Source organism: Vulpes lagopus, chromosome 11, assembly GCF_018345385.1.
Source record: "Vulpes lagopus strain Blue_001 chromosome 11, ASM1834538v1, whole genome shotgun sequence".
In the NCBI taxonomy this organism is placed as follows: domain Eukaryota; kingdom Metazoa; phylum Chordata; class Mammalia; order Carnivora; family Canidae; genus Vulpes; species Vulpes lagopus.
Window position 1 is genome coordinate 53,054,148 of NC_054834.1, and position 144,179 is coordinate 53,198,326.

Consider the following 144,179-nt stretch of genomic DNA (forward strand, 5'->3'; position numbering starts at 1 on the left):
ACACAATAAAAACTAGTTGCTAAAACTGTATTAATACCAGCAATTGTAACAGTGTTTATTCACTTAAAGCCAAATTGGGCCATCTATCAGAATTCACTGAGGAACTTAGAAAGTTCAGATTCACTTCCAGAAGTTTTGATTCAGTAAGTCTGAATTAAGCCCCCTAAATTTACTATTTCCCAAATTCAAGATTTGAGTAGACACTGAGGTCATCTCGACTGCATCTAGCATTTGGTAGCCTCTTGTTTGAATACCCACTCAGACGGGCTCAGTCGGTAAAGTGTCTGACACTTGATTTTGACTCAAGTCATGATCTCAGGGTCATGGGATTCAAACCCTGTGCTGGGCTTCATGTTGAGTGTGGAGCCTGCTTACAATTCTCTCTTCTCTTCCCTCTGCTCCACCCCCACTGCTCATGCTCTATAAATAAATAAATACTAAATAAATAAATAAATAAATTATATATATATATATATATATATATATATATATATATATATATATATAACAACCCAGATGGAGCTGTGCATCTGCGATAATAATGGCATGCACTTATGGGCAACATTTAGCAATTATTTTCCCTTTCATAATCACCCGTGAAGTAAGTTAATATCATCCCCATTTTACAGATAAGAAAATTAGAATCTTACTTGCTTATTTTTATAGCTTATCAACTTTATATGTATATGTATCATTATATATATTGCACATATAATGTATATGCATTATATATGTGTGTGTGTGTATATATATATATATATACAATCTCTATATCTAGTATTTTTAAAGATATATATAACATTTTAATAGATCTAAAAGAAGAAGTGGGCACACTTAGGAACTTTTTCTCTTTTCAATTCTCCTTTTCATGGACACAAATATTGAAAATTTAAGAGAGCTAATCTTGTGTTTACTGTTCACCAAGAATCCTATGTCAGTGTGAATTTCTTTCTAATATTCACGCTGAACATGAGGAAGTAAGGATGAAAGTGAGCATTGAGTGTGAGGTGGTGATATGGAGGGAAACTTGGATTAGGAAACTCCTGGAGTTTTGTTTTTGTTTTTTGTTTTTGTTTTTTTTTTTAATTGGCTGTGCCACAGCAAGTCTTAGTGTATTCATACCATTTCTATTTTAAAGAGAAATTCAGATTCCAAAGAGGCATTTCGAAGACACAGAATGAGTTAGACTTTTCGGACTAATTTGAAACTGGATGGGTTAAGAAGAGCAACATTTTGTGAAGATTTCAGGACCAAAGAATGTATGCCCCAACTGGAAAACATATTTTAAAAGACTATCATATATTTAAAAGTATATATTCATAATGACTCTATCATCATGAGCCCACAACTGAAAACTATAGTTATTCTAAATGGAGCATCATAAATCACTGTGGTCTTTCATATGAAGCCCACTCAAGACTAACCACAGCCCTTACCAAGATGCCATCGACAAGGTGGTGGACCAGGACAGCTGGTGGTACAACTCAGTCCAAAGCTGGGGCTTAAGAACCAAAAGCTCCAATTGTCCCAGGGAAAGAAAACATGGAATGTCCCCATTGAAGAAAAACATTAGACACACACACACAATTGGATGTTCCAGCTCAAAAAGACAGAGAGACACAAAATGTATCCTTCCTCTACTTTTAGTTCTGCTTAGGGCCTTTAACAGATGGGGTAATGCCGGCCCACATTGGTGAGAATGGAGCTTCTTTACTGATTTAAATGCTAGTCTCTTCTAAAAGTGCCCTCACTGACACTCCCAGAAATAAAGTTTACCAGCTATCTGGGCTTCCCTTAACCAAGTCAAGTTGACACATAAAATTAACTATTATGAAGACAAAATCCTCCAAGTTGAGTTGGCTTTTTGCCAACTCATCCATAAATACTTTTGACCTACCTCCTAGTTCCACTAGCCCCACTTCCTATCCCACCTAATCCCATGTTCTAATGTGCACTTATGTGTGTGAATTTGGCCTTAACTGGAAACATCCTGGATCTGGATCTCTCTGAAATCTAGTTCTTGTGTTACTACCCTTAAGAAATCTAGACTCTACATAACTCTATCACCAAGAAAACTTTTGGGGCTTGTTGCTTCTGTCCCAAGGTTTTATTGATCTTTCTAGTCAGTGGAGATAACTCTTTGAACCCCATCTTCGCCCATCTTCTTTCCCGACCTTATCATTATCAAATTAGCACCATCTTTTTCCTCCTCTTTTTCCCTTCTTTATTAATATAAAAAGAGTTGAATGCAAAATCTAGGTGAATCTGACCAAAGACAAGTTCAAATCCAGTTTTACATTCTAGATGAATCCTTTCTGTATGCCTGGAATGCAGGTATTTGATTGAAGGTCACTTTTAAACCTCTTATGTACAGCTAAAGCCATGAAAGGTTTCACTATTACTGTAGGTATTAAGATACAAAGAAAATCCAGAGTTTTATGAATTTCCTGGGTCATTTAACTTTGTCCCTTGCTTAACAATGAATTTAGCTAGCATATTAACTTGTATTAAATTACAAAGCTACTGGTTCTACCTTTATCTTTCTTCTGAAAATTAGATACTGTAACCTAGCCAACCCTAAGTTGACTCTTCCTTCATTGCAACAGGTTTACTGACACTGCGTGGACCCACAGGTGAAATTAAATGAAAAGTAAAGAGGAGATAAAATTGTTGTGTTTTCTTCTTACCAGCTGTGTGTTGGATAAGTCTCTCAGTTGCATCATCTCTACAATGAATATATTGAAAATTTTTAATATCTTACTGATCTGAAAGCAAGATTCTGAGGGTAAAGATAAAAATCCGTAAGTTTCATTAGGAAAACTGATACTCGTGACAATACTGTGCAAAGATATACATGAGTAATGAACAAAACATTTTATCTCTAGAAATGCATTTTTAAAGTATCTTTCTCTCTACAATAAGGGATACATCATTAAAACTGAGATACAGGAAATACAACTAAAATAACAACAATAAAGAGGGGCTGGATGATACTGCAAGTGCATCTACATAATTAGGAATTTTACTCTTACAGTCATCCTTAGAATTCATGATTGGCCCTGTAATTGATGCCAGCTGCACTGTCTTCACAGACCATACCCTCCACTGCATTTTAAGAAATCCTACTTGTATCTGGATTGAGACATATTTGGGATAATATGAGCCAATCACCTTGGCCATTTTTAATTAACGTTGAATGGACATGAGATATAAACTGAATCAGATTCCCTTCCTATTACAAAGAGATTATTTACTCTCTGGGTGACTGAATAATATTAAACTGAAAGCTCACTGGGAATGTGCTTCTCACATAGAGACAAAAATGCAGTGAGGAACAGTCTCTAGATCAGGAGAGAAGAAAGGAACAAACATGCATCAACAGAAAAAGCAGAGATTGAAAAAAGATACCCTTGAAAATATCTATACTATTATTTCTAGTAAATTTCAGAGACCCAGCTATATGCTTCGTGTAGATTGTCAGGAGCCCCCGTCCCTCCCTCATGAATGTTAAAGTACAGAAAATAAAAGATTATGTAAAATTATGAAAGTTTTCAAATTTATCCCTTTTTAATATCCTCATTGAGATAATTCCTTTCCTTTTTTTTTTCCCTCTTTTTCTTCACTTTTTAAAGTTGATTCCAAGCTTCCCCCCTAAGTTCCCTGGCTTTTTACTATTGATTCTGAGTGATGAGTAGATAGACCTGAAGCATTAGGAAGAAAAGAGCTTTACTTTACATTGGAAGGGAGCATTAAAAATAGGCAAGACTATAGAATTTTGAAAAGGGGAGGGGGGGTGCCTGGTTGGCTCAATAGTTGAGCATCAGCCTCTGGCTCAGGTCATGATCTCAGGGTCCTAGGATGGAGTCCTCCATCGGGCTCCCCACAGGGAACCTGCTTCTCCCTCTGCCTGTGTCTCTGCCTCTGTCTCTGTGTCTCTCATGGATAAATAAATAAAATCTTTAAAAAAAAGAAAAGAAAAGAAGAAAGAAAAGAAAAGAAAAGAAAAGAAAAGAAAAAAGAAAAGAAGAAAAGAAAAGAAAAAAGAAGAAAAGAAAGAAAGAAAAGAAAAGAAAAGAAAAGAAAAGAAAAGAAAAGAAAAGAAAAGAAAAGAAAAAAGAAAAGGAGAGGAAGGGAAAAATGGGGATGATCTACTTGGGGGGGCGCTTGGGGCACTTTGGATTGGGGGTGGACTCAGTGGGAGTTGAAAAGACAGGAGGCTTGTCTCAGTACATGAGGGCTGTTGGGAATTAGAGAAGTGGAGAATTTTATGAAATACTGTGAATTACAAATCCATCTCTTTGAATTTGTTTGAGACTTCAGTAAAGATTTTAGTTAATTTTCTTTTATTAATAATTAAATTTGATTAACAGATCATATTTCTTTGAATGTGCCTGGATGGGCCTATATGATATTCTATATCTTATTCAGTTAATACTTATTTTAAAAAATTTTGTTTTGTTTTGGAATGAATTCAAGTCCTGTTTTATTAATTTTGACCAGAAGAACCCTAATTAATACAGGGTCTAAAATTCCTCAGTTTTATATGTGGCTGGAAAAACAGTACATTCTGCAGATGAAAGATATAAAGAATATTATATATACTTATTGACAATATATTATCATGGTAATGGTCAAAAAAGGGTAGAGATATTTCCAGGCTCCTCATCTTACAGAATAAAGCTGGATAAGACTATGGAAAGTGTTTAGCTGAATCCCAGAGAGCTAAAGACATTTACTCCCAAAATTATTTCACAGATGAGATTAGAAACCAAGCAGATTGGTACCCAATCTTGATCTTTTTCCAATCTTCCATACTGTATCATCTTTCCCCTGCCTGAAAAGTTAAATTTGTGATTATTTTGGATATGTGCTAAAGCCATTTATTTGGGAATATTGGAGAGGTAAACTTAATCTGTTGAGAAATATGCCAGATACTTGGGAAGAAATGTATTCAAACCATTACAGGCTAGAGAAATTTTCACTTGGTACCTGGATGCAGGATGTGACATTGTTTTCAGAAAAGATCACTAACAAGGGTTGCTTTATGCTTTTCAAGAGCCACAGGCTGCTACAGATTAGCATCTGTTGATTGGAGTTCTAAAATTTTCCAAGAAAAACTGGATATTCTCCAAAACATAGACACTAAACTTTTCTACACAACTGGCTAACTACGTTCCCAGTAATTATGCTACAAGATAAGAGCTTGAAGGTGAATGATAGACTTCCTCTTCAGAAGAACAGCAATTATTTTTTTTTCACAGCAATTATTTTTTTTATTGTTGGATCCTAAACAATAACCTCCTCTAAACCTAAATGAGTGAGGTATAAAGAGTCTCATGTCTTTGGCTACTATTCTAGATTTTTCAACAATCCCAATTACAAATATTGGCTCAGCAGGCTCCTTCTGGAATTTTGGGCTTGGCAATCACGATCAAGGCACCCATGACCCATTCAATCCCAAAATAAATCCCTGACTGTGAAGGATAGTATAAGTAAATGTCAGTTTTACAAATGTTGTCTTCTTTTTCTCCTTTCTCCCCAAACTCGAGAGAATTCTCCCTCAAAGATCCTCTCTGGAAATGTTGGGTATAAAAAGCATAGGCCTTTTCTCACTTTAGAAAAGTTTATAATGAATACAAAATGTGAGTTTTGAATTCTGCTTAGATTTATTACCCTTGGCAACCATTATAAAAGTACTCAGCTCCTAAACAAATTATATGTAGTTACAATATTGGCTGAGTCAAATATCCTTGTGTGACAAATATGGAATCTCTGGTAAATACATTAAGCATGATGACTCAGTCTTAAACTGAAATATTTAGCATCTGTGCATAAAAATACTACAGTGCATCCTGGGTGGGCTGTAAGGGAAGCTTCTTCAAGACTAAGTGATCTAGGTGGGGAGTGTCAACCCACATCAAGATTTAAATACGCTACTCGAGAATATAATCTGGTGTTTATGAACAGGGAAGAAATCCGTATGGAACCGGATTGATCTCTGAAGGCTTCGTGGAGGTGGTCAGCTAGATTGGTCTATGACAAGCTCCACAATTGTGAGGGCTTTTGCAGGATGACTGGCTTCATCAGATACCCTCCAAGGCATTTCTCCAGAGCAGCACAGAAACTTTGGGATTTTCCTGCCTTAGTTTAATCAAGGTATGAGTAGATTATATCCTCTTAGTTTACACTCTTCTCTTTTTTTCTTTTTTATAATATGAGTAAAGAGTTGGCAGGCATAAAATGTAGGGAGACACTTACAATGCTGTTTTTAATCTTTCTCTTTCAATATGCTTATAAATAGCATGGTAAACTGTGAACCTCTTTCCTTGAGAAATGCTGATACCCTAAGGGCTTAGTCAGTTTCAAGGCTTTTGCAGAAAGCTGCATTGCTTGGGTTTCTTTGAAATGAATACAGTTATTAAAATAGCAATGATTGTAGCTACTTGGTGGATTGGCACTAAAAATTGGTGCAGCCTGTGAGCTTCTTTTTCTAAAATTCACATGCACATAAATGTGTCGTGTAAAGATGTCTGTCAATAGCGTGTGGTTAAAGCTGTTGAAAACTGACCAGTTTCTCTCTCCTTAGGTAGCTTTACCTTGGTTTGATGTTGTTCTAAAAATTCCCTTTAATTAAAAAAAAATACCATAACGATGACCAGCTTTTGTAGTGATGTTTATAAAAGTAATGGAAGTCTGTAAGTGTGCTATTCCTTCTGAAATTTGAGAAGAAAAGACAATTCTTACAATAACATGGTACTTGGCGATGATTCCAATACTGTGTCTCTCCTGGGGAGGATTCTTGAAGTCTCCTGAGTTCAGGAGACCATCTTACACTTGCTATCTTACAGTGGATGTGGTATTGCTCCCATAGAAAGCCAAGGAATGGCATCTTAAAAACAGCCTTATTATTTTCAACACTTCCTACACACCAGGACAAAAATGCCATTGGGATAGGGTTCCAAACACCATTCTCATCCCTCTCCTTTTTGTCTGTAGCTACAAGTGGGAGAGTGTGGGCAGGAGGCATGTGAATGTGTTCACATACAGCTCATTGAGTGCCTAAGCAATTCTGAAGCCCCCATAGAAGTATCTTCATATTTAGGAGTTTACACATCCTCAGCTAACCGCCTCTACGATCCTTTTGCTCTTTTTTTCTACCTCTGGCTATATCTCCATCTGCTCTCTAGCTCTAGCTTATTTTTTTATTGTTGTTCTCACTTTCCTCTGTGTCTCAGTCTCTATTTTCCCTTCTAGTCAATGTTTCTGCCTATGAGTTCCCAAATGTGTGGGGTTTTTTTTCCTCCTTAAACTTTTACTAAGCTGTTGGTTATGTGCCATGAGTACTTATTTTTTTTGTAATAAAGCATTAGTATTCTACTTAAGAAGAATTCAGAGTATGCTTTCTTCCCAAAGGTTTTTCTCAGTATCAGCAATAGTCTTAAGCTGTCATCATATTCCTTGACGACCGAGGTTTTCTTTTTTCTTATCAAGATAGTAATTTTATTCAAATTTTATGGCACACTTATTATTTGTCATAACTCATATATGATAATGCAAGGACTCTCTTTCTTTCAGATATATGCTAAGTTTCTAATTTATTGGGGTATACCCAGTGCACACTCATTAATACCTCCACCATGTCAAAAGTGGTCATTTAATTTTGTGAAATGCGAAAATAAATTAAGAGATATAGACTCTAAATCTAGAAGAGTTTATCTTTATGTGACATGTGCTAACTATCCACTGTATCTGTCCATATATTAGACTATAATAATGTTCCTCTTTCAGTGGCATTATACTTTCAAAACAAAAGTTCTATTTTTTTTTTACTTGCCTCTTCAAGACTTTACCTAGACCAGGGCTTCTCAAACTTTGATTAGTATACAAATCACCTGGAGATTTTGTTAAACCACATCTGCCTGGTTCCAGCCCTTATGTGTTCCGATTTTATGTGTCTCTGTAGGACTCATGGAGTTACATTTAAAACAAATCCCAGTAATGCCAATGCTGTTGGTCTGAAGGCCACACTCTGAGCAGAACTGACATAGATCATTAAATAGCATGCATAACTATTTTGTTTTTTTTAGCTAAGGACTAGCTTTATGTGCCAGGTATGGCGCTATGTATGTCAGTAGTGAATAAAACAACTGCAGTGTCTGATCTTAAAAAATCCCAGGGAAGCAGCACATAAACATTGTTGAGGGAGGAATGTGGTGATGATCCTGATATATAATGAATGAAATATGACATCAGAATGTTCTGGGCTATTAGCAGAGTTAAAAATTATTTACAATTATTTAGTGTTAGAGTGTTGAGAATTTGACTGTACACTTATCTTAATGGTGAGTTTTATACTTTTATGTTCCCATGTTAGTAGCTAATGTCTTTAATTTTAATTTGAAGAACACTCTTTAGCTTTTGTTGTAAGGCAGGTCTTGTGATAAACTTCCTATGCTTATGCTTATCTGGGAAAGTCTTTTTCTCTTCATTCTTTAAGGACAGCTTTGCCAGGTAGAGTTTTCCTTTTTCTTTCTTTCAACACATTGGATATATTATCCTACTCTCTCCAAGCCTGCAAAATTTCTACTAAGAAATCCAGTGGTAGCCTTATTGAGATTCCCCGGTGTGTGATAAGTACCGTTAAAGAAGTTTTCATTTTATCACAAATGTAAAAGGATTAAATTTGCCAATCAAAAGACATAGAATGGCTAAATGGATGAAAAAACAAGATCCAACAATATTCTATCTAGAAAAGATTCATTATAGCTTTAAGGACACAGATAGGCGGGAAGTCAATGAGTGGAAAAAAATATTCCATGAAGATAGAAACTAAGAGGGAACAGGGATGGCCACACTTATATCAGACAAAATAGATTTTAAATAAAAACTGTCATAAAGAGACAAAGACATCATATAATGAAAAATAAAGCATCATGAAAAGTATACAAGGGCTGTTCTTCCTCCACTTCCTCCCACAGCCCCTGATGTGGGGTCAGTGGACCAGACAGGCAGGGTGTTTTAGCAGACAGGCGCTCCCTGCACCCAGGCCAGGCCATGCTGTAGACCTGGTACATGGACAAATCCATGTATGACCTCAGGCAGTCCCATCACACCAAGCCAGCCGCCAGGTCAGCCTGGAGCAGATGCACCAGCTGGGGCTTCTTTCTAGAAGTTGGTTGCTGACAAACATGAGAATGATCCAGAATTAGAAAAATCTGGAGAGCAGCTACTCCTAGATGGACATAATAGCCATATAAAAAGATAAACAACTAAATCACAAAGGAAAGATTAAGATGTTCTGGATAAGGAGATTTCTACATCTTGGGTGGCAGTGGCTACTTTGATGGGAGAGATAAAAAGGACAAGTGGATTCACATTTCCATGTTAAAAGGAGACATGATAACTCTTCCTGCAGAAATTTATCACCGCTTCATGCTGGAGGAAAAGAATTATGTGAAGTCCATTGGCTGTTTGCAGGAGAACCATTGTGGACAGTGTACAACCGGACAGCTGACCATTTCGAGGCTGGGGAGGGTGACCAATGTGGAAGTTTTGGCATAGAAAGTACAGTGGCACTCCCAGTGCCTACCTCACCATTCATTCACCCCTGTGAATGTCCTGAACATGATCACAGCAGAGAACCCATCCGTTCTCCTTGCTTTTATATTGTAGACTTGGGACTAGGTGAGTTTCCTTTGCAAGATTTGTTCAGAGTATGTTTTGATGAAAGGAGCTTTATTATAAAAGTGATTTTTATATAGAAGCAACTGTGGGAATGATGTGGACCAATCATATTCATTTTACCCAATTCGAGATCAGCAGTCAGCAGCCTTGTGTTGGCACATGTATTGGATTTTAACCAGAATAAGAATCCTCTCTCCAAATGTAAGTGCTGAGCTGCTCCATTCAGACGTGGTTCTTTGACTGTAAGCAGATGTCAGTTGATGTCTGCCTGCCTTGTGAAAAGATATCATAGTAGATGACAGGACTGGGCAGAGAGAAAATACTTTTCTCCCAAAACTGTGTGGAGAGTGCTATTGGAAGTGAGTTCTCATATTAGTGGGATGATACTCAGAGTTACCTATATCACTTTCTTGTTCAAAATAAAGTAGTTGCCCTAATTTTATATAAAAAGTATATAACAACCTCAAAAATATACACAACATCAGGATACTTAAATACACAAAGTAAATATTTACAGAGCAGAAGAGAGAAGTAGATAGCTATACAACAATAGTACAGACTTTAATACCTCACTTTCAACAATTGATAGATATTCCAGACAGAAATTCAGTAAGAAAACTGAACTTCAATAAAACCATAAACCTAACAGACCTTACGGATGTAAACAGAATATCCCATCCTGCAGCAGCAAAGCATATATTACATGCAAGCACATGTGGAACATTTTCTAGCATAGATCATATGTTGGGCCACAAAAAAGTCTTAACAAATTGGGGTTGAAATCATATCAAGTATTCCTTCTCCTCACAATTGTGTGAAACTAGAAATCCGTAATAGGAAGAAAATCAGAAAATTCACAAACATGTGGAAATATTAAACAGCATGAATGTGAACACCCAAAAGGTTGAAGAATAAATCAAAAGAGAAATAGAAAACTCAAGAAAAATAATAATGGGGAAATACAACATATCAAAACTTTCAGGATACAGAAAAAGCAACTCTACTAGTGATAAATGCCCAAGTTAAGAAAAAAAAATCTCAAATAACCTAATTTTATACCCCAAGGAACTAGAAAAAGAAGAAACTGAGCCCCCCAATTGGCAAAAGGAAGACAATAATAAAGTTTAGAGTAGAAATCAATAAAATGGAGATGAAGAAAACAAATAGAATCGAAAAAACTTAGTTGATTAAAAAAAATTAACAAGCCTTTAGCTATACTAAGAAAAAAAAAGATTCAATAAAAATATAAATGAAAGAAGAGACATTATAATTTTACTCAATGGTGAATAGCTGAAGGCTTTTCCTTTAAGATCAGGAACAAGATAAGGATGTCCACTCTCCCCATTTCTACTCATTATGCCACTGGAAATCCTAGTCAATTAGGTAAGGAGAAAGAAATAGAAGGCATCTGAGTCAGAAAGGAAGCAGTAAAGTTGTTTGTCTACAGATGACATGATTTTATATAGAAAACCTTATAGACTCCACCAAAAACAAAACAAAACAACAAAAACCTGTTAGAAATAATAAACCAATTCAGTGAAGTAGTAGGATACAAAACCAACATACAAAAATTAGTTGCATTTCTATACAGTAATAATGAACTATCCAAAGGTGAAACTAACAGAACAATCCCATTAATACTAACATGAAAAAGAATGAAATACATAGAATTAAATTTAAGCAAGTAGGTGAAAGATTGTACACTGAAAACTGGAAAATGATTATGAAAGATTGAAGAAGACACAAATGAATGGAAAGATATTCTATGTTCATGGATCAGAATAATTAATATTGTTAAAATGTCCACAATACCCAAAGTGAAGTACAGAGTCAATGTGATCCCTATCAAAATGCCAGTGGCATTTTTTCATGGAAATAGGAAAAAATCATAAGATTCATGTGGAACCCCAAAAGATCCAGAATAGTCAAAGCAATCTTGAACAGAAGAGCGAAGCTGATGCCATCCCACTGCCTGATTTTAAGATACTGCGAAGTTACAGTGCGTTCCTAGCATGAATGCAGACATACAGACCAATGGAACTATCAGCCCAGAAGTAAGACCATGCAAATATTTATCTGATCTTTGACATAATATATGTATAAAATACATAAATATTTAGATGCAGAGAATAGAATGGTGGTCACCAGGGGCTGGAGTGAAGGGGATACAGGGAGGTGTTGTTCAAAGGGTTCACAGTTTCAGATGTTCATGATAAATAAGAGGAATAATATACAGCACAGGAACGACAGTTAATACTGTATTGTATATTTCAAATTCTCTAAAAAGTAAAAAAAGTGTTCTCACCACAAAAGAAAGGTAAATATGTCAGGAGATCAGGAGATGGGTAGTATTAGCTTGATTGCGGTGATCATTTCACAAGTACGTGTATATCCAAACATGTTGAATATCTTAAATATACGTAACCTCTATTTGTCAGTCATACCTCAGTAAAGCAGGGGGAAATACAAAAGCTGTGACACTAGCCCTTTCCTGACAATTTTGAGTAGAGTAGTGGGTCTTCCATGACTACCACTGAATCATAATAAGGGAATAAGGCTTTAGAGCTGCCAAATGCTGAATAAGGTGTATAATATTTTAATGAATGAGCAGTTATTTTAAGACCATAAATGTTTGATCACTATAGTATGCCGGTGATGATTCATATCAGCTCTTTTGTCCAACCTTGGGGTGATATTTACTTAAATAACACAACTCTTGGAGGTTTATAGGAATATATTCATTGCTGTTTCTAGGTAAATTAACAGAACCTAAGAAAGTTTAAGTGAATGCCCCAAGGTCACAAAGGTAATAATTGAGAGATTTTTAAAACTAGAAATCCTAACTCCCCAATCAACCATTTGCCACTTCATAGAATGTCATGCGGGTAAAGTCAACCTCATACTCTGCACCTCTATAAAGTGACATTTAGGATACACTCAACAACTGAATAGGTTATTTTTATTGCTGTTTTAATGCTTAGTCAACAAGATGAAATTACAATGACTCCTGTCTAATCCGAGTGTGTTGTATTTATTATTTTATGTATGCTTCTGTTAAGCATATACAAAAAAGCTGGATTTGCTTTCAGTTAATTCGTATAAACTGGGTTAATCTTTTTGAGCAGGGATTATGTGGCTCTTGTATGACATGCAATAGAAGACAATTAATTATGAAGCATAATGGCATTATGTCATTCATGTTTTTCCTTTATTTTTCCCTTATCTTTCCCATCTCTGTCCAAATTTCTCCCCTTCCTCATTTTTACTGTTCTCTTGGGTGTTAAAGGGATGTGGTCGTGTATTATGATATGTATTTTTCTGTTGTTTGATGCTGAAATTAATGTGTTTTGATATTGAATTCCCAATGAGGCATTTTACAGATCACCCTATTACTTTTTATTCTCTTCATGAGAATTAAGTGAAAGGACTAGCCTCGTCCACATTATTAACTACTGGGAGGAATCACTGACAGCTTCTTATAGTAGAAAAACCAACTTCTTAAGAGTTAGAGTATGGCTTGTCTCAGGACATATGTGATCTGCCCTGCCTGTGTCTTACAACCTAGTAATGTGACCCTGGCACTATCTATATATCCCTCACCCTGAAGGGATTGTGATTGGTTTGGCCAGGATTCTTCAGCTTAGGTAGTGACCCCTTTATAGCTCGATTCTTGAGTAGCTCAGGTAATGGCCCCTTTCATAGGTCCAGAGCCTACTATCAAAACTTAGTGTCCCAGTGACCTTGAGTTTGGGACATGTTATTGATAGAGCTTTGATTTGCTTCAAATGACCACTTCTCTTCACATGACTCTGGATATATATACCCTGACTTTAGTCTCAGGGAGGGAAATCTTCATTTATTTAAAATAATGATGGTGTTCCTAATTCTCTTGGCATCGATGGTTCAGGGGGTAGGTGTATGTAACTCAGCTCTGTCCAGTGGAGATGGGGAAAGACTGCTGAGGAATTCTGGAGAAGTTGTGGATCTGGATTTGAAGTCTGTATCTGTCACAGCCAGGTAACCAGCATGAAGGCCAAGCTGACACTGAGGAAAATAGAGATATTTTTTAAAAGACAGCCTTTGGTAGCATCACTGATATATTCAACCAGCGGAAAAACATATGCAACTAATGCTCTTCCTATTATGTGATATAATGTATTTCTGTGTTGTTGAGACCAAGCAGATTCTGGTTTTGCTATTGCACACTGCTGAACGCAGCTCACTCACCTAATGCATGCTAGAAATCTGACAATACTAGGCTATGCCACAGTAAGAAATAAGCCCCAATATGTCAATCACTGCATACAATAAAGCTCATTTCTTGATTTGACTCATCACATGTGGACCAGAGAGCTTTTCTCTACCTTGTTGTTATGTCACCTGGGACACACGACCTTCAAGGTTGCTTTGTAAGAGGACGAGTGAGTTGGAGGTTCAGTAGGATGCTTTTAAGGACTAAGCCTGAAGGAGGCTTGCTTTGCTTCCACTGACATTCCACTGGACAGAATTCAATACAACTACAGAGGAGGCTGGATGATTTGGTGCTTGGAGTTCCCACAAAGAGGATTGATATAGTGACGTACAGTATTGTGCCTACCATGGGAAATAGATTGTTAAATGGCTCAAAGTATATCAGAACATGAAACAACGTTTTAAGGTTTTCCAGAGAAAACCAGTAAGGGCTGTGTGTGAGTGTGTGTGGGTGTGTGTGTAAAAGTCTATATTTATCTACCTATGTATGTATGTATCTACCTATGTATCTATCTATCATCTATCAATCTATCCATCATCTACCTATATATCTATTGATCTATCTACCTACCTACATACCTATCATGTATCTAGAGAGATCTAGAGAAAGAGAGAGCCAGGGAGAAACAGAGAAGATGAAAGAGAGAGGTTGAGAAAGATTTAAGGAACTGGCTCCTGATATTGTGGAGGCTGGCAAGTCTGAACTCTGGAGGCCCAGGAAAGAGCCAATGTTGCAGACCGAGTCTGAGGATAGTCTGGATGCAAAATTGCCCCTCTCCTCCTTGAGGGACCTCAGTCTTTATCTCTTAAGGCTTTCAACTGATTAGATGGGTTCCAATCACGTTATGGAGGGTAATCTGATTTACTCAGTTTACTTATTTAGATGCTAACCTCATCACAAAATACCTTCACAATGTCCCCTGGTGTTTGACATCTGGTATAAAATGATGTTTGACTAAACATTTGGGTACCATGGCCTATATAGCCAAGTTAATACATAAAATTTACCAGTGATAACGCTTAAAATTAGCTATGCACACCTAGAAACCACAGATTCACTTATTTTTATGAATCTACCACTATCATTTCCAGTGATAACTATCTGACTCTGCTTGTGAAATAGTGATGTAATGTGTCCTGATACCCTCCAAAACTGGTGTTACTGATCCAACTATTCAGTTTCACAGGATTGGAAACCTAATGGCTAGATTCTTCAACACTAATCTCTGTTGTAGAAATAGTTATTTTAAATTAGGGTTTCTTTTTTTAAGATTTATTTATTTGAGAGAGAGAGAATGAGGGAGGGGCAAAGGGAGGGGAGAAGGAGAATCTTAAGCAGACTCCCTGCTGCTTACAGAGCCCATGTGGGGCTTGGTCACACAACCCTGGGATCATGACTTGAGCTCAAATCAAGAGCTGGAGGCTTAACACACTGAGTCACCCAGGAGCCCCTAAATTAGGGGGTTTTGATGATCAGTCTGGTGCAGACATGGAATAACAACACAAAGAGAGAAATAAAAGTGAGATAGATGATACCTTCAGGTCCTAGGAGAGGGCAGCACAGTGTACTCCTCAGAGGGACATGCGGAGGGAGCTTCAAGGGAGCAGGCTTATCCAAGCTGGTGTAGGGGAAAGAGAGAGACAGAGCCTGTGGGCAAGTGCCTTCCCTGGGAGTCAGAATGAAGAACTTAAGCAGAAGGCATGAAGGGATTTTCCTGGTGCATTTAAATGTCACTAGATCACAGTTAGAGGAGGGCAGGAAGAGGGACTTGTGGCAAGAACCAGCCTTACCACACTGCTGCACCTGATAACCCAGGCAGGGTGCTCACAGCCTTCTTGTGGAAATCAAGGCTTCAGGAAAACATGACAGTTAAAAAATCCACAATACATAATCATATATTAAAACTCACCAGAGAAAGCTTTATAACTCAATACCGCTGTTGGGACTTTAAGAATTATCAAAGCAGAAACAAGCCATCAAACATTTATTTGACTAGTCCACTTATTCAATGTGAAACAGGGACACCTTTTTTTGTATATAAGACTAGCTCAGCTCTGTGATTGGTTGACTATGAACCAGGCGGAGGAGTTAGATAATCTTAAAAAGTTATAGTTGGTAAATCACCCTGATTCAAACATCTGGAGCTTCTTATATGTGGTGTTATAGCATCCCTTGCCCCTGGCACCACTGTCAGACCTAATTCATCATTACTTCCTCTTTTCCATGATTTCCAGTGATCAAATGCCAGTAGCTTTTCTTGGATCCTATCCTTATGTCAACTTTCCTAATTTCAAAACATTTTCACAGCACAATATGGTTTCCAAGTTTGTGCCCTTAAATTCTTTTCCTTGTGTGGGTATCATAGAAATATGCATATGCTGAAATTTTATGTAAAGGCAGCACATGATTAGGGAGAAATTACTGTACTTATTTATAGGAAAAATTCAAAATAGATCATTTGAATATATAAAAAATTTTTTAAAATTTGCACACTTATTACACATAAGTCTTTTTCTATGCATAGGTTTGGGGGTTTTGCTTAATTATACTCAAAAAATGACATATCTGCTATGTATTCTTAATAGTAAGTCATAAGAAAGCCCATATTTTATAATTTTTTTATATAAAAATTGAATGCTTAAGAAAAAAGAAAAGAAACAAATTGAGAGTTTTGGAGATATGGTCAAACGAGATTGAGTTTATCATTAAATATACTCTAATAATATAACAGGGAAGTCTTATATGTTTCCTGTATTATTGTATGATATTCCATAATATTCCATATTTAATTGCCTGGGAATGTTAGTCTTTACTTTCCCCCCCCTGTTTTCTATGTTACTCTATAAACTTTACAGCTATTTTTAAAACTGTATGATATTCTAGAGTGGATGTGATCAATTAGATTAATCAGTTTTATGTTATTGATCACTTGATCTTTGTCTTTTATTAAATAACAAACAATTGTGAGATGACATTTTCATATAAAATATTTTGTGTTTTTATATCATTTCTTTGATTATATTCACAGAAAATATATCAATTGATAAATGATTACAATCAAAAAAATTTAAACCTATTTTGGTTTAATTAGTCTCATGTAATCATTTTTTTTTAAATTTTCTTTCACCAGAAATAAATGTCAGTGTGGGTGGTAGAAAAATGTCCCAGTTATCCACAATCCCCTTGCAAGGTGACCCTGAAGCTCCTCCCATTAAGAAGTAGGTAGGCCCTACTTTCCCATTCACTGAAAGAGTTTATCATGTGACTTGCTAAGGCCAATAAAATGTAGAAAAAATGATGTATTTGTTCTGAAATTAGATTTCACGCAGCCCTGCTTGCCTCTGTCCTCCCTTAAAATCCTGTCGCCACCACAATAATAAGCTTGAGCTTGCCTGATGGTCAGTGAGAGGCCAGGTAGACTCAGTTTACCCCTGAGTTCATTGAAGACCAGCCTAGAGCTAGTCAATCAAACTTACATGTAAGGGAGCCCAGCCCAGCTCAGTAGAACTGCTTCCTTGACTTGCAGTTGTGTCAAAGAGCCAAGTTATTTTCAGAACTGCCCAGATAACCCACAAATGGCAAGCAAAAGTAAACATTTCTTGTTACACCCCACTGAAGCTTTGTGAGTGTTTTCCTCAGTAGCATTATTATGGCAATAGATAGTGTCCAATTTATTACATTCTCACCAGCAAAGGATATTTTATTTATTAATTTTTTAGACAAAAAATGTAATCTATCTTCCAAAATTCTGACTCAAGTCCTCAGGCATAAGTACAAGTTTGGAGCAACTGAACAAAGCCATACGCTATGGAGGCTACTGCATATGTGTTTAAAATTTTTATTGTGTAAAACCGATGGTAGGCACCACCTGAAAAATAAATACAGTGCCTACAAGTAAGAAACCTTTATCCTTAATCTGAAGGATATAGCTCATCATTAATTTGTTGTTTAGATTTTGTAATATAAGGTCATTAGAGAAAAGAGAGTGATGCAAATATAATAAACACACACATTAGCTAACTTTTGGTGAAATTTCAATTTAATTTGGCTTGGATGGTGATTCTGGATTTAGGTAATATTCTGATACTTTCATTTTTAAAAATGTTCATGGTAGACTAGCAAATAGGTTTTAAGTGCTAAAAAAATGCAGTCATGTATTAAAACAAGGATGTAAAGCAGAAAAAAATATATGCTTTTTTTCCTCCTGAATTTTTGCATTATGAGAATGCAGACTACTTCAGCACCAAATGTGAAACAAGATGTGTCAGTGTCTATGCTCAGGAAAGTAACTAAAATAATGCCTTGCATTTATTAATAGAATGCCAGCTGTGTTTAAAACAGAGGTAGAGGTAGTAGAGCACAAGCTCATTTTTGTCAGGATATATATTTTAAATATATCTGCCATTTTAGTACTGGGGAATTAAAATTGTCAGGTTCGTGCTAAATGTGGGTTAGCCTATATATTGGCAAACTAGTGAACAAAGAAGAAAAAAATAGTCACGGAAAGTGATACCCTTGCTGTTAATGAAGAGCAGTAAGACAGGAGGATTACAAAACCGGGACATGTCTAGTAAGGTAATATCCAGAAAAGGGCCTCCAAAATAATAACTGTTAAGAAAATTTGAAGTCTGTAAATAAGCGAGAAAGTACAACTGAGAATAAGGAGGATAAAAAATGAGTTAAGCTCATGTGCCAAACACATTACTTGAGGTCTCTACTTTTAGCATCACTTCCTCTATTTAACCCATGGACCCCTACCATGCCCTGTGGTTTCAAAGCCCTCCTCACATGACTCTATGATAGATCATCTTTCCAGAGTGTCCCCCAAACACAGGCTTACATGCCCGTCTCCTTCACAAGATGGCAAAATCTCTGGGTCAGCGCTCTTCTATGAACCGATTCTGCATCCTTGATTCCTTACATGGTACTTGATTCATTGGGAGGTGCTCAATAATTTTCTTTTTTGAGTGGATGAATAACATCTAGGTAGACAAACAGAAGTGGTGATCCTAAGCCCTAGGGTGCCACGACACAGCAAAAAGAAAGCAAGCCATGATAGTGTTTGAGGTTCCTGTGCTGACTAAAGTTTCAGACGAGGTGGGTTAGGGATCCAGGCACAGCAGAAGGAACAAATGAGTCAACAGAGCCCAGGAAATACTGAAGCACAACTTGACATAATAAATAATCCCTACTTAGGAGTACGTGGACTCAAGAGCACCACCAACCTAGAAGTTAGAGAGGAGATGGGACAAATGATTGTACACGACTGAAAGGACTGAGTGAACACAACACATCCGAGTAATTTAATACCTTGTTATATTGATTTCTCTCTATCCAATTAAGTTTTATAAAGAAGATTAATTTTATGGTAAAGGCTTTTTAGTAGATTGTTGCCACTGTAGTCTCTTGATTATGTAAAGTTGTGTGCTATGCTAATTTAGCTCATTCTTCTTCTTCTTTTTTTTTTTTTTTAAGGTTAACTTAGCTTCTTAAACTTAGTACAATGCCTATTGCTCACCAGGCTTATCTTTATTCCTTTTAGAATGACAATGGGTCATTAGAAATACAACTTCCCATCTAGTTCCAGAAGTCTCCTTCTGTCTTTGGCAAAACAACCTACACAAGTTGTACACAGACCTCCAGTCCTCTGAGGGGGGACCTCTCATTGACCTCTGTTCCCTGAACAACTTGGAATAAATGTTTGGTTCTCAGGCCTAGCCTTCCTGTTTACTGAGATTTCATTACAAAACATGAGTTTGGTTTCATCACCAGATCCATTTTGTGGGGGAAGTTAAAGGCAGGCAGGAGGTCAAAGGCTTGAGACTGCCTTTGGACTGGTTTGCCCGACCCAGCCAAGATGGTGTAGACTGTGCTATCCTGAAACCTTAGGAGAAGGGAGTGTGAGGAACCTTAGTGTAAGGTCACCAGGGTGGATGATAAATGTGCAGTTGGGCATCTCTAAGAACCACACAGCCTTGTTTCATACTACTAGGCTGATGATGACATCTAGGTTATGTCAACATGAACTGCTTCGGCACAGGGCGGGCTGTTTTCCAGTTGTGTTTTAAGCCATGATTTTGTTGGTTTATTTGTGTTGTTTCATTTTGTTTTCCAGGGCCAGGCTTTTCATCGTTTGATCAATTCATGGAAATTTGGGAACATATAGCTGGTCATTTGGTTGAAGAACAAAAATGCACATAAGCAAATTAGAAAACAATGTATAACCTTGTATAATATGGATCTTGAGTAGTGCTGCAGCGGGAGTAATCAGGAGAGGCTTCAGAGTGAGGTGATATTTTATCCTCTTTCACACAACAAGATACACATTTGGATGAGAAAGGAAAGTCATTTTTGAGGATTTAGGCACAATTGTAGTCAGATCACAAGACAAAACAAATACACCGGGAAAATATTGACATGTATGAATACAAAGGAGTTAATATCCTTACTACATAATAATGCTTAAATATTAGTACACAAAAAAGATAAATAAACCAGTAGAAAAAGAGAAGAGATAACAAAATCTCAAGTGAAAAAATACAAATGGATCCTTAAGTACATAAAAAGATCTTCAACATTCTCTCAATTAAACAAGTTACACCTCAAGAGGGTGACGTATCACTTTTGTACATAAGATTCAAATGATTGATAACACCACATGTTGACGAAGATTTGGGAATATAGGCACCCTCATACTTTATGAGTGGGGATGTAAATTAATAAAAACTTAAAATTCTTTATTCACGGACACTTTCTCAATGAGTTATACCCTAGCCACCCTGTTCAAAATTGTACTCTTTCGACTCCCCAACTCCAGGCAATTTTTGCCTTGAATGTACCACCATTAAACATAATATATAGTGCATTTACTGAACATTTGTTTCAAAAGATCTTTCTCCTCGCAATATATTGTGTATTTCAGAAGCCTAGATATATTTTAGTCTGAGTCACTGATAAAACCTAAGTATCTAAAACCATGACTGACACACACAACATATTCAGTATTTGCTAAATGAATAAAGAATGAAGGGATGGATGGATGAATAGTATGTACTGAATCTGTATTGTTCATATATTTTGACCCAGAAATTCCAATTTTAACAGGTTACCTTAAGAAAATCTTCAGTAAATGTGGAGGAATGTTACTACAGTGTTAATGAAAATAAAAAGAAATGAACGAGAAAAAGTCCACTAACAATAGATCGATTTAATAAATTGATACTGCATACCAAGGATTGCAATACATTATCAATGATTACATTTGTTGAAAAATCTCTTATAAATTAACAGATACGATATACTAATATTTTTTAGAGATTTAGAAGGACACACATCAGATAAAATTGGTCTATCTCATGTGTAAATATGGGTGCAATTTTACATTTTTCATTATCTACCTCCATATTATTTGAGTATTGTTTCCTAATAAGCCTGAATAACAAGAAATCAGTAAAGATACAACATTTTGACATAAATTAAAATGCCAGAAAATATATAGCTTTGTTAGGAAGAAAACATTCTTGTTCCTCTTGTTCCTCTTTGTATTTTAGACATAACATACCTTTTACTATGATTGTGACACAACTTTCAGTTAATTTTGTAAAAATCTCATCACACCGTTTTGTAAAAATCTCATCACACCGTTTTAAAAATGATGAAACAAAACTATGGAAAAAAAACCTTATTGTAAGCAGAGGAGTATATGTCTGCCACTCTGAATTTCAAGTTTGTAAAATGAAATTAATAATGTCTTTATCAGAGGTTGTAAGAATAAAAGGAAATTTTCTTGTTTTTTTAATTTTTAAAAATATTTATTCATGAAAAACAGAGAGAGAAAGGCAGAGACAGAGAGAAGCAGGCTCCCTGCGGAGAGCCCGATACAGAACTTGATCCCAGGACCCAGAGATCACAACCTGAGTCAAAGGCAAATGCTCAACCACTGAGCCACCCAGGTGCCCCTAACAGGAAATTTTATTAAGAAATTTTACTAAATGCTTGCTGTATGGAGGCACTGAGGAGTAGTCCCCTTTCTACCTGCAGCCTGTCCCTTTTCTTTATAATTTTCCAACTGGGAAAATAAAGTTCAGCTTTGGAATTTTTGCCAGGAAACATCTCACACTACAACTGACCATATCAGATGCCTTAAAAAAGCATCTTTGTTCACTTCTAGGTCAAGTACTCATTTAGTCAACAATTATTTATGTGTCCTTGAATATGTCATTGGCCTGTGAAGCCATTGGGGATCTTAACATCTGACTCCTCTAGGGGTTGATAGTGAGGATAAACATAAACTTTAAAGAACATCAAATGTTTAATGTAGGGAAGCATTTAATAGCATGATTCTCCCCTTTCAGTGATAAATTAGAAGCCAGTTTGCAAGTGAAACATGAAAACAGAGAGGGAATCATGAACTTGGCTGGCAGGGACCCTGAATCCTTTGGCATACGCTTGCTGCTTTTATCCATTATCAGCCCAAGACACTCTCACACCAACTGCATGGAGATAAAAGGCTGAATATCTTATTACCAGTTCCCTTGAGCCCCGTGGCCAAATCCTTTTGTGATTTCAGCTTAATTACCTCGAAAGAGGTGCATCAGTTTTATGAGGTTACGAATAAAAAGAAGATTTAGATCTTCCCTTGTGTGAAACTGGTCTATAGATTGAATTCTAAACAATTGTCACTGCTCCAGCTTTGTGAAAGGCAAGTAAATCATTTCTTTAAAGGAGTACTCAGTGCCAAGTGATCCTGATCTCCCAATTGGCATTAAATAATGGTGATAACAAGAGTAATAATGGTAATGGTAATAATACAAAATAAAAAAAATAAATAAAGTTGCTCATGCAACTCTTAAGGTGCTTATAATTTCTATTAAGTACAAAACTTTTTGTTGTTGTTTTTCTTATCACCCTTCAGGATTTTAACAGATTAGACCCCCTCACATTTAAATTTTAACCTTGAAAATGTCATATTTCAGCATGAAGTTTGACCACAGTGCTTAAGTTACTTTAGAACACTCGGTAGGCCACACTTTTTAAATCAGTGCTACTATCCTTAGAGCAAATTTAACAGCATTCAGTGTGTTTAGCTGTAAATTATGGTGGAATCCTGGGTATGCCCTCTCAGCCAAGCAGCAGACTGGGTGGATTGCCTGTGTAGGGTAGGTATTCTCTGAACGCCCTTTTCAACTTCACAAAAGACAAATATGGTTTCTCCTTATTATAGAAAGTCAAAAAAACAAAAACAAAAACAAACAAACAAAAAAACAACAAAAAAAGAAAGTCAAATAAATTGCCTGCTATTAGTTTTATATGAGTGTTTCTATAAGATATTTAGCAGTTAGCTGTCCTTAAAAACAATGGAAATGATCTAGTAGAAGAAGTTGAGAGTTTGCAATGTGAGTTTAGGAAATAATAACATTAGTTAGTAATAATGTCCACAGGGTATCTTAGTTGGCTCACATGTTGTTGAAGACAAATGAACCAGAGACCAAAACTTGATTCTTCACTGAGCTAGCTACTTAAAGCAAAAATAAACTCCTTTTTACAATAACTTTTCAGTTAAATAGATGTTGGAAAATAAGGTGATTAATAGGATTTTCCCTTTCTTCCATTAACTCACCTATGCTGTGAGACTGCGAAGACAAGTATGATCTTGTTAAGGACAGACATAGGGAGCTTTTAATGTTAATTGAATTCTTTGCTGTTAGTTCTGTGTGTTTGATCCTCTGTACCTCGTAGCAGTTTCTCTGCTTTTAAACTTATCTGTCCTCACCATAAAATTAAGCATTTATTGTATATGGCCTTCCTCTACAATATTTTAGGAACTCATATGTGTATCCATTAAAAAAAATCCACCATCCTTCAAAGGTGAAAATTGAAAAAGAAAGAAACAAATATTTATAAAGAAGTGTAAACCTATTCATCACTTAGGTTCAGTGAATTTTAACGTACTTAAATACATCTCTGAAACCACATAATGCTATCCCACCGCACAAAATACTGTATCTCACACATTTATCAAGGTTCCATTAAACATACGTAAATCTGTCCCCACAGGCTTCTCGATTTCTTGAAAGCAGAGGTGTTGAGTTTTTATTGGATACTCCTCTGATGTCTAGATAATGTCACACTAGTTACTTATTAAGAAAATAGCTAATTGAATATATATTAATATATATGCAGCTTTTTAATATATAACTTGACAATAGACCAGAACAAATATATTACCAAAATTTTTGAGTGAGATTCTGTATTTTTTTATGTTAGCTAGAATAACAGAAGAAAAACCTAAATCTGCCCCCTGACTCCCACATCGAATTCAGAGCAGTGCCTGAAACAACAGGGTTTTTAGAAAAGAAATATAACTAAGAAAGGAGGAGGCTGTGAAAACGGCCAATAGGGACTATATACTATATTTGTTTAATCCAAGTCCAAGTAATTAGTGGTAAAAAATAAGACTCAAATTGTCTCTAATTTAATAGCATAGATATTAAATTAAAAGAAGACAGGGAGATTTTGAGTGAAGAGTGTTCCAACAGACTATTCTTGGCTCCCTCAGCTAATTAAAATGCTGAAATTAAAAAGTAGAGGTTTTTACAAGTTTATTTCTTCATTCCACAAATTTTATTGAGTACCTTCTTAGATGATAAAGATAAAATGCTCATTTAAAACACAGCATATCAGAAGGGAGGCTATGGGGGGGATGGGTGAAATAGGTGAAGGGGATTTAAAGTGCACTTATGATGAGCCCTGAGGAATGATGTGTAGTGTCGAATCACTGTGATACACCTGGAACTAATATAACCCTATATGTTAATTATACTAGAATTAAAGTGAACAAAACTTAATAATTTAAAAAATAAAGATAAGATGCCAATAAAACAGACATGATTCTTTTCCTTATGGAGTTTAAATAGAGTGGAGAGACAATTATTTAAAAATGTGTGAGTACGATTATCATGAAGTAATACAGGAAAGCTATGCATGAGTATAATGGGGTTTACTACCTTAGACTGGGGCCCAGAAAATGTCTTTGACAACTGAAATGTGTTGCAGCAAAGAAAGTGCTAGGCAGAGAGAACACATATTAATCTAGGGATAAGCCAGATATGTTTGAGGAATTAGAAAAAAAAAAGACAGTTCAGTTGACGTACAGAGCATGACTGCTATCAGATTCACATAAAAAAGGAGGCAGTCCACATCTTATCAAGTCTTGAGAGGTATTAAATGATTTTTAAATGCTATTATAATTGAATCGGGGAGACAAAGAAGATTTTCATGTTGTGTGTTTGTTTCTGGGGAGTTGACATGATCAATTTGTTGTTGAAATTCTTTTAGTTGCTGTCTGTAGAATATTTAGAGAGAAACAAGGGTCAGAGACTGGAAAGCCATTCCAGCAGCTCTGTCAAGAGACACTTCTAGTTTGGCCAATTAGTATGGCTAGTGGAGAGAGAGTGGTGAATTTAGACCTTTTCCCAAGTTAGAATTTATGTGAATTACAATATATTGAATATGGATTTTGAGAAAAGGAAGTACAAGGAAGATATCTCATATCTCTGCCTTGACCAACTGGGATTGTAGAATTGTCATTCAGAAAACCTTAGGAGACTGACCAATAACTTCCATTGGTAATGGAAGCAAACCAGTCTCAGGTTTGGATATATGGGGAGAAGTCTGTGAAACAACTAAATGAAGAAGTCAGGGGGGTATTTGGGTATGTGGGTACAGAGCTCTGAAGAAACACCTGAGCTGACAATATCAATGTAGGGTCTATCAGCAGACAGACAGCATTTAAATTCATGGAAGTTAATAATATGGTCTAAGAGGCAAGTGTAGAATAGTAGATGCAAAAGTGTATGAGTGCTTCCGTGGGTTAAGTGTCTGCCTTTGGCTCAGGTGATGATCTCAGGATCCTGGGATCAAGCCCTACATCAGGCTCCCTGCTTGGAGGAGAGTCTGCTTCTCTCTCTGCCCCTCCATCTAGCTCATGTTATCTCTCTCTCTCTCTCAAATAAATCAATAAAATCTTGGGATGCCTGGGTGGCTCAGTGGTTGAGCATCTGCCTTTAACTCAGGGTGTGATTCTGGGGTCCTGGGATCAAGTCCCACATCGGGCTCCCTGCATGGGGCCTCCTTCTCCCTCTGCCTGTGTCTCTGCACCACCCCCCTCTCTCTCTGTGTCTCCCATGAATAAATAAAATCTTTTTAAAAATTAATAAAATCATTTTAAAAATATTGCTTCCATAGATAGCAATATGGATATTCCTTGAACGTGCAAACCATTCTTTTTTGGCAAAACTTTATAGAAAGATTTATCTAAATTTAAAATAATAAGACACAATATTAGAAAATAAATTTAAAATAATAGTAAGAATTATAAAAATAATAATGTAATGATAGAACTCATTTCATTTATCTTAGAGAACCTATATTGTTGATGATCATTGAATAGCTTATGACATTCAGTTAAGTGAAAGAATCTTCAACCGTAATACTGTTTGCATCCAGACATCTTTTTCTTGGTTTTTAGTTTTAGGAATTGGAAAATCCATCAGGAATAACTACATGGCCCTGCTAGATAGTTTTGGAAAATTATGTAAAACAAAGTCTAAGAAACTATGGACAGGTTCCTCCTTAAAAGCATCAACATCACTCTTTCAACTACTAGGTCAGCGAGTGCATCACACTGAACACTGAAAGTGTGAAGGTTTCAGCATATGTAGTCGTGGAGAAAGGGTTCCTAAGGGATGAATCTGCATGAAACCTTAAAATTTGCAGATTCAGCTTTCAGATGTTCTAAGTGTCAAACCTGCCTCCTTCAAACAAAGGAACTTGTCATCATCAATAATATCACTGTTGCCGTAATCTCAATCTCAAATTCATGCATTCCGTTCCCTGACCATAATCTTTCATAGTTTCAACTCATTCACTCTACACCCCAACTCCAGCCACCACCCTTCAACTACTCCTTGAACACTCATCTATTGACTCAACGAGTTTAACCCTGACCTCACTGATGCTCTGCCCTCTTCCTCTTTCCCATTTATAATTCCATAGTCGGGCATTATACCTCCTCCCTTGCATAGAGCATCCACGCCATTGTTCTTTGCTTGCCTTTGTGATTTTCTCTTTACAAAGCCACAAACAGGATGAGATTCATACCTCTTACTACTGCACCTTTACATCTGATTCCATTAAGGAAAAGCACATAATCGTGCTGCTTGGCCTCATTTTACTTTCATGTCCTCAAATTGTAAGTGACACATCAAATCTGTCAGGCAATCATATGCTTTCGTAGACCAGTTGTTCGCTCATTCCACTAGATGTCTTTCACGCCTTCCCTTCACACTCCTAACACCTTCTCCTTCTCCTCGTCCTCAGCCCGAACCCTTGCTTCTCATCCTTAATGTGAAACAATCCTAAGAGAAGTCTTGCAAGCTCCCACCAGCTCATCTACCACCAATGCCTGAGTATTTATACTCCGCTTACCCATCTGTCATGGTAAACAAATGATTCATACTTGTACGTAGCTTCTACATTCTACGTACCTCATCCTCTCCTATTCAAGAACATAGTTTCATTAACTTTCTCCTTTCCTTCTGGATGATTATAATCAGCAAACATGCTGTAATTTCCCCTACCTAAAATGAATGAAATAAATGCATGAGTGAATGAATGAATACAAAATGCACTCAGGATCCCACCGTACATGCTAGCTATCCTCTCATCTCATTTCTTTCTTTCTTTTTTTTTTTTTCCTCCTTTTCTTTTTTTGTAGCAACACATCTCAGGAAAATTTATTCAACTTGATATCTCCAATTCATGCCCTTCTATTTTCTCAAAAATTTATTCTAGTACGACTTTCGTTCCTGTACATAAACAAAATGGGTTTTGTTGACGTCTTCAGTTAACCTCCACCTGGTTAAATACAATTATCAGCACCCAGTCCTCATCTTATCTGACCAACCAGCATCTTTTAATATAATCAAAGACTTCTTGATAATCTTTCTTCAGTTGGCTTCTAGCATACTATTATACCTTCCTCGGCTTTCCTCTCAATCTGGTCCTTTATTCCTCATTTCTTGTCGGGATCATTTACTAATTCCTCCCTTTTTAACCCTTACATCTTAGTATTGCACATCTTGTTGCTCAGTTCTTGGTTGTTTTTTCTTGCTACGCTCACTTCCTTGTTGATGCCATCCAACTCCATGGCTGAAATGTGTCAAACCTCTATCTTCAGCCTTCTCTAGGAAACTATTGTCATAAGTCCAACGGCCAACTAGTATCTCTACTGGGATGGTGATTAGAGATCTGAAACTCATCATATCCCAAACTACTACTGAATGTCCCCTCACCTGGGTTGCCAAATAAAACACATGATACGCACATATTTGAGTTTCAGAAAAACAAATCACTGTGGTCCAAGTTTGAAGTTACCATTATTTCTTACAGAATTAGTACAATAGTTTCCTGACTGGTTTCTCTGACCATATACTACCTCCTTCCCCCTTCCAGATAATTGTCAACACAGCAGTTAGAGTAAATGTTTTAAAATATAAGGCTAAAAAAAAATAAAATAAAAGGCTGATTTTTTTTTCCAGACTCCATGATAGCTCTCTACTTCATATAGTTCTTATAATGGCCTACACATCCCTATATGATCTGTCAGCCACCATGTTCCCTTCCTAATCTTATCCTCTACTATCTCCCTTTACCTCGTGCACTCCAGCTATATTGGCCTTCTTGGTTGTTCTCACACATAACAGAAATGTTCTCACCTTTGTAACTTTGTCTTGGTTATTTCCTCAGCCTGAAACATTCTTCTTCAGGTGGATATAGAGCTAAAACTTTCATTTAAGGTTTTCCCCTCTCAAATGTTATTTTTTCAATGAGATCTGCTCTGACAATTGCATTTAAAATTACACATATTTCTAGTCCCTCATGCTGTATCACTATTAACTTGCTTGCTCTTTTTTCTTTTTAAACAAAAGCACTCATCATCTTACAATTGATTACATAATATATGCATTTATTATATTCATTCTGAGCATTAGAGTAGTTTTTGGCACATCAAATGTGTTCAGTTATTTGTTAAATGAATAAATGAAAAATTGAATTTTACAGGACCTTGATTCTTATGATTGTGATCCCAAAGGCATTCTCTAATTATAAAATTTTGTGAAAGAATGTGGTAAAGCTTTCAAATTTAGATACAATTTTTAAACAAAACATGGTGCACATCAATCGGGTTTTTATTAAAAATACTTTTTTATTTAAAAAGTTGAAAAATAACAAGAGGTTCATAGTACTGATAAAGATAAAGATATATCATTCAAATGCAATGCTCATAAAAAAAGATAGATAAAATTCATATTAGTGCTGGGAAACGTGTAAAGGTAAACACAGCATGAAGGAAAATACCCACATGAAGTGAAAATATTTTGCCACAGCTCATCTTACTCTGGTAAATGCATCTCAGATAAAATGAGATGCATTTATATATATATATTTTTTAATTCAACTAGCCAACGTATAGTGCATCATTAGTTTCAAGTGTAGAGTTCAACAATTCTATCAATTGTGTAAAACACCCAGTGCTCATCACATCATGAGCCCTCCTTAATGCCAGTGACCCCATCCTCCCTGCCAACTCCCCTCCAGCAACCCTCAGTGTGTTTCCTAGAGTCAAGAGTCTCTCATGGTTTTTCGCCCTCTGATGGCTTCCTCTTCAATTTTCCCTCCTTTACCCTGTGACCCTCTATGCTGTGTCTTCTAGTCCACATATGAGTGAAACTGTATGATAATTGTCTTTCTCTGTTTGACTTACTTCACTCATCATAATACCCTCCAGTTCCATCCATGTCCCTATAAATGGTAAATATTCATCCTTTCTAATGGCTGAGTTATATTCCATTGTATATATAGACCACATCCTCTTTATCCATTTATCTGTTGATGGACATCGAGGCTCTTTCCATGGTTTCGCTATTGTGGACATTTTGCTATAAGCATCAGGGTGCAGGTGCCCCTTCAGATCAATACATCTGTATCGTCGGGGTAAATACCCTAGTGCAGGTGCTGAGCCATAGGATAGCTCTATTTTTAACTTCTTGGGGAACCTCCATACCACTCTCCAGAGTGGCTGTACCAGATTGCATTCCCCCCCACAGTGTAAGAGGGTTCCCCTTTTCTGTATCCTCACCAATATCTGTTGTTTCCTGACTTGTTAATTTTAGCCATTCTCATGGGTGTGAGGTGGTATCTCATTGTGGTTTTGATCTGTATTTCCCTGATGGCAAGAGATGTGGAGAATTTTCTCCTGTGTCTGTTGGCTATTTGTTTTATTTGTAGAAATGTCTGCTCATGTCCTCTACCCATTTCGTGACTGGAATATTTGGTTTTGGGGTGTTGAGTATGACCAGTTCTTTATAGATTCTGGAAAATAGCCCTTTATCTGATTTGTCATTTGCAGATATCTTCTCCCATTCTGTGAGTTGCCTTTTAGTGTTGTTTACTGGTTCCTTTGCTATGCAGAAGCTTTTTATCTTGGTGAAGTCCCAATAGTTTATTTTTCCTTTTGTTCCCCTTGCCTTTGGAGACGTCTTTAGAAAGAAGTGGCTGAGGTCAAAGAGGTTACTGCCTGTGTTCTCCTCTAGGATTTGGATGGATTCCTGTCTCATATGTAGGTCTTTCATCCATTTTGAGTTTATTTTTGTGTCTGGTGTGTGTAAGAAAGTGGTCCAGTTTTGGGATCTCTCTCTCTTTCTCTTTGTCTCTCATGAGTAAAAAAATATTTTTTTAAAAAATAAGGATCAGTGTTATATACTGATTTAAAAAAAAAAAAAAGTGGTCCAGTTTCATTCTTCAACATGTGGCTGACCAATTTTCCCAACACCATTTGTTGAAGAGACTGTCCCTTTTCCATTGGATATTCTTTCCTGCTTTGTTGAAGATTAGTTGACCATAAAGTTGTGGGTCCACTTCGAGATTCTCTATTCTGTTCCATTGATCTATGTGTCTGTTTTTGTGCCAGTACCACACTGGCTTGATGATTACAACTTTGTAATACAGCTTGAAATCTGGCATTGTGATGCCCCCAACTTTGTTTTTTTCCCCTCACCATTCCTCTGGCTATTTGGAGTCTTTTCTGGTTCCATATAACTCCTAGGATTATTTGTTCCAGCTCTGTGAAGAATGTCAATGGTATTTTGACAGGGATTGCCCTGAATGTGAAGATTACTCTGGGCAGAATAGATGCTTTAACAGTATTTATTCTTCCAATCCATTAGCATGGGATGTTTTTCCATTTCTTTGTGTCTTCCTCAATTTATTTCATAAGTGTTCTATAGTTTTTAAGAGTACAGATCCTTTACCTTTTGGTTAGGATTATTCTTAGGTATCTTATGGTTTTTGGCACAATTGTAAACAGGATGAATTCCTTAATTTTTCTTTCTTCTGTATCATTGATAGAGTATGGAAATGCAACTCATTTCTGTGCATTGATTTAGTATCCTGCCATGCTGCTGAATTTTTGTAGGAGTTCTAGCAATTTTCGGGTGGAGTCTTTTGGGTTTTCCACATAAAGTATCCTGTCATCTTTGAAGAATGAGACCTTGATTTCTTCTTTGCTGATTCGGATGCCTTTTATTTCTTTTTGTTGCCTGATTGCTGACCCTAGGACTTCTAGTACTATGTTGAACAACGGAGGTGAGACTGGACATCCCTGTCATGTTCCTGACCTTAGGGGAAAAGACTCAGGTTTTCCCCATTGAGAATGATATTTGCTCTGGGCTTTTCATATACAACTTTTATGATATTGAAGTATGTTTCCTCTATCCCTATACTGGAGAGCTTTAATCAGAAAGGTTGCTGTATTTTGTCAAATGCTCTTTCTGCATCAATTGAAAGGATCATATGGTTCTTGTCCTTTCTTTCATTAATGTAATGTATCACACTGATTGATTTGCTAATGTTGAACCACTCTTGCAGCCCAGAAATAAATCCCACTTCGGGGGGACCCCTGGGTGGCTCAGTGGTTTAGTGCCTGCCTTCAGCCCAGGGCGTGATCCTGGAGTCCCAGGATACAGTCCCGCGTTGGGCTCCCTGAATGGAGCCTGCTTCTCCCTCTGCCTGTGTCTCTGCCTCTCTCTCTCTCTCTCTCTGTGTGTGTGTCTTTCATGAATAAATACATAAAATCTTTTAAAAAAATTAAAAATAAATAAATCCTACTTCATTGTGGTAGGCAATCTTTTTAATATACTGTTGGATCCTATTGACTAATAGCTTGGTGGGAATTTTGGCATCTATGTTCATCAGGGGTATTGATCTCTAATTATCCTTTTTCATGGGCTCTTTCTCTGGTTTTGGGATCAAGGTCATGCTGTTTTCATAGAGTTTGGAAGTTTTTCTTCTATTCCTATTTTTGAAACCGTTTCAGAAAAATAGGTATTAATTCTTCTTTAAATTTTAATAGAATTCCCCTGGGAAGCCATATGGCACTGATTTTGATTACTGAATCAATCTCCTTGTTGGTTATGGGCCTATTCAGGTTTTCTATATCTTCTTGTTTCAGTTTTGGTAACTTATAAGTCTTTAGGAATGCATCCATTTCTTCCAGATTGCCTAATTTGTTGGCAAATTGTTGCTCATAATATGTTCTTAAAATTGCTTTTTTATCTATTCTAATACTCCATGTCTTTTGATTGGAGCATTTAGCCTCTTTACATTCAGAGTAACTATTGAAAGATATGAATTTAGTTCATTGTATTACTTGCAACGTCCCTGTTTCCTGTCTCTATGTTCTTTCTGAGCTCTTCTTTCACTTACAGGATCCCCCATAATAATTATTGCAGAGCTGGTTTAGTAATCACAAATTCTTTTTGTTTGTTTGTCCTGGAAGCTCTTTATCTCATCTTCTATTTTGAATGACAGCTTTTCTGGATAAAGTATTCTTGGCTGCATTATTTGTTTGTTTGTTTGTTTGTTTGTTTTTTTCACTTAGGACTCTAAATATATCATCCCAGCCCTTTCTGGCCTGCCAGGTCTCTGTGGATAAGTCTGCTGCCAGTCTAATGTTCCTAACCTTGTATGTTAAGGACTTCCTGTCTCAACCTGCTTTCAGGATTTTCTCTTTATCTCTGAAATTTGCAAGCTTCACTACTATACGTGGTGTGTTGATCTATTTTTATTGGTTCTCTGTACCTCCTGGACTTGAATGCCTGTTTCCTTCTTCAGATTAGGAAGGTTCTCAGCTCTGATTTGCTCAAATATACCTTCTGTCCCTCTTTCTCTTTCTTCTTCCTCTAGGACCCCAATAATTCTCATATTGCCAATGTATATTAAAAGCATTTAAAAGCTAAGTGATCATGGGATTCTCATTCAAGATAGCAACATAGGGAGATAGCTGGGTGGCCCAGTGGTTGAGCATCTGCCTTTGGCTCAGGGTGTGATCCTGGGTCTGGTGATGGAGTGCTGCATTGGGCTCCATGTGAAGAGCCTTCTTTTCCCTCTGCCTATGTCTCTGCCTCTCTCTCTCTCTATCTCTCATGGATAAATAAATAAAATCTAAAAAAAAAAAAAAAAAAAAAGATGGCAACCTAGGAAGACCTTCAATTTACCTGTTCCACAAATACCAAATCTATTTATTTATAAAGAAATTCCTTCTGAATAACTGAGGGCTGATTGAAAAGCTTATGCACAGCAAAAGATAGAGAGGCCATATAGAGAATGCCAGAGAGATGGGAGACACCATAAGGAAGGGAATCCTAAACCCCAAAGCTGTGAAGAACAGTGGGGAAGGACAAGACTGAAAGATTAGGAGCAGATTCATCTGCCCTGAGGTACAGCAAAAAAGCTGTGGTTTAAAAGGGAACTAGAATATAAAAGATCCAGCCCTGGACTTTCACCAGCCACAGCAGGGCAGGGGTGAGGGGAGTGCTGGGAGGAGTGGCTGGAACTCTCTCTCGGTTGGAGGGGCTGGTGAGCACCATGGTTTACATGTCCCCTGCACCTTGATAGTGCAAATTGAGACAGGGCCCATGTGCCATAACTGACCTACCACCTCAACAAGTCCCAGGCCCCAACCCACATCAGCCCCAGCCATCCCACCAAGGTAGCCCCAGAATGGCACACACCAGGGCACCCCTGGCCAGTGCTCACTACAGCTTCTGCTATTATGACAAGGTGATATCATCCCAAAGTACCTTGGAACACTCTAGGGCCATAGCACTTTGTCTTCAGATGGCTTGCTTGGGTACCCTCACCCCAGCACAGAACACTCCAGGGCCCCCAGGCTCATGCCTGCTTAAGCTCTAGCATTATTCCTAATAGCTAAGAGGTAGAAGCAGCTCAAATGTCTATTGACAAATGAATGGATAAGGAGACTATGGAATACATCTCTCTCTCTCTCTCTCTCTCTCTCTCTCTCTCTCTCTAAATTTTATATAAAATGTTTCTCAGCCTTAAAAAAAGTAGGAAATTTTGTAACATGCTTCATGTATGAACCTTGAGGTGAAATAAGCCAGTCAAAAACCCCAATTAATGTATGATCTCACTTATATGAGATTTATAGAGTAGTCAATTCATGGAAACAGAAACTAGAATTGGGGTTGCCAGGATTTGGAGGGAAGGGGAAAGGGGGTTTGTTATTCAATGGATATAGGTTTCCATTTTGCAAGATGAAAAAGTTCTGGAGATCTCTTACACAACAATGTGAATACAGATAACACTACCAAACTCTACTCTTAAAAATGGTTAACAGAGTTAAAAAAAAAATCAAGTGGAATGAACATGAAAATTGTAATGGGGCTTCTGGGGGAAAATCATTTAAAAATCTTATATTTCATATTTGTGAAATACTTGGAAAATTATATATGTATACATACTATATGCATAAAATTTATATATTATTTATGTATTAAAGTATGTAATATTATATTTATAGTTATGATTATATATTATAAAATTAAATATGTTAAAATTTATATATTATTTATACCCACATGCACACAAAATGACCTATAGACTACTTTAAGACCCATTAGGAACCACAGTGTTTTATAGATCACACCATGAGAAAACATTTATTCTTACTGATCCTAGGGTCTATCGCTAAAGAACATTCTACACCTAGAAGCTTGAATTTGGTCATTGCTATGAATCCCTGAAAAGGAGGCTGGAGCCTATTTCTCACTGAATTTTTAAATCAGAGCAAGAAAAGGATGGTTAAAAAAACCTCAAATGTATTTAGGAAATAAGGACACAAGAAAAGTACACTTTCCTTCTAGTGAGAGCCCTGTGATAGTCCTGGCAACCAGAGAGGAGAGTGGCAACTTAATTCAGCTGTAGACATTAGCCCATAGCTGGGCCCAGGGCAGGTGAGGCACATCCCAATAGATGTCAGGACAGAGCGTTTCTATCGCGGACACAGCCCACCCATCAGTTCCTGGAGCATTCATAAAAAGCCCTCTTATATGTTTCATCAGTATTCAATATGTACATTAGAGTAAAATCCAGTAAAATAGAAACTGCTGCATATTAAAACCAGAATATATATCCCCATTAGTTTTACGTGTTAATTTTAGGTATCATTTACATTTAGCTTCTCCCTGTGTTTTTCACTATGAAGTCCATTTAAAAATTACCAATTTGTGATGCCTGGGTGGCCCAATTGTTGAGCATCTGCCTTCGGCTCAGGTTGTGACCCCCGGGTCCTGGGATCGAGTCCCACATCAGGCTCCCTGCAGGGACCCTGCTTCTCCCTCTCTCTCTCTCTCTCTCTCTCTCTCTCTCTCTCTCTCTGTCTCTTATGAACAAATAAATAAATAAAAATTGCCAATATAATGACCATATATAAAAGAAAAAGCTGATCATTTGATGAATAAGCTGTCATTTAGATCACATTTAAGACAATATCCCATCAGGTAATAAAAACTTCCAGTTCAATTTCCTCTAATAGAATGATGTTTTCCCTTGAATGAAATTCTCTTCATTTGCTGATTGGGGAAGACAGCTCATTTTAATAGAGATTGTCCCTCCATGACTCTCCTACATTTGCAGATTACTTAGGAAATATGAATTTCAGGAGGAAAAACATCATTAGCAATAGAGGTATTTAGAAGAAGTAAAAGGGTAAAGTGTACATTTAGCACAAAGCAGCAATCTCTTTACTCATAGCTCCAGGGTTATCAGGATGCCATTAACAGCTTTTCACTATGTAAATGTTTTCAAACAAAATAAGCTAAATGAGTAACAAGGTGAATATGGTTCATTCCAAAACACTTATTTAGTGTTGCTTGAAAATTGAAGGGGAAAAAAATGGTCCCATTCCAGCTCCTTTCCATAGTAAACCCCAAAAATCTTTCCACTGCATCTAATCAATTTGTGTTCTAATGTAATTTGGATTTCATAGTATTTAGGTCAAACACTGTTTTTAGAACCCTGCCGAGTAACAAATGTTGTCACATATTTCTGTTTTATTTTACTTCTACCTAACATGCCAAAGAGAAGTACCTTATAAAATTTTACTTTGGTGTGGTCTAAAAGTCTCCCTTTTCACACTTGAAGAGATGAGCTGCTTTCCAATAAAATGGCCAAAGATTTAATGAGAGCACCCAGGAATGAAGCAGAATTTGTTTTTCTTATTGAAAAAGAGTAACGAGGAAGTGGTTGATCGTGTGACCAGTTATACAGCACACATTCACCAAGCTCCTCCCTCAGAACCAGGCCCTGAAGGAAGTTCTTGAATAGGTCTCAAACCTTTCCTTTAAAATCCTCCTAGTCTAGGAGGGCCCAGTCGGGTAAGATCCGACTCTTGATTTCGGCTCAGGTCATGATCTCAGGGTCCTGGGATAGAACCCTGTGTTGGGTTCTGTGCTTGGCAAGGAGTCTACTTGAAGACTCTCTCTCCCTCTCCTTTGGCCCCTCCCTCCACTCGTGTTCTCTCTCTTTTCTTGAATAAATAATTCAACCTTTAGGTAAAAGGCTGCTAGTCTAAAGTGAATTGCAGTTCAGCAGCCAGTCCATATTGTTGATTTAGAAAACAAACAATATAGGGGCGTCTGGATGGTTCAGTTCGGTTAAGTTTCTGCCTTTGGCTCAGGTCATGATCCCAAGGTCCTGGGATCCAGCCCCATGTCAGTGGGGAGCCTGCCTCTCCCTCTCCCCCCCTGCTTGTGCTCTCTCACTATCTCTCTTTCTCTCTCTCAAATAAATAAAGTATTTTTTTAAAAAAGAAATAACATAAAGAAAATAAACATTGCCAATTATGGCACAAATAAAATTATTGTGAATATGCTTGTATATACCTTTTCATAATTTTTCTGTGCAATTATGTATATATGTTTTCTACAAGTGGGATTATACTATCTAAAATTCTTGATTGCTTGCTTTTTAAATCCACTCTCCATTTATTGAATAATATGCCTCTATGTCACCAGTTTTAATGGTATTCATATATAGGTATATAAGTATATGCAATTTTTTTAACCATCCTTGAGGTGCCAGACATTTTTACATTACCAAAGTTTGTAATTATAAAAGAAAATGCTGGGCTGCTCATTACTATAAATTTTTTCATGATATTTAATCATTTCCTTAGAATACAAACCAATAGATAAACTTCCTGTAATAAACGTTAGGCATAATTTCAAGATATCTGAAATGTACAGCCAAATCATTCCTTTATATTGGTTTTTATTGGTATGAAAATAAGTTATGTTGTTTTCTTTTTCTTTTTTATCTTTAATGAGTCTCATTGTTTTTTCTATTTTATAGTTTTAAAAAAATAGCTTCTAATTTGTGAGTAGTTTTCTACTGGGTATTTGCTAGTTTATTTTTTTATTCTTTTTTTTTAGTTTATTTTGTATAAAAGTTATTTATATTAAAAATATCCTCCTCCAATTTTATCCCTTCTTTTCAATTGGTAGATATGGAGGGCCATAGGCAAGGGCCAGGATGCAGTGTCTAGGAGATGAGAACATCCATCTCCCGTCAGTATCTAACAAAGAGCTGGAGACCTCAGTCCTCCAAACTCAAGGAACTGAATGCGGCTAATAATCTGGATGCATTTAGGAGTAAATCCTACCTCAGAGCTGCCAGGTAAGAGTCCAGTCACCTTGATGTTAGATTTGTAAGACCCCAATCAGAGAAGCTATCTAGGCCCACCCACTCTTCTGACCTACTGAGCTGTGAGCTAATAAAGGGAAGTCATTTTAAGCCACTAAATTTGTAGTAATTTGTTACTTGACAATAGAAAATTAATACAGCCCTAAAAGACAGTGATGGTGGGTGACTGACTCTTCTGTTCTAAAACATTACAAATAATCTTGATTTTGGTAGTCATTTTAAGAAAAATAATATATTCAGGAGGTGTACATTATTCCAAGTTTAGTTAGAGCTTTTAATAATAATAGTAATAATAATAAAGACACTACATCTCATCAAATGCTTTTATAGCATTTTTATAAAGTTTGTGTGTCTTCTACTCTACCCTGATGTATTTATGTGATGATGTGTATCAAATATTTCCCAATCAGATTTATTTATGAAATAACCCTTTTTTTGAGCCTCATATATTATTATTTATTTCAGTTATGGGTTGTTATTTTATTTGAGATATTTTATATCTATTTATAAGGAGGAATGATGTGTAAAATTTTCTTTTATTTTCTGCTATTATTCTTCTTATATCAGTTTTAGGATTATGCCTGGGTCATAACATGAATTGAAAAGCACTTCATCATTTTTACATGTCATATGAAATATTTGTTCTTAACTGTTTGAAAAACTAACTTGCCCATGAAATCATTTTGGACTGGAAACATTTGAGCAATAATTCTTTAAAAACTTGTTCATTGTTTGTCATAGCTATTAGTCTATGCAGTGCAGTGCAGATAGAGGTATGGACAGGGGGATTTAAATCCACACAGGGTGGAAGGTAAAAAGACGGGGATGGTTTTTGATGAGAAAATAATGCTGACCTCGTTGTGAAGATTGGGAAGACAGCAAGGCAATCAGGGCAAGGAAGGGAATTTCCAGGAGAACAGGATTTACAAAACCATAGGTAGATGCTCGTTGTTTCCTATCTGCTATCCATTTTATTCCAAATAATTTTATGCCTGCCACATAGCACACATGCAAAATGAAGCCCAGAAAATTTAATTAATGTGTGTAAAGTTAACAGCAAATGCAAAAATGAAACTCACATTCAGTTCCATCGAATTCCAATGTATACATTTTATTTCTTCTATAAAATATTGTGACTGGAAACAGAATGAAACCTCAGAAATCTAAAGATGACCAAAAGGATTGGAAAAATGGGAAAATAGAAGTAATTTTGTTGATTTCTATCCTACATCTATATTGCAATGATTTTGATCGTTATAGGATACGAGCTTTATTAGATTCACATCAATACTTAATATTTATTAAGAAATAACATATTTTTCATTTAATTCCCCAATGACTATGTGATACATTCTTTACAATCCAAGATTGTCTTTCTCAAGGACCTGGCAGCCATACCTTTGAAATGTAACCATCAATAAAGATAGATCCTCTCTCTTCTAGTCTCTGAGAGGGTAGGAATCCTGCTTTGATAAGGGATGATTCAGCAAACGCAGTGGGCCAGTCTCCCTGACCAGTCTTCTCCTCTAGTATTTTCCTGTACTTTCCACTAACTCAGTCTAGCATTTAAAATTCCTTCAGCCTTCTCTTCCGCTAATTTGATTTCAATCTCTCCCCCCAATTACAATAATCTTGACCTCTATTACAATCCTCTGGAATAAAATCTTCCCTGCTATTTTTAGCAAGTGTCCAGTGCAATTGTTCTTTTACAATACATGTTACAATTCACCCTGATTGTATAGTTGTTGAGTAGCTCAGCTGAGATTGTAATTTTTCCATCACATCAAAATTGCTTGGAATGTTTATGGATAGGTACTGTGTCACTGATAAAAAAATTAAGTAGATATATTTGAATAAATCATGCTTTTTTTAAATGTAGTTCTGTTCGATAAGCATTGATAACTTGAAATGATTTTAGTAGCTGACCTTCAGCTCAGGTTGGTACCTGCACAGTATAGGTGGTTTGGATGGCAGGTGATCCGAACCTCAATCTATATACATTATCACTCAAAGCTTTTATAATTTTTTACACAGTTATTTCCGTTATGCTAACTGATGAGTATCTATGTAAATAATCACAGCTTCGTGCTTCAAGATCATTGTTATTGAACATGCACCTTGGAAATACAGACCCCAATTTTCCTTTTTGTAAAGCCATTTACCAGTATTGTGTCTTTGGACAAGACTGTTCTCACTCCAATAAAAACCGTATGATATACGCTTCCAAGCTTTGTGATGAAGTAGAACAAATTAAAGCACTTTGAAATAGACATTACTATATAAGAAGAAGTCTCTACAATTGGTCAATGGAAATTCATAGGATTTTGAAATTGTTCCCATAGTGGTTTAGGTAAAATTTGAAGTCAGAGTAAAAAAATAAAAAAATAAAAATAATAATAATTGACATTTAATAAAAAAATAATACATTTAACTTTTTTAAACAAAAAAGCTCCCATTTCCTCATATATCTATTTAATTCAATAGCTTCAAACAAATGAAGTATTCTAAGTTTCATTTTTTTTTTTTTGTCTCCTATTCCATGAATAGTACTTGTCTTAAATTTTTTGTGTAATTGATATCTAAGGGTTTGAACAAGGTTGAGCAGCTACATTCCGCCACAGGCTTAAGGAAGTCAATGGAAAGTCTTTTTATGAACAAAGACTGTTGAGCATGCAGATTCTGTAAATTTATAATAGTTTTGGAACATATGTTCAGTAATGTATTTGGACTCATTTTGAGCCAGGTTACAGAAAATTGGTTCAATTAGCTTTAAGTGGAAAGGATACATGAAGCAAACTGCAATAGGAGATGGGGTAAATCTGGTTTCATTAATGACGATGCAGGAATGCCAAGGTCATCAGGCCTATTGTTTTTGCATTGGATCTGGTCTATTTTTTTTTTCTTTCGTTGTCTTTTATCTCCACTTCTCTTTGATTTCAGTTCATTCTCTTGGACAAGCTATCTCCACAAACCCAAGACCATGGCCACATGCTGTTTTGGGCTTTTTTATGGTATAACCTCGCAAACAGAAAAAGAACACTTTTCTGCCAGTTTTCATCATTAAAAAATTACTAAGAAAGACATCTGATTGATGTAGATTGGGACATGTTTCTACCACTGGAAAATGAATTGAAGACAGAGGGATGAATTGTTTTGATTGTTACCTCCAATAGGAAGGAGTAAGAGCAATAGCATTTCAAGGCTCTGGCCTCGCAGAGAATAAAAACAATGCTGTATTACAGATTTCTGACAATGGGTTTGCTCATTTTATTTATTTATTTTTAAAGATTTTATTTATTTATTCATGAGAGACACAGAGAGAGAGGCAGAGACACAGGCAGAGGGAGAAGCAGGCTCCATGCAAGGAGCCTGATGTGGGACTCGATCCTGGGACTCCAGGATCATTCCCTGAGCAGAAGGCAGGCGCTCAACCACTGAACCACCCAGGCATCCCGATTTGCTCATTTTAAATCATCATATATCAACAAGCCCAAAGTGACCCAATAGATCTTAATTTTCCATATTTCTAGTAACATTTTTCAGAATCTATTTCATTTAATCTATGACTACCTAAGGTCTGTCTTCAGAATTATACTTCTTTTTGGGGCACCTGGGTGGTTCAATGGTTGAGCATCTGCCTTGGGCTCAGGTCATGATCCCAGGTCCTGGGATCAAGTCCCACATCAGGCTCCCTGTGGGGAGCCCGCTTCTCCCTCTGCCTGTGTCTCTGCCTCTCTCTGTGTGTCTCTCATGAATAAATAAATAGAATCTTAAAAAAAAAAAAAACAACTTCCTTTTGAAGAGTAGTAACTGAGTATCATAAAAATCAATTATTTAAATATAATATACACGTTTTCAGACCTGCAAATGCACTTTATATTAATATAATTCAAGACAGGAATCTGGAGTAGCAGGCATATTTGTATATGTGATTATTTATAGTTGGAAATGGGTAATATATTTATATAAGATGAAAAAAACTCATATACATAAACACTTTTGAAATAGTCATTAATTTTCACTTTTCTAATCATTGTGCTAAGGTTTCTAAAGCAACATCTACTTTTTTTTTTGCATAGTCTGAAACCTAAGTCCATTGAACATGTTTGATAAGGCCTATTAAAGCACTACCTACACCTAACTAAATCTTGGGCTTGTTAAACATAAGGGCCAATGTTTTATTCATCTTTGTTTTCTGATCCCTGTCAGAGTAGCTCGCATGTAGCAAGTGCAGGGGCAGAAAATGTTCTCCTTCCTTTCTAGGTTCTTTGGCTGGTTTAATAATTACATTGTTATAAGAAAAATTAACAGGAGAAAAACAAATTTCATGCATATGGGAACCCCAAAGACGTGAGACCCAAAGACAGTCAGGCATCAAGTCTTATATGCCATCCTAAGAAGCAGTAGGGGTCTGGGGCTTCACAGGGGAGTAACACAATTCACGGGGAGATGAAGAGGACAAATGTTTGGTAAACACATCTTTGCCATGACATGCAGTTAAATCTTTATAATAAAAAGTTATTTTTGGTATTAGCTCTCTCCTGGTACAGGCCCTCTATCTAAATTCTTATAGGCAGTTAAGGTGAAGGTAACCAGCTCTTGATTGTCTACAGCTTGAAATAATTCACATGTCAAAGTGGCACATTTTGGGATCACACTCTGCTTCCTCTCTCTATCCATGTTTGTGAAAATGAATCAGTGGTTGGATATTAACATATTATTGGATAACAAATAAATACGTAGCTTCTCAACTCAGAGAAATCACTGAGAAGGTGATAATCAGATAATTCATGGTCCTTCATTTTCCAAAAATATAGGTACTGAATAGCCATACTTCTTACATAACTAAAGACATATCTATATGCTATTTTTTTCCTTTTTCTCTCATTCAAGCCCATAAAAACAAAATAAAACAATCATGACCCATGTTTTGTGGTTTCTTGTCATCAGTGGCTCTTGCAGCCATATGTTCCCAGGTGTTTCAGGAAGCCCACCTATGTATCTCCTCTTACACTTCTTGCCTCCTGCCCGTCCCATCAAGTTCACTGCTGCTATCTTGATTACGAGCAGGTAAATGACTTCTGCAGCTGAATCTCATTTGGCATGAATTCTTCCCAGGCTTCTCTGCAGCTTCTGCTCATTATCACAGTAGCCACTTAACGGGGCTAATCTGGTTCAGAGCAGGCTGCCACACAGCTTCCAGAGTTCTCAGGGCCCCAGAGTGGCACTGTGTCATCCGAAGTCTTCTGCTGAAAAAACACTGCCTTCCAGGTAAATGTAGAAGATATTTTCTTCCTTACCTTTAGCTGCATACTGGTATCTGGTACAAACTCTGTTTTGTCCCCAGTTTGTTAACAATACTTTTAGAAAGTTACCATTTAAGATTGGACCTTAGAATTTACATACTCCAAGGACTAAATTTGAATTCAGAGATTATAACTAGAAAAAGTCACAGCAATAAGGATAATACAGCTCACCCATGATCAACATGGGCTTGAACTGTGTGGGTCCACTTCCACACAGATTTTGGTGACTATGATATGGGGCTCTAAGTACATCTTCTCTTCCTTATGATTTCCTTAATGACATTTTCTTTTTTCTAGCTTTAATTTATCATAAGAATATAGTATATAATACAACATGCAAAATATATGTTAACTGACTTTATGCTATCAATAATGCTTCCGGTCAATAGTAGCCTCCTAGTTAGGTTTGGGAGGAGTCAGAATTTCTTTAGAATTTTTATTATTGTTTATATGCTCTCGTCTGCATTTGGAAGTTTGACTAATCTTTGGGAAAGACCCCAAATAAGCAACTTTATATGTATTTATGTATTTGTGCCCCAGGAGTTTGTGCATAAGTTAAATGGCTTACCCACTTAAATACTCATTTATGTCTATTTATAAGCCCAAAGTCAGCATAGGTACAATTGACCTAAGAGTCACTTGTAGATATAAATTACATTTACATTTTGATTTGAAGAGAAAACCCATCTCAATTTGTGTCTTTATGGCTCCCTAGGCAGGGAAGAGTCTCTTGCATGTGGTGGGGTTATATACTGAAGACCAGGCTATCTGGATCGCTGATGTCTTTAATTAACACAGAGAAGGTCATGTGAGTGCCCATGAGCTGCCCATGGCAGATGCTTTGCCTAATCATTATTGGATCCAATCTCTATTAATCACTAAAGTTTCATTGGGGTTTGCAAGTGTTGAGAGGAAACAGCAGGTTTTTCTACACAGCCCATTGAAGTCATTCTTCTTGTCCATTAACTCTTATGAGGTCATGATGCTAATGCTTTCCCAGGAGGACCGTGTATCTTTCCATATACTATGTGCTTCTGGTTTGAATCGTAGAGCCTGGTTTGGATCACAGCCTACATGAGTATATCATACTCTCCATTAATGAAAACATTCCCATTTAGTATGTCAGACAGTGCAGGGCAGTGTCAGGAGCACAGAAATAAATAAGGAGTTCAGTTTGATCATGACCATCAAATAGCATTATTAATAATAATGTGACCCTTTGTACTTGGGCCCCTTGTACTTGGGCCATTTTTCTCATTGGACCAGTTCCAAATATTATGCATGATTAAAGAGAAGCAGTTCTGAGGCTCAAGTGGATCTTGAACTAGATGGACATCACCAAACAATTATACAATAGCTGATCTATTTTTTCCTCTGTAGGGTGCAAATGACCCAAACTCATATTTAATAAATTATCAGTTGGTAACCAACTCCAAGCCAACATTCCATTCTGTTTATTGTTTCTACTCTATGTGGACCCATCGAGTTGAGCAAATATTTCATGACCACAATAAGTTTCAAACCCTTGCTGGGGCTATAGATGCTATATAAGTAGGCACTGAAGAAAATATAAGTATTCAGCTTTCAGAATATTAAAAAAAACAGAGAAGATGAAATCTGAACACTAAAAATATAGACAAAATGTGGTAACTACTGTGAGATGAGTTATAAGCAAATTGGTATGCAAGTGTGAAGAGCCCCCTCTGAATACAGAATAAAGTATAATTGTTTAGTGGGCTATTCAAAGCCACTGTAATATGTAATATTTTTCTCAGCTCTTTGCATGGGCTTTACCTTTCAGTGGGTCTGCACGGTGAGCCCCAGTTTCAGCTTAACTAGGTTAATTACTATTCCCACATTACATCTTCATCTTCCTTCCCTATGTTTTTTTTTCCTTTCTTTCTTTTCTTTTGGAGAACTGTTACCTTGAATACTAGTGGTCAAATACCCTTTTAAAGATCACTTAGAAAGACCAAACACTGATGGAATTTTAAGAGAGAGAGATCAAAGTTCTACTTAATGGTATCGTTAATCAAAAATAAGAAAATTAAAAATAAGGATACACAGGATGAGAGGCCCTCCTCCTCCTGGGATTACATCACTGTCAAGGCTAACTAAACTCACCCGGGGTTACCAGGAACTCTGCAATACTATCGCCCCGATTTTAGGGACTGACTCTTACCTGGAGCCCCAGCCGGGAACTTGGTGGGCATGCAACAAAGTCCTCACCCCCTGTGTGTCAGCTAAGGTTCTAAATAGCTCAAACGACTTCTGTGTCATGGTGCAGATCATACCCAGGGTGTTCTATCACCCTGCTGAAACTCTAGAAAATCAGTATGATGAACATCCCACCTGTTTTCGGGGCGAACCTGTCTCCCTAACCCTAGTCGTTATGTTGGGACTAGGGGTCGCTACTGGGGTGGGTACTGGCGCAGCTGCTCTGATCCAGGGCTCACGACGTTATATAGAACTCCAGGCAGCTGTAGATGAGGATCTACGGGCACTAGAGCAGTCCGTTTCTAAGTTAGAACAGTCCCTCACCTCACTTTCAGAAGTAGCACTTCAAAACAGGAGAGGCTTGGATTTACTACTCCTGAAAGAGGGAGGACTGTGTGCGGCCTGGGAGAGGAATGCTGTTTCTATGCAGGCCATTCTGGAGTCATCAGAGACTCCATGGCCAAACTCAGGGATAGGCTAAATAAAAGACAAAGGGACCGGGAGGCCCAGCAGGGCTGGTTTAAAAGCTGGTTTAATCAGTCTCCCTGGTTGACCACCCTAATCTCTACCATTATGGGCCCTCTAGTTATCCTGCTCCTGCTGCTAACTTTCGGCCCCTGCATCCTTAACCAGCTGCTCCAGTTCATCCGAGAAAAATTGTGCATTACCCAAGCTCTGGTATTAACAATGTCGGGCCCTCCAAACTGAAAAAATAAATGTTCCCTAAGATTTTAAGGTTAAAATCAGCCCAAACCAAGAGGAGGGAATGAAGAAACCCCCCCTGTAAGTAGGATCAGCCCTAATCCAGAGGCAGCCCATCCAGGTGCCTTCCTGAAGTTTTAGCAACAAAAAGCATTCTGTTTAGAAAACCATTTCCCCCCACACCCTGATTGGAATGTCCCTGAATAGGTTCATGTTGACCTTCTGAGAAATCAACCTGGATGCTATGCGACTCCCGTGGTTCTTTTGTCTTTAAGCGTTTTTTTCTTTTACCTTTAAAAGATACCTGTAATTGCTAATGGGGCTCTCTTCCTCCTCGGAGGCGGAGAGCCCGTTTGCGCAAATGTTCAATAAACCCTCTTGCTAATTGCAAAAAAAAAAAAAAAAAAAAAAAAGGATAAAAGGAGAAAGAGAACAACGCTAGCTTAAAGGTTCAGGAAATAGAAAAAGTGATACACTCATTATTTGGTATATTGACTCTGAGATATCAACCTGTCATCGTGGGGAAATACCCAGATATAAATTTAAAATGTTTCTCTGCAGCTCTAGGAGAAAATGTTGTGCCTAAAGAATTAGATGTAAAAGACATTGCATTAGAAATTCTATTTGATACAAGAGATAATCAGAGGGAGGTGCATAAGAAAAGCACGGAAGGTAGTGTCAGAACCTAGGAGTTCCTACAATGTATGGGCAATTGGAGGAATACAAAGCTGGAAAAAGAACATAAATATATAGTCATCTGGGAACTTTGAGAAAGAAACATATGTAAAGGTAAGTTTAAAGAAACCAAGGTTCTTTACTACTATCAGCTACTGGAAAAAGTCAAAGATTGAGTATTAGGGAAAGGGCTTTGGCTTGGAAGATGAAATTAGTCATTGACCTTTACCAAAGAGTTAGGTCAATGATTTCCAAGGCATAGGTATTGAGTGGATAGTAGAATAAGACAGATTTTTTTTTCCCCCAAGGGATTCAATATAGAGTATCAGAGAAATTAGCTAGTAACAAGTTACTTCCACTAAATACTTGTAAACTTAGCTTATCATAACCTATATTAACACATTATTATAAGGATTCGACACAATACTAGGAACATAAGCACTTGCTAAATACTATTGTCTATTATTATTTTAACTATTACGGAATCCAATCTCCCTTTTCTATCTTTGGTCAAAAACCATTTCTTTTCCTCTCGATTAGCTTCACTTTTTCTAAGCAAGTGCCACTTGAGCTAATTTCCACTGTGTCTCCTTGGCCTTGGGTTCTCAAATGGTCTCCCTTATTACTGCTCTTAAGTTCTTGTGTTTGAGACCCTGGTTCCTAGGGTGCATATTGCTGACAAGAACTGGTGGGGATATGCACATTTTTCCAGAAATTCATTTTGGAAGAATAGCGCCAATCTTCTTTGCCACATCGTAGAACTGCCTACATATTCTTCTGGCTGCTGCTACTGACATCCAGGGTTCTTTAAATATCAAAGTTAAGGTATGACTATGGCTAAGTTGCAGTATGAAGGGCCCTTTACATTTCCAAGGACCATGTTACTAGAAGGAAGTGAAAGTCTAACTGCCTTGAAGACTAATGTTTATTTTTTTTTTTTAAGATGTATTACTTATTTTGGAGAGAGGAAGAGTGATCATGGGAGGAGGGGAGAAGGAGAGAACCTCAAGCAGACTCCACACCCAGCATGGAGCCCAATGCATGGCTCCATCCCTTGACCCAGAGATCATAAGCTGACCCAAATCAAGGGTCTGATCCTTAACTGACTGAGCCACCCAAGCACCTCAAAGACTAATGTTTAGATCCAGAGGTCTTGTTGCAAGTTTAGGAGTCTGGGAGGTAGGTAAGTGGCAGTTCTGAGTGATACCTTACTGTGTTCAGAATCATTTGCCATTTTAAAATAAAAATGTCTTAATTATTTTTTGAAGCTAGGATCCCTCACTCCCTCAGATGAACTAGATAAGGCAGTCCTTCCCTGACAGTTTGTCAAAAATGACCAAACACTTTGAATTTCAGTCAAGCCTAAACCCAAATTGTACCCCTCTGCTGTACCCCTCTACTGCCCACTGTTAGAATACAATTCTTTATGGGTCTTGTATGGGTCTTCACATTTGCAAGCAAGACCACTGCTGCCCTTTGCTCCCAACATCTTTTTAGGAATGTCTATTTAATAACGGCCGTGGAAGATCGAGATAGTGTCTTCCTCTGGAGCAGAGGGAAGACAAGCTTACTGACCATTATAAAAGAATCAGGTGCCTTAAATCAGAATTCCTTTGCTGTTGTCCAAAACACACAATGTGCTCTTCTCCCCTGGACTCCTTTGTGTCATCCTGTGGAAATGGGGCACAATAATACATTAATCCTCCAATTAGGGATCCCTGGGTGGCGCAGCGGTTTGGCGCCTGCCTTTGGCCCAGGGCGCGATCCTGGAGACCCGGGATCGAATCCCACATCGGGCTCCTGGTGCATGGAGCCTGCTTCTCCCTCTGCCTGTGTCTCTGCCTCTCTCTCTCTCTGTGACTATCATAAATAAATAAAAAAAAAATTAAAAAAATCCTCCAATTAATGCTATTTCTGTGAGTAATAAAGCACTTCATTTATAACCCTAAGCCTCCTGCCAGCATTCACCCAACGATGGCAGGCTAAGTTGTTAGCTTTCCAGCACATTTAAAAAATCTTAGATTCCTCCCAGCTTTTCCACACTTACCTCATAGTAAACACTCTAAATAAGAGCTATTATTAGTATGCGGAGCATTATTACCACAGAAACCTCTGAGTTGGAATAGATGGTGTCTAACATGTCAACCTTCAACACATCTGACTGATAGTTTTAAAATGTATTAGGGAAAAGGGAATTTTGGTATTAGAACTCTGTGTTCTTTAGAAAGTTACAACTTTTTTAAGAGTTTTTATTCCTCTGCGTGCCTCACAAGACTTCGATGAAAACCAAATGAAAAAGTGGGTAACACGTCTTTGTAAACTGTGATGTTTATACAATTCAAGTTTGTACCTTTTGTGCACATGGAAAGGAACATTAGGGTCTAGAAATAATGATTCAAAATGTCTTCAAGAATTTTATATGAAAGTTAAATAGAACACACACACACGGCAGCATGTTTGAATAATAACATGTCAGTGGAACTTGAATAGAAAGCCAGGACCAACAGCTTTGATTTGACATCAAATATATTTAACTTATCTGGTTCTTATTTTCCTTCCCTATAAAATGCTTTAGGACAATAGGCTATTTAGGGCAAGGCATTTATTTTCAATTGCTGTTATAACAAATGTTCACACACTTGGAGGCTAACAGCATCACACATTTATTTTATCATTCTGCATTTTAGGAGTCTGGCATAGGTCTCATCAGGCTAAAACTAAGGTGCCAGTAGGCTTCTATTCCTTTCTGGAAACTGTAGGGGACAATTTCTTTCTTTCCTTTTACCGCTTCTAGAGGCTGCTCACATTCCTTTGCTTGTGGCTTAATCCCCTTTCATCTTTCAAGCCAGCAGCAGTATCTTTTTTTCTGACCATTTTTTCCATAGTCACATCTTCCTGTGACCACATCCAGGAAAGGTTCTCCACTCTGTGATTAGACTGGGCCCACCCAGCTAATCCGGGTAACCACTGCAGGATAACTCTTCTTACACGCAGCCCAGTACTGCACATCAGGGGTGAACACCCCTCATTTCCACATGTGAAGTGCCAGTCACATACCCAAGCCATTGTAATGAATAATAATGAATATTCTAAAAATGACCTCCTTACTTTCATCCCACATTATGCTATCTTTAGATTTCTCAGAATACCAAGAACGTAGGGAGTCGCATGGTGAAAGGAAGGGCTTCTTTCAATTAAGATAAATGAAACAATGGAGCTTATCTTTATTTCTATTTTTGTGGAGACATGCATCTGTTATCTTTTAACACTTAAAATCTCTGAACATAAGCAAATTTCCTATGCTGTAAGAATCTAAAACTTGACTATTACTTGCCATTCTATAAGCTATTGGAAGGGATGAAATCTAAAAGAGCAGGTAGCTCTTGAGAATAAAATCTTGGCCATTGGTGTGGATACGATGCACTACAACTGCAGATGAAATCCTTATAACAAATATAGGAAGAAATTTAACCATATAATTCATTTTCCATATCCCCGAACACCATTTGTCACCCACTATCCCTTATCAGGTATAATATACTTTTATTGCTTCTCCAGTCATAAATGAGAGCTGTTAGTAGGATGGTGGTGAGACATCCTTAGGAGATCCATTTCCACTGCAGTCACCATCCAGGGTTCGTCATCCAAGAATGAGCTCAAAAGAATGAGGATAGAAAAATAAGTTACTCTCTTCATCTAACCTGCAAAGAACCTGCTAAGCTATTTCTCTCCTTTGCTATTTTAATTTGCTTTGTATGTCTCTAGTACATGGTGCTTTGAATAATATTTGAACTTGTGGCAAAATAGCTAATTATATGAAGGTATAGGACCTTCTAGGTCGGTTATCATGGCTAAGACCAGAAGTTATCATAAGCAAAGTAGAGGGGCAGAATTGTTCAGTGAACTGAACTGAAGCGGATTTTTCAAATTACTTTGATTTATTTTCCGTGTGAGGAAAATGTACATTGTAAACATGGGGTGGAAGGAACACTTTTTATCTTCCGACTACAACTGCCAGAGATTAAAAAAGAACCCAAAAAGTTTTACCTGCATTTTTTTATTTGCATTATATGTTTTTAAAAATGTACGCTGGTATTGTTAGTGTCTATTTAATGATTTACAAATTGGAGCAAAATAAAGAGAGACAGAAGTGATGGCAAATTAAATAATAAGAGTATCATTTCTATATATTATTTTGGTGCAGTACAAGGTTTCTGAATCTTAGCACTTTTGACCAGATGAATGTTGGTTTTGGGGCTGTCCTGCTCATTGTAGGATGTTCGGTAGCTTCCTTGCCTTCTACCCACCAGATGTCACTAGCAACTTCTTCCACCACTGTGTTCATCAAGAACATGCCTAGACATTACAAAATGTTCTCTGGAGGTTATAATCTCACCCAGAATCGAAACCCACTGGGATGGAGTTTGATGGTTTTCTAGTCTTTCTCTGTAACTTTCTCTATAATTTATCTCATTCTAACTTCACATGTATTTTAGAAATGAAAAAAACGTGAATCTTAGAGAAGTCAATTACCCATGGTAGCACATCGACTAGATGCTAGGAATAAATTTACAATCCATATCTTTTTTCTTCAGTATGTTTTGTTTTGCTTTTTACCCCTCCCATTGACCAGGGCTTTTCTTTTTTTTTTTTTTTTTTTTTTTATGATAGTCACAGAGAGAGAGAGAGGCAGAGACACAGGCAGAGGGAGAAGCAGGCTCCATGCACCGGGAGCCTGATGTGGGATTCGATCCCGGGTCTCCAGGATCGCGCCCTGGGCCAAAGGCAGGCGCTAAACCTCTGCGCCACCCAGGGATCCCTGACCAGGGTTTTTCAAACCTTGTTGCATCAGACCCAGCTGGAGGGCCTAGCCCCAGAATATCTGAGTCACAAAGTCTGGATTACAATTTAATGATCTTTATTTCTAACTAGTTCTCAGATGATGGTGGTGCTGCTTTGCCAGGGACTACATTTTGGGATTCATGAGGCCAGACTCTGCTGAAATGTAGCTTGCTTAACGTTCTACAGCGAGTGTGTCCATACATTTCCCCAAAGTGTGGCCTTTTCCCTGACCATGAGTAATTTGTAGATTTAAATCTCTTCTAAGTATGTGAGGATTCTGACAAAAGGCAATGAATTTGTGACCATAGATGATAAGAATGACTGAAAGGTTTGGTCCAGAACTTAAGTTCATGTATTATTAGAATGTCTCTCATGAGATAACTTTTTCACAAAAATTAAAAGTTGAATTAGATCACTACTAATTCTTTAACAAATTGATGGTATAACCTTGCAAAAGTTACTTTAGCTCTCCCTTTGAGTTTTAATTACCTTATCTATAACATAAGTTACCTTTTTTTTTTTTTTTTTTTTTGGTAACCTGGGTGATCAGCTCCAACAGTCTATGTCCCATTATTACTGTAATATTTTTAATGCACTTAAATTAAAATGAAAAGGTCAGTGACATTTCTTTGAATTGTCTTCATGGATATCTGGATTATATAATATACTCTATCAGTAAACTTCAGGTGCTGCCAGCAGGATTTTAAGCCCTTGTGCTTTTCTTTATTCTCCAGTGGAGAAATTTAATTTCTCATTTCTTTGTGTTTGAGCATAATCTGCCTGATATTATTTCCCAATTTCTTCTTCAGTATTAAATGTCTTTAACTTCTGTTCTCACGTTCTTACTACTCTATTCCTGAGTTCTTACTATCAAGTTCAAAACTTATTCGACTCTCATATTAATGTGTCAATCAAAAAAATGTCTAAAGCTTAATTACATAGTAATAAAGATCAGGAGATTTTTCTTCCTTTCCTCAGTTGACATAAATGAATGTGTAGTTTAGCTGGAGAAAATAGCTTCATCTTTTGGTAACATAAAAACATTATTCCCTCTTTGATCATTTCAGCAAGAGAACATTTTTGTCACCTGTATATAACAGTGGAAATGATTTTTATTGGTCATGTAAATCCTGTAAGCTTTTGTGAGTCACTTAGCTATAGCAAGAAGAGATCAAATCATTTAGATGAGAAATGAAGTAATGGCAACAAAAGGGATAGATTCTCATGGTTTTGTGTTTGCTTTTTCTGTGACTCATAGTCTGTGACTCTTTTTTTTTTTTTTTTCAGCAAAGACTCTATCTGAGCAAGGGGTCTCCGAGCAATGAGGTGATACACACATCTTCTTGCATGAAGATCATTGCTATAATTTTCCTTAAGATGAATGCAAATTGTTAGCTACTTATCTAAATCATCCTTTATCTCTCTAATGCAGGGACGGCTATAGTTAGCCACAATGCCTCTCAATTTCAAAAAAGCATTACCTAGGAAAATGGCAGATTGCACAAGTGAGAAAATAGAAAATAATTATAAAATTCTCTATTGTGTTCTTTATAGTCATTGGAACTGTTCAGGAAAAAGCTTATCATATCAACAATGAGATAAATACAATGTAAGAGCTTTGGGGGACAGTACAAGGAGACTAACTACTCTGAATTAGAGCCCTTACTTTGCCATCTACAGGTTGCATGATGTGGAACAAGTTACTTGACTTCTCAGTCTTAATTTTCTCATCTGTAAAATGTGGATAAGAGTAGCACCTGTCATATAGCAATTGTGTTATACATGAGGAAGCTTTATAGTACCTGTAAGGTATGTAATATATTCTCAACAAACACACATTATTATTTCTTAGGCAGGAAATATATTCTCAAAAATATACATTTTTATTGCTCAAAGAACAATCTTTGTCAAATTTGTTTTAGCCTGTTCTTCATTGTGCAGGATTCATAATTCATCAGTGGTAAAAATAAATTAATTTGGATTCAGAGATGCATCACTCTTTCAGATAAATTATTTTTGTGCTAGGATTTAATTTATTTCAACAAGTTTTTCTCAAATGCATACTATGTGCTACCACAAAACTGTAAGGATCAAAAGAAATAAAAGGCTTAGGTTATAATGACAAAATTGTTAAATGTGTTTAGGTTGAAAGAAATTCTCATCTGTAACATGGCAATCATGAAACTTGCTTTATCTATTTCATGGTCATATCGTGGACAGTAATATAAGGTTATTGCTCTATTAACTCATTCAAGATCATATTTGCAGGGATGAAATAATGGATACTAATGTGCATAATCACATAAAGTAAAAAAACAAAGACTTAAATGTAAAATGACATTGTTGAAAATGTGTGAAAATACCCTCAGAAAACCCACTCAAAAATAATTATTTTATTTTTATATAATTTTTATTGTTTTTTTATTGAAGTTCGATTTGCCAACATATAGTATAACACCTGGTGCTTATCCCACCAAGTGCCTTCCTCAGTGCCTGTCACTCAGTCACCCCACCCCACCCCCAACTCCCCTTCTACTACCCTTTGTTCCTTCCCAGAGTTAGTCTCCCATGGTTTGTCTCCCTCTCTAATTTTTCCCACTTGCTTTCCCTCCATTCCCTTACAATCCCTTTTACTATTTCTTATATTCCACATATGAGTGAAACCATATGATGATTGTCCTTCTCTGATTGACTTACTTCACTCAGCATAAGACCCTCCAGGTCCATCCATGTCAAAGCAAATGGTGGGCATTTGTCCTTTCTGATAGCTGAGGAATATCCCATTGTATATATAGACCACATCTTCTTTATCTATTCATCTTTCGATGGACACTAGGCTCCTTCCACAGTTTGGCTATTGTGGACATTGCTGCAATGAACCTTGGGGTGCAGGTGTTCCAGTGTTCACTACATTGGGATTTTTGGGGTAAATCCCCAACAGTGCAATTGCTGGGTCATAGGGCAGGTCTATTTTTACCTCTTTGAGGAACCTCCACACAGTTTTCTAGAATGGCTACACCAGTTCACATTCCCACCAACAATGCAGGGCATTCCCCTTCTCCACATCCTCTCCAACATTTGTGGTTTCCTGCCTTGTTAATTTTCCCCATTCTCATAGGTGTGAGGTGGTATTTCATTGTGGTTTTGATTTGTATTTCCCTAAGGCAAGTGATGCAGAACATTTTCTCATGTGCATGTTGGCCATGTGTCTGTCTTCTTTGTTGAAATTTCTGTTCATGTCTTTTGCCCATTTCATGATTGGATTTTTTGGTTCTTGGGTGTTGAGTTTAATAAGTTCTTTATAGGTCTTAGATACTAACCCTTTATGTGATGTGTCATTTGCAAATATCTTCTCCCATTCTGTAGGCTGTCTTTCAGTTTTGTTGACTGTTTCTTTTGCTGCAGCTTTTTATCCTGATGAAGTCCCAATAGTTCATTTTTGCTTTTTTTCCCCTTGCCTTCATAGATGTATCTTGCAAGAAGTAGCTGTGGCCAAATTCAAAAAGCCTGTGTTCTCCTCTAGGATTTTGTTAATTTTTTTTAAATTTTTTATTTATTTATGATAGTCACAGAGAGAGAGAGAGAGGCAGAGACACAGGCGGAGGGAGAAGCAGGCTCCATGCCCCGGGAGCCTGATGTGGGATTCGATCCCGGGTCTCCAGGATCGCGCCCTGGGCCAAAGGCAGGCGCCAAACCGCTGCGCCACCCAGGGATCCCTCCTCTAGGATTTTGATGGATTGTTGTCTCACATTTAGATCTTTCATCCATTTTGAGTTTATCTTTGTATCTGGTGTAAGAGAATGGTTTCATTCTTCTGCACGTGGCTGTCCAATTTTTCCAACACCATTTATTGAATAGACTGTCCTCTTTCCAGTGGATATTCTTTCCAGCTTTGTTGAATATTAGTTGACCATGGAGTTGAGGGCCCAATTCTGGGTTCTCTGTTCTGTTCCATTAATCTATGTGTCTGTTTATGTGCCAGTATCACACTGTCTTGATGATCATAGCTTTGTAATACAGCTTGAAAAGATTATACCCCAAGATTTCTGGAACTCATGCAGCAATTAGGCAATGTTGCAGGATACAAAATCAATGCCCAGAAATCAGTGGCATTTCTATACACTGACAATGAGACAGAAGAAAGAGAAATTAAGGAGTCAATCCTATTTACAATTGGACCCCAAACCATAAGATACCTAAGAATAAACCTACCCAAAGAGGTAAAGTATCTATACCCTAAAAACTACAGAACACTTCTGAAAGAAATTGAGGAAGACACAAAGAGATGCTCATGGATTGGAAGAATAATTATTGTGAAAATGTCTATGCTACCCAGGGCAATTTACACATTCAATGTAATCCCTATCAAAATACCATGGGCTTTCTTCACAGAGTTGAATCAAATAATATTAAGATTTGTGTGGGATCAGAAAAGACCCTGAATAGCCAGGGGAATATTGAAAAAAATATTTTTTAAGTATATGACAGATAATATTTGGATACTGTTTCAAGGTTATCCAAGGTTCAGCATGACTTTAAATAAGGTGGCCTCTCAATAGCATAACCTTTAAATAAGATAGCCTTTCAATAGACAAGCAGTGTTTTACATGTGTGCCATAAAGTATTTTGATGGTAGATACTATTGATAATTAACAAGGAGTATTGGAAAGGAAGGATTTGGACAGTAAGGATCTGTCAATGAATCTGCACTATCACTCAGGAACACTGGGCCTGATTTTATTAACCAAATATCAATATTCTACAATAGTCTCAAACTTAAGTGCTTTTATTGGCCACTGTTATAGAGTTAGGAGATGTATAAGGATAATAAGAAAATAATAAAAATAGAGATATATGAGATATATAAGAACAGAATTGAAAGAGAAAGGGGTAAATGTCCTCTCTAGAATTAAAGTAAAATTATTCAACATCATTTGGACTAATCAAAATACTTCCAATGGAAAAATTGGGCAAAATATTATGGACACTGGAAGATGGTGGAATAGGAAGCACCAAGAATTTGTCTCCCAACCTAGACAAGTCCACTGGCAGATTCAGTCCGATGTAACTATTCTGGATCCTTGCAGTTTATCCAAAGGCTTGCAACTTCCAGGGAAAGACTTGGATGGCAAATCACACTTAATGTTGTTCGATTTCATCTCAGCAGACTAGCAGCCATTCATCCTCCACCAGCAACCTTTTGGCAGGCAGATGTGCATGTGTTCCTGGAACAACCTGCACACAGTTTGTAGAAGCCAGGAAGAGCAAAAAAGACCCTATTCCCTAATCATAGAGGATCAGTGCTGTGGATGATTGCTACTTCCAATCTCTGAAGTACAAAGAGATAGGTGACCATTGTTGTTACACCCCCCCCCCTTTGTTATTAGCCCCTTCCTCTCTAGCTGAAGAGATTGCCAGAAAATGTAAAGGTGCAGCCCCTTTCCTCCCTTCTTGTTTTTCCTTTTCCTCTTTTGGAAGCCAGACATTAAAGACTAAGACATTCAAAAACAAGTGTATATTTTGAAGAAATTGGAAAGTGGCCAGGTATGCCAAGGGAAAGGCATAGAGTCATAAGAGAACAGAAGACCTTGGACTCACGCTTCAGACTGATCCTTGATGCAGAGAGAGCTCACAGAATTAAAACCACAAAAACAATAATGAAATCAATGACAACAACAACAACAAAAGAAAATGGGGGAAAGAAAGAATCTGATTTCCAGAGCTAGTTATTAGATCCAAGTGTCCAATATTGAACAACAACAGCAAAAAACCCATAAGGCAGGAAAAGAAACAGGAAAATACAATTCATTCAAAGGAGAAGGAAAACAAATCAACAGAAACTCTGAAATCGACCTGCTGTCAGATATACCAGACAAAGATTTTTAAACAGTTAAAGATGCTTAAAGATGCAAAGAAAAAAAAAAGATGCAAAGAAAGTCAAGAAAATGATGAATGAACAAAATGAAAGCTCTAATAAGTAGATAGAGACTCTGGAAATTATGGAACTGATAAGGACGATAACTGAAATAAAAGATACCCTACAATGATTCAAAGCAGATTTGAGCAAGCAGAAGTATGTCAGCAAAGTTAGGAAAATGGAAATTATCAAGTCTAAGAACAAAAGAAAAGTATTGAAGAAAAGTGAATAGAACCCAAGGGATCAGTGTAACAGTATCAGAGAGACCAACACATGCATTGTGAGAGTCCCAAAAGGAGAAGAGAGAGGAAAAGTGATAGAGGGAGCATTTGAAGACCTAATGGCTGAAAACTTTCCAAAATTTGAGAAAAAGATGAATATAAACATTCAAGAAGTTGAACAAACTCCAACTTAGTTGAAATCAAAGAGATCCAAACCAAGACACATTTTAATCAAACTTTTGACTACCAAAAAATCTTAAAATCAGCCAATAGAGAAATGTTCCTCAACAGGATTATCAACAGATTTCTCATCAGAAACCCTGGAGGCTAGAAGACAGTAACCTGATATATTTAAAGTAAAAGAAAAAAGAAATGTTAGCCAAGAATCCTATGTCTAGGAAAACTTCCAGTTAAAAATGAGGGAGAAATTAAGATATTTTCAGATAAACAAAAGCTGCATGAGTTTGTCACCTTTAGACCTGTCCTGCTGGGTGAAAGGAAACGATACTAGATAGCAACTGGAAGCAATAAAAAAATGAAAAATCTCAATAAGGCTGAATACATGGACTATTATAAAATGTAATATTATTGCATCAACAGTTTGTGACTCCACTTTTTGTTTTCTACATGATTTAAGACTAATATATTTTTAATTATTAGTCTAAAACCCAGTGTTATTGTAACTTTGGCTTGTAATGCTACGTGTTTTTTGTTTGTTTGTTCTGCATAATTTGAGTGTTTCTGTTTTGGGGCACAGAAGGTATTAAGATGTAACTTTGTGACATTAACAACAAAAAGGGGTGGGAACAGAGCTATCAAGAAGCAGTTTTTGTATGTTACTGAGACAAAGGAGATATAAATTCAAATTAGAGTGTTATAACTTTAGGATGTTAAATGTAATTTCCATGGTAAACATAAAGAAAAGAGAGGACAAAATTAAGATGAGAAAAGATTTTAACATTTTTCTTTGAAGAATCAACTAGACATAAAAGGAGACAGTTATACAGAAAATGAACAAAAAAACCTACAAAGCATACATTACTACATTCTTTTATGTTAATTCCCTCTTATCAGTAGTTACATTAAGTGTAAATGAGTTAAACTTACCTATCAAAAGGCAGAGATTGAAAGAATGGATAAAACACATGCTCCAACCATATGCTGTCTACAAGAGAGTCATTTCAGATACAAAGACACAAAACATTGAAATTGAAAATCTATAAAAAGCTACTCCATGCATATAATGACCAAAAGAGAGCAATGATTATTGTACTAATATTAGAGAAAATAACCTCTAAATATAAAAAAGAAATTTACAAGAGACAAAAAATGGCATTATACATTAATAAATTTTTAATGTAGCAAAAATATGTAAAAATTATAAACACTTGTGCACCTAATTACAGGCCATAAAAATATATATAGCAAAGACCAACAACATTGAAGGGAGAAATAGACAATTCTGAAGTAATAATCGGAGACTTTAATACCCCATTCTCAATAATGGATAGGATAACCAAATAGAAGATAAGTAAGAAAATAGAGAATGCAATAAATAAAAGAGATCTAACAGACCCTCACAGAGCACTCTACAGGAGTTAACACATTCTTCCTAAGTGCACATGGGACATTTTCCAGGATAAACCATATATTAGGCCACAAATTAAGTTTCAACAGATTTTAAAAGATAGCTATCATATAAAGTATCTTCTCCAATCACAATGAAATACAATTAAAAACATAATAAACAAAACTAGAAAATTCACAAATTTATGAAAATTAAACACACTCTTAATGAATAGATCAAATAATAAAACAAAAGATAAATTATAATATACATAGATACAAATAAAAACAACATCAGAAAATACTAGAATTTAGGAATACAGTGAAAAAAATCTTAAGGGGTAAATTTGTAGTCCATAAATGCTTACATTAAAAAAATAAGAAAGAACGGGGTGACTGGGTTAGGTTCCTATTCATGATTTGGGCTCAGGTCATGATCTCAGGGTGGCAAGACTCAGCTCTGCATCAGGCTTTGTGCTCAGTGCCACATCTACTTAAGATTCTTTCCCTCACTCACCCTCTGCCCCTCCACTGTTCATTCTTGCTCTCAAATGAAGAAATAAATTAAATCTTAAAAAAAAAAAAAAAAAAGAGAAAGACTTCAAATCCACACCGACCTCTACAACTAAAAGAACTACAAAAGGAAGAACAAACTAGGCACAGGTAGCAGAAGAAAAGAAATAATAAAGATCAGAACACAAACAAAACAGTAAAAAAACAATAGACAAAAATCAATGAAATCAAAAGTTGGTTCTTAAAAAAAAAAAATCAATTGACAAACCTTTTGCTAGATATACTCAGAAGTAAAGAGAGACTAAAAGTATTAAAATCAGAAATAAAGGTGGGAAAATTACTATTGATTCTACAGAAATAAAAATGATTGTAAGAAAGTAGTATATGTATTTTAAAAAGCATACAATTTAAAACCCATAACTTACATGGAATCTATAGGTTATAAAAAATCATAATGGATTTTGCTTTGAGTAAAATCTCAATTATGTTAATTTTATATGTTAAAAACGTAAATATGCAATTTCATTTTTTCTAATTTATTTCTAATTACAAAGGAGTTTAAACAAGCCACAAGCAACTAAGGGAATATCTTCTTCAAGGTAGGAAAATAATAAATACATGTGAAATTTTCTCTATAATTAAAAAAATATAAATTAAAACAATGAAGGAGAGGGGCACCTGGGTGGCTAAGTGGTTGAATGTCTGATCCCAGGGTCCTGGAATCGAGTCCCACATCCAGCTCCCCGCATGGAGCCTGCTTCTCCCTCTGCCTGTGTCTCTCCCTCTCTTTGTGTGGGTCTCGTGAATAAATAAATAAAATCCTTAAAAAAGAAAAAAAGGAGAAATAGAGGTACAGAAATCTTTCAAGCTAGTAAACTTCATCTCATTAATTAGCCTTTTCTTTTTCCTTAGTCATCATGCAAAAAATCAATAATCTAAATAAAACTATATGTATGTATCCATTTAGAACTGTCCCTTAATTTTGGATTTGAATTTGTACATTTAGATGCAGATAAATGTATTGATCATTTCCTAAAAAACAAAACAGAACAACTTTGGTAGTTTGATATTTTGCCACAAACTCTGATAGTTTACCAAAGTGTAAAATCCAGTGCACACTGTATTAGGAAAAAGGAGAAAACTCACATTTATTGAAGACTTACTGTATGCCTCGTATTTTACAAATATTTTTTTCATTTTATTTTTCCACTAACTTTGTGTCATAACCTCTAACAGATGACAAAACTAAGGCTTAAAATTTTGCAATGATTTGATTTAGGTTCCATACATAATAGAAAAGAATTGATACTCAAATCCAGTTGTGTCTGGCTCCCAAACCCATATTTCTTGGAGACACAGAGATTATAGACAGATGACCCCAAATCTCCTAGCACTGGAAAATTTGGAGGGCAGGGGAAGCCAAGACCCATGCTGGGGCTCCTATCTTGGCTTCCACCAAAGCATTTCATTGGTTATTGGTTTTTATACTAGACCTAGATGTTGTTTCAATAAAGAGTTTCATTGCTAAAATATGTTCAAAACCACTGTTTTAGAGTAAAACCGTTTCATGATACAAATGTGTATTACTCCACCTTCTTTTTTTTTCTTTAACAGATTCAATTAGTAACCTTAAAAACCACCCCGAAATTATCTTACTATGAAAAACTTTTCCTTAGGTTCTCCTGACTCTTCATTGCTTCGGGCTAGGTGGTGATCAAAGGCCTTCCTCTCAGTTCACTTTGGGCACACATTCAAGATCGTGAATTTTGTGACTGCCATTTTAATAGCTTTTCACAAGGATTTCAATTTTTCACATCTATCTCATATTAAAAGGTCTTGTCTTTTAGAGGGGTGAATTGTAGGGAAAGGAGAGGACAAACTCATTATACTTTCCTAAAACTATAGGTCCATCCCAGTCATAGGAAACCTATTGTTTTTTTAGCCAGGCACAGGGAGGGGAACTGGTGCCCTTACTTCACTTGCACTTACTGGTGCTGCTACCTTACTTGGACATAATTTATTCTCTGTCATTTATTGGTTTATTCCCAATAATGCTTTTATGTGCAAAATTCTTCAAAGTCGCCAGAGCAGTGGAGCCAACATTTAGACGCGCTTGTAAGTTCCCTGAGGTCGGAGACCTTGTCTGTTTCATTTTTGTGTGACCTTCCTTTCACCAGCACTATGCAAGACCAATACATTTCAAAAGGAAGACATTCATAAAATATTTAGGGAATGCAGAAATGAAAGTGTATAATGGAAGGATTAAACGAGAGTAGATTTATCTATGATTAAAACTAGTATTTTATTACTTTCCATGTGTATGATATTTGAGCAATGCCCCGTCCTTGCCTAGTCCTCCTATAGGAGGATATAAACACACACACTCTTTCTACACAAAGATAAGGTTATATATGAGTCCATCTTTCCTACCGCTGTTGCCTCCACATTGGAGAACATAGTAGGTTCTTTGCATGTGGCTCACTGACTTGTATTTATTTGACTGTAAGTTAATTAATTTTGGCAGAGAATTTCTGTACATATTTATAACTTAAGACAGGCAACTTCAGAGTGGGGGTGGAGAAAAGCACTTTAAAGTTTGGAACTCATAAAGGAATGTTTTTATGAGGACAATAATATCTCGGATGGGTTTTGTACAAATTTATTGCATTCTCCTCATGGAAGAGGTTAATGTAAGAGTTGTAAAAGATGCCCGAATGTAGGGCCATCACTCATTTGAGAAAAGAAGACTGAATGGATAAATAAATGGTCAATGATTTGTTTTATGCCTACAGTAGCTTAACCACAACTCTTTATAATATTTCAGCACAAAGATATTTATGAACAGACATTAATATCTCAGCACATCCCTCGTGGCAATGCTGAAATACCTGTAAAATATTTTCAAGCTATATTTATTTGAAAGTAAAACAATGACCAGGTATGATTTGTGGCCAAATCTACTTGATCATGAAATAAAAGTGAATTTAAGGCCATAGTACCAATTTTAATAGGTTGAGGAACCTATGCATTTAAAAATGAAAATAAAATACATACCTGTGTCATGCTATGACTACGTATTACTAGACAACTGATTGTCAGCTCTCAAATATGTTTTTAGCGTGATTGATGGTTTGATTTGTAAGAGAAGGAGTGGGGAGGGACAGAAGGAGAGGGAGAGGGCCAGCCTGGAGCCTGATACGAGGCTAAATGTCACAGCCCTGAGATCGTGACCTGAAATCAAGAGTCTGACACTTAACAGACTGGGCCCTCCTGGTTCCCCCTTTTAAAAGGGATGATTTAGGAGTAAACCTAACAGCAGGGAGAGATTGTAATTTATATAATCTAAGGGTTTTATTTTTCTGTAGTGATATAAATTTCCCTAATACTATTTTGAACAATTTTGTCTTTATTTTATTTATTTATTTTTTTTTCGCAGCTCTACGGGGACAAAATGATTTAACCCCATTTTCTTCCTTAAGCTCCCATGTCAGATATTGCATCAAAGCCAAAAGATGCTGCAAAGGAAACTGCTGTGGAAATTTCTTATATACTTTATGACTATGTTATTGAACGCTATATAAACTTAAGCAATTCTTCTTACCATCAAGACGTCTAAGAATGGAAAAATCAAATACCGTCATTGAAAAATCAAAACATGTAGTCATTTCTCTTCCCTGACTTTGCTCATCTCTTTATTTTCCCTACCCTGTATATGTGGACAACAAAAGGAGCCTTCAGAGTTGAATTAGTTATTAGCCCTATGAAATAGCATAATAATTCTAGAAAAATAAGTGAACTAATGTACACAGTGTTAACATGTTTATGACCTGTGCCAAAATATCGAGGGTTTTCCTAATGTCTTATTTGATGAGGAAGAGGTTTTGTTTTTTTTTTTAAGATTATTTATTTATTTATTTATTTGTTTGTTTGTTTATTTGAGAGATCGAGCAGGAGCAAGGGGAGGAACACAGAGAGAGGGAGAAGCAGACACCCTGCTGAGCGGGGAACCCCATGTAGGGCTTGATCCCAAGGCCCCGAGAGCATGACCTGAGCCGAAGGCAGATGCTTAACCCACTGAGCCACCTGGTTGCCCCAGTGAGGAAGATTTTGTTTTATCGCCATCAAAAGAATTATTTTCCTGCCATCGTTTTATGAGTCGGCCAACACAGTCCCTATTTAAAAAGATAATAAAAGAGAGGTGAGATCAATTTTTTTCCCCCAAGAGAATGCAAATTGTAGATCTATGGTTTGAATTTAGGTTTCCTGACACTCTCTGATGTCTAGTACCCTAGATGGTGATTGACAAAGTGATGCAGCAATGCCTTGTGCTTGGCAACACATTTATTTCTGATATTTCTTAGCAGTATAGAATTATGCTGCTACCATATGGACTGATAAGGAATCTAACGCAGTTGAGATTTTATGCTAGAAGCCATCACAAACTCAGGAGATCTGAAAGCAGTCAAGTTTGAAGTTGGACTCTGACATAAGCTGCGTTGTTCCTGTTTAATTATCTATCTCCTTTATAATCTAACTTATCTGAAGATAGAGATTTTGCCCCCTTTGTTAATAATTGTATCCTGAGATAAGCATAGAGTAGATACTCAGTAGGTATGTGTTCATCAATTTAATAAGCAAATGAACTCTGGTTGGTCAATGTGCAGGATTTCATCCAACAAAGTCATTCTAAAAGATGAGAAGGAAATCAAGGGAAAAAAAAAACAGATTGCTCCCAAAAGGTCCAAGCTTAACTTTTTCACTAGCATTATTTAATAAAAATTGTGTATATTTGGGTTGTACAATGTAATGTTTTAATATATGTATATGTTGTGAAATGATTACCACAATCAATTTGATTGACATACATATCACCTCGCATAGTTACTCTCCCACCTTCTTTTTTTCTCTTTGTGGTCAAAATATTTGAGATCTACTCTCAGCAAAATTCAGGGACACAATATATTATCATTAATAATACCCACCATATTATACATTCGGTCTACAGAATTTGTTCATCTTATAACCGAAAGCTTATATCTTTGACCAATATAATATCCCCTTTTTCTCCAAATCCCAACTCATGGTAACCATTATTCTGCTCTTTGTTACCATCAGTTTGACTTCTTTTTGAGTCCAAATAAAGTGAGATCATGCAGTTATTTCTTTCTGTGTCTAGGTTATTTCACTTAGCCTAGTGTCCTCTAGATTAATCCACGTTGTTGCAAATGGCAGGATTTGCTTTGTTAAGGTTGAATAATAATTTTATACATGCAATATTTCATCTATCAATGGATAATTAGGTTGCTCCCATATCTTGGCTATTGTGTGAATATGGGGACATAGGTATTTAAAATAATGAGGTTATTTCCTTTGTATGTATATACTCAGAAATGGGATGCTAGGTCATATGGTAGCTCTATTTTAGATTTTTTAAAACAATTCCATACTGCTTTCCATAATGCCTGTACTAATTTATATTCTCATTAAGAGTGTACAAAGTTTACTTTTTGGTCTGCATCCTCACCAACACTTACTATCCTTTACTTTTTGATAATAGCCATAAGTACTGCTGTGAAGTGGTATCTCCATTGTGGTTTTGATTTGCATTTCTCAGATGACTAGTGTCATTGAGAGTCTTCTCATGTAATTGTTGGCCATTTATAGTTCTTCCTTGCAAAAATATTTATTCAGGTCCTTATTCCATTTTAATTGGATTATTATGATTACTTTTGCTATTGAGTTGTAGGAGTTCTTAGAAAACTACAGTCATCAAAACAATATGATACAGAAATAAAAAGAGTCACATATGTCCATGAAACATAGTAGGAAGCCCAGAAGTAAATTCAAGCATATACAGTTAATTAATCTTTGACAAAAGTGCCAAGAGTACACAATGAGTAAAGGATATTTATTCAATAAACAGTGTTGGCAAAACTGGATATCCACATGCAAAAGAAAGAAATTGGCCCTTTATTTTATGCTTCACACAAAACCAACTCAAAATAGATTAAATGTGTAACCCGAAACTGTAAAACTCCTGAAAGAAAACACAGGGGAAAGTCTCCTTGATATTGGTTTTTGCAATGATTTCTTGGAATTGACATCAAAAGCACAGGAGATGAAAGTCAATATAAACAAGTGGGACTACATCAGACTAAAAAGTTTCTGCACAGTAAAGGAAAGAGTCATCAAATTAAAAAGGCAAGCCTCTGGAATGGCAGAAAATATCTGTAAACTATATATCCTATAAGGAGTTAATATCCAGTTTGACTTCTTTAATTAGTTACTTTTATGATATTGGCAATGTCCTAAACTTTCCAGTAAAATGAAACAACTCATCAATAGAACCCAGTGAACTGTTGGGCTAAATGAAATTGGTAAATATATGGGTAGATGCATTTTGGCACAGAACATTGCAATAACAAAGTTGTTCTGATCATTTGAGCATTGGGTTATTAATAAAGTTCTCCAAGCAATTATATTTTTCTCTTCTTGTGCATTTATCCTAAAGTACAAATTATAATTTTATCCCTGGAATTAATATCCCACAGCTTGATTTACAAGATATTTTCCCTATTTCCACTAATACAGGTGACAAGTAATAAATAGAACCCATCAACGAATGCATACTATTATTGTATCTCACTAAATGTGTATAATTCAGATTCTTTGACTATTAAATTTTGTGGACACATCAACAGATAATTAGAATTTAGAAGCCAACTCTTTGAATGGAGTTAGAATGGCCTAGATCTAATATTGTGCAGCTCATCAATAGTGTCTTTTTTAATCTCCAAATTCTTGCATTAAAATTCTAATTTCAAAACTTATATGAATCACAGTGTCAGCAAATCTGGTGAAATATTTCTTCAGGCTATATTTTTTAGGCTCACGTAATTTCAGGTAGACTCAGATATTTGATGACTTTATATAATATTTTACCACAATTCTACTTTAAATTAGTGAGGAACAACTTGAAATCTCCCATATTTTAAAGTCATTTTGAATTTGGTTCCAGTTGTTCAGCCTTCAAAAATGTTAATTCTATAAAATAATATTAAAGACATTTCATCAACATTTCTCTGTAACTCGTTTTACAAATTTATCTTAAAAGATGTGGTGTAGCTAAAGATATGGTTTGAGGCTTAGGACAACTGAAGAATTTGGTTGGCCATTGAGGGATCCCTAAGGTAAGATCTGTGGATACTTTTTTCAAATACTTTGAGGACTCTGGTGGCTGCTTTATCAGAGAATTTACTGGGAATTATAACCATGATATGTCTTAAAAAATCAAAGTAAATAAGCCTATTGCATCTTTAAAGAAAATGTATATTCTGAGCATTATTTTGAAGATATGCAGAAAACGATGAAGCGTCTGAGTGACATCAGGAGGCAGCGGGATAAGCTAATAAAGGAAGGGAAGTACACACCTCCACCTCACCACTTGGGCAAGGAGGATCCCAGGCCCTGAGCAGAGCTGCTGCTGATGGCTGGACGCTGGTTTTCATGTTCTCTCCTCCCCGCCCCGGAAAGTTCATTTACTGAAAACTTCTGTGAAAAGTGTCTAAAAATAAAGGATTGCTCTATCCTGTTAAAAAAAAAAAAAAAAAAAAAAAAAAAAAAAAAAATCTGCACTTGCCTTTTTTTTTTTTTTTTTTTCATGCTACCAAGGTTTATTAAAGGTCACATAAGCTCATGTTATCTCTGTTGCAATTCATCAGCAAAAAGGACTTAAAATAATGGTTAATTTTATCTGACTCAGGACGTTTTCATGGGTAATTAAGAGCAAGCAGGTTAATAAAATTTATAGGTAAACTTTTTAATAATTTTTTATTGGTGTTCAATTTGTCAACCATACAGAACACCCAGTGCTCATCCCGTCAAGTGCCCTCCCCAGCGCCAGCCACCCAGTCACCCCCACCCACCTCCCCTTCCACCACCCCTAGTTCGTTTCCCAGAGTTAGGTAAACTTTTAAATAGCTTTCAAAATCTGTGGTAAACCTGAAACTTCAAAGTTTCTAAGTTAAAAGGTAAATTTAATTAGAGTCATCAGATAGATAAGTCTTTTCCAAATATGTTAAAAATACTAAAATATTAATTACTAAACATAAGTTTGCCAGCTTAAACTCTCCTTAATATGTCAGTAGGATTTTCAGTACAACCAAACCATTTTGGATTTTTGCTCCTTGCCTCCTCACACATCAGGCTCATTAAGAGTGCTTTCTTTGTAACACTACTTTGGGGTCACAGAGTAAAATTTTCCAACCGCTGTCTATTTATTCCAGCTCAGTACCATGAAGAAGGTTCAACCATAATGACCCTCCGGAGCTAGGAAAACTACCACAAGACCTAAAGCTTTGGCTGGTCATTAACTTCCAACTATGGTCTTTATTTCTTGTGGTGAAATGATGTGCCTTTCCTTGCCTAAATCCCTTCCTGGTGTGTATCAACATTATTTAACATCTTCTAATTCAGTCATTTTTTTTTTTTATAAATATGTCTATAAACACTGAACTTTAAAAAATCTTATTCCATTACTGTAGCACTTGACAGATTTAAAAAAAATGTAACTTAGTAATTTCTTACAAATATCCTAAATCTCTCTTTTTTTATAAAAATAAAATAAAAAATGAGAAGAAAAAAAAAAATGTCTCCCAGTGGCCCTCTTCTCCCTGGTGGGCTTCACTCAGATGACCATCTGGGCCAAGGGCAAGCATCGCAGCTACCTGAAGGAGTTCCGAGACTACCCACCCCTGCGCATGCCCATCATCCCCTTCCTGCTCTGAGCTGCTACCCACCTCCCAGGCTCATTCTGGGGGAGAAGGGACTGCCACTCTCCAGCGCTTGGAATAAAACCTGCCTGTCCCTGCCAAAAAAAAAAAAAAAAAAAAATCCCCCCCCCCGCCTGGTGGAGGGGTGTCCACAGTGCCTTCGGGGTTGAAACTGTTGTCCTTTTTTTTTTTTTTTTTTTTTTTTTTTACGTTTCAGAAGAGTCCTTTCTGTCTCCAGGTTCGAGACCTCCAGCTGAGAGCCCGGGTGGAAGACACTAGTTAGTTTGTTCTTTATTTTCATTGGAAAGTTATATGGTTACTTATCGACAAAAAGACTGTCCAGGGCAGAGATATCCAGTGGTTTCTATGTACAGGCCCATCCCTGGGGTCCACACCTCCACGGGAGCCTCACCCTCGAGGCCTCAGCTGGCTCCTTCCCAGGCCTCCAGGAACCAATCACAAAGACACAAGGAACAAAAACCGGCCTGACCTCGGCATCTGCTTTTGCCCCAAAGGGAGGTGGCGGCTGCTGGGAGGGGACCCAGGCCTATTGTCAGGATGGTGGGTGCAGGGGCCTCTCTCCTTCATACACCCCCCCTCCCAGGAAGGGACTACTCTGACAGGCTCATGGGTTTCCACTCTGGCCTTCTTTTCCTTCTAGTTGTCATTTTAACACTGAGGCATCTCAGCCTCCCGTCTTGGAGGGTAAGCATTTGCTCTGTCGCCTTTTCTTTTGTCCCTGTTTTTGTACAAAAACAACAATAATAAAATTTAAAATTAAATTTAAAAAATTTATTTTTATTATTTATAAAAATAAAAATTTTTTTTTTAACTTTGCAACAGGTTTTTATTTTTGCTTTATATCTAGTACAGTGTTTGAAACCTAAAGAAATACATTTTCTCTTCAAATTTGGATGTGTATATAAATATCATTTGTCTGGACTCAGCACACTCAATGCCACGGTTTCTTGGCCTATGTCTGCTCTGAAATCAAGCTTTGTCTGTCTACCCAGGGGCCCTGAGAACATGGAAAGCAGCCAGAGTTTATAGTTCTTAGAAAACTAAAAGCAAATGAATTTGGAAAGAATAAACCAATGAGGAAAACATTTCGATTCACCTTTCTAGGGTCTTTAGCCGGGAACCCAAGCTGTTTTTGAAGGACATCATCTGTCCTAGGTGGCTGGGACCTCATACCCGACCCCCATCCTTCCTTTGCTCTTTAGAGGTTCAGTCAAAGGCAGTTCTCATAGAAGTTAGTTAAGAAAGATAATACCTAACTCCACAGCCTGAAGGTTCTGGTAGAGGTGGACTCTTTAATGACATCATGAGTCATTTTGTTTGTTTTTTTTTTTTTTTAATATTAGTGACAGGAACGGACAAATTCCTTGAGGCAACTCTGAGCATTTGACTTCAGTCAGTTTTTTTTTTTTTTTTTTTTTTTTTTATTTATTTATTTATTTATGATAGTCACAGAGAGAGAGAGAGAGAGAGAGGGGCAGAGACACAGGCAGAGGGAGAAGCAGGCTCCATGCACCGGGAGCCCGATGTGGGATTCGATCCCGGGTCTCCAGGATCGCGCCCTGGGCCAAAGGCAGGCGCCAAACCGCTGCGCCACCCAGGGATCCGCACTGCACTTTTTTTTTTTTTTTTTTTTTTTTTTTTTTGTGGAGGAGGAAGAGAAAAGCAGCGATCACCACTAGCTAGTTCTGCTTCAATGGACCACTTTGTAAAGGGTACAACTTTTGCTGTCCTCATCACTTAATCCCTAAATAGCCTGGGCATTAATGAAGAGCTAGGTGAGACAAGACGGAGGCATAGTGTGCGAGGGGATTCAGCTTTGTCACCAGGCCTCAATCTTTAGCTACTTTACTCTCTGTAAGATGGAAGCCAGTGTGGGGGCGGGGGTCGGGGGAGCATAGCAGTTCTCAGGGACCCCACCTTCCCCACTAGGCCCGTGGGGGCCCTCCTGCCCTGTCTGTGACAGTTTCACTCCCAATCCCACTCCCTCCCTCCTGGGGCCCAAAGAAAGGCCGGCGCAAAACCATCTGCAGGCGCTTCCAGCGCTTTATAGTTCTCTCCGGGACAGACGGACAGACAGACAGTGCAGCCCGCGCCGTCGGCCCGCATCATTGGCACCTTGGACACGGCACCAGGCCCAACCCAGTCCCTGGTGCCCTCCCGGGAGGATTCCGGTCCGGCCTCAAATCAGCACCTCAGACAACCAACTCAGTTTCTTTTGTTTTTCGCAACTCAGTTTCTAAGCATGAGTTGTGTGTTTTCAACCCAAGACTATTTTACAAAGTTAGTTGCTGAACAAATTCAATGTGTACAATGGCTTAAACATAGAATTTTTTTTTTTTTTTTGCTTGTGTAATGTCAAGTATATGATCCTGGCAGACTGAATAGTCTCCTTCCAGGGGTGGTTCAAGAATCTAGTGTCTTTCTCTTGTGGTTTTACTTACTTCAACTTGTGGCTTCCATGGTTACTGTGTTTATTTTTGCTCAAGATGGTGGGAAGGCGAAAGAGCTTGGCATTCACATATGGAAGTTTTTAATGAACAGTGGTATAAATAGTTAATACGACATCTCCCTATATTCCCTATACTCCCTGACTTCCTATACTCCCACTGTTCATTAAAAACTTCTTGAGGGATCCCTGGGTGGCGCAGTGGTTTAGCGCCTGCCTTTGGCCCAGGGCGCAATCCTGGAGACCTGGGATCGAATCCCACGTCGGGCTCCCGGTGCATGGAGCCTGCTTCTCCCTCTGCCTGTGTCTCTGCCTCTCTCTCTCTCACTGTGTGCCTATCATAAATAAATAAAAAAAAAAATTAAAAAAAAAAAATTTAAAAACTTCTTGAATGCCTACTATATGCCTACTATATGCTCGGCCATCATTTATATGTTGAAGTGCTAAAAAGTCCAATATCTCAGAATTTGACCTTTATGGAGGTCATTAAACCACTGTGAGGTCTTTCCCCGTTAGACTATTAGCTGTCTGAGGTCAGGAATGGATGTTCTCTTTGATTCCAAAGTCCCTGTCACATTGACTGACATGAAGTTGGCATTTAATAAATATTTGTTGAATGAATAAGAGATTATGTCAGCAAGAAAAACCCTGTAGGAAATGTTAGGAACTGGTAAATAGATTGCTGATGAACTTCAGATGTATTTTTCCTGGATTATTCCAAGTTCTTTACTTCTTGCCACAGAAACTGGCCAGCTTATGTATTTTAATAAACTGTTAACTCCTCCTGGGATAGTCAGAGGCAAGCAGTTGCTTTAGTAAATACATCAATTTGGAGCATCTGGTTCTCTAAAGTTTAAGTCCCATATTCAAGTCCTGTAAATTGTTTAATCGAGAGACAGGCAGACTTTCCCGTGGCAATGGCAGGGGAGATTTGATCTCAAGAGTGCCTACTACTTTGAATTTGCATGGTCTCCTGGACAATAGCCTTTCACTGGACTTTCAATAATATGCCTCAAAACCAGTTGAACTGTCAGGAACTCCTCATCACTGTCTTACCTGTTCTCTTAGTTGTTCCCGTAGCATCTGTCGCTGGTGCCTGTAGGGAGTTGAAATCCCTTATCAGAAGAGAAATCAGAATGTGAAGACTCCTGAGTCATTCAGAAGTATTTACTGTCCCAGAAAAGCCCAGAAGTCATCGAAAGTTAGAAACAAAGCTGATAGCGGTAAAAGATTATCCTGCTTAGACAGGTGGAAGCAGCAAGGTCATAAAGAAAACGAGGGGTGAAGATGCTTTTATTTGAGATAAAATAATAGAGCAGAAAATGTGATAGAGAGGAAGGAAGGGTTTTGTGTGTGTGTGTGTGTGTGTTTCCCCCCAAGACTGCAGTAGGGTTGTATGAGATATTAATGTCCCTCAAATGTACAAGATTGTTGAGTAGCTCTGGGAATTGGGAAGTCTGCAATTTACAACCTCTCTCCTCTGTTCTTATAAGCAATTTAACCAAGCTCCTGTTAGCAAGAGACACTTAAGGAACAGAAATCCTAGAGGAGATTTTTAAGCCCATAGTAAAGATAATACAATCCTCCTGCATAAAAACAAAGGATTATTAATGCTGTGCTGCTGGTGAAGTCTCATTTCACAACCGATGTAACTTTCTGTATTAAATCAGCCCCACCAGCCCTGGAAAGAGCCAAGCTCAGGTGTCATTTATCACTAACCATTTTGGGTGCACCAACCATAGAGCCAGCCCTCAGTTTGACCCTTCCAATGACTCACCCCACTGTGTGTGCAGAGGTTTTTATCTGTAGACATGCTGATTTTTTTTCCGGATTCAAATTTATTTTCCTGACATGGTTCATGGCTCCTGTCTCCAGGTGCTTGTCCTCAGAAGGAAGAGCCTGCCTTTGCGGTACACCTCCCTGGGCAGATCATATCCCTATGGCAATCCGTAGCCCTCACTCCTTTCCATCTCTTAAATCTCAGTTTATGACCCATTTACCTGAATAATTCATAATCAATTGAGGTGCTAATTTTGCCATTTGCTGAATCACCCAGGATAAGTGAGGTGAGGAGGTGCTGTTTAATTGCAGAGCAATTGGTGATTGACAGATTTGACTTTTTGTTTTTGGCTTCGCTTTGTTTCGTTTTATAGGTTACTTTGACAGACCTGAGGAAAACATATCCCTCTTCCTTTCCCAGATGAAAGCCTCTATTAAAACTGGCAGTGTTATTTTATACTCCTTTCTTTTTTCACTTTTTCTTCCTTTTCTTCCTTTTAAAAATAAAAATCACCTTGTAGAAAGCAAATCCTTTGCTCACACCTAGAATAGATTGCTCATTAGAGTTTTTTCCAATCATTATATTGCTCCTCTATTCTTGAGGTGTTATCAGTGGGGGATTACAGTCACACATTATATATGAGACTACACCAGGGTGGCTGTAAACACCAACATTATTGAATTTATTCATTTCTCAACTCAGGTGTCTTGAGTGCCTACTATATGCTTGTAGGTACCTACTTGTGGGTGCTAAAAATACAAAATAAACAAAAAGGACAGCATTTTTTGCTCTCCTTATGCTTGTATTTTATACTCCTTGGATGCCACCATGGTAGTATGATATCACCAAACCACCACAGGCTTTGAAACCAGTTACCCTGAAGTTTCCCCAAATATTAGAAGGGTGATGTTACAATGTCAGGGAAGCACAATATAATGGTTTCTTCATAGCCCTTTGAACCAGACAGATCCAGTTTCTCTTTCTGGCTATGTGACATTGGCCAAATTATTCAAGTTCTTTGAATCTCAGGTTTTCTCACTCGTATAAAGGTGAAATTAATCCCCCAACCCCTCCTAGACTATGATAGGGCCAAGATCATTAAGTATGAAGTCCAACATACCATATAGCTAAGTGTTTAAAAGATACGAAGTTAACATGCTGTTAAATAAAATGTCTTCTTCATTCTTAACTTGATATTTTCATAATGACCTAAAAGCCAATCCAAAATTTTAAATTCTTGAATTCTTCAAACTTTTGAACGTGGAGTGCTGGTGCCTGGTCTGCAAGTCTCCAACTCAGAGCTCATGCTTTCCTCTTTTCCCACTCCCGGGTTACTGGCTCACCATGAGCAACTCATCCAGTTCCATCTGCCAACCCCTGAACAGCTCTCCTTGATCATGCCCAGGCCTAAGTGTACATGTGCCAAGCTTATAATCTACCTGGAGGAAATGGACCTCAGAAACATGCACTTGCATACTCTGAAACTGGGCTTGGGAGGAGGGCAAAGGTTTCCATGATCCCAGGTAGCCAGAACATTAGCCATGTTAAAAGATAAACTGAAGCCTATTAAAAATGTTGACTTCATTTGGGCAAAAGTCAATTCAAAGAAGGCAATATCTCACCTAACAGATCAAAAGGAGCTCTGAGATGCTAAACAAGATGAAAAACTTCTGTGCACAGAAGGGAGTGGGTAAAAGGTAGGTATACCATGAAAAAGTGGTTTAGTTATTGCAATTACTTTCCTTTCCTAAACACAGGGAAGATTTCTCAGGCAGATTATCCAGCTAATGCTGATGAAGTGATTCCTGACAGATTGGTTTAAGATTCCATTTCTGTGCATGCTGAAAGTGTAATTAAGTCTCAGTTAGGTGATGCAGGGCTTAGCACAAGTGCCTCCATTTTGGGCCTTTTTTGTTTGTTTTTTTTACGTCCACCATTAGAGGATGTCTCAGGGTTCTGGGAGGCAAATTCTTTTTGAGTCTATTGATTCCTTTCCTTATAAGAGTGGAGTAGGAGTAGGGCCAAAGTGAGGCCCTGTTGAGGAAACTTAGTGGTTACTAAGGTGATAATACGTCTAAATGAAGTAACAAAAAGTTTTTATTTCTGTTCTGAAGTCATGGTAAATACTCTACCAAAGGGATCTAATTTATATCAATCGTAGAATAATAACATTTTGTCTACCTCATATTTATAGCTACCATCTCAGTGCTGGGTATTTAGAAAGATCTTAAAAGGTGTCTTTGCCATTTATTCTTTATGGGACCTCAAAAGGTGAGCTGATGCCAGTTCAGAAGCATTGATGGGCTTAGACTCTTCAGAGTTCTCAAGGGGATCTCCTGCAGCTCTGGGACCATGCTGCACTATGAACATATTTTGAAGGCAATTTCTCCTTTTGGTAATATATATTTTAAGAGGGACAGATAGTTTTCCACTGAGAACAAAGGAGAGGACATTGCTATATTTATAACCAACACTAAGCTACCATGAAATTGCTCATCTTTTAATTTTAATTTCATGCCCCCACAGAGGTGCACTCATAGGAAAACTAGTTTATTCCACTTATCAAAATGAGATGAATGGGTGAGATTTAACAGTAGCAGCTTGATGAATGAATGAACATATTTTTGTGACATTAACATAGTTAAAACTCACTATTTTTCCCCATGACCTCCCACATCTCCTGATAGCTTGTGCATATTAAGAGGCCCTTTTTAATCCTTAGAACAGCCACAAAGATAAATAAAATAACTACATTTGAAAATGACACAGCAAACTACTTATTTAACAAGTATATACAAAAAGAAAAAGAAAAATATAATTGTGAGACATATAGAAAATAAATAGCAAAATGATGAACATACAGTGAAAGATGAATGATTTTCCTCTAAAATCAGGACAAGGCAGAGAGGTCTGCTCTTTGTCATTATTTTTCAATATTGTGTTGCCAGTGTAATAAAGAAAAAAAATAATATTGGGAAGGAAGAAGCAAAACTGTCTTGAATCTCTGATATTGTAGTACTGTATCTAGAAAATCCCAACTACTATGACATTTTATGTTTTTTTAAAGATTTTATTTATTTATTCATGAGAGACATTGGGGGTGGTGGTGCAGAAACATAGGCAGAGGGAGATGCAGGCTCCATACAGGGAGCACTATATGGGCCTCGATCCCAGGACTCCAGGATCATGCCCTGGGGCAAAGGCAGGCACCAAACCGCTGAGCCACCCAGGGAACCCTACTCTGATATTTTAAATTCAATTAGTATCATAGATTCAATAAGTCTACTTGCATTCCAGATTACTAATCGGATGATCCATAGTCACTTCCAGAAAACACATGAATTTAATTTTCTTTGCTTCCCTTGACAATTCAAGCATCTGATACATTTTCAAGAGACTATAAGGAAAATGTCAGTTAACATGAAATTCTAAATTTTCACCAGTAGTTATTGACTCTACTCACCGATACATAAATATAACCTCATAAATCCTAGTGCATGGTAACTACGTATTGAAAAGCTTTTCAGATGGTGTAAAACCTACCACATTAACTCCATCTTTCAAAGCAGGCTCTTGCTAAGTTATTCATGGGGTAAATTTCTCTTAGAGTTACTGCTTTTTCTTTCTCACTTTCTCATAAACATGAGTTCTTGATTAGTTATGTTTTGCCTAATGTTTGACTTTTAATTTTCTTAACAGTGTCTGTTGAAGAGTAGTATTTCATATTTTTTTTTTGTTTTTTGTTTTTTTGTTTTTGTTGGTTTTTAAGTCAGGTCTATGCCCAACACTGATCTCAAACTCATGACCCCAAAGATCCAGAGTCACATGCTCTACCAACTGAGTCAGCCAGGCACTTTCTAATACCAAAGTCTTTTCTTGTTAGTACAATTTTATCAGAGAGTGACTGAATATTTTCAAGAATATGTTAATTTTCTCTTCCCTGTATTTCAGATTATTTTGTTCTTTATTCCCATAGCTTTATATTCTAAAGTTTCTTTCCCTGGGTGTTTGTTTCCCAGACCTGTCTGTCTTGTTCTAACAGCTGTTTTTTTCTTACTCACCTACTCTTGCCCTCATCCCTCTTCCTCCTGCTTGCCTCATAGAGCCTTCCTATTCCACACTCTTGTACCCTCAGGCCATATTATACTTGGCATAAAGTAGGTCATTTTCATTTTGAGACTGCCATGCTACATTGATTCTCCAGCAGACAGTCTAAACTGCAGCCTGACAATCAGTAAGCTGCTATTTAACTCTAAAATGGGCTACTCCTCTTTACGACTATTACCCCTTCACTCTGCACAGATGTATACATATAAATACGTATGTATATTCTTTTTTTTCAATTTTTTAAAAATATTTATTTATTTATTTATGATAGAGAGAGAGGCAGAGACACAGACAGAGGGAGAAGCAGGCTCCATGCACTGGGAGCCTGACGTGGGATTCGATCCCGGGTCTCCAGGATCGCGCCCTGGGCCAAAGGCAGGCGCTAAACTGCTGCGCCACCCAGGGATCCCACATATGTATATTCTATATATAACATTTAGTACATATATACACTCTAGTGTATGTATATAAATATGTATATAAGTATGCATGTATAGTATATGTATGTCTATCTATATCAGTATATGTGAGTCCTCTCATCTCTTGACTGTTCCCACACATCTTTGTTGTGTTAGCTTCTACTGATGTAGTGACAAATTACCACAAATGCAGCAACCTCAGATAATCCATTTATTATCTCATGTTTTCCATGGCTCAGAAGTGTTACCACAGCTATGTGGATCCTCCATTTTAGATCTCACAGGGTGAATCAAGGCGTTGGCAGCACTAAGATCCTCATCTCAGGGTCTGGATCCTCTTCCAATATTTGTGGTTATTGGAAGATGTAATTTCCTCTCAGGTATATGGCCATTTTCTTGCTGGCTGCTAGCAGGGGCCTGCTCTGAGCTTCTAGACGTTGTTCCCCAGAAGGTCATAACACAGCTATTTGTGTTCTTCCTTAAAGCGAGCAAGAGTACATCTCTCTCCAACTTCTGCCCTCAGCAAAAGAAAATTCTGCATGTAAAGGGTTTCACTGGATTGAGTCAGGCCCACTCAGATAATCTACAGTAGTTCAAGGTCATATCTGAGGGACTTCAATGACATCTGGAAAAACCTTTCATAGCAAAGTACCTTGATTAGTATTAGATTGAACAGCAGAAAAAAAAAAAAAAAGATCAAACAGAGGATGGGTAGTTAAGGGGTCACCTTCAGAACCCAACCTTCCATACCCCTCATCACCCATCCAACTTCTGCACAACCCTCAAGGTTAATCTCAAACCCTGTCTACCCTTTCTTGCTTTTTCCAAATTCCTTACCTCCATTATAAATATATAGGCCATACATAGGTTTTATTTATCTATGTTTATATTATCAGTATATAGAATCATGTTTTATTTGGAAATGCATGACCCACCCAGCTGCCCACCCACAACTAGAATACATACATATTATATATATATATATATATTCCCAATTTTGACTTTAATATACGTGAAGATACAAAACAATCTTTAAAATTTATTTTGCATAAAACATATTCCTTGACTATGATACACCAAACATCCCGACAAGAAGAACTCAGTGTTTAGAATAGTGGTAGACTTACAGGGTTCTATGTTAACCTTTTCTGGAGATGATAGAGAATCTCTGAACAACTATTTAGGTTGAAAGTTCATCGTAATTTTACCTAATTCACAAACAGAACTTGGAGCCAGCACCATGGGACACTAATGAAGCTTGATTATGAACTCAACTGGGTTGAAGACAAGCAGGCAGCACTTTCCAATGGCCTTTCTCCAAATATTACTATAGGATTTTAGTCAAAATCATGAAACACTGTCCTTGAGAAGCACACAATCAGAAGATATCTGTATAAGAATTGACCTTCTGAAAAGGTTGAGAGATCCCATCCTCATTTCTCACTAATTCTTGAACCAAAACTTGCAGCCCAATGCTCTTATAAATTATTTCTTCACTCTAGAAGGGGGTGGAGGAGATTGGGACAAGGAAACTTTTTAATAGATAATGTTTTTTGTAATTTGATGTGTCAAAATCCACAGGCTATTTGTTATACCCGGATGGAATATTGAAACAGAAACAAATTTCCTTTCAGAGTAAAGGCAAACATACTTCCTAAAACACTCTTCAGATTGCATGATAGCAAGAACTAGATAAGGAATAAAAACATTTTTATATATGTGTATTGTTAAACATGGGCACATATAAATTTCCAAATTTTCAACATTTAAATTTCTCTTTTTTTTTTTAGAGAAGAATAAATTAGTGCAGCTCTGGTTATGATGGAATAATTCCTGGCATTGCTGTGATTAAACTAGGTATATTAAAGTAAGCAGTGATGAATTAAAAGCACAGTAGAATCCTTGGTGGGTGTGAACTGATGAGTAATCTTAATTAGAGGTAAAATGTGCCCATTATTTTTGTGCTATAAATGAATTTTCATATTATGAATCAGAGATAAAGACAATGTGAGGCACAGTGACATTAGTCAAAGACCAAGCATAAGTGAACTAGGTATAGTTATTTCTGTTAGAAAAGAAGAACAAAAGGCAAAATTTATTCTGCATCTGATTACCTCAATTTACCTAAACTTGAATGGTTTTTTGGTGATGTCTTATTCGATAGTTCATGATCTGGATTTACATTAGAGTTTGGCTATCGCTAAAATGCAGTTGTAAATTGGTATTTAATTTGATACTCAATTTAAGCTAAAATATTATATCTATTCCAGCGTCATCAAAGAACAAAGGAAAATCAGGGAAGTGCACATCAATTAGTACCCTCTCCAGTGAATGTTGCATATTAGCAATTATGCAATTATTAGGAAATAAATTTACCATTTCTCAAGGTGAAGCACCTACTAGTTCAAATAAATGGAGGTGGAAGTAGGAAGATCAGTAATCATAATTTGTCATACTATAAGTGATAACATCATCGTTGAGCTGGATTTTATTTTACTTTAATTGTTTGGCATGAAGTACCAACTGACAACTGACTCAGTAGAGCATCTGAAAATTCCAGTAAAAAAAAAAAAAAAAAAAAAAGACCTTATGAAGTAGCCTGTCCTTTGAACTAAGCATCCTATGGAAAGCGTGTACTCACTAGATTCCTCATATATTTTTAAAAGATTTTATTTATTTATTCATGAGAGACACAGAGAAAGAGGCAGAGACACAGGCAGAGAGAGAAGCCGGATGTGGGACTCGATCCCTGGACCCCGGGATCACAACCCAAGCCAAAGGCAAACGCTCCACTGCTGAGCCCCCCAGGCATCCCACTAGATTCCTTATATTGACAATAAGCTTGGAAGACATGATCTAGAACAATTTAAAGAGGTAAAATTTGCTCCCAAAGTACTACTTGAATTAAGTTATATTTCCACAGCTCCAATAAAGTTTGACAAAGAGGAAAACAGAGTTCAGTTGAGGACTTAAGACGTCACATATCAAATAGCAAGTAGGTGGTCAAAGACTCCTTATGTTCAAAGAGCATGTGCTTTTCAATGTATCACAAAGAGGTCTTCTTAAATATCCTGGTGAAAAACCACAGAGATGCTGGGTTTTCTCTTTGTGCTCTTGATAAACTAAGAGAAAAAGACAATAGTGCTTTTTTTCATCCAAGGAGTCTGTTTCCTTTGTTTTTTTGTTGTTTTTTGTTTTTCCCCTAGACAAACTGTATTCCGCTTCCTTAAAGATACTTTTCATAAACAGCCGTGGCATTTCAGGCAGGACACAGGTAGACAATCATTACCAGCATACGACTTCCAAACCCCCTTCTCCAAAGGACTGCTGAGATCAGAAAGCCACTGTAAAACCCAAGGAAGTCTTCCTGTGATGCTCGAAACAGAGAAAGTTTAGAGTGAGGATTGTCGTCTCGCATTTAGCATATTGTTCAACAACTTTTCACCAGCCAACTCTGACTTTCAGGAAATGAAGTGAAAATAGCAGCATTATCAATCCAAAGATGTACAGGATAAAAAAGGAGCTCTCTGAAGGGGCACTGTCTCAATGGCAGGCTGCCTGATGTAGTGGGGACCACTTTGGGGAGGGGGTCAGGTTCCAACAAGTCTCTGGGTATAAGAGAGTCGAGTCTATGCTGAAAACAGATAGGGGAAAAGAGGAAATTAAAAAAAAATTAAATGAATCTTTGGTTTTCCACACCACAACGAGTTTGTGCAATGGTGGCTAATGTCCGCCAACGTCAAGGTATCTTTCCTCCTGGGAACCAAGAGGGATAGTCTCAAAACTAGAAGGGAAAGGTGGTTTTCCCCCGTATCAATCCAGCTTCTGAGATATTCTATTAGGGACATAGGCCCTTCCCCTAAAATGACAATGAAGTGTTCTGTGTGCTAACAACATAGCTTTAAAAAAAAAAAAAAAGTAAACAAAATTCTGCATTTTTAGAAAACTTGATTTATTTTTTATTTTTATTTTTTTTTTTTTTAGAAAACTTGATTTAAAATAGTATTTCAAACTGTACAGTCATGAGACACACCCAGTTACCAAAACTACACGCATTTCACATGGCATCTCCAGGACCTGTCTGCTCTGTTTCGGCCTCTCCATGTTCGGCAGCATCAGCTTTCCTCTTTTTCTTTTTGGGTCCTTCTTTCCCTTCTTTGCAGGGACCTCTTTAGGCTTATGCTCTGGCTTTGGGGAGCAGATCTTCTCTGCGATTCACCCTTCACCCTGGCTTTATCTCTTTCATGTCCCCTTTAGCCTTTCTCTCGGGCATGGTAGTGTTGGAGGGACATAGGTGTCGGATGCTGGGGTACACTGGCCCTGGGCTTTAGTGGGTCAAGGGGTCTTTCTGCCTCTTCTTCATACTGCTCCTTAGGATTCTTGTTTCCTTTTGATACCTAGTTTAATTTTAGGATGCCAGAAACTCTCTTTCAGATCTCCCCCTAGAGACACTGGTAATTACACACTCTAGGGGAGACAGTTTGTATAGATTTACTTGGTCACAGCTACTGAGTGTGACCATTAAATTAAGCAACTGACCTTTGGTTTCAACTGCGTCATGATCTCATCATGCCTCAGATTATAATCTTATGGATCCTGGGATCAAGCCCCACTTGGTGGGCTCCACACTCAGTGGGGAGTCTGCTTGAAATATTCTCTCCCTCTGACCCTCCCCCTATACTCTCTCTCTCTCTCTCTCTCTTTCTCTCTCAGAAATAAATACTTAAAAAAGAATTTAAAGTCTGCATACTTTAACCTATCTGTACATACCATGGCAGGTCATCTTGTAATAATTATAATTGGGACTCCTATTAGTAAAAATAGTCTTTGCTTAGACTGTGGAGGTATTTCTGAAGATTTTTTTTTTTTGAAAATACATGTGAGAGGAAAAAAAGATAGTCTGGCTATGCAATTATGAAAGAGGATTAGAGAAATTATTTTCAATGTGATCTTTAGAGTCAATGGCCCTCCTAAGATAATAGTGGGCCTGTCATTCTTTTTGGACCAAAGTTAGTAGCTTTCTATCCCTACTGTATACTTCAAGGTTTTCAAGAAGGGGAGATTTTGCATAATGTATTTCATGTCACAGTTCTCACCAAGGGATTATAAAACCTCAGGTGGCATCGTCTAATAGATATTTCAGAGGTGGACATTTTAATTCTAATCATATGCTAAATTATTTTCATGAATTGTTTATTAGTTTGATAATTTCTCAATGCATTCTTGAAATATTTTCCATACGAAGTAAATATTTCTAATATTTACTGAAGTTAGCATCCAAAAATGTCCTTTGCAGTTTTGTTTAAACAGGGACATGAGTGAATTACAGATAAGGAACTGTTTCTAGATTAAGAATGTCACTTACATAATAAAATTGCCCAGTTAATTATATTTATTAATAGGAAATAAATAGTATTCATAATAACAATCATCTTAAAACAAAATGGAACAGAACATAGAATTTGAAATGACAAAGATATTTAAAGTTCCTGTGTGAACTTAAGAAAATTAATTGACTTCTCTCGGCCCCAGTGTCTTTCTTGATAAAAATAGAATTAATACAATCTATGTTAACTTATTATGGAGAATATGTGAAAAAAAGAAATAAAGGAAACATATGTATGTTTTTCAACATATGTATATTTTTATTTATTTTGTATAGTAGAGAGCACTTTCGTAGGTATCTAAGAAATGGTACCTTAATTTTGTTAATATATAGAGTACATTATAGTTTACAAATATTGCTTTCGTATGGAGTAATATTTTTTCACTACTTTCCCTTTTTTACATATAAGAACCTGATACTCTAAGAGCTTAGATGATTTTCTCCAGGTTTCGCATGTAGCAACTTTCTAAGTGGTGGCTTCATACGTTTATCCCACAAATATTCTGATGTTTCACATGATCTAATTTAATTTTTACAACAACCAAAGAAATTGAAGTACAGAGTTTAAACAATTTTCCAGGGATCACACAGCTAATGTGTTTGAGATCAGGATACAGGACTCCTATCTCTACCAGAATCTCAAGCTCTTTATGTTACAGCAACTCTGAATCCCAACGCGGTCGAGGACACCATGTTGCATTTCCAATCCAATCCCCATTTCCTCTTCCCCCGAATACACCGTCTACTTTCCAACATGTTTTACTCACCTCCTGAAATTGTATTCCTGCTTCTGTTTACTCATTACATTCCTGGTGTCCTCCCAAGTTTTGTGTACACCGGCCTCTTCTTTGAATTCCTTCAATCAACTACCAGGCACAATCACATCATGTTTGGGTGTCCACAGCTCCTTCTCCAAGTGTTTATATATATTATATATGATATGATATTTTTATGTTATATATTATATATTATTATGATATTTATAGCCTCTTCTAAACCAAAAATAAAATCTCTAACCACTTTTTTAGAACTGTGAGTCTGATCTAAGCATTTTACATGTTTACTCATTTAAGCCTCACAAAACTCAGGGGTTTGTTATTATCATCACCCAACTTTCACAGACACACAGTAAGGTGAACCTCCAAAGTTCACCCAACTCAGCCTTCACTTGCTTCTAGCTTTAATATTCTTTTTCCATCATTCACCTTCACTTTTCCATGTATTCTACATCTAGTTTCTTAATAATAGTGGGCAGTAGACAGCCGAGTTAGCTTTTGCTTGTTGATCCATTCTGGACACCTCTGTCTCTTTGTTGGGGTTTTCATCAAAACATGTCCTTATTGAGGAGATGGTTGTCTATGGAAGAAACTGCCATGCGAACACAGAAATTAGAGATGAGGGATGGCATCGCAGGGGAGAGGATATTTGATTTCACTCTTGAAGAGCAATTGAAGAAGGGTATCCATGCATGATGGCTGAAGCATCACTGACAGAGGAAAGAGCATGTGCAAAGACACAAAAGCCCCAGAGTAGCAAAGGTGTGGTATAAAAGAGATATTGGCCCGCACACCTTTTTCATGCAGTGTTTTATAGGAGCACTTCCTGCCTCCTACTGGAGGACTGAGTTTTGTTGACACATTTGTACCAGATGAACTCCTGGTACTTTACATCTCATAACAACCCTGACTTATGGGGCCAGCTTTGGATGGGTTAGTTAAGTTAGATTCCCCAGATTTGAGGATCAGTGCTAGGAACCCTGGGCATCGGTATTGGAAAATGGTGACATATCAAAGAATATATTTGATGAGGTGAAAAAGAACTATGGATTTATGTATTATTTTTGTCTTTATTTACAGAAAACGGTATATTCCTTTCAACATCATTTCCATTTAGTAGCATGGCACTATTTACTCTGGCCATATAGATAGATCTACTAGGTTTACTGCAAAGGTGTTTTCGAGATTCCCATGATGCCCTTTTCTGGCTACCCTAGGAGAGAGAGTAGCAAAAATGATAACCTATACAATCATGGCGAAGACAGTGTGAGTGAATAAAGAAGAGAAATAAACTCATAAACTCATTTCTTTCCATTTTATTTGCACTATTTCAGTGTCATGTCATGAATATTTAATCATGCCTCACCGATGTAGGGAAATAGCAGGGTGATAGCAACTAGAATAGGAATGGATACTATCACGATGAGAGATGGTTACATTTTTATGTGTTCTATAAGGTCCCATACACAGGAATTTCATAAATAATGTTGATACTGGCTTAATATATTCAGGACCTGATATTCCAATCGAGGCTGGGATTGAGCATGTTTTCATATTAGAGGAAAATAATACTAATCCAAAACAGTTGAAAGGAACGGAAAATAGTACAAATCCAAGCTGTGAAGAAATGATAGACCGTTTTCTTTATATTAGAAAAAGAGTAAAAAGTGTTGAATTATGGCAGAGACTTGAATGGACTATAATGAATCTCAGTGGCTGAAAGCTGATTCAAAATAAATGGAGATAATTAACAGATTGGAGATCTGCAAGCAACAGGTAATTGGATTATCAATGGATAATTTGTTTCCATGGACGTTTTTACTATCTGCACATCTGCAATATTTCATTCTTGTCATTTCGTTCTCTGAAAGAATGTCCTCAAAACTCAGTTAATCCCCTGTATGATCTCTGTAATTAAGTTATTTTGAAGAGATGGGTACTGCATTTTTATCCTCAAACAACATCCAAATCCCTCATTTTAATTACAAATGACACTTTATTTCCGCTGCTTTTGTACTGACCCTTTGAAAAGAGTAAGACATTTTTCATTCTCTAGAGAGCACAAACCCAAGTTTAAGAGTTTTAATCTTTTAAAATATTGATCATCAATCTGGGTCTTTTTGCTGGTCACAACAATTCAACATTTTAAGTTTCAAACATCTTTTCATCAAATCTCTAGCCTGGCCGTAAATTTGAAAGTTTCAATTGTGCCCTGAGCCTCCTCCACGTGCCTATTTTGCTGTTTACAGTCATGTCCAGGCAATGAGAGTCAATTTTCTGTTTCTTTAAGGAACATAGGAGACCACCTCCCTATTTTGGTGGAAGAGGAAGGGTGGTTTTCAACATTGTCATAATGATTTTGTTCAAGCCATAATTGATTCAAAATTGTGATTTTTAAGTGAAAAGTGTTCTAAGTTGTTAAATACAGTATTAGGACATTTTAAGACAACTTGACAGCTTATTTGTTAATTTACTTTTTTAGATGCATGACATCTACTTAAATTTTCAGAAAGTTTTACTGAACATTGAAACACTTAAAAGGGAGGTTGAATATATTAAATTTATAAAAACCGCTTGAGCCACCTGAAGTATATAAGAAAAGAAATGAGTTGAGTCCCCTTAAAGATAATTGTCAACATTTTCTGTTTTTATAAAAACATGAGCCCGTATACTGAAGTAACAGATTTTAGAATTTATATAAGCTTTTAATATTTAACCCTAAAGAGACTCTGGATGATCTTTTCTTGGGGGAGAATCTTCAAGGGAATGTTTATGTGTGTATATGCATGAGTATCATATTTAACAATCACTATCCTTTTCAAACTGGTTGGATAATTTGTCATCAACCTTTTTTCTACTCCTTTAGATTGTGAAATTTTTCTGAAATTTTGAAACCAACTTGGAGATTGTTTAGGGTTCCAGGTATTGTACCTGGGAATCATAAATTGGATAATAATAAGGCTTGATTTGTTGAGATTTTTGGGATAAAGGATCACAGACATATTTGCACTATCCTCTGGAGTCTAAAAAAAGAAGTATTGTAGATGGAGGTCAAATGACCACTGATAACTGGAGCCTTCTTATTTGAGCAGCATTGCAGGAATATAGGAAGCCAAGGAGTGCAAAGTTCTATGGTAGTTTTGGGAAGTGGCTACAAGAGAATAAGCATATTTGGTTCCTTTAAACTTTCTGCCACTTCTCTGTGTTTTTCAAGACAAAGACTTTTCTTTAAAAACTTCCGTGTTTGCACATTTTAGAACATTGTTTTCTCTTTGTTCTTCTCCAGATTTTAATAAAGTGCTTTTGTAATTGGGATTGTAATAGTCTCTGGTCTCAGTCATTGCCTTGGTGGAACCAAGGATAGGATTTCTGTGCACATTTAGAAAAGTATTTTGGAAGAAAAAAAAAAGTATTTTGGAGGGGTGCCTAGGGGAGGATGCTAGCAGAGAGGGGAAGAGGAAGGAGCTAAAATTTCCTGAGACGATAGCAGGTACCTACCCTCATCATTTTGTGATCTCTTAATAACAGTCATCTTGGTGTTATTATCCATGTTTTAAAGATGTAAAATGAACCAACCAAAAATCTGAGATTGCGACCAAGGTCACACAATAAACTAGCAGGATGGGTGTCAAACTCAGATCTGATGCCGAAGTCTTTAATTTTTCTAAAAATAGTAGAGGAAATGAAAACTAGTGATAGAGTCAGATTTGTTTCCCACCAAAATATTTTCATTTCAGACCTCCCTGATCCTCTGTTTTAATTTTTTTAAAAGGATATCTTTATTTGACCTTTATAACTGAATTAATCATGAGAACGCTATTTGCTTATCCCTGAGAGGTATATTATTAAGTTCTATGTCTGCTAGGTTGACTACTTCACTAATTTACAGAAGTTATTTTTTACTCTTAATTTATTTTTTGTCTGTTATTTTCCATTTATTTTTGCCATGTGGTATTAAATAGTACAAGAACCTTTCTTAATGATTTTAGAAAATATATGGAATCAATGCCCATGGCCAAATGTGTTTGCTTTCACTGTAAGAGTAATGTTAATGTCAAGTGTCTGTGTTTGTCCCCTTAGGATCTGTTTTAATGACCCCATGTTTAGGTAATCCATGACTTTTGAATGCATACCAAAGTGAATTCCTTTGCTTCACACCATTGTAACAATCCATTCAGCCAGAAGAGGCCAACAGAACACAAATTAATGACGTTTGCATTGATTCCATGTGAGTCTAAATTACTGTAATGGAAATGTCTACATTGTTTTAAATATTTTTTCTACTGGCTTTTAAGAAGTAGTACCACTGTTTCCGCAATGTATCACCAACTGGTTTGGGGAGGAGAGGAAATTATAGCTACCTGTTCCTATTGCTTACTTGGTGCCAGACATTTTGCTAAAATATATTACAAGTATTTTCTTAATAGGGTATGGGTATTAATTAGTTTGGGGCTTTATTTATTTGTATTTTTTTAAGCAAAAGTTTTATTCTAAGGCTAGTATCAGAGTGCAAAATAGAAGTTTCTGATGATAGTTTTCTTTAAAAAAGCCATTTTATTCCCACTGTTCCTTCTGTATTCCTGAGAATATGAGAAGGTTCTTGGCAGTGCCTGTTTGGAAAGACTTCATCTTGTGTGGGTGTGGCAACCCTTTGAGGGTCTGTGCAGGCCTGTAGCAATGGACAGACTGCTAAAAATCTGATAGAGGGTGATTACTGATTAATCACAAAGTTCAGCAGGGACCTGTTCATGACCACCTGGTAATTTGCATCAGCCCTTCTCCCCATCTTGGCCCTGTCTACGGATATGCTGAGGGACATGGACAGCCGTTCCGTATGGTGGCTTCATGACATTCTGCATAGAGACACTCTGCCCATTATCTCTGCATTCTGAGTCTCCCTCTACATTTATTCTTTTATTTTAATGCAATTCATTAAGTGACCACTGTGTGTCAAACACACTGACATCTTCACAGACAATCCTCATCTTATAGCAGCTCATTTCTCCATGTGTTATCTTAAACATACACAAAATGAATATTACAACACTTCTAATGCTGTGCCACACAGATAAAGTGTTTTATTGGGGCCATTTGTATAAGCAGTTTCTGTTTTTAAAAATGCAAATTAGAAAAGGCTTAAAAAGCAATCTCAGAACTTTTGACTAACGCAGGACTCAGTAAATAGAAATTTACTATTACTGGTTTTCACAGATGAAGAAATTAATTGGCTTAATTAGTTAAGGGAACTTCCTGAGCTGATATGGGTACTAAGTGTTAGAGATGAAAATAGACCTCAGTTTCATCAAATACCTGGACTCTTAACAACTAAAATATTCAAGCTTTCAGTGACAGAGATGAGGCAAATGATTTGATTCTATAGTATTAGTTTCCCTGTTCTTTAAATTTTATGAAGGTCAGTGTCTTAAGGCTCTGAAGATTGCTTCACGTGTAAATGACTTAAACACAATTTCTAATGAGGGTTGTTAAAGCAGTGGAAATCAAGTACCATTCTGGAATTAAGAGATGGGGTTTCTTTTTCTAGGGACACAGAATTTGTGACACCCAAATGACTTTTCTGTGAGCTAATTCAATAAATGTTACCCTCTCACATGGGCAGTATTTATTCTTTGAGAAAATTTATTAAAGTAATTGAATAATTATCTGAATCTTTTGAGGATGTCTGCATGTTTTGGTACTTCGTGCCCAGGCACAGTTTGCAAACTGGTAGAGCTTAGCTTAGAGGTATGTTATGGGAGCACCTGGGTGGTTCAATCAGTTGAGCAACTCTTGATTTCGGTGTAGGTTGAAGTTTTGGGGTTGTTGGATTGAGACCCCATTGGTTCCATGCTCAGTGGGGAGTCTTCTTGGGATTTTCTCCCTCTTCCTTTGCCTCTCCTGCTGCTCACATGTGCATGTGCACTCACTCTCAAACAAATAAATAAAATCATTTCAAAAAGGTTACTCGTGTATTTATGTCTCTTTACATATCAAGTTTACCAGTTTTTCTGAAAGTGACTCATTTCAATTTATAAGCTGGTTGATTGGTCTAACAAAAGAAACATTTAGATCATGGGAACCAGTTCAACTCTGTACATATAGGAAAAGGTAAGCAATTTATCATCCTGGTCTTGATTTGTTAAAATCGTGAGACATGATGATGTACAGCAGGTGCCATGCCTACGCGCCTCTTCATGGCAGGACTCATTTTCTACAAAACTCCAGAGAACCTTATTCACAAAAGACTGCATTTATACTTTTCCCCACCTCTTTTACCATATGTTCCTTTTCCCACTCAGTTGCCTTTAGTTAGGCCAGAGAAATATCTGCCAAAATGTTTAATAATTTTTCATGGCACCAATGGCATACTTGAATTCTTGCATGGGGGTAAGCCATGACTTCAGGTCTGAAGAATGTCCTTGGACTCTTAAGGAGTAACTCAGTATTTGATAGACATACAAATCCCATAAGAGAAAAATAAACCAATTTGTTGTAATTTTATCTAATACCAAAGATACTGTTTGTTCAGGGAAAAAGTAGTGGAAATAATGCTACAGGTATTAGAAGTGGTTATTAAATAAATAAGTACTAAGAAGAAAATTTTCTTTTCTCTGTCAAAAGCATCTGGTCTTGCCAAGTCATCTTGTATCTGATGTTCAAGAGAGACAGGGCCGCTCTCTTCAAAGTCTCATGAGAAAAAAAAATCAACTTTGTAACTACTAAAGAACAGAGGAAAAAGATAATGATGAGAAAATACTTGTGTTATTCGTCAAATCAAAGAGAAAATTGAAAGTATCAATAAAAAGTCTCCCTGGGAAACTGAACTTTATTAATACCAACAGGTTGATAGAATGATATAGTGTTCTTTTTCTATTTCATTTGAAAATATGGAAAGGATAATATTTTAATGGTTAAAGCAATCCGGGTTCTATTTTTATAGTCCTTGTGTGTATGTGCTTTCTTTCAAATCTAACTTATTAGAAAGATATATCGATTCATTTCTCACTGATACACAGGTGCAGAGATCATTAGACTATGTATAGCCTGAGTGAATGTATGGGCAGATTACTGATGTATTTGTTTACAGAGAACAGTGTCTTTCATCTCAAAAATATGTTTTTAGGCATTCAGCCTACAGGAGGATATACATTATCACCTCTCTTCCACATACCCAGAGAAAATCATTTGTTCCCTTGCAGTCTATTGACACCAACCATTAGTGTTTAAATCACATTTGTTAAAGAATAATTTTCAGGAAAAAAAAGTAAAATCGTGAATCTCAAACAGAGACAAAATGAACATGTGATCAAGATTGAATTTCACTCATTATTAAGGAAGGAACCGGTAAGATGTTACAATTAGTTCAAAAGAGAGTACCAAGAACAGACACATTTATAAATCAAGAATATTAAAATGAATGTGCAAATGAAGGGAGGGCAAACTGCCTTCTAACATAGTGGCAGAGAGAAGCCAATTGAACCTTTATCTGACAAAATTTATTTTTGTGTGTATAAGTCAGAATCATTTTTCATTGCCATGAATTATCTGTAAAGAATTACCTATAGTTTGTAAATAGCTCAAAAGCAGTGAAAAATTGGAATCGTATAACTGGGAAGTATGTGTGGTAAAAAAATACATAGTTGTCCACTGAGGATATCCAGTAAGTTTTTATACTTATTGCAAATTGTCTTGCACATTGGAATGTTCTGGTTGATAGGTTGGCTACCTCTCTGGTTATTTTCTGAATATTTATACATCTTTTTCCTTCGAGCTAGGTCCTGGGCTTCCCCGGATTAAGAATTATGCTTTGATTTTTTTTTCTTTGTGTGTTTCCTTGCTATTCCCAAAAAAGGATTGGGAGAAAAATGCCTACTTCTTAAATAGCTGGCATGAATGAAATTATAACATTGGGTGTTGTTGGTCAACCATGATGAAACTTTGATCTTCATGATGTGTTGCTGATTGTAAAAAGATGTTGTTGGGAGCTTAGGAGAAGAATGTGTATTTTGTTGGGTATAACTGGTGAATAGCAAGCAACACTTTCTGCATTGCTTCATGTCCTTATTTTATGCTTTTATAAATTTTGATTGTTGAGAGCTCGTTTGAGCCCAGCTTAGCCTAAACATACAAAAAAAAAAAAAAAAGAAAGAAAAGAAAAAGAAAAGAAAAAAAGGGTAGAACTTTAAGTGAAAGTCTAGATTTAAACCCAACTCTACCCCTTTAACCCTTAGGAACAGTGTGACCTGGAGAGATATGACTAACTTGAATGAGACTTTTATTTTTTTTTTCCTCTTTTAAAACTGAGATAATAACACTGCAGCCCAAGAATGTTATGAAGGTTATATAACATATATTAAAAGCTTAGCCTACGGAGGAATGCATAAATACCATTTTCCTTCTTCCTTTCTTTTCCTAATTTGATTTAAATTAAATAAGAGAAAAATCAAACTGAAGACTCATACTCTGCTGGACAGTTTCAGACTTGAAATTAGCCTGACTACTCATAAAATAGGTTTTTGAAAAATGCTTGAGTCATTTCAGTTTCTAAGATTACTTTAGTTTATAACACTGCTTTTAACTTGAAGATAGAAAATACGCTTTAAGGTTGGGACAACTTTTAAAAGCCAATAATTTGCTCCATCATAATTAGAAAAAGCTAAGTTTATTAAAGGACTTCCTCCCTTTTCACCTGTTAGAAGATAAAAATGTCAGAATATGTCTGGGATGCAACTGTTTCCTCTTGTATTCATTCATTCCACCCCCATCTCTCTCCCTCTCTCTCTCTCTTTCACTTTCCCGTAATTAAGGGAGACATCCAATTCAGAAAACAGATTAGCCATTGTATTTATATTCCAGAAAATATCAGCATTCACACAGAACATTCAGTATGTATGCAGAGTTGCTCTAAACCTCTCATAGCCCTTTCATATATAAAAATAAAAAAAAATCAGTCTCTTGAAAGGCCTAATTGCTTGGATGGGAGTAGTATATGATATTTTCTCTGCCAATCCCATATGGCACATGTATATATTCCCCTTTTACATCCTATTTCTTCATTTACAGATTACAGTGGGCCTTTCAGCTACCCCAGCAGAAAATCAGCATAAGAGCTGCATACTTTAATGTGATTTTAAACAATACTTATTCTCTCAGAAATGAATTTTGCCCTCTTTGTTTGCTAGTATTCTTATGGCAGCTCTACAATTACATTTAAAAAAAAAATACTGCATCTGCTGAGGAGTGAAAGCATTTGGACCAACTTTAATTAATGCGCTGTTTATTTGTGAATTATTTGTCAGAACAGTTTTGTTACTTTATTGTCTCCTCGAGGTTGCTGACTATTTAAAAACAAACACAAGATAAACATAAACAGAATATATCATGTCCTCTGGAACACATCTGAATAATGAGAAATTAAATGCTGTAATCACCATCGATGCATTTAGAGGTTCCTGGGCTTCTGTGGAGATTTTAAGGCCCATGTGAGGTCATTGTACCCGATTCTTCAGTAGAGGGGTTTCAGAAACAAAAAATCATGACCCCGGGTCCCAGGATCAAATCCCACATCGGGCTCCTTGCAGGGAGCCTGCTTCTCCCTCTGCCTGTGTCTCTGCCTCTCTCTCTCTCTCTCTTTCTCTCTCTCTAGGTCTCTCGTGAATAAATAAATAAAATCTTGAAAAAAAAAAAAAACAGTTGAAGATTCCCTCTAAAGCCCAGTCACAGTAAAATTTTTAATATTTTCTAATTTTATTGCAGCAAAGTCTAATCCTTCAGGGGTTTGGAACTCGGAATTCAGTAGATTGTATCTTGAGTATTTAGGCATTGGAAGCTTATCTTAAAGGAACTGAAAGAAAAAAAAAATGGGAGCCACATACTGAATAGATCTGATGATGCTCACACAACCAGCATTCTAGATGATTTTAATTTATGGGCTGATCAGATGTGAACCAAATCCTACTTCCTTCTCATTAGTGATAATTAACAATTAATGGAGCAGGAAAGGAGTCACTCTTACAAGATTCCTTTCTTCTGTAAGAGATCTGATTATAGGTTATGTTTTCCCTTTAGAAATTTTAGTCACACTAAGAGTTTAATACCAGGGGGAAAGTGCTTACATTTCTGAATTAGTTATATTGCCTATCAGTAAAACTTCAAAAATATTGAAGACTATTTTCAAAGGAAGGGTGATTTAAAATGGCGAAGACTTTGCATTATCCATTTTTTTTAAACGATTGATATGCACTCAGGTTATATGGTGATTAAGAACAAAAAGTCGTGGCAAGAAGTGAACATGGATTTGAACTGTAAGTCCAGGGCACCTGGGTGGCTCAGGAGTGGAGCACCTGCCTTCCGCTCAGGGTGTGACCCCGGGGTCCCAGTATCCAGTCCCACATTGGGCTCCCTGCATGGAGCCTGCTTCTCCCTCTGCCTGTGTCTCTGCCTCTCTCTGTGTCTCTCATGAATGAATGGATAAAATCTTTAAAAAACAAAACAAAGTGTAAATCCAGCATAGAGTCCAACTTGTCCAAAACCAAACTCTTTATCCTGTCCCTACTTTGCTTCTACTCTAATATTTGTTCAGACTGAGGGAAGGTTATTGTCCCAATTGCTCAAACCAGATATTCTGAAGTTTTTCCTAATACCTTCCTCATTATTTATAGTCTACCAACTACTTAGGCTACTGGTTCTCCCTCCTAAGTATTGTTAGAATTTGTTTACCACCTTTTTTCTCCCTGCTTATCACCCCATTGGAAACTATGAATTTCTCTAGAGTATCCTGCAGAAACAGATTGTGACTGGCTTCCTCTTTAGGGCTTCGTTGTTCTTTTAACTTTTTCTTAATCATGTAGCAAAAGTAGTCTTCAAAATTTGATTATGTCAACCCAACTCATTCCACCTCTCTACCCCCAACACACACGTGCACACACACTCACACACACACCATAATTAAAATGGGTTTGTCTTAGGATAAATTCTCAAATGCATAGTGTGGCTTACTGTTTCCTGTCCTTTGTCTCTCCAGCCCCTGTATCTAAGCTTGTATATGCGCCCTTTATCTACCTGGCCTTGAGAATATAATTTTTGTGCCAACATTCCCAGCAAAAATCTAGAAACTCACTCTGATGGGATGGATAATTTAGCTTAATATGAATTGCGTATCTAGGTATAGAGCTTACCTTTGCCGGAACTCTATGGTTTTTCTTTTCCTTTTTTTTTTTTTAAAGATTTTATTTATTTATTTATTTATTTATTTATTTATTTATTTATTTATTTATTAAGAGAGAGAGAACAAGCAGGAGGAGAAGTAGAAGAAGAAGGAGAAGCAAACCCCCTGCTTAGCAGGGAGCCCCATGTGAGGCTCCATCCCAGGAGACTGGGATCATGACCTGAGCCAAAGGCAGACGCTTAACCAACTGAGCCACCCACGTCCCCCACTTTCTGATTTTCTAAACTGAAATGGTGAACATTCTGGAAAAGGATGGAATGTTTGCTCAGAAGACAACCCACCAGTATGCACTAGGTGCGTACCTCTAGAATTTTAAGGTGCATAGGAATTGCCTAGGATGTTGTTAAAATGCAGATTCTGATAAGGGGGATGCTGAGATTCTGCTTGTCTAACAAGTTCCCTGGTGATGTTGATGCTGCTGGTCAACAGATCTCTGAGCAATAAGGCATTAAAGTGTTTTACGCACATGTATGTCAGATAAAGTAAAGTCATTCAAGTCTGAGTTTGGGCATCAGAGAGGCTAGGAGTCAAATTCTGAATCCAACTGGTACTCATTGGCCAACTTCGGGAAATTAGTTAAAATCTCAAAGCCTCAGTTTTCATATCTATTAAAGAGCAGCACCTACCTACTTCAAGAGGATCTTCTGAGTATCAAGTGAGAATATATATTCATAGTCCTTCATATAGGCTTGCAAGCCATGAAGAAATATAACATGTTCAATATTACTATATTAATATTGATTTATGAGATGAAATGCAACACACTAGTTAAGATCATTAGTCTCAAAGAAGTTAGTGTATTCAGAGAAAGAATAAACATGACTACCTGAAAATCTATGAGGTCTCATTCAACCCAAAAATGTCATTACCAATGACATAAAAATATAATTATTAGTAAAATCAATAAAAGTGTAATATTTTATAATTCCTATAAGTGGGAACTGGATTAATAAAGTTTTCTCTTGGCTGTATTTCTTTTCAATATATATTAGGAGATGACAATTTGGAATAAAATTACAATTCTTTCCAAAGATTAAAAGAGATTTAATTTCTATTTATCTGCTTTCAGGATTAACATGTATCTTTAAAAAGAAATTAAGACTTAGATATTGGTCAGGTGAAAATATTTTGATTCATCTTTTCACGTATACTTGGAATTCACTGAAATAAGGCATAATGTGTGTGTGTGTGTGTGTGTGTGTGTATTGCACTTAGGCATCAAATTATAACTTAATTTAGGAAAGCTAGTCCTTGAATTCTGCGAGAGAAGCAAGCTATGTTACTTTCACCTTGTTTGTCCAGTTAGAGTAAATAACTGATAAAAAATTCAGAATATGGATGTTCTCTTCTTCCTGCCATTACTGTTTCTGGCTGAAAGAAAAGGACCTGAGTCTCTACTGGATGAACTCATTTGCATTTGGCTGCAGATTGAGAATAACATTGAGGATGGGGTGGGTGGGAGACGCTTTTAGCCAAATTTGAAATGAGTTGGAGGAAAAGAGTGACTCTAACCTTAGAGATGAAGATGCTGTAGGACTGCCTACTGTCCCCTTCGGGTTAAGATAGAAGGCATATGCTTCAATATTAACGTCCTTGAAAATTGTATTTTGCATTCAAATGATTGTGCAATCAGCAATAAAATCCTATCTTTATGTTAAAATTCATTGCTAACCTTACAGAACATACAAATGGAGTAGGAAATGTACATATATAATAAACTGGGATGAATATTTTTTAAATGTAATGTATTCCTTACTTTTCCCTGAAAGGAGTTACTATTTTATGAAGAGTGGTATAATAGACACGACTAAAATTCTACCCTAAACTTAGTTTAAGAACATGAAGAAGCGAAGCAGCAGCAGTAGTGCATCTGATGAAGATCTGATGGCATTTGCTTCTTAAACTTAAATTGAAACATGGATTTTCATGAAACTTAGTTTAGGGAGGACACAGGAGAAGGTCTGAAGACAATAGGATGTTTCTGGACCAATTATGTTGCAGTGTAATCTGTCTCTACCAATCGAAGTAGATTGAAAGATTGAATAACAAAAATAGAAGTATTGTGCAGGGGTTTTAGGATGGGGGAGGAGAGTGAGATTAGTATGTGTGCTTTGGGTACAGGGTTGAGGAGGACCCCAAAATCATTTTGTGTCATAGGAGAAAGAAAAGAGAAATTAGGTCTATCAATGGATCCACAGGAAGCAGCTTCTTCTAATCAGCTCTTCTCCCTTATTTCAAAGATTACTTCTTTATTATGTTACTTATCTATATGGCACATGAGAAATACTTTTATAAAGAAAAAGATGATAAAGATAAGGTAAGACTTTAAAATCAGATCATTTTTCTTTACTTTTGGACAGTGATTTTTGCCCTTAGGGGACACTTGGCAATGTCTTAGCAACATTCTCACAGCTAGAGAGAGGATACTTTTGATACCTAGTGAACAGAGGCCAGGGATGATCCTAGAGATTCTACAACACATGAAAGAGCATCCCCCCCCCCAAAAAAAAAGAAATTTTCTGCCCCAAATATTAATAGAGCTGAGGTTAAGAAATCCTACTTTGGAGTTAGGGAGTATTTGTTGCTTGTTTGTTTTTTGAGGTACACTTGACATATACAATAGTAGTTTCAGGTGTACAATGTAATAACTCAATATTTGAGTATGTTGCAAAATAATAAGCATAATAAGTCTAGATAACATCTGTCACCATACATAGTTATGGAACTTTTTTTCTCGTGATGAGAACTTTTAAGATTTACCCTCTTCATAACTTTCAAATGGGCAACACGGTATTATTAACTATAGTCATCGTGTTGTACAGTAGTACATCCCCACGACTTATTTTATAACTGTAAGTCTGCACCTTCTGATTCCCTTCACCCGTTTCACTGAACTCCCATCCTTCTGCCTCTGACAATCACCAATCTGTTATCTGTATCTACAAGTGTGTGTGTGTCTGATTCCATATAAGTAAGATCAAATGATTTTTGTCTTCCCCTGATTTATTTTACTTAGCGTAATGTCCTCAAGGCCCATCCATGTTGTTGCAAAAGACAAGATTTCATTTTTTCTGGCCAAATAATATTCCAATGTGTGCATAGATACTACATTAATCTTTCAGTGGACATTTAAGTTGTTTCCATGTGTTAAGTAGTATAGATCGTAAATAATGCTGCAATGAACATGGGAGTACAGATAAGATACTGGTTTCTTTTCTTTTAGATATATACACAGACGTGGGATTGCTAGAACATATAATAGTTCTATTTTTTAGTATTTGGAGGAACCTCCATACTATTTTCCATAGTGGCTGTACCAATTTAAAATCACACTACAAGTGCACAAGGGTTCCTTTCCTTCAAATCCTGACCATTCTAATAGAGGTGAAGTGATATCTTGTTGTGATTTCAATCTGCATTTTCCTTATGATTAGTGATGTCAAGCGTCTTTTCATGTGTCTGGTAACCATTTGTATGTCTTTGGAGATATGTCTACTCAGTTTTTCTGCCCATTTTTAAATCAGATTTTGTTTTGCTATTGAGTTGTATGAGTACTTAAAAAGTTAAACTTGCTTATTATATGTATATCCTAAAATAAGATAATAGGTTGAACTGTTTTATACATTATTTAAAGTAGATGTTCAGACTATGTTTTACAGAAAGATGGATGTATCAGTAGTTCTAGCATCAGAATCTCTGAGTTGTAATCCTGGCTTTAAATATATCATCTGCAAAATGAACTTATACTTTGAGCTATTTCATAGGGTGATTACATGGGTTAGTTGAAATAATCCATGAAAAACACAGAATAGTACTCAGTATAAGTGCTAAATAAATGTTAGCTATTTTTAAGGAAAAAGAAAATCCCAAACAACTACTCATCAATGCCTTGATCATGGGCTCTATTTATCCTAATGTTCCTCAACATTTGTGCCATTATATCAATGTATGTTGAGTTGTTTTAGTCTCTCACAGGGGAGAGTGACTGGGAATGACAAAGTAATAGTGGATTTTATAAGTATAAATACAACCAACAACTTACCTGGAATTTTATGTAGCTGAGGATTATTGAAAATCCTTTGCCAAGTTATAATAATAAAAATTAGAATATATTCTGTATAATGTTCCTTATTGGTCTAGTTCATGTTGGTGCTATTGCAGAAGATGTTTAATCCTTTTTCCACTTGGCAGCATTTTTCTATGTTTTACCAAGTGAAATTGTACCCTTTGTGTCTATATTTCATATTACATGAATGCAGTAATACAAAAATCAATGATATTTATATACAAAAATCCCCCCTTATTCAACAAATGGCAATGTGCTAGGTGCTGTGAATACAGAGCCATGTAAGACCAGTTCTAACCATGGAGCTACAGACTCTTGTTTGGAGAGAGACACACACACAGTAGTTGCAGTACAGCGAGGTGAGTACTATGTTAGATGCAGGAAACAAGTGCTGCTGTCAAAGCACACCATTTGTGAACTACCTTTAACTAAGCAGATATAATAAACAATAATTTTAATAAGCATGAAAGATTATAGAGGTAAGGTAAACTACTGCTGTACTTCAGTTTCATTTTTTGTACGTGGGGGCAATGGTGGTTAGAGAAAGTTTCCATGGGTGTGAATTTACTTAAGTGGATCCATTTTACAATTTACTCTCCATATTATAAGTGTCAAAGTGAGATGTCAATTACAAAAATTTGTTGTAACATCACCCACCACATAAATAAATAAAATAAAATAAAATAATAAAATAAAATAAAATTTAAAAAAAGACATTTAGTCTACATATCGGAAAGGATAGCCACCTGCAACCCAAGAGTGAAGCTTTGGTTTTCCTTCATCACATAGACATAACCATGAGGGTATTTGATTCAGTTCCAGGGGCCTCATCTTAAGGGTTATAAACACAGCAAAAGGAAAGAAAGTTATCAAGAAAATGGCGTGAACACAAATAATATAGCATGAATATAGGTTAGAAAACTAGGCATAAATAGCCTAGCTTTATAAAGTCTCATGGGACAACAGAATTGTTTCCCAATATTATAAAAGGGATTAGACCAAGGATTATTGTCATGTACTACAATGATAGATGTAAAATTGTTGAGTAATGTGTTTGTTTCATTCTATACAGGAAAGTTAAAGTTGTAAAAAATGTGAAATGAGTTGTCCTAGGAGGCAGAGAATTCTTCTGCATTCAAGGGGTTTGGCCACAGGACTGAACACGGGTGACAGGAGAGCTGAGCAGGCACACAAACATCATATAAGTAGCAGTGAATTACCTCTTTTTCCAACACTGAGAAATTCTGATTTTAAATGAGAAACTGGATTAATTTGTTCTTGACTGAAGTTACTAATGAAAGTTAGGAATGTATTAAATGTCGAATACCATTCTTGGCTGCGTTCAAGTAGAGGGAAATAAAATTACACCACTGGCGACCCTTGGGTCTATCATAGAAATGAGATGTCTATCTCATACGGCTATTATAGTCAGCAAAAAAAAAAAAAAAATTAAATAATGACAATTAAAGGGTGGCTGGCTTCTCTAACTAATGAAAGTTCAATATCTTCTAATTATATTGGTGGCGCAGTATGGTTGCAAAATATGACCTGGTAACTCTAATGCGGCACTAGAATGAGTCTTCATTTCAGCTCTCTGCTGAATGCTTTTAAATCTCGTGGGCATCTGAAATATGCCATTGCCAGAGGACAAGAGATTCAATGTTTCTGACATGGTAGAGGAACAATATACTTTTTAATTCAATTTATTTCAGCAATTAATTACTGTTTACCCTGGATCATTCTCTATGCAGGGGATAGAAATAATGCAAAGATCAGTAAGGTATGAAACTTGCCCTCGAGTTGCTCACTGTCTAGTGGGAGAGAAAACACATTAAAAATATCTGTTACAGAATCAGGGAAGTATGTTAATGAAGCTACGTCCAAAAGCCATGGAAGTACGTGGGAGCCATCCAATCTGCTGGTGGATGAATAGTGAGAACAGTGGGGAAGGAGAAGGTCAGAGTTAAGTTACATTTGAGCTAAAAATATATATAATTCATCAGAGTAAGCCTTATAAATACTGTGGAATAGACATTATAAATACAGCTAACCATATGAATGCATGACACAGTTGGTGTGATTACACATTTGATTGTCTGTGTTGGCAAAGACCTGAATGTGAAGTTGTAGACTTAGATCGTGTAACAAGCCAATGAGATTGGATCCATTAAGAATCTTAAACTTATTTTCCTCAATCATTTTTGTTTCCGAAGCTCACCTACTACCCAATAGATTGTGATGGTTCTCCATTACTGTTCCTGGGCTATGAATCCTCTATTCCGATTTGTTAAAAACAAATCACACGAATCTACTTCTTTGAGATGCAGGCCATTTTGCAAAATTAAGCTCTATACCCACTCACCTAGTTATGCTCACCTGTTTTTTTTATTATTATTATTTCAATCTCTGCAGTTTATCAAGAACCTTGGTACTTTTGATTGAAAAGTGCTATTTGACTAATGCTTGTATAGTTTTGATTGATGTCAAGTCTGTATGGATGGCAATCCCCTCAATGGTAGCCTCTCAGTTTCCTTGATGTCCTAACTCTTTCTTTGGTTCAGTAAGCTACCGTCAAATTCCTACTTTCTCATTTTCTATCTATTGTAAATTTTATTCCTCCAATGACATTGCTTCAAGCATTCTAAAGTCTGACCACAGGTCTCTTTTCCCAGACAGCAGGCTTGGTTATGCCTACTACATCCATTCTTGACCCTCATCTCCACCTCCAGATCCTTCTCATTTTTAACATTTCAGTTCTCAAATTTTTTGTTTGCCAATCTATCATCTAATGATGAACCAAGTACAGGTTGCTTAGTTCATCATTATAAAAACACACTTGTCTATTCTGTAAACACTTTAGGTCATTGTTCCTACAGAGGCATTGACACTGACAAGAACTAAACTAATCAAAGCACCTGGATATTTGAATTGTTTAGTCTTTTTTTATTATCAGAGTTTGGCCCAATATGACAGCTATTGATTACTTTGAGAAGAGAGAGAGAGAGAGATATTTTCATTAGCCCTCCTATGAAAAATATTCCATGGCTATAATATAAACTAGCAAAGCAAATCCACTTTGAAATTCTTACTATAGTTTGGGACAGTTAGATTTTTATACAATAGGTCAGAAGAATAAATGTGAACTGACACTCATGATGGAAACCAACAGATTTTTCTTTTTTATACACAGATGGACCTTTGTAAATAATATATACCATAGAACTGAAAGAGTGATTTGTTTCTGGCTATGTCTTATTACATTGCTAGCTGTTATTTTTCCTATGTAAACCTATGTATTGTAGCTTTTATAATCCAAACATCGTTCAAATCCATACATCTCTCACCATCTCCACCCCGACTATTCTAGATCAAACTGTCATCATGGTAAGACATGCTCCTACTTGGTCTCCCTGCCATTTTTTCTTTCCCCCTTTCTAATTCATGAAGACACTGTAACTAGAATTATATTTTCTAAATGTAAATCTTTCCCTTTACACTTTAAGTATTTTAGTGCCTATTGGTCTTTGGGTAAAGGTCTAAATCCTTCAGATAGCCCAAAGGGTCATGCCCTGGTCCCTACCTTCCTCTTCTCCCTCACCTCCTAGAATACCATTCTTTTCCTCTCTGTATATCCCGAGCCTTGTTCTTAGACTTGAGATAAACCATTTTTCTCTTTTGGAACATCCATGTTTTTGGTTTTGCTCCAGAACAGCTGACAAAAGGTAGACCTTACCCATGATTATACCCTCTTTTCTTAACACAGTGCTTTGCTCATAGAAGTAGTTCAGTAAATGTCTACTTAAGGAAAGAAAACTAAAGGGACTGTGTCTACACACAGGATTACTATTCATTGTTATATGGTATAGTTCATTGTTATTAAATGACCCCCATACACACACATTTTTAATACTTAAAAAATCAGGATTTATCTTACAACTGGTAATATCCTGTAGCTACTTTCTACCAGACGGCTTTCACATCATCGCTGTCATGGCAAGCATTGTGTGTAAAATTGCTTTTGCAGAGGGCATAATGGTACAACTGTAACTCCTTGACTTCATAGTCAAGAAACCACTAGTGGACCATTTGAAGAAGAAATATGAGTCCTGATTATTGTCTCAAAATGTTCTGTTGGAAGGGTCCATACTAAGTTACGAGTTAATGATTGTCAATCATTTGAGAGGCAATTTAAGAGATATTACTGAAGAACTCTCAGGAAATTCCACATTCTCAAAATTCTCCTTTAGAACAAAGGAGGTTACCATGTGAAAAAAATATGGATGCCATAGGTCTGAGTAGAAAGTGATTCAGAAGAAAAGGTCCTTGAATGAGATGATGTAATAGGAAATCCCACAACCAATTTATTCTGATTGTATTTTTCTTTTTATGTTCATATAATAGTGATATATGACAGAAATTTTTTAAATAAATGTATTTAAAAAATTCTAAGTGATGAAACATTGTATCATGGTTTATGTGGCAGCATTTTTTCTTATTTGGCGACTTATAAAATACGGGCACATTTTACAACCTATGGGATCTTATATTGAGTGAAATTTAGTCACATCTACTATCTTCTTAAGTTTTAGGCCATTTCATAGATTTTTTTTTGTTAAAAAAAAGCCATGGAGTTATAGACACATAAGACATTAAAGATGATATGGTCCAGTTTTTTCACATTGAGGACCCAAATCTTAAATGAAGATTAAAAAGAAATACCTATTTTCAAGGAGCTTATTAATTATCTGACAGATTCAATGTTTTTTCCTTCTCTGTTGGATCCATGTTGAATTACTCATCTCTCAATATTATATGGAAGTACTGTATCTCACAATCTGGTTTTGTACTAGAAAGAACTGTCTTCTCAAGCAGAAGGTTCTAAAAGTATACCAAGATGGTAAGAAGTACCAGAAGCCTATTTTATCCTCTGTGTTCCTGATAACTTGCCTGCCTGCCATGTGCTGAGGCCTATGATTCAAATGAGCTCTCCACAAAATATGGATACCAAAAATATCACTTGCTTCAGAAAAACTTCCTTATCTACTCCCACCACCAAAAGGCAGAAAAAAAAAAAAATGCCATGATTAGCAGCCTTCCCACAAGGAAATTTTTACATCCATCTTAATTCACTCTGAGCTTATCCTAAATAATAGGAGCCACCAATGCACTAAAGATGGTTTGAATTTCCAATATTCAAATTAGCATCAACATTTTTTTTTTGAGCTTCATTATAGTCATTTACCAGGAATTCAGATTTAGCTTGGCAAGCTGAGAAGTACTCAAGAAAAGTACTATTTTTCTTCTCTTTATTAGTTTCATCTGTAGGATAAAATGTCTATAAACCTCACAAGCCCAGTGACTGGCCAATAGTCGGCCCTTTATGAGTATCTGCTAAAATGAAAATAAAGTGAAAGGAAAGGATTATCTTCTTTCAATCTGAGACTGGAAGTGAACTTACAGTCTGTGCAGAGCCAAACGTTAGCACCAAAGCAAGTCCCACAAAAGCTCTTTGCTGGGGACTCTGTTTTTGTTGGCAGATTTCTTTAATGGCATGGCTCAGTCTCATGGACCACTGACTCAGTGGGTTTGATGGGAGAAAAAACTCACAGTGTCACAGAGCTGAGACAGGCTGACTCCAACAATCCCTAACAAGCTACATATGGGAAGTAACACAGAAGCCATTTCTATGGGTTTTCTCTTTTGGTGTTTCCTTCTCTCTTTTTTTTTTTTTTTCTTCGTATCAAAAATGCCTTAACATTTTTTTTTTTTTTAGTTTGCTTTTGCATTTCTTTTCCAAATGATCCTAGAATTCCTGCTAGGAGTTGTGGAATGAAAATTAAACTGAGTTTGGTATTATTGTGCTTCTGCAGTGCAAATCTAGCATGGCTGACTACTGACTACTGTAGGAAAGAGATGGAATCTTTTTTTTATTTTTTTTCCAGACTCTTGAAACCTATGAATTATCTGCACAGGAAGCTATGGACCCTCGTAGTGTGAAAGGATTCACACTGCAGCCTGTCACTGGGTTAGAGGATGAACTTGGATTTGGGTGTTGCTCAGTGGTGGAAATTATTGAGCACCAATCTAGACAGGAAGTACTCACCCAAAATTTGGATGGAGTAATATAAGCAGCAATTTATAAGGAAGGGAGTCATTGGGTTATATTTTTACTCTCTCAGGCTATAGAGTAATGACAACATCTGGAAAGTTGACTGCTGAACACATACCTCATTTTTGGTTGAGTTGGCCAGTCTAAGTGGGTTTTATTAGAATGTGACAATATCCAAGTGACTCATTATGAGAATCCCATGAGTTGTTCTACAAAAGTGTAGTGAGTACATCAATGTGTCCCATGTGAACAATAAAAGGATATTTGTCATTTTCTGCTACATGCCCTGCTCAGTTAGTAAATAGATTACATTTTCCTTCTCGTGGCTACTTCTCTGCTGCTCTTCAGATGCCCACCTCTCCACGGAGCACTCCCTATGCTTCTAGAAAAAGTGACTTCACCAGTGGTTTCCTGAGGGGCATGTGGCTGAGGCCTGAGCTAATCAGTGAAATACCATCCTTTGTATCACTGATTCAAAGATAAGTAGGTGGCCCAACGGGGGCCAGTGAGATGCAAGACGTTTTGGGGTAATTCCTTAGAAGGATTCTTCAAACTCTTCATACTCTTGCTCTTTCTGTGGACGTAGAGGAGGAACAGGCAGCCTGGAGTTTATCCACAGTTGTCTCATGACCCAAGGGGATGTGTTTCTTAGGATGATGCTGATGCCACGCATGGCAGACACAGGGGCTAATCATTAAAACCCGAAAGCTGGGTCAATGAATCAAACAGGTTGTGACACCCGACCTGCTTCCTGCACTTACAATGGTAGGAGATAATAATTCCTTTTTATTAAGCAGGTTAAAGTTCAGTTTTCTCTTATAGGTGTCATAAAATCTTAACTGCTAGGATATCTGTTTAAAATATTTGACATAACCAAATAGAAATGAGGCTTATTAATAGAACATTCTTCAAAAGGTACTGCTGGACTTTTTTGGCATGTGTGTAAATTTAAGAATCTTATCTGAGCTTCATTGTTCAAGGGTCCGGCTTTGCAAACTGTGCATCTATTTAGAATAAACACAAAACTCATTGAGCTCAAAGCTGGTTAACTAGGAGTGATGAGCTACAATTAAAAAAAAAATGAAAATTCGGGGAGGCCCGGGTGGCTCAGTAGTTTGGCGCCCACCTTCAGCCCAGGGCGTGATCCTGGAGTCCCAGGATTGAGTCCCACGTCAGGCTCCCTGCATAGAGCTACTTCTCTCTCTCTCTGCTTCTCCCCCTGCCTGTGTCTCTGCCTCTCTCTGTATTTCTCATGAAAAAATAAATAAAATCTTTTTAAAAAATTCTATATATTCTCTTCTATTGTATCCTTAAGTATAAAATGCAGGTATGAGCTCCAAGCAAACTTGAAGGACACATTTTAGAAATTCTGTGGTTCAAGCAATGTGTCCTCTTGGCCTGCAAGCACCAGCTGCTTTGGAGAAAACCTTTGGAGAAAGATTTATCCTCTGCTCTTTCCCATGCCACACCTTCTACGCATGGCTTTCAGTTCTCTACGCTAATGCTGTGACACAGAGATCTCTCCAACTTGTGTTGGCAGACAGAATAACTAGGGGAAGGGTCTTTCCCATAAGAGCATTGTACCAGATGTGGCCTTGCTGTGGCTCAGGTCCTAAGGAAAGGACCCTAACAGCCTGCCACTTATGCTCCAGGGATGCGCTGTCAATGCCCCGAGTCAGCCTGCTGCTTAAGGACATTCTCCAGACTGTCCTCTTCAAGAGATGTCGGCTCCTCTGTTCACCTGAAAATGAAAAAGCAAACAAGACTCCCCATTCCCAGGTAATCTGAAGTATTTTTCTTACACCCTTTTCCACCCCTTTTTATTGATAGGCTTTTTCCTGTGTTCTCTAAAAATAAAGGCATTCTCCTACATATGTATATAAATTTTATGCAGCAGCCAAATAATAATGTCTCCAATTAATGACTTTGCTGCTTAAATAATTCTGAGTTACTCTTTGACAGATCCAAGATGAACACACGTTTCCATTTCTTCCCTGGCGCTGCTCAGAGCCATGAATTACTATGGGGACCCTACAACGCTGGGCTAAATATTCAATAATCTTGCCTAGAATAATTGTCCACCCTTCCCTATGGAACTGTGATGTCTTAGATAGTCGTGTCTCAGTCGCCTAGGGGAGTCCAATGCTTCTTAGCTAACACCAGGCAAAATTGCACAATCACACTGCTCCGCCCCACTCAAGTTCAAGTCATGCAACCAACCTGACCCTTCTGCCAGGATTGTCCTGCATCCCTCGACTGTGCTTGTTGGAACTCTCTGAAGGGGTTCCTTTTCTCTACTAGCTTATTTCTTTCTCTTGATCTCTATTTCATTTTTTTAAGATTTTTTATTTGTTTGTTCATGAGGGACACAGGGAGGGAAGCAAAGACACAGGCAGAGGGAGAAGCAGGCTTCATGCAGGGAGCCTGACGTGGGACTCGATCCCAGGACCACATCCTGGGCTGAAGGAAGGTGTGAAACTGCTGAGCCACCCAGGCTGCCCTTAATCTCTATTTCTTTTTTCTTTTTTTTTTTTAATCTCTATTTCTTAATTGAAATCTGGCTGGAAGATGCACCATCTTCCTTGTAGCCCTCTCAAGTGAAAGGGGGTTTCTTGCCCCCATCTCAAACTTAGAAAAGTAAAGTGTGGCAGGTACCCCCGCACATGCTTATGATGGAAGCTTCCCTATCATTTTAGTTTTCTAACTTCTTAGAAACAAAAAAAGAATAAAAACCCAACACAAAACAGCTCTGGATGTCACGCCGTCCTGTGACACTTCATTTGGGAGCTAATACTTCTAGGATTGCCAGTCATCCCCACTCATTAGTTGGAGTTCAACTTCTAGCTAACAGAAGTCTGTGTGACTTATTCTGGATTTTTTTTTTCAGTGAATTTAATGCATTTAAAACATTTCACGTATTTATACTCATTACCTGTCTACGGCGTTGGGTCCTTAATGTCTCAGCTTTCTAACCTCTTCCATGCCACCTTCACTGCCCACCCCTTATTCACCCCCAGGCCATCATAGTACAGAATGCTCACCTTTCAGAATCTTAGCAATGGATCATTACTGGAGATTCTCCTCATTTACCTTCTCTAGGATTCAAACTATGACTTGGCTTTGACTTTTTAAGAGTTCTTCGAGCAATTATTAGCCTGCAATTTTTTGTTCTTCCTCCTTTTGTTTTATTATGTTGATGGTATAGTACCATTCTCTCATTTCCTCTCCCCACCCCCAACCTATTTTTGCTTCTGTGGCCTATTTTTATCATTATCCTCAAAGTCCTTTTAGGTCCTTGTCTTTCTCTCACACTTAACATGAAATCTATTAAGATATGCTTTTAATTTTATTTTTTCAAAGTTTATTTAAACATTACTATGCATCATCACTTTGCTGCCATTCTTTTACAAGGCTGTATCATCGTATACCTGGGTCATCTCAACAGCCTCGAAAATGACATTTCTGCTTCCACTCTTGTGTTCTGCTCTTCCTGTATCCTTCTGAACACAGCCACTGTGCATGTGTGTGCATGTGTGTCTGTGTGTGTTAATTTTAAAAATCATTTTAATGGTTTCCTTTTCACTGGCATTGGAATTCAGTCCTATTATATCCTGCAAAGCTTTACATGACCTGACCTGGGGCTTCCTCTTGGCTTCCATCCCTTAATACCACCCCCCCATTGACTCTTCTACTCCAGTCACACTCTTCGTTCCTCAATTTTTCCAGATACGCCTGTTCCTCAGGGCTCTTGCACTTGCTGTTCCCTCTACCAGGAATGCTCTTCTTCCAGATAGCCTCAAATTTCACTTCTCTATCTCTTTATTATTTCTTTTCTTCTGCTTATTTTGTATTTTATTTGCTCTTCTTTTTCCATTTTCCTAAGGTGGAAACAGGTTATTGATTTTCGATCTTTCTCCTTTTTCTAATATATATTCAATGCTATAGCTTTTCCTCCAAGCACTGCTTTTGCTACATTCCACAGATTTTGATAAGTTGTGTCTTTGTTTTAATTCAAAATACTTTTTTTAAAATTTCCTGAGATTTCTTATTTGACCCATGTGTTACTGAGAAGTGTGTATGCGTGTGTGTGTTTAGAAGTGTGTTGTTTAATCCCCATGTATTTTTGGATTTTCCATTTATCTCTTTATTGTTGATTTCTAATTCAGTTTCTTTGTGTTCCGAAAGCAGACATCGTATGATTTATAGTCTCTTAAATGTGCGCAGGTGTGCTTTATAGCCCAGCATGCAATCGATCTTGGTAAACATTTCAGGTGTGCCCGAGATGAATGTGTACTCGGCCATCGTTGAATGAAGTAGTCCACGGATATCTTTTGTATCCGGCTGATTGATGGTGTTTTTGAGTTCAACTGTCCTCACTGATTTCCTGCCTACTGTATCTGTCCATTTCTGATGAAGGAATGCTGAAGTCTCTGCATTTGACAGTGGATTCATCTGTTCCCCTTTGAAGTTCCAGGAGTTTATTAAACCTTATTGGTTTGATGTTATGTTGTTAGGCTCATACATATTAAGAATTATTATGTCTGCTTGGAAAATAAATTTCTTTTTTTTAAGATTATTTATTTATTCATGAGAGACACAGAGAGAGACAGAGACACAGGCAGAGGGAGAAGCAAGCTCCCCATGGGGAGCTTCATGCAGGATTCAATCCTGGGACCCTGGGGTCAGGACCTGAGCCAAAAGCAGATGCTCAACTGCTGAGCCACCCAGGTGCCCTGGGAGATAAATTTCCTTATCATTATGTAATATCCTACTTTATTCCTGATGATTTTCCCCACTTTGAACTCTGTCCTGTCTGAACTTCACGTAGCGACTCTATGATCTTTGGAGGAGTGTTTACATAGTGTATTTTCCTGCATCCATTTAATTTCTAATTTGTATGGGCCTTTTTTATTTGCAGTGGGTTTCTTGTAGACCAAATATATCTAGGCCTTTTTTTTTTAATTTATTCTAGCATTCTTTGTCTTTTAATTAGTGCAGACCATTGACATTCAAAGTGATCATTGGATTATTGATACACTGGGCTTGATATCAACCGTATTTGTTGCTGTTTCCTACTTGTTGCCCTCTTCTTTGTTCTTTTTCTTGGTCTTCCACACTTTTCTGACTTTTGTGGTTTTAATGGAACATTCCATGATTCCACTTTCCTACCTTTCTTAGCATATCGGTTTAGTGGTTGCACTATAGTTTGTAATACACTTTATAACTAATCCAAGTCTAGTTTCAAATAACATTACACTGCTTCCTGAGTAATATGAACATTATAACAACATAATCCTAAATCCTCCCTCTTATCCTTTGTATTATCACTATCATCTATTTTGCTTATACATAAGAATAATAATCACGATATGATATACATAAGCAGACATCCTTGAATACAGTTGCTATTATTTTGAACACACTTCTATTTATTAGATCAATTAAGGATGATAAAAATGAAGTTTTTTTATTTATATAAATATTATAGAGATTTTTAAAATATTATTTATTTATTTATTTATTTATTTATTTATTTATTTATTTATTAGTAGAGACACAGAGAAAGAGAGAGAGGCAGAGACACAGGCAGAGGGAGAAGCAGGCTCCATGCAGGGAGCCCAATGCGGGACTCGATCCCAGGACTCCAGGATCACACACTGGGCTGAAGGCGGCACTAAACCACTGAGCCACCCAGGCTGCCCTATGTAAATATTATATAAAATAAATATATATTCCTTCTTCAGTGGTTTCCTTTCTTTATATAGATTCAAGATTCTGATCAATATATTTCCCTTCTCTCTAAAGAACTTATTTTAATATTTCTTGCAAGTTAAGTCTACTGGCAACAAATTTCCTTAATTTCTGTGACTGGAGAAAGTCTTTATTTCTCCTTCACTTTTGAAGGATAATTTCACATTTTATATCGGTGTGTCTTTTCTTTTTCCCAACACTTTAAATATTTTGCTCAGTCTCTTCTTGCTTGCATGGTTTCTGACAAATTATATGTGACTCTTAGTGTTCCCCCCACAGGTAAGGTAGTTTTTATCTCTAGTTTCTTTTAGGATTTTTTTTTAATCTTTCATTTTCTATACTATGACAATAATATGGCTGTGTGTGTGTGTGTGTGTGTGTGTGTGTGTGTGTGTTATTCTGGCTTTTCTCTTGCTTGGTGTTTTAGTGTTTGACATTAATTTAGGAAACCCTGTCATCATTTCAAATATGTCTTCTGTTCCTTTCTCTCTTTTTCTTCTGCTATTCCCAATATGCATATGTTACACCTTTTGCATTTGTCCCACAGTCCTTGAATAATCTGTTGTTATTATTGTTTCATTTTTTTTTTGTTCTATTTGCATTTCAGTCTTAAGGGATTCTATTGAGATATCCTCAAGTTTAGAGATTGTTTTACTCAGTTGTGGCCCGTCTACTAATGACTAAACTGTCATCAAAGTCATTCTTCATGTCTGTTACAGGGTCTTTGATCTCGAGCATTTCTTTTTGGATCTTTCTTAGTTTTTCCATATCTCTGTTATTTGCCCATCTAATCTTGCATGCTGTCCCTCTATCTGGTAAGTAAGAGGCCTTAGAATACTAGTCATAGTTGTTTGAAATTCCTGGTCAGATCATTCCAACATCCTTGCTGTGTCTAGTTCTGATACTTGCTCTGTCTCTTGAAATTATATATTTTGCCTTTTGGTATGCCTTATATTTTTTTTTTCTTGATAGCTGGACATATTGTACCATGTGAAGGGAACTGTTGTAAGTGGCCTTTACAAATGTGGTGGTGAGGTGTGTGCAGGATGGGGAGGGGGCAGGAAGCAACCTATAATCCCATTATTAAGTCCCAGACTTTCCGTGAGCTTGTGCCTCTAGACTTCAAACTTCATTGTTTCTCAGTTTTTTCTCCCCCTTCATGAGACAGGTTGGCTAGAGTGGAAGTGATGTATTTCCCTTCTCCCATGTGGAAGGTTACAGTTGTCTGTAGTTGGGTATTTCTGCTCCCAGGTCACTTAGGCCCTGATAATACTCTAGCAAATTAGGCTCTGGTTAACTAGTTTTTCCTGAGGAAAGAGCTTGTTAAGAAAAACAGAATGATCCAGTATATTCCATATAGGGCTTTTTTTTTCCTACTCCTGCCGGAAGCAAGAGAGAAATTTTTTCTGATATTTACTGTGAGTACCTAGTCAAGCTCCTAGAAGAAAAACTCACAGTATTGCAGGGGACCTGCTTGGAGTTTTTAACCTTTAGAGTTGCCCACCCAGGCCTCCAGTAATTTGTCAAGTACACTTCAGGTTTTTCTACCCCAGTCCCTGTACCAGGATGATTTCCTTACTTCAGTCTCTGCTCAGGTAAGCCACAATTCCCCATATCTGCCCATCTGTCTCTCTAATCCTGTGGTCAGTGGTCTTCCTGGTATCTTCACCTCTCCTGCAGATGCAAGGAGAGTTTTTGGTTTTTCAATCTGTTTTACTTTTACTTGTTGTTAGGATAGTGACTTTAAGCACATGCATAACTGGAAACTAGAAGTCTTTATGTATTTTAGTTTTCCTGATCCGTGTAATAGAGCTATTAACAATACCTACCTCATGAGGTTGTATTGACTCAAAAATATTTACTAACTTAATATTTTCCCAGCTTTTCTAGGAACTTGGAATAAGGAAATGTCAAGGTTGAATGTGAAATATTTTCATTAGTAGTCTTTTATAAATGTGGCTATTAGACTATTTTATTTTTTAAACCCTCAAAATAGATGTGGTAACCATTAATTGATAGATAATTATATTCACATAATAATTTATTATTCTTTTCATTATCATATATTTTCATAAAACTTATATTTGGCCCTTGGCCATTTTCAAAATGCTTTTCATTTTTAATATTTATGTAACCCACGATCATTTTAAAATTTAAGTAAATTGATGATCTCTTGTTATATACTTAAAATATACAGCACACACAGTGAAAAAAAAAAAGTATTCTGAGTGACTGATATGGAAAAATGCCCAAGCTACAGGTGATTGTTCTGTATTTATTTAACACCTTCAGGGTGATGAAAGTATAAGGACCAGCTTCACTTGAGGAAAAAAAATGAAAACAAATATTAAATAATATTTAAATATTATAGGTGATGTGTTAGAAAAACCTATTTGTTTTGTTTTGCCTGCAAATACATGTTTAGAGCATAATGTCAACATTCAGACGAAAGTGTTTGAGATTCTCTTATTTTTCATTATTAAGTAAGCCTGAATATTAGAGCAAAGTTATCAGAGCACCATGTTAGGTTTTCATTTTTTGAGACCTTCATTTAAGCACGTTGAAGAAAATGAATTAAGATCAGAAGATCATTTGAGATGGATTGAGCTTTATCTAGCAAAAAATCTAATCAATGCTCCCTGCCTCACAGGATGGACTTGATTGTCCACTACCTATTACTAACAGATGGCTGTTTCTGGTCCTCATTTAGGGAACAAGTGTCCTCAGTCCATTCCACAGAGGCCATATGTTCCCAGGCAAGCCTACTGTCCTATGTGGCATCACTCCATTTTAGTACAGGAGAAATTGGATTGTCAAAGACAGAAATCTGAGTCAGAGTTCAGTTGCATCATCAGCTGGTTCAAAGAACATGCTTGTTTGGAAATCCAGATCATGCGGCTATAATTCTCCCTATTTATAAAACTGGAAGTCAGAAATCAAATTACCTACAGTAAAGCAAATCACTATACTTAGAACAATTGTTTTTAAGAATACTGTTTCTGAGGTAATTTGGTCACTGCCAGATACTGCAAGAGTGTATTTGGGAATAAAAGACTTCCAAAAATTAAAATTCATGTGAGAGCATGCAATATTCCTAATTTTAATGGATAAGCCTTTCTCTGAAATATTCCTAGAGATTATTCAACAATTGGAATATATAATCCTGTTATGTTAGGCCATGCATATGCACATAGGCTTACGAATGCAAAATGGTAGAAAATATCTGGATTGACCCCCATGTCACTAATCCTAGCAAAGGAAAGAGAATAACAGTGGTGTACATTTACAGTTCATTTTCCAGGGTCTTTTTGTGTTGATGATTTCATTTAATCCTCAGGACATCCACTGAATTAGTTACTTTAATCCTCAATTTTTCAGATGGGAGATATTATCCAAATTTGTCAAGATCACCCAGTTCATAAGTGTTGGAGCCAAGACTCGAACCAACATCTTCGGACTCTTAGGCCCTAGGCTCATTTCACTAAATTTCAGAATCAAAATTCATTTTTCTTTCACTGGGATAATATTTTACTTTCTCTTGAGAAAATGGCTGTCATAATTTACTATTACTTCCACAATTCACTTTGAGGGAATTTATAGAAAAGAAGAAACCAGTATAGAGATTCATGAAGACCCAGAGAGATTTTCTTATGGTAAAAGAAATGCTCACGTATTCTTCACATTAAAGAGAAATCATCAAAGTTTGTAGAAAAGGGAAATGAGCAGAACCACAAACAGCTTTTCCACAAGTACTCACCCATTTTAGTCCCTGTTTTTCCAGCTTTCCTTCTTTTCACCTATTTGGGACTTTCTTGCTGTTTGAGGAAAAAAAAATGAATTGATTTCTTCGGTTAACACAACTATTAGTGATCTAACAAATTACCCCTCTATGATTTTGAACGTTGGTAAAAGAGAAAATAAAACTATATAGAACATATATAAAAAAAGAAAATGAAACAAATGAACTAAAATCCATGCAGTCGTAGGGTAAGGAGAGTCTCAAACATGAAGAGAACAGGATTTCCTATTTTCATTTGGGAGTTGGACAACCGCATGATTTAAAAGTAAACTCTTATTTGTCTGCGTTGTGTGTTTTCTGCATATATAGGAAAAAACTAAAAATCTCATTCAAAACAGCCAAATAGAAAGGAAACAACTTAGTTCTTCTCCCTGTGCCTAAGACCTTGTATACAGGATATCCCCCACCCAAGAAATTATGTGTGTGTGTGTGTGTATATATATATATATATATACACACACACAACACAGTTTTAAATATTACTCTCTATTCCTTCTTATTATAATAAATCTTATTTATATTTATTATATATTTATATATTTTTATATATTATATTTTTTATATATAATATATGTTTTATTTATTATAATAAATATATAAATATTCCTTTCTGAATTGACAACACCTAGAAGTAAAAAGGCAAATGTGAGGAGGTTAGGTTTTTTAATTTAAGAGATATGCCTACTTGAAAATTGTCAAAAGCCACCTACTTTTAATCATTTCCTCTTTCCTGAGCACAGAACAAAAGATATTTTTAAAAATCATAATATCTTCCTACATAGAACATAAGGCTGATATTTTTTAAAAAGTGAAGGAAGGCATTCAACTTTTGGAGGGCTTCTTCCCCCTAACCAATGCAAAAGATGTTTTAAAAATCCAGAGTGATTATACAGATAAGATTCAATGAGAATAGTAATTTAGGGAATGTGCTCAAACAGAATCAAATCAATATTACCGAATCTCCTGTGAACACAGTTTTAAATATTACTCTCTATTCCTTCTAGGGTTAGGTTATTGATTGCAAAACTTGTTCCCAAACCTCCATTCTGAATAATTACACTCTGCTTGCTTGTCTTTTCCCCCCAGTGCCATGAAAATTACAGCATTCTAATCAATAAAGATATAAAATCAGAGGAACAGAAACCGTGGTTTCTGCCTTTCCCACATTTCACACTTTTGTAAACACTAACACTTGTCTGCAATTATTTTCCTCTGAGGGTTGTGTTTTATGAAGCCTTTTCTAATGGGAAATCTGGATAAGTTTTTGTTTTGTTCTGTTCATTTTCCTTATCACATCCCATTGGATTGTCGGCTAAACGTACCAGCAACATCCCTCAGATGTCTTTATGCCTAGTTCCATTTGTTACATCGTGTCCAAAACTACAATAGTGTAAAATATGAAAGCAAGTTTTGGCTATGGTTAGGCAATTCTACAAAAAAAGACACATTTTGGTTATTTTGATCATTAATTAATATTTCCACTTAAAATCAAGACAAGCACTTAAAATCAGCAAGCGTTCATACTATTGACTCAAATCAGTTGAGCTTAGTTTTATTTTCTTATTGCTAATGTTCCAAGCTGATTTTAATTGGTTTGGGTATTAGAAAGCCCAAGATCAACTGAGCCAGATTTCCTTTTAGCTGAACGTAAAGCTCAGATCACTTTAGTGATTCCTAAAAATAGTGTGGAAGAAACTCAGCCACTACTCCTTACAATAGGTAGAAGCATATCAGAAAAGAGAAGAGTTGACATGGTGTGTCTGTTTGAGATTTTCTGAGTTGTTAAAAGAACCAAGAAGCATTACCTGGGCCCAGAATAGGACCTTTAAAAACAGAACCATCTACCAGACCTTTATTAAAAGCATAGGTTTTAGAATTAGGTGCCCATGGGTTTGACTCTTATTGCTACAGGTTGCTGGTTGTGTAATTTTGGCCAAAATGCTGAAACCTCTGCAAGATTTAGTTTCATTCTTTGTATGAGATGGTAACATTCATGCTTACTAAAGAAGTTGTTAAGGGAATTAGATAACTTGTTCCTTGTACTGTGATTAGCAGAGTGTGTGGCACCTAGTTAAGTATTCAGTAAATATTAACTATTAATTTTGTGACACTTTTATTACTATTAGATAGCCCATGGTGGTTGTCAGGTAGTTCAATCAGGGATACTTTTTCTATGTGTTGAACTTAACCACAGTACCTGATAGAGAATAAACTTTTGTAGAAGCTCTGTGAATAATGAATAATGATGAATAGACTTAGCTCTTAAGTACTGATGGCCAATGTTGATTTCCTTGCGGCCTGTCTTAAGACATATCATTGCTTACTCATAGTCTTTCACAAAACTGCCATGCCCCTGAGGACATTAGTCAGCTAGGTAATGAGGTGGAGGTATGCTGGTTTGATGACTCCCCAAGGTTTCTGGAGAAAGAAAGCCACGTGCTTCACACGATGTGTGGGAGGTCAGAAGAAGAAAGGGAAAAGATTATACGCAAGACCCCCAGAAATTCAGCTCTTGTTCAAATTGATTTTTCCTAGAATGCCTTTTCTTCTGTCCAACTTTATTGTCTGAGACACCTGTCTAGTTAGCTTTGGGTTAGAGATGGGCTATCCGGTGTCAAATTCTATTAGTTGAAGGTAGTAGAATATATGCCATATGATAGCACTTCCTGCCTCCAGATCTCAGCCCTCCCCTTTCAGAAGAGGGGAAGTCACCTTCATGGGGACTTTAATAAAACGCTGAGATTATCCTGTGATCTCTCAGTTGCTTCATTTTGAATAACAAAGGGAAACATGTATTAGCAGGAAACGACCTCAATCGCTGGCTTGTTTAGGACACTTATGGAAGCCACTTAACACAAAGTAACAAGGGAAAATATGGAATGGAATAAATTTGTCAGATTTGAGGATTATTCCTAGGAATTGATCTCACAACTGCAAGGATAGATCGTGATCGTAATTAAGCTATTAAAAAAAGAAAATCCCCTTATAAACTCGAGTATTTACCCGGAGAAAATGAAAGCACTTATTCAAAAAAATTAATTAATAATTATTTTTTTAAAAAATCTACTTATGAATAACAACTAAGTGGTTACTTTATAAACCTCATAAACATAAGCTTATATGACAGGTAAAGGATGTGATCTGAATGGGCCCCTGTGTCTCCATATAAAAGTTTTCGGGATAGAAACAGGCTTCACTCATTTTGCACAACTTGGAAGAAAGTGAAATTGTATGTTTTTAAAAACCTAAAGTCACCTAAGTGACTCCAAATGTCGCCCCAATAAGAACTCAGACATTAACAAGGAAGAGGGACAAGGAGAATTTTTTGTGTTTTTATGAAAAGTCAGTACAAAAACGACAATATTTCTAAATTGCTACACCTCTTTATATGGCAGGTGATTTCATGTATTGTTATAATGAAATTAATAAACCAAGTATTTTAAACATATACCCTTGTTTTCTTACACTTTCCAAAAAGTGTTGTACAAATACGTCAAGCAATAAAACAAACAAATATTCTCACTATGTATAGGAGTTTGCCTTATATCCTGATTTAATTTACACACAGGGATGCAGGGTGATTTATTTTTATCATTGCCTGCATCTTTCAGTTTTCTGCAAAGTGAGCCAGTTGCTTTACTGTTACTGTGTGTGTACGTGTGTATGTGTATGTGGCATAGTTGCTAGGGGGTAGAGAGGACAATTTAAAATGCCCATGACAGAGAAAGTGACTTTATATTACCACAAAAATTTAAATTCTTTTCTTTCTGTTTTTTTTCCCTATTCCTTTCTTTATCATTTCAGTTTAATTTCCCCATATGAAGCTCCATCCACAGATCATTTAGCAGAATTTATAAGCTCAGAGTTGTGTGTATGTGTGTGTGTATGTACATGAATTTGAGTTTGGGGTTGGAAAAGGACCATAAATATCTAATCACCAACATTCTCTTACCTTCAAAAATTACTAGAAACCAAAAAAAAAAAAAATAGTATTATAAAGTGCACAGGCATTTTCACAATTTATTTTTTATATAATTTCACAAATATCAAAAAAAAAAAGGATTAAATTCAGTTTTTAAGCGATGCTCTCAGTATTCCAGACTAGAGAGCAACTTTTGATAGAGCTGTAAAGTAGCGCTTACTCTGGTGAAGGGCCCTGGTGGGTTTGGATATTTAATACAGTCTTCACCAGGTCTTTTACGATAAAAGGCCTTTTACCTAGTTTTGAAAGAATATTTTTGCTAATTCGGAGAATCTTGTGTCAGGCTGGTTCACATGCCTGCAAATCTGAAACATATTATTTTTAAATAACTGGACAGTTTTGAGCATTAAAAACAAAGTACATTCAAATCGAGACGGTATATACCGAACACCTTGACAAAGGTGCCATCTAACCTGCACTACTTTAAATAGACTTTAAATGGCTTAACCAACGCAACTGTACACTTGAACGGTGATGTCATGTATGTCTTGATCAAATCTTTGCTGTGTAATGACCCATCCTGCATAATCATCAAAACACAAAAGGATAGGCACTTCTATCATTAGTAGGTGAGGTCCTTGGACTATAAAATTGAGAATGTTATCCTTTTACCAGATAATATGTCTGGTTGTCTTCTATGGTCATTGGAATAAGATATCGGAGTCCAATAGTTAGGTAGATGCTAGACCACTCAATGAATTGATGGTTATTTTATATAAGAAAGTTCAGATAACATTCCAGGGTACTCATTAACTCTTGACACTATCATTTAGCCATGCAACTTATAACATTTGAATAGCTTAAAGAAATGGCTACCTTGATTTGCAAGGTCTCTAAATAAGAAAGTTAACTATTAGGATATTATCCTCCAAATGATTGGTAACCTTACAAGAGCATAGTTGGGTCCCATCTTCCTTTCCATATAGCTGAACCATCATGGCAACTTTGCACGGACTCTAGACAGCTATGTGAATAGACAGCTATTTATGTTGGGTATTAAAATACAAAATTATTTCTATGGAAACCTAATGATTATTTTACAAAAATAAACATTGTGTTCCAAACCCCCTTTTAATTACATTTCTGGTGTAATGAACTTTTATGATTCAACTGGTATATGTATGAAATAAAAAGTGTGACTGCTTTCTTTGTTCTTAGAAAACTCATTAAATTGTGTGACTCCATGAACAGAGGGATTTATTTTTGGTAAAAATCAGTTTTTTTAATTTAAAATGAAGTTGACATTTTCAGTATCTACCTGAAAAAAGGAACAATGACTCAATTAGAATGCCAAATCAGTGATAATTTTTTTTTTTATAGAGTTCTGGTTTCAGAAATAAAAGATATGATATTTTTCCCAAGAGGTTGTGAGAAAGATATTATAGATTGAATATTTCCATTTTGGAGGAAAAGATGCACTTTCACTTCCTGCATTTGGTAGCAAAAGAAAGCATTGACTCGCACATGATTCTAACATCACCTTTGATCACGTGATTCTATGTGCACAAACCTGATGTGATCATCACATGTAGAAATAAAAACAATTCTTCATAAAATGAGACATAGCATTTTGAGGGGGAAAAGATAATAAAGGTAAAGACAATAGACATGAAGGTGCAAAGTGTGTCATTGTTTGGAATGAATGAATACTTTAAAAGTTACTTTTTAAAACAATTTCAATTGATCTCTTCTTTGTATCGCTCTTATATATTTTTATTCTGTTGATCACTCCATTAACCATCCCTTCACCCCTCTTCTTCTTCCAACACGTATGTACTATTTCTGGAATCAGGAAAATCTTGTTTGTCGGACAAGTTCTGTACTTCTCATGACTATCTGTGAAAAAGGAGCAACTGGTAACTTTCTAGTAAGGGGACATTGGAAATAAAGTAGATAAGTAAAATTTATAACAGGTAAGATAGTGACAAGTGCTAAGAAGAAGCTTTAGGGCAGTAAAAGAGGGTAGGATTTGCGCACATATGTTGAAATTTTGACATTTTTAACAAAATATTCAGAGAAGACATCAGTGAGAAGAGAAGTAAACAGGTGACAGAAGAGAGGGGAGTGTCCATGAACTTATCTGCAGAAATACTCATCAAGACAAAGGAATTGCAGCGGTCTTAAGCAACATCCTGCCCATAGGTAGGAGCAGGGCCTGGAATGTGTGAAGTCCATCAGAGACTAGAAGGAGGGGAAGGGAACAAGAAGGACAGGAGATGAGGTCAGAAAGGTCATAACAGTCCTGCCATCCAGGCCCTTGTGAGTGAAGTAAGGACTTTGGTTCATCCCTTAGGTGAAATGGCAGTTTTGGGGAAATGTTTAAGCAGGGGAGTGGCATGTTTTAATGTCTGACTTCTGTATTCAGAATAATCCACACAAGGCTGAGGAGGGAAACCAGTAAGAAAGAAAGAAATTCTACACCAGGAGCACCTGGGTGGCACAGTGGTTGAGTGTCTCCCTTTGGCTCAGGTCATGAACCTGGGGCCCTGGGATCAAGTCCCTCATTGGGGGACTTAAATCTTAAAAAAAAAAAAAAAAGGAAAAAGAAAGAAATCCTACGCCAGATGATTGTGGCTTGGATGAGTGGGATAACAGTAAAAGAGGCAAGAAGAAATCAGATTTTAGGTATTTTTTGACCACAGAACAGATAGGTTTTGCTAGCGAATCTCATGTGGGGTATGAAAGAAAAAGTTAATTCAAGTATTACTTTACTGATTTTGCCTAAGAAATGGGAAGAATTGAGATGCTGTTAACTGAGGGACTGAAGAGCTGGATTGAGAGGTGAACTGGGCATATTAATTAGAAGCTCAGTTTTGGACAAGTTGAGGTGGGAGGCCTATTAGCCATCCAACTGGAGAGGTTAAAGAGACAGTTGGATTTTGGGGTCGGTAGTAAGGATCCTCAGCAAAAAAGATATTTCCATGTGTCATCTTTCTTTTATCTGTTTTGCCTTTATGTGGGTAAAGCACTGAAGATCAAGATGGGCTTTAGCTCTTAGCTTAAATATAGCAAGACGTAAACTTAGTCATGAAAGTTAGACCCATATAATCTGTAGACATTGGTCACTCATACATTCTCAACTAATGTTTAAAGATTTGTCTTTATTTCGTATTTTATCAAAAGACTACAATATTGATTATTTTAAAATAAATATGGCACAATAATATATTTTTATGATATTTCTTTCATAGTTTCAGTGGTGAGTACCTATGAATGTGGAGCTTGGAAAAAAAAATGATGACCAAGGAAGACACTTGATCTTGATTTTTACTTTGGAAACTTGGCCAGGAATGCAACGATGCACATTCCCTATTGGCAAATTCACCATAAAATTACCTTGAACTTTGGACCACAACTCTGGTTAGTATTATTTTCTCCTGAACGTCTTTCTCTCTCTCTCTCTCTCTCTCTCTCTCTCTTTCTCAAGGGTAACTGCAGTAGCAATGGGATTTAGACTTGTAATCTTACACACTTTCTGATACCATCAACTAAGGACACCGGTTACTTCCTTGGAAGACCTCTTCCCCTCCTTTCACCCACAGTGTTGTCTACCTAAGGCAGCACGATCTAGGAGAGTCACAAAGCAAGATGCATGAGGCAATTACCCAGAGCCTTCATGCCCTAGGAATGATTCTTGCCTAAGCTTGACCTGCATTTGGCACCAGTAGCATCATTTTCTCCCAGATGAAATTTTCTTATTAATTGATACAAGTAATCTCCATGGGGATAGAAAATTGTTAGGTTAGCATTATTTGGAATAATTATTTTACTCCAATCTACTAGCTGTCAGTTCTGTAAAAATTACAAGAAAATAAATACTATGCAAATAAATACTCTAGAGGGGTATTTCGATGGCATATACTTTAATTTCTGATTGGGGGGATTGGAAAGCAGACAAGGGATTTACCTATGTTTGAGTGTATGGAAACACACAAATACTTTTTTTTTTTTTTTTCCACCCCGGGTTACGTGACAGGCTTCACAATGAGTATCTGTCATTTGTTGTGACTGGGTTTCAGAGATCTAATCTCAGTAGTTTAAAACCTAGTGAGAGATGCTGCAGGAATGACCTTTTCAAGGTGCAGTGTGTTAATTGAGAATGCTGCCGGTTTTCAATTCTTCAGTGTGTATCGATATTTTTTGTTCTTGTGCAAGGATAGTCCTGTTGACAATATTCCTATTTGTGGGTGTGAGGGTGATAGACCCCTGACATTGAGGAGACAGTCTGAGCAGTTCTTATTGAGATGCAAAACTCAGGGGTCCCCTGACTCACTGCCTGGTTCTGCCTCTGGAGGGGAGCCAGAGGGGAGCCAGAGCAGTATACGCAATTCCAAATTACACTTGACGTGTGTTGTCTTCTTTAATCTTAACTACTCTGATGATGTAGAAAATAAGTTTTCGTTACAAATAACCATAGGTGATGGGTGCCACAGTCCCTTGCTAACATGCAAAACTTCATTTGTTAGGAATACAAGTAGTTTTACTACAGGTATAATGTCGTTACTAAGGCTTACTATGTCCAGGGCAGACACCTGACTTATGGGGGTTTTACTTGCTTTTGCATATATTTCATATTTTTTTTCTTTGAGGCATCCTGTCTTCAGCCACCCAGTGTTGCTTTGGGGACCTTCTATCCCTTTTGGTTGCTGATCAGTTTGTTCAAAATGATACAATTAATCAACAAACTCTATAGTGAGCTTTGAGTTCTGGAACCTTCCTTATTCTCATTGTTGAATTTCCCTTAAGTCCTATTGTAATAGAAAGCAAGATGAAGTAGTTAGTTTTATTTTTTTCCCCCGTGGCATTCTTAAACCACATATTTATTCTCTAACTATTCAGGAAGTAAGAGTTGGTCTTTGTTTGTTCAAGAAACTACACATAGTTGCCTAAGATACATCTCACTGAGCTTTTTAATGCTGTAATTTAAAAATCCCAATTTCTGAAGACTGACTGGCTAATTAAGATATACTGACGTTCTTTTTTCAGAAAGTACACAAAGTTATTTTTGAGTTTAGTGCTATTTGAGGTAGGTTATACCAGCCCTCCAGTTGCTCTGCTGCCAGAGAACTTTTTGGCTTGTCGCTGATAGCTGAAATTACTGAATGGCAACTGCAGCATCAGGTTAAAAAACAAAACAAAACAAAACATTGTGTTAGCCAATGTCAAAAATAAATAAAACACAAGTAAACCTAAAATGGATATTATAGTAACATCACCATTTTTGCCTATCACTTAGTAGTTTCATTCATCCTGTCGCCATGGATTTCTCAAGCTACTCACACCTGAATATTTCTGCCAATTGTGTTATGAAAATACGTTCAGGGTGCCTGGCTGGTACAGTCCATTGAGTGCCTGACTCCTGGTTTCAGCTCAGGGCACGATCTCATGGGTCCTGGAATTGAACCCTGCATCAGGCTGTGTGCTCAGTGTAGAGTCTGCTTGAGATTCTCTCTCTACCCCTCCCCACACTTGCTCATGTGTGTGCGCACGTTCTTTCTCAAATAAATAAATTAAATGTTAAAAAAAAAAGAAAATACTTTCCAGGAAATTTCAACTTCATGTAATTAGCAAAGAATTCGGTTGATATTGAGTAATACACAACTGCTCTATAGTTTTATGATGGTTTAAATGTTCAAATGACAAAACAAAGAGAATCGCCAAACTTTCTACATGTTTTTGCTTGCTACTCCTGCATTAGGATGCCAGACCTGGTATAGGAGTATCAAGAAAGTCTACACCAGTGTATTGTTAGGAATGTGGAGAATGAATCAGGGACAAAGATGTACCATGCTCCAGTGGCACTACAGCTTGACAGATTAGGTCACGGAGGACCACATCATGGAACATAAAAAGCTAGCAAAGTATTTTTCACTGCAACTTAAAGAATGCACAAAGTTGCCAGTATGACTGACAACATGTGTGCTCTGAACATGATAGTAATATCAAGTAAGACATTTTTGCTTCAGAGTCATGGCTGAGATACCCAATTACTTCTGGACTGTATAAAACCATTAAGGATTTGGTTGTCAACAAATAAGTTTTGTATAAAAGTGTGTTCTGATGGTGCAGCTGCAATGGTCGGACAGCACTCTGAGTAATTACCCAGATTAAGGATCGTCCTCCAGAATGTAAATCAACTCACTGCTTTCTTCACAGAGAATGTTTTATGCTGGAAAACAAATAATAAGTCAATTGATAAAACTGAAGTACTTAATGATGTAGTAAAATTTGTAAATTATATAAACACCACTATGTTGGAGTCTATTCTCTTCAGTACATGATAATGTGAATGATGATTATTGAGAGTTACATCCTTAAGTACGATGGTTACTGAATGGAGATTTTCTGCCAATCATGTTTAAACTAGGTAACAAACTCCAGTGTTTCTACAAGAGAAGACAACAGTTTGGTCCCAGCCTTTAATATGAATTAGCATCAGACATACTTTTTTTGTTTTTGTTTTTAATAAACTTAAAACCTCCCCTAGAAGAAAGTCATGTCATATTGCCCCTTCCTACAGTGGCAGATGGCATTAAAGGAAAATACAAAAGTTAAAGTTGGCTAAGAGCAAATCATTATGGTATGCTCCATAAATTAGACAGTAATCAATGAAGTAAGTGATATTTATATCACACAGAATTGTAAACAGTGAGCACATCCACATTTGATAGAATGATTTAAATTGTATTAAGCACCGAAAGAAGATTCAAATGTAGGAAATTCATGGACCGGATACTCATTTGTTCCCCAAAAAATATTATTTAAATTTAACTATATTTGTATAGCATGAGTTGTTGGAATTGGCTACCTATGAGTGACTGAAGTCAAATTTTGAGCACCCTTCACTTAGTTATTGATGAAATAAAATGAATACCCTGAGATTGCTGTGAAATATTATCTTCTATTCTTATCAACATACCTCTTTTAATCTGGTTTTCCCACAAGTGTTATTGAGACAAACATTATAAATGTTAAGATCCGTGTTACTGCCTGTGAGTGGTGTTATAAGCATAGGTGAACTACCTTGGAGGGGAGTGGACAGATTTCTGAGAAGTTCTTTCTCAAATTTGACATGCCATAGTTGGCTACTTCTTTTTTTTTTTTTTCTAAGATTTTATTTATTTATTTGAGAGAGAGGGAGAGAGAATGTGCACTTACACACAACATGCACATGCATGTGAGAGAGATAGAAATATGGCGTGCACATACAAGAGAGCATGAGCAATGGAGGGGAGGAGGGGCAGAGGAAGAAGCAGACGCCCCCCTGAGCAGGACCTGATCATGACCTGAGCTGAAGGCAGACACTTAACCAACTGAGCCACCCAGACACCCCCATACTTGATTCTTCTTAAATTCTGTCTACATCCTGTTTTCCTATGTCTTCCAGTGGCTTTGTACACATTATTCTCAATCACATGACATACATCAAAAAACAAAACCTTAATGTAAGGCTATTCCACAGAAAATTACCATAAATTTCACAAGATTGGAAGACACAAAGTGACGTCTTGCCATCAGGTCTTTGCTTAACCCAAAACTCCTGTGTTTTTGCTGTAATTCAAACACGATTAAACAGTGCATGTCAGTTACTAAAAGACAAAGAATATTTCCCAGCACATCTAAGGATAATCATACTGGATATCATTTGCTGTTTTTCACTCATTCCTTGTATCCACCTCCTTTATTTGAGTTCACAGTAATTTCCTCTGGAGTGAGTAGAGCATATTCCTTAACCCGATGTTGGCTTTAGTTGCCACACTTTGACTAATGAAATGTCGTAGATATGATGTGATTAGAAGCTTGAAATGTGCTTATGTGGCTACTGGATCACAATTGCTTCTGTGATCCATCACAAGAGGAATATGGTCCTGGTATCTGCTGGTCCAAGGAGAATGTGGAGACATTTGGAGTAGAGCTGAATGCAAACTAGAACCTGGAGCTACATCCAGGTTAAAGATGAACCCAATTTAGTGACAGCCAACTCAGTAGACTACTGTGTTGAGAACCAAAATATGTTAATGGCCACAGATATTTTGTGGTACCTACATACGGCATTATTGTAGCAATAGACAACCAATAGAATAGATTACTAAAATTTAAAAAAAAATCTTTAATTTCTGGCATTTCTTGATTTTCTATGACTATCATTCTTAAAATATATTTTTTTAGAAGGCTTCTCTGTCAGCAGGGTAAGATAAAGGAATCATTCCAGCTTTCCCATATGAATTTACATATTATTGTAATCTTGTGCAGGGAGCCCGATGTGGGACTTGATCCCGGGACCCCAGGATCACACTCTGAGCCTAACGCAGACACTCAACCACTGAGCCACCTGGGTGCCCTCTGTTTAGACACTTTAATAGTAGTAACTTGAATGTCTTCTTGGATGTCACAGGCATTTTGTGAACCCTACTATTTGTTATCCTGGCATCTTTTACAACCGTCGTGGTTGTTTAAGGTAGCTGGAGTGGATTCTATTGTTTATAACTAATAAAAACCCTGACACTGGCAACCAGGAAGTAAGCTTCCACTCCCATTTCTGTTTCCTCTCCCCTTCCTCATAGGTTCTGTGTGGGTGATAACATCATCTTCTTAAGTCTTATGATCCTCCTTTCTAGCTGCTAGCATTTTGTCCCAGTTGTCAATGGGCTTGCTAACACAAAGTAGTAATAGCTGCAATAGCATATGTTGCTCCTTCAAGAAACTTTAGGATTGGACAAAAGCATCTTTGTGTATATCATATGCCTCTTTCTTTTTGGTACACTATTCATATAATAAAACTTATTTTGGCTACATTTACATCGATTTTTTACTTCTATAGGGCAGTAGTTCTCAAATACCTCCTTTGAGGGACTATTATTTTTTTCTAGTCCATTGAGACATTTTAGAAAATTTAATAAGAATGAATTACTAAAAAAAAAATTAAAAACACATTCATAACAGAAACTCGTATATTTTATTATTAGATTTGACAAGACTATAATTACATATCAAAAAATATAATTAAACAAATAAGGCCAAAACATAATTAAAAATTGTACACATTGTTTATTGAAAGTATATATAGGTGAGTAATCAAGAAATTCCCTCATATTTGTGAATTTGCACATTACAGAATATTAACTAAACAAAAAGTTACAAGTAAAATAAAGCTTCTGTATATCAAGTGTCCTTTAACACACTGAATCAACACCACATACATTGTTCTTTAAACTTGACTGTGACAAATGAGCTTGCTTCTTGTTTATTACTTTGTATCTTTCCAGGTAGATCTGGATAAGTGAAATTTTTCTTCTGATAACCTATGGCATGAATTTATTAAGCTGATACTATAAATGAACCCAATATTAGAAAAGGCTAAGTTTAAGTTATAGATTTTTTTTTCCTTTTCTTTTCAACAGGTCTGTAGATATTCTGTGGTTCTACTGATCTAAGCTGAGATCAGTTAGCCTTGGTGCCAGACTGATTTGGTTCCAGGTCTTCCCTACATGCCTTCATGTTCTTCTTGGACTGGCAGCTTCCTGGGACATACTCTTCTAATAGGGTGTCACAGGAGCATAACAGAACAATGTAAACAATACACAATCTCAGCCTCTACTCAGATGATACTAGCATCCCATTGTTCAAACCAAGTTCCACGGGCAATTTCAATAAAGCATGGAAATATATTTCACTTACTCTAGAGAAAGAATTGCAAAGACACATTGAAGGAGTATAATGCCAAGAGTGACTGAAAACAATTTTTCAATCGACTACATCTACTTTCATTAATATCCATTTACTTTGGTGTTTCTGCTAAGACGTGATTATTGCTTAAGCCAGCACAAATCAGAATAAAAGGGTAATGATTCTTGGTCAATGTCATGGTTATATGGCAGGAGTTCCTATTGTAACCTTCCTTCCTCTGGTATTTATGATAAAAGTTAAATAGAAAGTTCCCACATTATGGTTCAATTTTTCTTAATCTATATAGAGGGAGGATAATATACATAAAGCCAGTAGAAGGCATGAGAAAATAGAATACAGATAGAAATCAAGGTGAAGTCAAAGTAGCATATGCAATACAACCTTGGAGAAATGTGACCATTCTTCTTTAAGATAGACGACATGGCTATCACTAGTTTTAGAAAGAATTTTCCTGATCTTCTATATAAATCTCACAGAGAGGGAAGATAGGTTATCACATTATATCTTAGACTGCCTTATTTTAATCCCTTTAGAAAAATGGCTAACCACTACAATGCCACTAATATCAAGAGTTGCAGTAGAACTACTATGTTTTAATTTATAGCACCTACATCTTTAATAATAATATAGTGATATAAATTTCCTAAACTTGATGATTTTGATGGTATTATAGTTATATAAGAGTATGTCCTTATTTGTGCAAAATATACAATAATGTATTTGGATACAAGGGGATCATCATGTTAGTAACTTATTCTCAATAGATTTGGGGGAGAAATAGTTCATTGAACAATTCTTTGAACCTTTGTATCAGTTGTATTTGTATCAAAAATTAATTACAACCAAAAACTGTAATTGTATCAAAAAAATTAAAAATTTGCACCAGTAACAAAAATGTGGTACATTTATGAAATAATTAAGCAAAAGGCATTAAAACTTGATGTAGAAATGGTAAACATTTACTAGAAATCATTTAAAAACTAAATGAATAGATATACCATGTTCATGGAGAAGACCTTACAATATTTAAGGATGTCAATTCTGAAAGTAATTAACTTATCAAATAGACTGCAATATAATTAGTAATAGTTTTGCATGAAACTTGGGAAGGTGATCTGAAATTTTACATAAGAATAGAGGACTGAGAATAGCAAAAATTCTTTATATGAAAAAAAAAAAAAACCACAACAAATCCGGGGAATTTTCTTATGATATAACAAGACTTATTATAATGCTTTGGATAGAGATCTCAGAAATAGACTTATGCACATATGGAAACTTGTTTTAAAGCAGATTTGTCACACAGATCAGTAGGGAAAGGATACACTTTTCAAAATAGTAATATGATAGCTGGTTATACAATTAGATTCATTTTTCTCACTGGAAATTTTTAGTGTCTTTTCAATTCCCTCATTGCTCTGAAAATCATGAGGATGTCCTTTAGTGTGGACTATTTTTATTCATTGTGCAGGAAGTGTGGTAAGCATTTTAAATATGAAAACTAATGCAATTCATTCAGTCTATCTAGAAAATTTTCTTGAATTAAGTCTTTAGTAATTTCCTACACTTTTTTTTTTCTGATTTTCTTCAGGCTCTCCTATTATTCAGATATTGGTCCTTTTGTACTGATCATCTAATTTTGTTTTATTGTCTTCTATTTTAAGCCTATTTTCCTTTTGTTATACTTACCAGGAGATTTCCACAATATTTTTCCACCCTGTATTGAATTTTAATTTCTTCTATATTTTTTAAATTCCAAGGGCTAATTTTGCTCTCTAAATATTTCTTTTCGTAGTGTGCTGTTCTTTCCTACATGTGATTTTTTTTCCTTCTCTCTGCAGAGATTAGCTCTAACTCCTTTTTGCATGTTACTTTCCCTGCCTTGTTTTCACTTATGTTAAAATCCTCTGGGAGATTTGTTTGTTTTCTATATGTCCTAATAGAACATTTTCTCTATTGATATTTGGTTGTTCCATATAATTAAGGGAAGCTCTCAAAAGCTGATTGAAAGCTGTATGAACTGATGAGATTGGTTGCATGGTGGATTTCACTCTAGATGACCTAATCAAGGGATTTCACTTGGGGACCCAAATGGTCAGGAACTGTGTATTTGGGAATGTCTATGTTTATGTGCATATGCATGGGTATATATACACATATACATATTTTTCCCTCTGGGAAAAACCTTCCATCTCTGGCTGTAGATTGTAAATTTATCTATCATTACCCCAGACCCCAAGTAGGGAAATAATAAAAGTAGTTAACACAGGGGTGCCTGGGTGGCACAGTCAAGTTAAGCATCTGGCTCTTAGTTTCTGCTCAGATCACGATCTCAGGGACCTGAGATTGAGACCTGTGTTGGGCTCCATCTTCAGTGCAGAGTCTGCTGGAGATTCTCTTCCCTTCTCCCTCTGCCCCTCCCACTCATTCTCCCTCTCTCTAAAATGAATAAATAAATCTTTTTAAAAAGTAGTTAACACATATATAGTACTTATTTTTTGTCAAGCCCTGGAAAATGTATGCTTCACAAACATTCACCCATTTAATCTTTATATCAGTCTAATAACTATGATTATACTCATTTTTCAGAAGAAGAAATTGAGGCTCAAAGAAGAAAAGTAACTTACCTATGGTCATAAAGCTTGTAAAATGCAAAGCTGGGATTTGAACTCAAGATACTAGGCTCCTAAATGGGATATACTCCATTTCTTATCTAGCCATGCATTTAATCCCCTAACACTGCTTTATTTTTGATGGAATGACTGTCTTCTGTGCCTTGTGTTTTTCCAGTTCAAAGTGTTAGACTGTTAACTCTACAGGTGATATACTTTCAGTTCTTTTCTAATGCAGGAAAAGGTCAATGCCAAACTAAGTCAGGTGGGTGAAGATCAAAGTGCCCAAAGTTTTAGCAGATATTCAAATTATCCTCCTGTTTTTAGCTCCCTCTAACCACATTTACAGAGGTCTGTAGTTCAGCAAATTCTTGCACATTTCTAGGATAATGCAATGCAAAGCAGGTGGTTCTCTGTCTTCCTCTGTGGTTATTTAAATTTAAGCTTTCTCTGGTCTTCTAAATTTGTTACCACTATCCATCTGTTTTACATTCCCATATATATTTTTTTCTTTTTGACTTTAATTGTCCTTATATGATATTTCTTTTTTTGAAAATTTCACTTTACACTTGTTTCCATGAAAATTGAAGAGGAAACTGGGGTGGACGTGTGTTTATTCTCTCATGTTTAATAAGAACCCACTTTTATCTATTTTTCTTGATGCAAATTACTTCCAACTTACCGCATATTTGTAGATGGTGGATTCCAAACTGAGAATCATGTGCTGGATCAAGAAAGTTCCTTTTCATCATCTAAAATTTCCTGATCCCAGTTTGTTGAGGATCACAGCAAATGAGAAGCCAGATCCTAGAGATTGGCTGAAAATACTGAATTTGCCACATCAGTCAGAGCTTTCTGTTATGCAGGGATGCAAGTCTTGATATAAGCAGGAGGTAAAGTAAGGATGACTCTTCCAGGCTCTATTCAAAAGATCTCAAAGCTTTAGGCAGATAAGCATTGGTGTAGTAGCTATATAAAGTCCTTCCATCTTTAAGCTCCTACAGTCTTATGGCTACATATATTAAATCTGTTTGAAAACCAGACAACATGGGGCACCAGGATGGCTCAATGGTTGAGCATCTGCCTTTGGCTCAGGTTGTGATTCCAGGGTCCTGGGATCAAGTCCTGCATCAGGCTCCCCACACGGAGCCTTTTCTCCCTCTCCCTCTGTCTCTGCCTCTCTGTGTGTCTCTCAGGAATAAATGAATAAAATATTTAAAGAAAAAGAAAACCAGACAAAAAAACTGCTACAAAGAGGAAATTAGGAAGAAATTCAACTGTGTAAATGGTTTCTTAGCTTTTGCTATTCATGGAAATGACCTGTGGAGTTTTGTTTTGTTTTGTTTTTAAAGCCCCAATTCAAAGATGTCCTATGAGCCTGATTAAATCTGAACTTCTAGCGGTAGAGTCCCAGTAATAGTATTTTTAAAGTTTCCTGTAGTGATTTCATTATGCAGCCTTGTGTGTTAGTCTTCTACATGATTTGAGCAAACCTGAATCTCACAATGAATCTGTTAAAGACACTTGGTTATCAGTTTCTCTGTGGCCATCCCTGGATTTTGTGGTATGAGACTAACTTAATAATAGAACAAAACTGAACATAACTGATCTGCAGTTTAGTGTTTGACCATTCTCTCCTGTTGGCATTCCTTTCAGAGCTCACTCCAAGTCTTCCTTTTTTGCTGCTAAGTTATTTTTCGAAGACCTCTTAAACTTCTAGTATAGGCTTATGGAAAATATATACATACATTTTTTTTTTTCCTTTCTAGCCAACTTTATAACAATTGGAGACAACTCTCACAGCAAGGTGACTTGGAAGGCTGAATATAAATAACTAGATCCTGAGTTGCATTAATTGGTAGAGATGGAAAGTGGGAAAGTGAATTTCAGTCCTGTTAGATTTTGTTATAAAGCAAATTCTCTCTCTAACAGCCATCTTAATTTAATTATCACTTTATCCATTACTGGCTGAATTTGTGACAATGGCAGCTTTATGTGTCTCTCTTAATAGGAACTGAGCCGAGCGCTCACTTGAAGTGTCAGGGTCAGAGGAGCAGTGGTTGAAGTGCCTCAGTACATCACTGGAGTGGAGGAGCTTTCCAGCTAATATACTTAGGTGAAGTATGAACCACTCTACTCCTGCCCCTCACCCCTTCTGAAAAAGCACACTGCTGGCTCTTAATTGTATTGGGAAATACTAAGGCTCATTTGAGGAAACAGCTGGTAGGACATATAAGGAGAGAAGAAGGGCGTGGAGTTTCAGGGCTGTTGAAGAGAACAAATGTTAAGTTTCTTGCAACACTCAAGACATCAATTCAGTCAAGAGATAGAAATTGTTATTAAGCAAGTAAGCACAATGGAAAGGATAATGCCTCCTCTGAAATAAATGGAAAAACCACAGTATAAGCACATGCCTATCTATTGTCTTTTAAGGTTGGGGGAAGTGGACTGGCTGACTGAGTGAGTGAGTGAGTGCCAAGTGCTCTTCCTCAATTGTATCCCCTGTTATCACAGCAGATTGACATAAGGTTGATCTCTGGCCAGTGGGGAATATGAAAGTAATTTCAACAGAGCAGATTCAACAGATATAAGACCATGCAGGGTCTTATTTATTGTTCATTTCAATCCCAACTTGTGACCCTAAAATTCTTCCATAAGATAGCCAGAAATAATTATAATGATTTTGTAATGCTTCATTGCTAATTAAAACGAGAATTCTTTCATTTCTTCTTAAAATAAGAATTCATGAAATTAATTGACCATAAATATAAACAGTGTTTCAACAAATCACAGAACCCTAGGAGGTTCCCATTGGCCGACCCAGGATAGAAGTGGGGGAGCAGTCAAGGGGGTGGGGAGGATGAATGGTGAATGGCAACTCAAGTTCAAGAAGCAAAAAGCAAAGATAATATGCCTGCAGAAACCTTGCCAACTGCATTCCCAAACCACTTTATTAAGTAGCTGATGTCATTTTGAAATAATTTTAGATTATGACAGTCAAAGAAAAAATAGCAGACAAATTAAAAGGGTGTCTAAGGGGTGTCTCCGTGGCTCAGTTGGTGAGCATCCGACTATTGATCTCAGTTCAGGTCTTGATCTCAGGGTCATGACTTCAAGCCCCACATTGGCCTCCATGCTAGATGTGGAGCCTTCTTTTTTTTTTTTAAGTATGTATGAAATATGGGTCAAAATATATATGTAATTTTTAAATTTTAGAATAATGGATGATTCCATTTTCCAAGCCCACCTATAAGTAGCTTTGGAAACTAATATGTAAAAAGGGGAGCAGGGAAATTAGCATGATAGATGCCACGACACAGGCATTTTTATTTGTCAGAATTTTGTGGCTGCAATTGATAGAAAGCTCAAAAACTATTAGGGGAAAAAAAAAGAAATGAGAAATGTGTTGCCTCACACAATTTAAAACTTTTTCGTTGATCCACAAGCTTTGGAAAAATTAAATGCTTTGACCAGGATAAGTGGAATATGAGGTAAGATTATTTGCCTACCATGGAAGAAGGAAGTAGGGTCAAGGCCTTTTGGATCACTGTATTGCAGTAAGAAAAGATATGATTTTCCTGAAGGAAAATCAAGATGCTGTCACCCAGGTAGAAGGAGAGAGATAGCAGGCCAAGAAAAACAGCTGATGTTAAGACCAGTAATTAAACAATGCTAATTGAATGAGTGGCCATGTTATGAATGGAGTAAAAAGAACAAGTGTGTGAACAAATTTAAAGGATTGAGATAAAATTAACATTCCGCAGTGAATGGAGTGGACTGCAGTGTCCCTTTATTTTTATCTTTTGTGTAGGATTTTCTTTCTTCCATCGAGGTACATGCCACGTGACACTAGAGCTAGCAATGTATAGTGATTTCTGATGTTTTTATATATGAAGGCATCCCATTACCCTGTGAACCACTACTGCTTAGGGCTGGAACTTTGAAAATCCAATGTCTCTGAATCCAACCAGGGCATCGTTTGTTTGTGTGTTTTGGTTTTATTCTCTTTTTCTCATTTTCTTTCTCCCTGAAAAGGAGATCCTAACCCATATACTGTGTGTGTGTGTGTGTGTGTGTGTGTGGTGTGTGGAGTAGGGCTTAGGGGAAAGAGAATGGACAAGGACCTAAGTCTTTGTCAAGAGCACACAACACTGATCTGATGTTCTGTGTGGACCCTGGATGATTAGGTGAACAGCAAATCATTCAGGTCAGACTAACCTGGGTGGTCATTTGTCACTACACCTCAGGATAACTAGTTAGCACTTCACCTGGCACCTGGCAGTGATCAAAGCAAAGATAGCTTCTGTTCCATTTCAGACCACTCAATGATCAATCAATCTTAGATTTCTGGATTATCAACTCGGCAAACTTTTTTCTGGCCTTTTTCTGATACTTTATTATACGAAAAAATTAAGGTAAATAGCACTTCCTGTTTAATGTTTTGAGGAACCATGTAATTCAGTTCAACTTTCTCTTCATTAAAAACACTATTTTAAAAATAAAAGCACCTATTCAACTGAAGAAATGCTAATTTCTGAAGAAGCAACATTTTAGTTAGAACTTGCTTCCAAAAGACCTAAGCTGTTCCTAATTTTTCCATGCTATTTTGATCTAGAAATTGAGCTAGAAATTCCATAAGGTGTGATCTGAACCTTACTCTGACAAAACTCAGGTTTCTTTAGCAACACAAAGCATTTGCATACTTGAGAGAAAATGTTAATTTTAAGACAACAATGCAAAGAACAAAGGAGTAGAGTGTTTCAATGCTTCCAGTGTTCTCCAAGTAAAAACAGAACGATTTAAAAAATAATAGCCACATCTCAGATCTAAATTATACTCCTTTATTCTGTCAATAATTGTGACAGCCTCAAAAGTAATTACTGATGAAAGACTTTGTCACCTTTCTGTTAAAATTCACTTAATGACATGCATCTTGGGTTGGATCTGAGTCATAGCTACTTTTTTTTTTTTTTGAGACTCTACTGTAAATTGTATGGGATGTGGAGGTAAGGTGGTCAGGAAAAATATATTGCTACATATATCTTCTCTATATAATGTAAGAATGGCAGTATCTTACCCTTATTAATTATTATTTTATTTCTAGAATGTTTCCACTTTTTTCGTCTTTATTGTCGATGGTATATCATGGAATAATCATTTCAGATTTCGTTTTAACTGTGACTTCTAATACAGTGTTACCTGTAATAGATTTTTAAAATCCTTTAATCCTTATCCATTAAACACTATGAAATTAAAGTACAAAAAACTTGTGTTAACCATGCAAAACATTTTTGTGAGGAAAAAAGAAATTCTTCAGTGGGTTTTTTTTTTGTTTTTTTTTTTTTTTTTTTTGCTTGTCCAAGAGAACACAATTCTGATGCATTGGGATATACTTTCTTATCTTCAACATCTATAGTCCAACCCCAAAGTAGCAATTGATGTGAATGAAAAATAACCATTACCCTATGACTCATTCACACTTTGCCCTTCTAATCAGAAACATCAGAAAAGATGCTAATTCATGTCAAAGTCTGACACTTATATATGCTAGGCTTGGCCAACATATCTTGGCTCCTTGAATAACTGGTCTCTTTGTGGCTACAGTCAGCCCACTCTCCTCATTTTGTACCTTGTTTGTGCAAGCTTTGTTAAATAAACACAGTAAAATCTTATGCAACACATAAAAACTACTGGCATGTAGGGAGCTGTTTAGCTTAAAAAATAATTGGCGTGCACACAAAAGATGACACCAGCCATCTAGATTATATTCTTCATTATCAGGGTAAATACCACATATAAGAGAAGAACTGGCACTGACGGCACCAGTGTTATCATTTCTGTGCCTAGATTTCCTCATCTGTAATGGGTATCTTAACAAAACCTAAGGTTGGGGTAGGTATGAGTTATATTCTATGTCATATAAAATCATTATTTATATCTATTCATCTCTTTCCCTCTACTTTATTCTTTTCTTTTTTTCCCTGTCTTTTTCCTTTTTTTTTTTTCCTTTTTTTTCCCCTCTACTTTTGAACACTGCCTAGAACATAACTGATGAGGGAGCACAAGGCAAGCTGACACTTTGCAATCCCCACTACGCCCAGGTAGGATATATGTGACATTCCTCAGGCACTCCCCACTGTCCCAAAACTAAGGAAAAGGAAACACACAAACAAACAAAAGCAAAAAACAAAACAAAACAAAAAAAAACCCCACACAATGGCTAACTAATAGAGATCACAGTTGAGCAAGACCTGAGTGTCCCTCAGTTTATAAATGTCTTAGTGATTTACAAGAAGATGCATTATTAATAACCTAACTTCCAGAGACCCATAGACTCAGTTTCCTGGAGCCTTAACATCACCCACCCACCCACAGTGATGTGGGAAACAAAGGTAGCAGGGAATGTAAACAAAATAAAATATTCTTATAACCTGCAGCCCATTGAGGAGCAATAGGTAGAGTAGAATATTCCTCCTAATGTTGATGCTTTTCTAGATGGAAGAGCAACCTTAACATGACAATGGCAAGGCCACTAGAATCTTGTAGGCACTTTTTAGCATGCAAAAATTCTTTTGAAAACTTCCCTTTTTCCTTACCCCCAACTCCCAAGCATATAATCAGTCACCCCTCACTCTGGTAATATAGCTCTTCCTGCCCACCGGTCCTGTCCCCGCGCTTTAATAAAAACACCTTTTTGCACCAAAGATATCTAAGAATTCTTTCTTGGCCATTGGCTCAGGACTTCACTTATATTTCAAAATTACATCAATAATTTCTTTATAAATGTCTTTTATTTATCCAAAACTACGCACTTCTGTTTTAAATTTGCTTTTTGGTGATTATTATTAGGAATGTTTCCACCACTGGACTTTAAAGCCATTTGGATAAATTCAATGGATCACAGTTAACTTTATATCACTGCTCCTTTACTAAGTACAAATACTGAAAGTATGAGATGAATGAATGATGACTCAAGCTGCTAGATTCAGATCTGGACTGAGACAGGCTTAGTCAGAAGCAATCAGAAACTGACTGATGAAGTAGAGGGTGAAAAACTGGCAGCCATAGGTGATCTTCCACTGGATATTAATTTACATCAAAATTGCCTGATGTTTAGTGTCTTGATAACCCATGTTTCATATATTTTGGGGAGATTTTTTTGCTTTAGGTCAGATGGTAAATTCTTTGTTATTTTGTCTTGAGTGAAGGGATCCTTATTTCTTAAGAGGTTTGTCATATCTTATTAAATAAGATTTATTCTGAAATATGTCACTAAGGTTGGGCACAGAATCAGTTTGTTGAATTGAGTCAATTTGTCCAATTATTTATCTCAGTAAAAAGAAGGATAGATTTTTTTAAAGATTTATACATATATATAAATATATTTTATATATATAAAATATTTATTTATTTATTATATATTAATTTATTTATTAGAGAGAGTTCATGTGAACAGGGGAGAGGGGTGGATGGGGATGGACACACAGAGAGAGAGAGAAAGAGAGAGACAGAGACAGAGAAAGACAGAGAGAATATCCTCCAGCAGACTCCCTATTGAGTGAGGAGCCCAGTTGGGCTCCATCCCAGGATCCTGAGATTGTAATCTGAGCTGAAATCAAGAGTCACATGCTTAACCAAGTAAGCCACCCAGGGGCCCCAAGGAGGACAGATTTTTACTGAACCTACGCAAATTCTCATATTGCCATGAAAATATAAGAAGATTCCACAAAGCATTTCTCTCTCAATTCTGAGGAATTTTTGAAAACTGTCTTTTCAACAGGTCTTTTGACCTTTTTTGGTGATGACGGAAATTCTTACAGTTTACAGCACATCTTTTGGCAAGCATCAATAGGAAGCAGAACCCTGTTTGGTTTGTTATTAAATGATTTAGAGTAAGTATGAATATTAGAAGAGAGGATAAATTCTCTTTTGGGATTCAGTACATAGTATATCAGGAGTTTGATCAGTGTTTCTCCTGAGGGTAAAAAAAAAAAAAATATGGACAGTGAAGAAATTGAAAAATCTCTGGGTATATAAAGCTGGGTATATAAGCTAAACAGTATATATTCTGAAATCCTGTTGTAATAATATCTTATCTAGGTAGTGTTTCCTTAGGAAGGGCTGCCTATTTCTTCTACTTTGATGATTACTCCCTCATAGATTTTATAGTAGTATCAAGATAATTATGAATCTGGAACACAGTGAACAACCTTCATTGTTCCTATCATCTCTTTTTTTTATAAGGTAAAGGAGCAAATATTTGCGTTTGTCTAGAAGACCTATGGGAGCTTTCCTGAATATATTAGTTTTTTTTCTAAATTTGGGATATGATACTGGAGGCAAACCAAAAAAATAAAATAGATTTATGACTCAAGATAGGACCATGGAGGTGGAGAAACAATATCTGATTATCTGTTTAATAAAACTGATAAAATGTTTAAAATGAACATAAAAGATAAAAACAGTTTTGTAAGAAACTTTATCTTTCTCACGAGTGAGGATTTTTTTTGTTTTAATTAATTACATAATAAAATCAATTCTATACAGAAAGGATTCTTCTGATAAGATGTGGAATCTCTGCTATGTGGGAAATTTATACAGAAGATAAAGAATGATATTACCTCTTAAGAGTTTCTAAGACTTAATTATCAATTTGATAGAGAAAGAACCAATTTTTTTGTTTTGCACGGATATATATCTGACAGCCATGTTTTCATGAATCTTCCTCACCTCCTTAAATTATCTGGAGAATAAGCCCATCTAAACTGATTTAACTTTGCCAAAATTTAAAGTTATGCATAGCTTCCTTTCAGTCTCAGGTATTATAAACCAAGTCAAATAAAATTAATTTCCCTCATACTTTCTTCTACTTGTTATACACACTAATGTTTTCTTCTTTACTATATATATACTTTTTTTTTTTTCTTATTTGGGATCAAATGTATACTTCAAGGAAAAACTACTTACTATTTTTTTCTTTGAAAACCTAAACTTCAATTTTATATAACCCGCTGGTTTTCTCAAACATTATTGCTCATAGTATAGTCTCAATAATCCATAGTAGTTGTGACTTTTAACCAAGACTATCTTGTTTTGAACAGAGAAAACTAGGAGATTGTACTAAGACTTATCTGTTATATACAAGCACAATTTCAGCAAATAATCACAGCTTATAAATACACACAACACAAGCCTAACCTCATGATCACTTTTCCATTTTATGAAAGTGGCAAAAATGAACAAGTTCATTAACATAACCCAAAGGTATAGTGACTCCATGACACATGCAGAAAAGAAGCAAACGATATAAAATTAAAATTGTGCCCTGCAATGAGTGGTTCACTATTCAGTCTCACTTGCAAATTATCTACAAATTCAAAGATTGTCCATTAACTCATTTCAATATTAGTTGAAGGATTTTAGTTATCTAAAGATCTATGAAGTTTTGTGCAGTATGATGTATGTAAACCATATTTATACTTTACATAAAAAGCTTGTCAGAATTATGATTCAATTTAATTAAATCAATATCTACATTTTTATGATCTCAAACATTATATAAGTTTAAACCAGTATGGGAAGTTTGAAATTTCAGATTAATTTATCTCTGTGAAAAAACAAATCCAAATTTTATTAAAAAAATACAAATCTTTTAAATCTCATGAAACTATTTAAACTGTAATCTGTAAAGTGTTTGTATTTTATTTCATGTTGAAACTCAACTAATACACACATAGCTATCATTTATTTTTTAAATACAGAATTATAGAAGTAGTATAATTTGCAAAATTCACCTCATCTATATGCTTTGAATTCCTTAAAGTTTTTAACATAACAATGTCTATAATAAAGATTTCTCTTAGTGCTTTTAAAGTATTATAGATTCAATTTATTTTCTGTGAAGTTTAGAAATATTTTAATTTTCATATGTGCTTATTTATATGTATAAAACAATCAGAAGATAATTTAATTTAAGAAATGGTAAACACGGGATCCCTGGGTGGCGCAGTGGTTTGGCGCCTGCCTTTGGCCCAGGGCGTGATCCTGGTGACCCGGGATCGAATCCCATATCAGGCTCCCGGTGCATGGAGCCTGCTTCTCCCTCCGCCTATGTCTCTGCCTCTCTGTGACTATCATAAATAAATAAAAATTAAAAAAAAAAAAGGCTCCTTTAAAAAAAAAAAAAAGAAATGGTAAACTCTAATTTGTATCCTCTGGAATTAGAGAAATATTTCATACCCAAAGTGAAAAGTTAAAACTTACCTTAATTACAAAGCCAGAGACACATAGGCAAATTATACCTTCAGTCCTACAATCTAAATCATAAGTCAATAGCAAACATAAAAATCTGTTAAGATTTCAAAGAGCTGTTCTCCTTCTTAGTAGATATCTAATTCTTAATTGAGATAAACTCACAAATAGGCCAAGTTAAAAAATACTTAAAAAAACAGCAAATAGAATAACAAATCATATATTATTTCTTCTCTCAATCAACAAAGAATAGATTTTTATAATCTATTTGATAGAGATTATCATAAAATTTAGACCATAACCAAACACCCACTTTTTATTACAACCAAAGTAGAGTAACTCATCTGTGCACAAACTAGGAATAAAAACAAAATCATAAAATTAGTAGAAAGTTAAGAAAATTAAAGAGAGTCACAAATGTCAGTTCCAAATTCATTTGGGATTCACTTACTGAAACCAAGGAAAGATGGTCTGGACTTAAGTATTCTATGGGGGTGAATTTCTGGTTTATCCCCACTTACTTGGCTCCATCAGGGGTGCCAATTTGACATCTCAGTGGATAATCTCCATTTTTTTTCTTTCTTTTTTTGCTATTCACATAAACTTTTTATTTCTCTGTGCCACCATAATATCAAGATTTAATATCTGGCTTTTCCTTATTTTGATAACAAATTATAAAAAATAATGGGATATAAATAATTGTGAACTATATTCTGTATATAAGCCATTAAGAAAACAGAAAAAGATGATATCATTATTTAAAGGGGGCATCAAGGGGAATGGAATGAGTAGCACCTATGTACATTCACTTGATATGTGCTATGTCATTTAATTCATACACTAGTCTAATGAGGTAAGATTTCTATTTACTAATGAGGACCCGGAGACCAAAGTTTCCTTAAACAGAGCTGGTCTATCATTTGTGGCTTACCTAACCCAGGGCCAAAGTATATTTTCTTTTGATTATACTGCTTACCAATCCCTTCATGGGCTTTACTGAAAAAAAAAATCTTAAAGTAATAAAGTGAATAGTTATCCTTATTTTAGATTCCCTAAGCACCAATCTTTGGTTTTCACAAAGGCCCAAGGTTACTTTTGTGCACTCGTTTGAGTTTCAACTTTTGTTCTGACTACATACCACCTGAACTGTTATTTACTCACTGGTTTTCTTTATATGAATTTACTTTTAATTGAAATTTATTTAAATGGGAAGCTTTATATGACATTATAAATGTATACCCACTGTGTTGACCAGAAACAGAGCCAAAAAGAGAAGTAAGCATGAAATGATAGTTCTCAGGCATTATCAACTGTGCATCCTAAAGGGCGGGGTGGTAGGGTGGTGATGGTCATACAGGACCATGAAGTCTGGAAGCTTCTTGGGTGTAGAGGAAGGTCTTGAGCAGGAGTTTTCTGAGAGTTATATCCATGCTTTGATGTTATTATATCATTTACTTTTCCACCATCAGACACAGAGATTCGTGGCATTGTAGAAGAGATTCACCCCATTATATAATTTTATCTCATTTTAAGCATGAAAAAGTTACAGAAACAAGGATCCATATGTTACTAGAGCTAAAGCTTTAGAATTACAAGTGTAAATATCAGGAGAAATTAGTTTCTGGTGTGTACTTTATTTTTGGTTTTCCTGGTATATAACAACTTGAATGGAATGCTGATATACATAAGACCTGGTGACCATGTAATCTAATATCCTAAAATGAAATTTTCAATGCACTATACCCCCAACGCAAATCTGGTCAAATGGCTGCTGCCTGTGGCTCTTACTTCAAACTTATAATTCCATAAAATATTCTCTATTAATTTGAGGGAATTTGGGCCAATCAGATCAATAAGCTTTTCTTGTAAAATACTTTGAGCTGCACAAAACTCACTGTATGCCAAATGTGTGATTAGAGCCCTACTATAAAAAGGCATATTACCCTTCACAGAATTCAGAATTATCTTTTATATACCTTCATGACAATTTAAATCAGCAGTTATTTCTAGCTGTGCTTCCTCCTCTTTTCTCTGATAGAGACACAAAATTGGTGGGACAGGGACCTGGGAAGTACAATGGCCATCAGTTGAATGACTCTAATGGTGGAGTGAATGGAAACTCATAAGGTCCATTAAATGTAGAATCATCCACTGCAACCATAATACTAGAAATTAGAATGGCAGAGTCAAGAAAAGTCATACAAGCAGCAACTAGAATGTCCTGAAGTGGAGATCCATCGCAGGTAGCAGAATGTTTCTAGTAAAATTTTTTAAGACTTAAAATCACGACTTTCAGACACATTAAAAAATAACTGATGCCATAGATATTATTCAACTCACAAATTAATGAGAGAAGCAGGAAGATATTAAAACTTATCCACATGGCACTTGAAGTGAGGGTATTTATAGTAAATTTTAAAAAGAAATATTAGGATAACATTACTGGTTCCTATACAATACTAATTAATATCTCACAGAGCAATAAAATACAATCTTGTGGTTATCTGTTTTATTGAACAAAAATAATGGGCATTTCTAGGAGAAATTGGCATTTATTCTAGATAAGAAAAATCTACAGTTAACATGCAACTTCACTATCTGAGACTTTTAATAAATTAGAAATAAACTAAAGACTTTACCCTTGGTATGCCTCTGGTGATATTCAGTTCATCCTACCCACTTTTTGGACTTATTTATGTACTTTGGTTGTATTTTCACAAGAGTGTAACAACAAAACAGTGACTGTTGGTATAAAATAAAGCTGTCCTGTCCATTATTCTTACTCAGTCATTGCCCCTCAAGCTCAAAAGAGAGGTTGAAATGATCAAAGATGAAAGAGAAAATATCTTTTTAAATAGAAATCCAAATATTTAAGTGCTTCCTGCCACTAATGGGATAATTTTGGAAACTCAAAATATATTGATATTAGAACCTATACATGGTGTTGTGAGCAAAGTAAGAAAGAAATCATCAT

The 144,179-nt window shown here is 36.4% G+C and overlaps 1 pseudogene; it reads left to right on the plus strand.

Annotated features, from left to right (window-relative positions):
* Window positions 1-9,054: 9,054 nt before the first annotated feature.
* LOC121471550 lies at window positions 9,055-80,958 on the plus strand (annotated as a pseudogene).
* The last annotated feature ends 63,221 nt before the right edge of the window (window positions 80,959-144,179 follow it).